General features: G+C 44.2%; 2 protein-coding genes across 6 annotated transcripts; one reads left to right on the top strand and one right to left on the bottom strand.

Moving 5' to 3' along the window:
- Positions 1–69754: 69754 nt before the first annotated feature.
- Positions 69755–101285, bottom strand: FASTKD2 (FASTK mitochondrial RNA regulator 2). 3 transcript variants are annotated; one of them, XM_087435706.1, is made up of 13 exons: positions 101070–101285; positions 100516–100626; positions 99579–100399; positions 95936–96039; positions 95119–95227; positions 94706–94829; positions 94302–94441; positions 92705–92877; positions 87833–87996; positions 86695–86907; positions 86202–86289; positions 84452–84566; positions 69755–70223 (listed from the first exon to the last, which is right to left on the bottom strand). In XM_087435706.1, exons 3-13 carry the CDS (start codon positions 100299–100301, stop codon positions 70152–70154), a joined length of 2025 nt encoding a protein of 674 aa, XP_087291832.1. In that variant the 5' UTR covers positions 100302–100399; positions 100516–100626; positions 101070–101285; the 3' UTR covers positions 69755–70151. The 3 variants fall into 3 exon arrangements, with proteins under 3 accessions (XP_087291832.1, XP_087291831.1, XP_087291829.1); XM_087435705.1 differs by lacking the exon at positions 69755–70223 and adding an exon at positions 83275–83472 and having other exon boundaries at positions 101035–101283; XM_087435703.1 differs by lacking the exon at positions 69755–70223 and adding an exon at positions 83275–83472 and having other exon boundaries at positions 101070–101283.
- Positions 100620–130720, top strand: MDH1B (malate dehydrogenase 1B). Of its 3 annotated transcripts, none has more exons than XM_014784627.2 (13): positions 100620–101442; positions 105572–105684; positions 109111–109245; positions 109443–109585; positions 111032–111528; positions 115361–115502; positions 117061–117224; positions 119288–119427; positions 119733–119784; positions 125392–125472; positions 128153–128221; positions 129157–129231; positions 130027–130720. In XM_014784627.2, exons 1-13 carry the CDS (start codon positions 101421–101423, stop codon positions 130053–130055), a joined length of 1662 nt encoding a protein of 553 aa, XP_014640113.2. In that variant the 5' UTR covers positions 100620–101420; the 3' UTR covers positions 130056–130720. The 3 variants fall into 3 exon arrangements, with proteins under 3 accessions (XP_014640113.2, XP_087291834.1, XP_087291833.1); XM_087435707.1 differs by lacking the exon at positions 100620–101442 and adding an exon at positions 101452–101578; XM_087435708.1 differs by lacking the exons at positions 125392–125472; positions 128153–128221.
- Positions 130721–144179: the final 13459 nt, after the last annotated feature.

Raw genomic sequence — 144179 nt, 5'->3', positions numbered from 1 at the left:
TCCACGTGCCCTGATACTGATGGAGTGAGAACTCAGTGGAGCCCTAACGCCAGCAGATCTGGTATAATACCACCTCTCTTTAAGACCAGAGATTTTAAGAAACGAAAAAGAACACACTTCTTTTATTTTTAACTGAAAGAAGAGGCCGTCCCAGAGCTAGACTGTGTGAATCCCAAAGCATTACAGCATGGTGATAAAGCTTTGTCCATTCCCACATGATTCTTTTCTCTGAGAGCACACAACTTATGCTAAGGGCGAGTGGGGTCAAGTGAACTTTCCTATCAGCCACCAAACCATTTAAAGAGCTATGACCCTCTTCCAATATTTAAGGCCGTTCATTGTGCTTCATGTGTTTTTCACTTATAGTGAGTTCCCTTGGCAGTCCCTGATCACCTTTTCTTTGATATGGCCTCAGTCAGAGCCCCTCCACTTATTGGACATGTTTGTGTATGAGCAAACCTCCAAAGTTAAGACCTTGGGTAGGGTTTAAGTATTTTCCCAGGAGGCTGCTTAACCTCTTTGTAAACTTGTAGAGGAAATAGTTAGTGGAGCGAGGATGACCACATTCACTGGCCAAAGTATCCAGGCCCCAGCTCTCTCTCAAATGATTTACCCTACTCGGGCCACAGTTTGAGCTAAAGGGAATCAAGGAGTTTCATTTAATGGTTCACTTTAGGTTTGAGAGAATTGAAGTTGAGAAACATAAAATGATTTGCCCAAGGTACAAGGTTAGCTAGTGAGATGTGAAAAGGCATTTAAACAAGCCAAATAAGACAGACAAAGGGAAAGTCAGTGGCTGGCAAAAGCTGATGAATGGAATGCTGGAAAAGAAAATAATAGGACCAGGGAAAAATGGCTTAATATAAAGAAATAAAGTAAGGAGAGTTAAAAGATTTTGTATGTACATATGTATGTATCTGTATCTATCTACCTACCTGTACTTGGGCTATGACGAAAGAGCTCTACTCTCTTCAAGAGCCACACCATGTCTCTTCATAATACCTCTCTTCTTCAGCTAGAAAATTGCACAATTGGCCTCTTGTGAAAAGTAAATAAAAAATGCTCAATGTATGTTGAGATAATATTAACGAAGAGTCCACTATATTTGGTAGAGCGTAACATGAAGCAAGAGAGACAGCTGACCTCCCGCATTAGGAATGCAACAGGGCATCATGGCAGCTCCTTCTCCATTAGGAATGAGAGGGGGCATCATGGCAGCTCCTTCTCCATTAGGAATGAGAGGAGCGTCATGGCAGCTCCTCCTCTGCATTAGGAATGAAAAAGGGCATCATGGCAGCTCCTCTACATTAGGAATGAGATGAGCATCGTGGCAGCTCTTCTTCCATTAGGAATGAGAAGGGGCATGATGGCAGTTCCTCTGCATTAGGAACAAGACGGGCAGCTTGGCGGCTCCTCCTATGTTAGGAATGAGGTGGGGTATCATAGTGGCTCCTCTGCTGCCTGTAGAAGTGCTCTCACCTCGGCAAATCATCCTGCCCCCTGTGTCTGTTCCCCATCTACAGAATGTGGCTAACTCCGTGAGAGCCCACCTCTCACAGAACTGCTGCTAGAATCACGTTGGGCATGAGATGGTTTTATCTCTTCAATTTCTTAGGATTGATGTGAGAATACCTAAGGAGAAAAATGAGTTGTGGAAATATAGATGACTATTTTTTGTGTGTGTGTGTGTGAGGAAGATCAGCCCTGAGCTAACACCCATGCCAATCCTCCTCTTTTTGTTGAGGAAGACTGGTCCTGAGCTAACAGCCGTGCCCATCTTCCTCCACTTTATGTGGGACGCCGCCACAGCATGGCCTGACGAGCGGTGCATCGGTGCATGTCCGGGATCCGAACCTGGGCCGCCAGCAGCACAGCGCACGTGCTTAACTGCTACGCCACAGGGCCAGCCCCTAGATGACTATTTTTTATATGTGTATTTAATTTTAATTATCAGAAATTAAAATTAAATAGAAAACCTGGTCTTATTGGAGTTTGAGATAGTAATTATCCCCCCTCTCTTCTTGAGCCCCAAACCAACTGTAGATATAGGGGTAAAAACATCTGATTAGTACTAATAAAACTATATTGGAGAACATAGCTTGGACTTGAGGCCTATATAGGCTTCCTAAGACTCCTTCCTCCCACCCTCACACATCCAAAGACCTCAGACCTGCAGATCACTCACCGCACTAGCTGTGTAGAGGACCCTGGCCTGCCTCATCCCCTTTGAACACAGAGGACCCTATTAACAGAGACAAAGGCAGTGAGGCCATGAGTGCAAGTGACTTTTCACACATTCACTCCACCCAACAGCAGATCACTGGATGCCCAACTCCCACCATCACACCAAACAGACAAATACCACTCCTCCTTTTGTGGGAAGGGGCTAGAAAAAGGAAAAAATGTTTTCCTCTTACTTCAGGCAGGCTGGAAATGTCTATTTTATTGGACAGGAAGAATAAGGGGCAAGGGAGAGATTGTTTCCTCCACAGCTCCCCACTCTCCAGGAAATTTCCCCTGTGACCCTGGCCACAAGAAGGACACGGTGCAGACATGCCATGAGCCACATCAGCTGTGCCATGGCCGCTGCTGGACAGGGCACCGAGCGCAGAGTGGAGTGGAGGCAATGGGGGTGGTGGTGGCGCCTGAGCCGTGGCTGACCCGGCCGAGGGAAGGTAGGGTGGGGAAATCAAGAGGAAAAACCCTGCTGACTAAATAGTAGATGTCTGGGGATTCTATTCTTTTCCTGTGTAGTTCACTGAAATTTGGGGTTGGAAATAAAGTCTTTTTTTCCCTCCTTTTTGATAGATAAGAGGGTGGATCTTCACAATATTGAGGAGGAAGCAGCTGCATATTTTGGCAACCAGTTAGAGGAAAAGAGTGACTATATGAAATATTACTGCAAGAATATAAGGGAGAAATGGAGTAGACAGCCAAGAAAAGAGTGAAGAGTGGAGAACAGTGAATTTAGGAGATCTCCACATGATGCGGTTTCCCAAAGATGGTGTAGAAAAAAACAACAGTCGGGGAGCAAGGAGAGAGGGATAGAAGGCTCGGAACAGTGAGCACCAAATTGAGGGAAACCTTTCCTGAGAGACACTTAAAAAGTAATCAGAGAAAAAGCTAAAGACCCAGAAAGGGCCATTTGCCTGGCGCTTGAAATGGAAAGAATCACAAGGAGATTCCCCCATACATCAGACCCTCAATGGACCGGGAATCTGCTCTGCTGAGAGCTCTGAACCCATTGCTTTGCGTGAGATCTGGGCTGGTCCAGATGACTCTGCCAAACTTCAACTTCCCACTTTAAACACAGAACAAATAATAATTTCAAGATGTGTGTAGCATTAGAGCTATTGGGTTGACTCATTGCAAAGAAGCCAGGTGGGTTTATACAATCAAGAGTTTTCTCCTGTGATTCTGAGAAGGGCTGGCTTAGCCGCTTCTGAACACGCCTTCTCCCCTTCAGAGCGTGCTCTGCTTCATCTTGCTGCTTACTACCGCAGAACACTGTGTCACCGCCTCACTGTTCTCCCTTATCTGGCGTATCTACCAGTAGATCCAACGTGGCTACACAGGATTAATTGTTCACATAAATTTAAAAGTTTCTTGACTTTAGATAACTCTCTAGGCTTAAGTCAACTACTTATCACACTTGGATAAAAGGTGTGCCATTCTTATGTAATCAAGTGGTATGTTTTGCTGAAAGCAATCCTAAAAACTGTCATTGGGATCTGAAATTAAAATCAAAACAACTCCAGCTGATCAAAGCAATGATCAATGAAGGATATTAATGCTGAACAATGGCCGAGTAGGGGTCATTCAATCAAACCTTCAGGATCTGAATTTTTGAATGGTACCATCTGAAATAGATCCCCCTCTGCTAGTCAGCCAGGTGGAGGGACGGAGAGGAGGGTGGTCAAAATATTCTGGACTGTCTCCTGGAAGCAATGGGAAGAAGCTAAAATTTAATGAGAGTCTTCCAAATGCTGTAAACTTTGCTAGCTGATTTTGTATACTTTATCAATTGTGCATTGGTATCACTACTTTCGTTTTAAAGGTGCATAAGCTTAAAATCAGAGACTTTGTGTCACTCATCTAAGTTCACACAACTGTTATGTGGCAAATCCAGAACCCATGCTCTAGGCTATTTAACTCCAAATTCACTTCCACTTTGTTTTTCAGAAGGAAGTTCTTAAGAGTTGTCCTGATGGATTTTTTTCCCCTCTTTGGGCCACAGCTCCCAGTCTTATCTCATTAGACCTCCAGAGAGAAGTCACCACCTGTTGAAAGAAGAGACTCCTCTGCGAGCCTGGAAGAACTCAGTTAAGTCCAATGGACGACATGTTGAAACCAAGGATGGAAAGGTTAAAAAATCTTCCCTGGGCTAAAAGAAGAGAGCAAAAACTTTGAGATAAGCTTTGCTAACAGCAGCTGTGCACATTCAGCATAACCAACTGTTGTTCAAAACTAAGCAGGTCTTTCTGTCCCTCCTTAGTATATGAGTGAGCTGTCTTTCCCAGGAAGTCAAGGTTCAGATGTTAAGATTCAGCCTCACAAGGCCAAATGCAGGCTGAAGATGAAAACTAACCAGAAAAGTCCAGAAGTCAAAGGAAAAGAAATTCAGATTTCAAGGCCAAATACAGGCTGGTGGGGAGGTGCCAACCAGCACCACCACATGCTCCCCCTCCCCTGCCTAAAACCCCAGCACATGCTCCCCCTCCCCTACCTAAAACCCCAGCACATGCTCCCCCTGCCCTACCTAAAACCCCAGATAAAAACTCCTACCTTTTTCCCTTCCAGGAGGTGGATCTGAGTTCTAACTCCCATCTCCTTGTCTGGCTGCCTTTCAATAATAAACTTCTTTCCTTGCCTCAAGCCTAGTGTTTCCAGTTTTTGACCCTCCTGTGTGGCGGGTAAATGAACCTGTGTTTGTATTTGGTAACAGTGTCTAAGACACTGTGAGAGTTGCTGGGGGTGGGGGGCAGAGAATTAGGGGCAGAAATACAACTGTGAGCATGACATGGCTCCAGCCCTTTGTAACAATTTTTCTTCCTGTGAAATCTTTTCTGTGCTTCCCTTCCTAGAAGTGACTTCTCCTACGTGAGATCCTCACTGCACAGGGACATCTTCTGCCACAGCGCCGGTAATGTTTCATTATACTTTGAACCTATTTAACAAAGAAGAACCCAGTAGTTGATCCTACTTAGAAGGCTGGAGGAGAGGAAAAATTTGCAAATGAAGTTAACACTTATTTTCTCCCTTGAGGGCAGGAAATGCGTCTGTACACAGCATGAAGCACAGGGTCTGGAGCATGGTGAGTGTCCAGAATGAATTACTAAATGAATGAATGAAGTTAATGAGGTAACCCAACCTAGTAGTGCAGAGAAACATATGAACAACTGAGTAAGAAGCAAGACGGGTTAAAGGAAGGGCCGACTCAACTGATAAGACTTTTCCAAATGGGGGTTTGCAGCTGAAAAAAAATGCTAAAACAAACCCAAAAAAGTTGAAACATCAGAGAGAAGAACCGTAAAACATGCAGCATAACATTATCTTTTACCTTTTCAGGTTGTCTTCTAAAAGCGTCCTGTAGATGCTGGAACTGATTCTGCCTGATGTTCCCCAGTCACGAGCTACAGGCACACGGCCTTGTTTCATCTTCATGACAACCCCGATGAACTGGGGACCAGGTTTCCGCACTATGCAGGTGAGATTTCCGGGAGCAGGTTAGTCATTTTCCCCCAAACCCCATGGTGACAGGAGCAGAGTGAAGATGTGACTCTTGGTTTGTCTGACTTCAGGGCCAGGACACTTATACACTCCCCTCTGCTCAGCAGCCTTAGGGTTACTTTGCAGGAAACAAAGGATGTCCAATACCACTCAAATTCTTCATTCCCAGAGAAAAAGGCCCCCATCTCATGGTGGTCCCCTGCTCTAAGCTGCCCCTATGGGGTGAAGCTGCAACTCTGACATGCAATTCCAGCCCAGCTCAGCCGCCCTCAGGAATGGCGATTGCCCAAGATGCAGCTGGGAAGAAAGACGGGGCTGAAACAGTCACGCTTTATTTTTTGGGGTCATGTTCCGTGTCAGAGAAACGTCTTACATTTTGCACCAGCAACGTAGCAGGCGACACTGAATCCCAGTAATCTCAGGAGGAAGTGTCCCCTCTCACAGCTGCACACACTTTACCCGAATGCAGGGGTGTCAATAACCAGAATAGCTAGTCAGACTCGGAGCCTCTGGGGAGGGAATTCATAAGCACTGTGCAAAGCGGTTTATAAATGTCATGTTATTATTTCTTAAAATGGGTTAGGCAGGAGTTTATCCACACTTTTTTATAGACCAAGATGATTTCACATCGTCGAGTCTTTCTCCTGCAGACTGGAATGGTTACAGGCTGTCGGAAAGGAGAGAATGAATGCAGAAGCGCTCGCGGCGTGTCGTGGCTGGAAGGGGCCTCCGAGTTCAGCTCGCTCAGCCATCCTCGTGCTGAGGCCAGGAGGGCCGGTGATGCCTCGGGACACAGCCTGGGTGCATCAATAGATGAGTTTGGCCTGAAACCCAGGTCTGCCCGCTCTCAGTCCAGGATGATTTTACGACACCCGGGGAAGCGATGTTAATCCAGGGAAGCCAGAGTCAGAGCGTCAGGGAATGACTCCGAATGCTGACACCACCTCAATATGCCATAGTATTTTAAAAGTAAATATAGTCTTTTACACGAACAACACAGACTGACTTTTTTAAAAAAATTAAAAGATATAGATGATAAAAAAAATAAATGGGTGGAAAAAAAATGAAACAATCACTTTACCACCCAGAGATAGTCACTGACTGAACCTCCGTGTCCACACCTCTGGATGTCTCTCTGCTTCCGTGTGCTCACAGATGGATTCTCTGACACATGGGGACCGCACCATAAACAGTGCTGGATAACCAGCCTAGCAGCATATTTCAAACATCTTTCCAAGCTGATGTGTCTTCACCAATGCAACTTTTTGTGGCTGACCAGCATCTACGGATCGGCTGCTCCATGATTTATTAAGCCAGTTCCCCAATGTGAGACTGACATTTTTTTCACTACCAGAAGAAACAGAAACCTGGTGTGAGAACTAAATGGGCTCAGCCTCTTCCAGTGGTGTTTCCTTGGAGCTGTGTCAGTGAGGACAAGTGACCACCCTCTGCAAGCCCATTCCTCCACCCGTCTCATGCCTCCAGCACGGCTTGTTTGGGGTCATGGGGCAGGAAGTGCTCAGCACATGTTGATTGCTTCAGTTATTTCTTTAGTTGTGTGTTATGTTATTAACAACTCTTCTGCAAAATCCTTTTTAACTAAATTTTTGTGCACACTCAATTATTTCCTGAGAATACATCTTAGAAATTGTATTACTAAATTGAAAACTATTTATGAGTTTTTCACATTTATTGCAAAGTTGCCCTCTTAAAAGACTGTGCCAACTTACTTTCCCATGAAAGAAACAAGAGGGCTCATTACCTCACACATTCTCCACAACTGGCACTATGATTCTTTTTTAATAATCTTTGCCAAATTGAGCAGTGATAAAGATATGCCATTATTGTTTAAATTTTATTTCTTTGTGTGTTGAGAAGTTAAGCAGTTTCCATCTACGTTTTAGCCATTACATCTCTTCTCCCCCTTCTCCTTCTTTTTGGACCTGTCTGGCACAGTTTGATCAGAAATTGGTCAAGTCCATTTAGCAGCTGCTTCAGCCCTTTGCATAAAAATTAAAAGTCGACTAGATTATATAAGCACCATGAGGACAGAGACCTGCACTGCCCTCCTCACTGTTCTCACTCTCCATAATGCCTGGTTGTGAAAAGTTCCCATAAACATTGATGGAATCACTGACTGGATGGATGGATGGATGGATGGATGGATGGATGGATGGATGGGTGGATGGATGATGGGTGGATGGATGGTGGGATGGTGGGTGGATGGATGGATGGATGGATGGTGGGTGGATGGATGGATGGATGATGGGTGGATGGATGGATGGATGGATGGATGATGGGTGGATGGATGGATGGATGGATGGTGGGTGGATGGATGGATGGATGATGGGTGGATGGATGGATGGTGGGTGGATGGATGGATGGATGGTGGGTGGATGGATGGAGGGATGGTGGGTGGATGGATGGATGGATGACAGGTGGACGGATAGAGGGAGGATGGGTGGATGGATGGAGGGATGGTGGGTGGATGGATGGATGGATGGTGGGTGAATGGATGGATGGATAACGGGTGGATGGATGGATGGTGGGTGGGTGGATGGATGGACGGTGGGTGGGTGGATGGATGGATGACAGGTGGATGGATGGATGGATGACAGGTGGATGGATGGATGGACGGTGGGTGGATGGATGGATGGTCTGTGGGTGGATGGATAGATGGATGGACGGTGGGCGGATGGATGGATGGACGATGGGTGGTTGGATGGATGGACGGTGGGTGGGTGGATGGATGGATGGTGTGTGGGTGCATGAATGGATGATGGGTGGATCGATGGATGGACGGTGGGGGGATCGATGGATGGATGGTGGGTGGATGGATGGATGGACGGTGGGTGGATGGATGGATGGACGGTGGGTGCACGGATGGATGGATGGTGCATGGGTGGATGGATAGATGGTGGGTGGATGGATGGATGGATGGTGGATGGATAGATGGTGGGTGGATGGATGGATGGATGGTGGGTGGATGGATGGATGGATGACCGGTGGATAATGGGTAGAGGACCATAGGGAAGGTTCCCTTGAGCAGCCTAACGCAACTGCCATAGCACAGGTTCCCGGGTTTGCCAAGTGTTCCCTTCAATCCATTTAAAGAATGATACCTGGAGGGGGTCCACAACTCTAGTGAAACTCTCCCTGTCACAAACTCCTCCCATCTGGAGGATTTTCTTGTTACAAGGCCATGCATATCACCAGGCATGCAGGCAGCTCAAATCCACTTTACCTGAGGAGGAGAGCCTGAGTAAGCAGTAAGTATTCATCAGATAGATGATACTACCTTTGGTTTTCATCAATGTCTGTACTGTGTACCTACCAAGTGAAGGAACGAGGCTGTGGGAGAAACAAATGCATGAGGAACATGGAGGAGGAACAGGATGGGGTGCCGCCTATCCTCAAGGATGGCAGTCCTTTCAGATGTCACAAGAGCAAGGCAGGTAAGAACTGTGGTCACGCAGCCACAGCGGAGGGTGAGGGGCCTGACCTTGATCGAAAGAGGACAGTTACTCCACGGCTCTAGCCAAGTGCTGCCATTCCAAGAACGCAGATTTAGAGGTGCCGACATCTGGAATGTGACGTGAAATCACCTGATTGAATGTTGATCTAGTTTTTCAAACATTATATAGGTCCAATAAAAGGTTAGACCTGGCCCATGTAGGTGGTTTGCAACCTCTGCCCAGGAAGCTGACAACTCACAGAAAATAAAGCAGCCGTGCTGCCAATGAGGGCGCAGGTGGTCAAGTGCAGGGCCTCCGGGGGGAGTCGGGCTTGCGGGGAGGCAGCTGCAGGCAGAGGTAAGGCAGGAACCTCATTCTGTAGGGTCATGTTCAGAAAGGCTGAAAGGACCATTGAATGGACATTGAATGAATCCCTCAATCTTTCAAAAGCTACAACCAACAAGGAATTGGTACGTAGGGCGTGGAGGCAGGGGAGCAGTGCTCATTAAGCCGATGGATATGTAATCCATTGTGAATGCAGGACCTGGCGGACGGAGTCAGTAAGACATTGGAGAGCTAGAGTGTGGGGAAGGTGGCAGGAGGGTGGGGAAGGTGGCAGGCCCAAGTCTCCATGGGACAGAGTCCTCACAGCCTCCACAGCCAGACAGATGCACCTCGTCTGTCCCCTGGAAGTGACCCAGGATACCACCAATATTGGCCCCACGAGCAGGCGAGCCGTGCCAGCCTCAACTAGCCTCACAAAACAGAAGACTTAAAAGCCTGACATTGCAGAGCTTCTACTGGCAGGCTCCCATTTTCAAGCTGCTGCCCATCTCTTTCTCTTTAAAGAGCAAACTCATGTACGATGTTCTATTTTTCCACTTGAAAATGCTCCAGCCGAACACTTGCATGGTTACCATGGCAACTATCAGGTAGCATCGGGCTTGTGCCTGAAGCTGAGACTGCCAGCAAGAAAGCCAATACAGTAGTATATTGTTTCTTCCTGGACTAATCTTTTAAACTGTAGCCTATAGTGTTCCCATAATGTATCTGATCAGAAGCTTGAGGGGTTTATTGAATTTAATGTGCCATGGCTCTCCTTTGACTGAGCAATCCATTCAGTAGTGGGCCTTTATTCTGAATTTTCTCCTTGGCAATGAAAAGTGCAGGGACTACTACGGTGCATGTTTTGTGATTTCTAAGATTCTAAGAAAGAAAATGGATTTGCACACACAAACAAACCCTGTCTTTTTAATCTCACACTGGTTGAAGAATTATTCATCTTATTTTGACTGGACCCAGGTGTGCTATTTGCCAAGCATCTGATTTCTAGGTACTGTCTATACTGCCAGGGGAGAGCTAATACGTTTCTGTGATTGGTGAGCCCCTTAAGGAAGCAAAAAGTAAAAGCCAGCTGGTTCAGCCCAACAGAGATTGTCAATTCCAGGTCCCCCAAGGAGCCCCCTCCACCTACTTCCCGATGGAGAGTCCATGCCTCCCAGCACCCCTGGGTGAGACAGAGGTAGGGTAAGCAGAGAACGGGGGGACATTTACTGCAGGGGGGCAATCCAGGGGGGCACTGTGAACGGGAGCATTCTTTTGGGTCAAGAAAGTGAGAGGCTCGGTTGTTTCAGAGAATTTCAGAGTAGAGTGGAGACAGGAACAGAACAGGAGATTTTAATAAGAGTTGTTGTGCACTTGTGCTTGGACCTTTAAGAGTTTGAGAGAAATGAGGGTAAACTTTGGAATCCCTCTGTGGGCTGTGCTTCTTTGAGTGTGAAACCACTCAGGACAGGAATGGACCGCATGGGTCGTGGCTTAGGACATAGTACAATTTTTTAATTGAAAATTTAACTTTTTCTAATAATTTAATTAGTAGTCATATCAACTACTGACTAATTATAAAATATTTAGTATTAGGCTCTCCATTCAATGGATGTTAGCTGGACACATCCTCTGTTTCAATTTTTTAAATTAGACCTTAGGCACACACACACTCACCGTTGGTTCGAGCATGAACCTCTTTGATAATTTACTTATCTACGCATTTATTTACTTGTTAATAACTTGTGAACACCTGTGAACCCATGATCCTGTATTCACAGTTCTAGATGTTGTGGGAGGTACAGAATGAAGGAAATGGGTCACTCCTTTCAAGAAGCCTCCAATTTGGTGTGATTGGCTGATAACAGCTCCCAAAGACAAGTCCAGATCCCACTCCTTGGAACCTGTGAATGTCACCATATTTAGAAAAAGGGTTTTGCGGAAGTGATTAAGGTAAGGATCTAGAGAGGAATAGATTATCCTGGATTCTCTGGGTGGACCCTAAATGCCATCACAGGTGTCCTTATGAGAGAGAGACAGAGATTTGACCCACCCTGACAGAAGAGACGCAATGTGAAGACGGGGGCAGAGACTCAAGTGATGCGGCCACAAGCCAGCGAACACTAAGAAACTCCGCAGACATCAAACGCTGGGAGAGGCAGGGGACAGATCCTCCCCTAGAGCCTCCAGAGGGCATGAGCCCTGCTGACCCCTTGACTTCAGGCTTCTCTCCAGAACTTGCAAGAGACTTTCTGTCGTTTCCCATCACCGAGGCTGTGATGATTGTGACGGCAGCCCCGGAATCTCCTCCATTTGGTACGATAGGGAGGCACGCGAATGAGCAGCTGCAATGGCAGCAACTATAGCAACTAGCGCTTCCCAAACACCTACTCAGTGCTGTGCATTTGACGGGCATTTCTCCTAATTCTCCAAACGATTCTCTCCTATTTACACAGGAGGTCATCGAGTGTCTTCGCGGTGGAAAACTGCCCACCACCCCCATACCTAGTGACATTCAAGGACTCAAATACTAAGTCCTGAAAATACGTCCTCTAACTCGTCCCTCATGGAATTAAAAACTACACACACCCGAACTCTAAAGCTCAGATCATCCGTGTGTGCTGAAGTTCAAACAGCTTCTCTCTAGATTTTCTAACAGAAGAATTCTGGATAATTGAATTGAAGCGTCACTTTTCTCTGTCCTCGGAGCCTCTCTGCTGCTGGCACTCAGAGTCACACTTCGTCTGCCCGATGAGGAAACTGCTGTGTCTGCCTGCCAGAAATCTGTAAAATGCCTACAGGAAACGTGGAGTAGACCTGTCTGCTGAAGCCGAGCTGTTTATGTTGGAGAGGCCTGGGAGAGGAACACAGAACTCTGGTCCCGGCCAGCTTGTAGAGAACAGGACAGTCCAATCGAAGGGCTCTGGGTTTGATCCTGGAATTGGAAGTTGGTAACTAAGAAAAGATCATCAGCCTAGTAGCAGGGGTCATTGGTGACCTTTGGACTCGCGGTTTTGGAGTGAGGGCAACGGCAGGTTGCAGGGACGTAGGGAAGACCTGGGCGGTGTAGAGATGGGAGAGACGGGATCAGCTCCTCACTGGAGGTGCTGGCAGAGGGAGAAGGAGACAGACAGCATGCTAGTGAGGCGGGCAGGCGGTGGGTGGGCGTCTGCAGGGCAAGTGAAGCTCTTCCCTCCGGAGATACCTGGTGGGTGTCTGCCCAGGGAGACTGGAAAGGAAGCCAAGGATTTCTCACAGCCCCAGGGTGAGAGCAGAGGCTCCTCCCAGATTCCACAGCAAATGGATTAGACTCAGAGCAGGCATTCTCAAAGAGTGTTCCAGGGAGGCACTGGAGTGGGTCGCTGTCCTTTGGAGAGTCTGAGGTCAAATTTCAGAGACACTAATGCTTTGACAGGGACTGTTCTTTAGTTTTTGCATGGGTCAATACCCACATTCAAAAAATATTTTACTAATATTTAAAGTTCCTGAGACTACAAATTATGTGTTTCCTTCTCACCCTGGCCCTAGTCCTGAGATGGCCAGCACAGAGGCCATGTTTAACAAACGTGAGCTGAAGGAATTGGTGTCTACTAGCATGACTCTGCCATAGGAGTTCTATGGCCTTGGACAAGTTGTCTGGTTGTGTTTCCTGATCTGTAAAGTAGCACCCAAGGCACGGGATCATTGTGAGCACTCACGGAGATAACCAGCATAAAGCATACAGCCTGCAGGGGACACGTGGTGCACAAGGCTGCCATCAAGTCCTTGAGAAGCCGGGTACTGAGTGGTCAGGCAGAACTGCGGGTCAGGCACACTTGACGTCCAGTGCAGTTCAGCCACTTACTGTCTGCATGGCCGTGGGCCATTTATGTAACCTCCCTAAAGCTGGTCTTTCGTTTATAAAATGTGGGTAATGATATTTACTTTACTCGGGATGGTGCGAGGACTGAGAGATACTATATGTAGAACTGATCTCTCTCTCCTTTTACATTAATATGCAAATTTTAAAACACTATTCCACTTTTAAATGGAAACAGAAAATTGAAATTTCCAATATAAACTGTTTGGATGTCTTCTCTTATTTTTAAAATTAACGTTGCTCTGATTTCTTCTCTACTTTCCCTAGTTTAAAAAATAGCTATGCACTGATAAATTTAATATCATCCCAACTCTAGATTAAAATGCATTTCCGACCTCTCTATTCTATATGGGGTAGAACTTTACAAATTTACATGCAGACACAATAACATAAAGCTCCATAATGTTCCTTATTCTAGCCTGTCTCTGGTTGGTTTCAATACTTCAAGGTATATAAAACTAAGAGGTTCACCCTTTCCACACCCCAGGTGATGTGAGATGAATGGGAAGGATCGCAAGTAAGATTTGAGAAGATTTTAGAATGTAGATTCTCACAGTTCACAAGCCTCTGAGTGTCAGTCCATGATATCACTGCTGGATGGTTGCTGAAGACGTGAACACAAAAATATAAGAATCAGATATGACACTAAAATCCCACGAGATTCTATTTAATTAAAAATGGGGCATGTGGAAACTTTTAAAACCTGAAATTAGTTTGAATATATTAGAAACTCTTCTCACACATAAGAATAACAGATAATGAACTTGACAGCAGACCGTGGAGATAGTTAAAGGAAGCATGTTGGTTCAGTGCTCTAAGGAATAAATTGGTAACAGCCACAGGCTCTAACTTCTACTCCATGCACATACAGAGGGCGTAGTGATCAAGTGTTTGTGAGACTTGGAGACAATTAAAACAAGGCTCCTGACATATATGGGCTCAAGATCCACTGAGGGAGACAGATATGTAAACACTCAATGTAAGTGCTGTAATAGAGAGATGGACACTGGGTTATGGGAGTACGCTGTTTATGGAGAATGAAGCTCTTAAGCTGGATTGACAGATTTAGCAAAACATTTCATTTGGAGCTCTTAATTCACTAGCTACAGATTGAGAAAGGCAGTCAACGGAGCTCAGTTTTTACCTAAATATTAAGCTTTAATTCTACATTCGTGCTTTTTAAGATATCCATCTCTTCTGCCTCTGATGGGAAATTGAGGTCTTGATGCTATAACGTATTGAAAACTAGATTTGAAAAATAAACCTATTGAAAAATAAAAAAACTCAGACAACCTATCGTTTATTTAATCTATACTGTACCAAAATATTAATTTGAGTGGTGAATTGTTGCTATGTTTGTTTCTCATTAACTTGGTTGGTAGGATACTAGTTATAAAATAAGTGAATTCAGAGACAGCAAAAGGATGCAAGAAAATAAATCTATCAAGAATTACAAGACTGATGTTACCAGAACAGAAGGAAGAGTCAGTTAAACGGAAATTTCAAAAATGTCAGTACCTTCATTTTTTTTTAATTCAAGGTTTGGCTGTATCTCGAAAGTCTTTGAACTGAGAAGCTCAGAAGCTGGTTCTAGTCCTGCCTCTGATTTTATCTTGGTCTAGACGAGTCATCACCCTTGGTGTCAGTTTCCTAAGCCTATAAAGTGAGAGGTTTGCATTAATCAGAACTCTTGGATGCAAGTAAAATAAATCCAGTTCAAACTGGCTTAATTTTAAAAAGAGGGAACTTTATTGATTTAGATAACTGAAAAGGGTATATCAACTTCAGGTACAGCTGGATCCAGGAGCTTTAAATTATGTCACCAGAACACTATCACTCTCCATCTATTAGTTCTGAATTTTATGGTGTTGGCTTCATCGTCAGGCATGTTCTCCCTCTGTCACGGCAAGATTGCTCCTCACATCTCCAGATTTGCTTCCTAAAAACTTCAAGCCCAGTGTAAAGAGTTTGTCCTTCTCTATAATTCCAAAAGAAGAAGAACTGAGTTTCACTGGAGTTGATTGACTTCACGTGCATCCCTAAAGCACTCACTGTGTGAATGGGGAATGTGGTGTTTCAGTTGGCCAGACCTGGGTAAAATGCCCTCCTCTGCAGCCAGAGGTGGAGTCAGTACAGACCCCAGGAGTGAGGAAAGATTGATTTCCAAAGGAAAGCCAAGAGTCAGCTACAGTGTAAAGGGGAAATGGATTTTGGAAGCCCGAAAACAACAGACATCTGCTGTAGGATGAAACACATTGCCTCTAAGGCCCCTTCCAACTCCCACGTGTCTAAAATCATCTCTAGAAGCCTTTCCTTTATTAGATAAAGAAACGGTTACCAAGAAAGGTCCAGCGATTTGCTTGAGTCTCACAGCTAGGTAATGACAGAAGCAGGACCCTAGTCTTGTAACTCACAATCCTGTGTTCCACATCTTCTCAAGGGTTCTCACTCCAGGGATCACAATGGACTCAACAGAAAATAGTTCACACCACGTGAACCCTGCCGCTTCAGGCCAGTAGCATAATGAAGATCATTTCCGGTGTTTCTTCTGAAGATGCCATTCAGAACCTCTGATGACTCATTGCAGGCGTAGCAGAAAGCCTCTGCATTGCCTAATTTGGCTGGTCGACCCTGTTTTGAACATGCTGCACATGGGCACCTGTTTCTAGACCAGCTGAAGATGCCTTGAGTTCTCATTTTTAATGTCGAAGGAGAACATGCCCGTGGTTACCATAGCAACTGTCTAAAGGTGACTCCTTCTGCGTGGAGATGAGGCTGCCAACAATCCTGCTTCTTCCTCTTGATCTAGACTCACCCTGCGGGTGGACCCAGGCACGCGTGATTGTCCTTTTTTAAGCTTTTCAGATGATAATGTACAGCCAGTGTTAGGAGACATGATATAGCCCCCTAAATCCTTATTGAGACAGGTTTGGCCGAGAGTTCAAACACTTCATTGAATCTCACACCTCCTTTCACTTCTGAGCTTCCCGTAGCACACACCTGGTGACTTAGTGAACATTGCATTTTTTTTTCCTCTTCTCAAAGGGAAGGATCTTGTCCACTCTGGCACGTTATGTGATTTCTGGCTTCCCAAGGTGCAAACTCATGAATATTCTTAATTAGAACTGTGGCCTCTCGATCTTTCTCAAATTGCGCTACATTGGAACTTAATTGCAGCAGGGGACTAGGAACATCTGGCAGGTTTAACAGCCATGATGTGTGGTTCTGAATTTACGGTAGGAATTACCCTCGGAGTGTGCGTCACTGCGATTGTTGATATGCACCGGAGATGTGGAGGAAGAAGGAAGCGAAGCAAATAATGACCTCCCGGATAAGCTTTCCGAAAGGCTCAGGTGATTAACTGGCTACAGGCAGTTTACTCCTCAATTGAAAACATAAGCAACAACATAAAACAGGCACCTGCTATCCCAAGTCATTTAGGGATGGTGAAAAGAAACATCTCCTTTTTTACATTAACAGGCTGTCCAGTGTTCGGCAGCTCTTTTCCAAATCATTTTATTTTCCTCCCTTCACTAGTGTGAAGCTTGAAACAAACTCCATTCAATTTCATATTATTGCCTTGATTTACGTCAAAACATTATACTGATCATCACCTAGGCAGAGACAGACATCTTCAAGGCGATTTGGCTTGATATTTAAAATGTGGTCTTTGCATAAGGTAGGAGAGAGGAGTCAAGATGGCGGCGTAGGCAGACTCGGAACTCACCTCCTCCCGTGGACACAGCCAATTTACAAGTACTCGTGGAAAAATTACCCCTGAGACAGAACTGAAAACTGGATGAGAGGAACTCCTGCAACAACGGACAATCCTAACTGAGGTGGAAGAGGCAGAGACTCCCTTCTGGAGAGGAAAAACGCCGCCTTCACAAGCCGCCAGCGTCACGGCCGCCGGGAGCAGCGCACAGGTACGCAGCCTCCCTGGAGGCGCGGGGCCCTGAGCCGGGGAGCGCCCCTGTTGTGGGCATTTTGTGGACGCAGCACAATCGAGATCAGCGGCATAATATCTGACTGTGCCTGCTACTAAAGCACTGGGGAGCACCCCCAGAAAACCCGGTTCACAAAGAAACTAAAACTGGCTCTTAAAGGGCCCGCACGCAAACTCACCCGTTTCAGGAAGCACCCTAAAATCACCAGAAAGAAAGGTGTACAGTGCTTTGGTGACAAGAGACTCACCTAATAGGCCCTGAGTGCATCTCGGTGAGGGGTGAGACCTCTCCAGGGACTGGGACATTGGAGGCGGCAATTGTTGTGGCCTGGTGTGGGCGTGCTGACACAGACACCATTGGAGTTCTCCCTGAGGCCTGCTAGCCCAGGGTCTGCCCCACCCGCTAGAGCACCGATTTAATCCAGCTCAGCCAGGGCAGGCAGCCCACCCTAGAGACTGGCCCCACCCAACAACAAGCCCTCAGGCAACTTGTGGGCCTGCATAGATTGGTGACTGGATTCTCTGCAGCCTGGCAACTGAGCCGACTTGAGCAGGGCAGGGTGTGCACAAGGAGCGGGTGGAGAGTGTGGGGTGGTGGCGGAGTGTGTGGGGCTCCCGCCATGGAGAGACTGGGTCTGCTTGGGGAGGTCGGGGCACTCACACGGGGCAGGACTGTGTTGACTGTGTGTGTGGACCTGTGGGCGGCAGGGCTTCTCAGCCGCAGAAGACTTGTACTTTTCAAAGACCCACATAGGAGGTTTGCTCCACCTTCCAAAACCTGAAACAATTGGGTGCTCTTGTGCCTGAGGCCAGCCCCACCCAGCTGCAATCCTCAGAGAGCTGACAAGAGACCTAATAGGCTAGAGGCTTACAGCAATTGTAAGGCCCTGAGCCTAACAACCTGCCACGGTGGGGGCCTACTCACTTAAAAGAAATACTGCAACACAAATGTGGTATTAGAACTTGCAGCCAACTGTGCTGGGGATCCCCACACCTGATAAAAAGACTGAAGGGCCCACAACAACTACAAGCAGCTGAGCATTACGACAGCTGGCCAGGACCATAACTCAGCCTCCCTGGGCGCCTACAGGGAGAGCAAACAGGCCACAACAGAAGGATACACGTAGCCCACATAGGGGTCACCCCTGGAACTTTGAGAACTGAGGGAAGCACACTGGAAGCCTCCTAAGCCATCAGTTATTTAAGTCACCTATCCAAGAGCAGGAGACGTAGCTGACCTACCTAATACATAGACACAAGCACAGGGAAAGAGGCAAAATGAAGAGGCAAAAGAATACATTACAAGTAAGGGAACAGGACAAAACCCCAGAAAAGGAACTAAGTGAAACAGAAATGAGCAACCTACCCGACAGAGAGTTCAAACTAAGAGTGTTAAGGATGCTCACTGATCTGGGGAGAAGAATAGATGAACTCAGTGAGAATATCAACAAAGAAATGGAAGATATAAAAAAGAACCAATCAGAAATGAAGAATACAATACTGGAAATGAAAAATTCATTAGAGGGACTCAAAAGCAGAGTAGAGGATACAGAAGAACGGATCTGTGAGCTGGACGAAAGACTAGAAGAAATTACCCGAGGTGAACAGGTAAAAGAGAAAAGAATTAGAAAGACTGAGGACAGTCTAAGGGACCTCTGGGACAACATCAAGCGCACTAACATCCGTGTTATAGGTGTCCCGGAAGGAGAAGAGCGAGACAAGGGGTCAGAGAATCTATTTCAAGAAATAATAGATGAAAACTTCCCTAACCTAAGGAAGGAAACAGACATCCAGGTACAGGAAGCACAGAGAGCCCCAAACAAGATAAACCCAAAGAGGCCCACACCAAGACACATCATAATCAAAATGTCCAGAATTAAAGATAAAGAGAGAATCCTAAAAGCCGCAAGAGAATGTCAAGTTACATACAAAGGAAACCCCATAAGGCTATCAGCTGACTTCTCTGCAGAAACCTTACAGGCTAGAAGAGAATGGCACGATATATTTAAAGTGCTAAAAGGAAAAAACTTACAGCCAAGAATACTCTACCCAGCAAGGTTATCATTCAAAATGGAAGGAGAGATCAAAATTCTCCCAGATAAGCAAAAATTAAAGGAGTTTGTCACCAAGAAACCAGTGCTACAAGAAATGTTAAAGGGACTGATTTAAGGGGAAAAGAAAAGACCACAAATAGGAAAAATTATCTATTTCCATGATTAGAATGTAATGGATACAAATGCACAACAAAGAGGTTAGATATGATATCAAAAACATGAGGGAGGAGGGGAGTTAAAGAGTACAGCTTTCAGACAGAGGTCAAACTAAAGTGACCATCAATTCTGTATAGAAGAAGAAAGGAACAGAGAAGGACTACTAAAACACTGAGAAAAAAAAAAAGTTAAAAAAAGGCAGTAAGTACATACTTATCAATAGCTACTTTAAACGTCAATGGACTAAATGCTCCAATTAAAAGGCATAGGGTGGCTGACTGGATTAAAAAACAAGACCCATATATATGCTGCATACAAGAGACACACTTCAGACCTAAAGACACTCACAGACTGAAAGTGAAGGGATGGAAAAAGATACTCCATGCAAATGGCAATGAAAAGAAAGCTGGGGTAGCAGTACTCATATCAGACAAAATAGACTTTAAAACAAAAACTGTAAAAAGAGACAAAGAAGGGCATTACATAATGATCAAGGGAACAATCCAACAAGAGGATATAACACTTGTAAATATCTACGCACCCAATGTAGGTGCACCTAAATATATAAAGCAATTATTAACAGACATAAAAACAGAAATAGACAGTAACACAATAATAGTAGGGGACTTTAACACTCCACTTACACCAACGGATAGATCATCCAAACAGAAGATCAATAAGGAAACATTGGCCTTAAACGACACACTACAACAGATGGACCTAGTAGATATATACAGAACATTCCATCCAAAAACCGAAGAATACACGTTCTTTTCAAATGCACATGGAACATTCTCCAGGATTGATCACATATTAGGCCACAAAACAAGTCTCCATAAATTTAAGAAGATTGAAATAATACCAAGCATCTTTTCTGACCACAATGGTATGAAACTAGAAATCAACTATAGGAAGAAAATCAGAAAAGCCACAAATACGTGGAGATTAAACAAAATGCTACTGAACAACAACTGGGTTAACGACGAAATCAAAGAAGAAATCAAAAAATACCTGGAGACAAATGAAAATGAAGATACGACATGCCAGAATTTATGGGATACAGCAAAAGCAGTTCTAAGAGGGAAGTTTATAGCGATACAGGCCTATCTCAACAAACAAGAAAAATCTCAAATAAACAATCTAACAATGCACCTGAAGGAACTGGAAAAAGAAGAACAAACAAAGCCCAAAATCAGTAGAAGAAGGGAAATAATAAAAATCAGAGCAGAAATAAATGAAATCGAGACCAAAAAACAATAGAAAAATTAATAAAACCAAGAGCTGGTTCTTTGAAAAGATCAACAAAATTGACAAACCTTTAGCTAGACTCACCAAGAAAAAAGAGAGAAGGCACAAATAAGTAAAATCAGAAATGAAAGAGGAGAGGTTACAACAGACACCTCAGAAATACAAAAGATTATAAGAGAATACTATGAAAAGCTATATGCCAACCAATTCGACAATCTGGAAGAAATGGATAAATTCTTAGAATCATACAACCTTCCAAAACTGGATCAAGAAGAAGTAGAGAATTTGAATAGACCAATCACCAGTAAGGAGATCAAAACAGTAATCACAAACCTCCCCAAAAATAAAAGTCCAGGACCAGACGGCTTCCCTGGTGAATTCTACCAAACATTCAAAGAAGACTTAATACCTATCCTTCTCAAACTCTTCCAAAATTGAGGAGGCGGGAAGCTCCTAACTCATTCTACGAAGCTGACATTACCCTGATACCAAAACCAGACAAGGACAACACAAAAAAAGAAAATTACAGGCCAATATCACTGATGAACATCGATGCAAAAATCCTCAATAAAATACTAGCAAATCGCATACAACAATACGTTAAAAAGATTATACACCATGATCAAGTGGGATTTATTCCAGGGATGCAGGGATGGTTTAACATTTGCAAATCAATCAACGTAATACACCACATTAATAAAATGAAGAATAAAAATCACAGGATCATCTCAATAGATGCAGAGAAAGCATTTGACAAGATCCAGCATCCATTTATGATAAAAACTCTGAATAAAATGGGTATAGAAGGAAAGTACCTCAACATAATAAAGACCATATATGAGAAACCCACAGCTAATATCATCCTCAATGGTGAAAAACTGAAAGCCATCCCTCTAAGAACAGGAACCAGACAAGGATGCCCACTGTCACCACTCCTATTTAACATAGTACTGGAAGTCCTAGCCAGGGCAATCAGGCAAGAGAAAGAAATAAAAGGGATCCAAATTGGAAAGGAAGAAGTGAAACTGTCACTATTTGCAGATGACATGATTTTATATATAGAAAACCCCAAAGAATCCACCAGAAAACTTTTAGAAGTAATAAACGAATATGGTAAAGTTGCAGGATACAAAATCAACATACAAAAATCAGTTGCATTTCTGTACACTAACAATGAAGTAGCAGAAAGAGAAATTAAGAATACCATCCCATTTACAATTGCAACAAAAAGAATAAAATACCTAGGAATAAACTTAACCAAAAAGGTGAAAGAGCTGTACACCAAAAACTATAAAACACTGCTGAAAGAAATTGAAGAAGACACAAAGAAATGGAAAGATATTCCGTGCTCTTGGATTGGAAGAATTAACATAGTTAAGATGTCCATACTTCCTAAAGCCATCTATAGATTCAATGCAATCCCTATCAAAGTTCCAACAACATTTTTCACAGAAATAGAACAAAGAATCCTAAAATTCATATGGAACAACAAAAGACCCCGAATAGCTAAAGGAATCCTAAGAAAAAAGAACAAAACTGGAGGTATCACACTCCCTGATTTCAAAATATACTACAAAGCTGTAGTAACCCAAACAGCATGGTACTGGCACAAAAACAGACACACAGATCAATGGAATAGAATTGAAAGCCCAGAAATAAACCCACACTTCTATGGACAGCTAATCTTTGACAAAGGAGCCAAGCACATACAATGGGGAAAAGAAAGTCTCTTCAACAAATGGTGTTGGGAAAACTGGATAGCCATATGCAAAAAAATGAAAGTAGACCCTTACCTTACACCATACACAAAAATTAACTCCAAATGGATTAAAGACTTGAATGTAAGACCTGAAACTGTGAAACTTCTAGAAGAAAACATAGGCAGTACGCTCTTCGACATCAGTCTTAGCAACATCTTCTCAAACACCACGTCTGACCGGGCAAGAGAAACAATAAAAAAAATAAACAAATGGGACTACATCAAACTAAAAAGCTTCTGCACAGCAAAAGAAACCATCAACAAAACGAAAAGACAACCTAACAATTGGGAGAAGATATTTGCAAACCATACTTCTGATAAGGGCTTAATCTCCAAAATATATAAAGAACTCATGCATCTTACCAACAAAAAAACTACCAACCCAATTAAAAAATGGGCAAAGGACCTGAACAGACATTTCTCCAAAGAAGATATACAGATGGCCAACAGACACATGAAAAGATGTTCAAAATCATTAACTATCAGGGAAATGCAAATCAAAACTACAATGAGATATCACCTCACGCCCGTCAGAATGGCTATAATTAACAAGACAGGAAACAACATGTGTTGGAGAGGATGTGGAGAGAAGGGAACTCTCATACACTGCTGGTGGGGGTGCAAACTGGTGCAGCCACTATGGAAAACAGTATGGAGATTCCTCAAAAAATCAAGGATAGAACTACCATATGATCCAGCCATCCCACTGCTGGGTATTTATCCAAAGAACTTGAAAACACCAATTTGTAAAGGTACATGCACCCATGTGTTCATTGCAACGTTATTCACAATAGCCAAGACTTGGAAGCAACCTAAGTGCCCATCAAGGGACGAATGGATAAAGAAGATGTGGTATATATACACAATGGAATACTACTCAGCCATAAGAAATGATGAAATCCAGCCATTTGTGACATCATGGATGGACATTGAGGGTATAATGCAAAGTGAAATAAGTCAGAGGGAGAAGGTCAAATACCGTATGATTTCCTTCATTAAGTAGTAGATAATAACAAAAATAAACAAACACATAGGGACAGAGGTTGGATTGGTGGTTACCAGAGGGGACGGGGGGAGGGAGGAGGGTGAAAGGGATAATTCGGTACATGTGTGTGGTGATGGGTTGTAATTAGTATTTTGGTGGTGAACGTGATGTAATCTATGCAGAAATAGAAGTACAATGATGTACACCTGAAATTTTTACAATGTTATACACCAATGTTACTGCAATAAACATAAATTTAAAAAAAAATAAAAAATAAAAAATAAATAAATAAAATTACAAAAAAAAAATGTGGTCTTTGAAAACTGAGTGAGAAATATTTAGTAGAGAAATTCTGCCTTATTTTTGAGAATTTAATGGAACAAAGTTAAATGTTTATGACTGAAAATCATGTGGAACATTTTGATAAACAATAATGGAGAATTTATTCAGTAAATATTTATGGAGCATATACTATTTGCAAACTCTTTAGACACCGTGAGGGGTATAAAGATGAATGTTCTTCGAAGTTTGCCACCTACGAGAGAGGAGAGAGCTGTCAACAACTAGAAGGCTAGGCTATATGTGATAGCGTATGATAGTATTTGGAAGTAGGTGGACTTTGAACTTGGCAGGGAGACCGAATCAGGCGAAATGACCAGAAGGAGCAAAAGTTCCTAAGAGAAAGAGGGGAAAGATGGTGGGAGCTGAGACTGAGTGTCTACAGTGTGAGAAGAAGGTAATGGGCTTTTTACACACATTCTCACATTTAGTTCTTGAAACAGCCCTATGAGATTACTCTCAATTTCCAGATGAATAGACTGCAATTCTGAAATGCTGAGTAATTTCCCCAAAATCACTCAGGCGTAACTGGTGGTCCTGGGATTTCATTCTCACGCTCATGGGGAAATGACCAGCACAGTTGGCTGAGTTGGAAGAAGATCTGGGAAAGGAGGCTGGAATGCAGTCAGTGGAGGCGAGCTCACACAGGGCGGAATGTGGGGCTGAGGAGTTCAAAGTCAACTCCACAGCTAACTCGAGTCACGGAGTCACCCGTCCAAGCTGAAACTCAGCCGGTACCATGCCCTGAGGGCTTTGACTGGAGCCCAGTGCCACAACCGTGATGGTGACAGGCCTCCCCACAGTTTCCAGGCTTTCTCGCGTTTATTCATTTCCTCTCATTTCCCACCACCTCCGCGCTCCAGTGCCGTGCACATCTGTGTAGATATCATGCACTTCTCCATCCTAGGTTTCCACAAAAAAACACTACCTTCAAATACTGTATGAGCTTGGTGACTTTCTAGGGACAAGTGGGGGTCAAGGAGAAAAGGTCACATCAAGGAGAGAGAGATCTCCTGCCTCACCTGCCCATTCCTTCTGGTTCCACCCCGTGCTTTTTGTCTTTCTATCCCTTTCCTTCTGACACAGGCAAAAAGCTGCTCTCATTGTCCCTCTCGGGGTGGTTCCCCCCATGCCCTTGGGTGCGTCCTTGGTGCCTCTTCTCCCCCAGCCCCTCGAGGTACTGCTTCTAAGCAAATGCAGGGCTCCTGCAGAAGGAGTTCTCGTAGGAGAGATGGATGGGGTCCAGGAGAGCCGGGACGCAGGGAGCTGTGTGCTGGAGGCCACGGCCTGAGCGCAGCGCGAGCTGATACTGCTTCACCTGGACACTGGCGGTAAGGACGAAGAGAAAGGGTAAATGGGAGACGCCAGGAAGGAGAAGCTGTTTTCATGTGACAGGAAGGAGAGCTTTTCTATTTTGCAGCTTTCTTTGCACCATGAGAACTACCTATGTTCCTCATGAGGTTTATGGTATTTTTTTTCCTTCCTTGTCAGAATGCTTTAGTTCTATCTCGGTTTTGGACAGAAGGCAGCATTCTCTCCAGTTATAAAATAGAATATCAGCAGGTGGTCTTGGAAAAGAATTTTCCTAACGTGCTGTACATTTTGTCAGGAAGATTTTTTCATGCCACTAGATTTTTTTTTAAATCATGATTTAGTTTCCAGATATTTAAACCTTTATTTCCATTTAGCTTGCTTTGAAAAGCAGCAGATTAGCTAGAGCACAAGATTGTCTATGATCAGCTGAGCAGCAGAGAACACCGACACAGCAGAGAGCAGGGAAGGCGAGTCATTCGTTTTCCAGCAGGCACTCAACTGATCCTTTCCTGCCATATGTTCCAGAGAATTCTATCATTTCCCTTCAGGTATTTGACCCCCTATTGAGTAAAGGCATTGGTCAAAATTGAACTTGTAGAGTGGCTGATAGAATAGCTTCAGTTTTCGGTAAATCAAATGTTAAAAAACAAAAGTAAAATTCTTGATGTTTAATTCCTATTCCTGAGTCTCTGGCTTATGTGAACATGAGGATGTTGCTTAACCATCTTGTTCTTCTGGTTTCTTTCTGTCTTTTTCTTTTTTTCAATATACACAGCCAAGAAATTCTACAACGAGGAAGAAATGTTTTTGACTTGGACTGACCTTACAGCTGGCACTCCTTAAGTAAAAGATGGTAATTCGAAAGAAAGCTCCTTGTGTCTATTTCCAAATAATTATGACTTGGAAGGTTCATGTGAGGTGAAGGAGAACAAGAAGAAGTAGACATCGAGTTGAGATGCTGTGCCAAACATCTGGGGAAGGGAATGGGAGCATCACGGGAAAACAGATGGAGGGAGCCGGGCCAGATAGAATTAAAGGCACCGCCACCCAGCGCTGAGTAGCTCAGAGAATTCTACTTAAAAGGGAAATATCTATAAAACCTGACCTTTAAATAGTCTCTTGACATGAAAACACTTTAAAAAATTAGAGTTCTTATCAGGACTTGAGGTTTACTTTGAAGGTTTTAATTTACTAATTACTGTGTGCCTTGTTTTGTTTTTTAATTAGAAACAAGATCCTAATTGATAATCAAAAGGCTTATAGATAAAGACCTACACTAAAAATTGTTTCTATGCTATTTTAATTAATCTACCGAAATTCCATTTGAAAAATCAGGGTCTAAATCAAGCCTTTGTGGATGTGGGTTAAATATCTGCGTTTGTCGAGGGAAGCTGATAGCGCCTCTCTGGAATTGGCTTTGCCTCTGCAAGAAAGAGCTTTTTTTCCCGTATGAACATTTTATCCGTTGGCTGCATCGAGCACAGGGCTGAAGGCACACAAGATTTGCAGAGGTCCATAAAAGTATATAAGATCTGATCTTAAAAAATTTACTGTGTCCAAAATAAAACACTGAACTCTAAAATAGAAATTAATAATTATATCAAGAATATATAATAATATCAGAAGCAATTAAGATGGTTTCATATTCTTACAACGAAACACTGTGTTATATTTAATGTGACAAATGTGACATGAGCTCTCTAAAATCGAGAAGCCCAGGTCTTACAGAGCTTCTAAAATAGCCCTGCTGGTGGGGAGAAGCATCCTTCTGAGGAAGCGCACACAGTCTTCTGTTACACATTCCTTTTGCAGCCCAAAAGAAGAGGATCACTCTTTCTTTTAATATCCCAATGAAATGGTTGAGTCCTGGTCCAGAAACTGGGGTACGGCACACCCCTCGAGATGCCATGGCATTCCCAGAAATCTATTCGTATCCTAGTTACCTCAGGCCCAGACTTCCTGCTTCTCCTGACTTCTTGATCCAGCTTATTTTCCCTTCTCCTGGGACTACTCTCCTCTTTCCGTGCTATGTGCAGCCACCTTTCTCCTCATGTCTTCTGAAATGTACTACCAACAAAAAGCCATTGTGCAAGACAGACTTTTCTGAATGTTTGGGAATAATGAAGAGGGATAGCACCCCATGGAATAATAAACAACTAAGCACTGAACACTGTACTTGTAGTTCCTCAGCCTGCCCCCCAGGGGAAATTTTTTACCAGCACTTTCGTGCCTTGGGCCCTGGCCTATCACCATCTACTGGGACACAGTGTCCCCAGCAAGATTCCCATTTCCAACTCTCCTTCTCTCCCAGCTCCTTGCACCCCCTTCCTACCAGAGAGAAAGTGAGCCTTCCTGTGACAGACCACCCAGCTCATCTTACCTGTTCTTTCTTTTGCATACCTCATGGTGCCCATTATTGGACTCTTCTAGCAAAGACATCTTTTGGCCTTAGTTAAATTCTGCCACATCCTTGAAATGTGTAAGCTGCTAAGTAATTTTCGTTTTTTTGGATAGGAATCTTTACCTTTCTATAAGACTTCTGAAGAAGACCCACGTGCTCAAAATAACAAATGGCATATGTTTCAGCAAGCCTTCTTTCCCTGAAAAAAATTTTTTGCTAGAGCTTTGAAAAAAGATCCTTGAAGACTCAAGTCCTTTGTTGCTGAACAGAGGAGACAGAGTACAAAGAGCCACGAGACCCAGCTTTTGCTTCCATGGATCAACATATTTCAACTCAAAATACTGATCGAGTCCAGGGTAGGGAATTCAGGAGTGGATTCTGCAGTAGAGACAATCACTGTAGAGGAGTTAAATCAGAAGAGACAAACACAGGCATGAGAAGGCCACCAAGGCCCAGGGAGAAGGTAACGAGTGAGTTGAGCCTGAGAGAGAAGGAGGATCATTTCCCAGGAAGGTCAGGAAACCATTTTCTTCAGCGTCATTTGACTCAGGACATTGTGGCTGAAAATGTGACCTAAAAAGTCCATTTTGTCTTGATGACGTAGTTTAAAGGACAAAATCATTGTTAGTTTACTCCACAAAAAATGAAGAAAACATTCACTTATTTTCACCTAATTTGCCAAGCTCTCAATGGATTCAAGACGCTCTCTGATTCTGACTTGGGCTCTGGGTACCATTTTTCCCCATTTAACCAATGGTGATCATTTGATCCTGCTCTGTGTGACAAGCACTGTGTTAGGAGGTAGAGACAGACATAAGGGGACAACACAATAAGACGTGGTCTCTCTGATGACTGAGTGAAGAAGGATACAGAGGCAGATAGAGAACTGCAGAACAACGCATAGAAAACGGCATAATAGAGACTGGCGGGGAGAGCCATGCACACAAAGGGTGACCAGGTCTCTCCAGGGATGTTATGAATGGTTCTCTGCAGGTGACATCTTAGCTCCTTCTCCAGGGGTGAGAGGAGATCCATGGGTAGCAAGGAGGAGGAGAACATTCCAGGGAGAGGAGGTAGACTGTGCAAAGCAGGAGACACAGGGCTGGCCTGGGCTGGGAGCTGCATAGGAAAGAGCTGCAGAGGGGGCTGGAGAAGCTGGGCCGTGTGCTGTAGAACCCCCTTGCTCAAAAGGGGTTCCAAAGGAGCCTGTGGGTGCCACTGAGAGGACAAGGACTGGTCAAGGTCAAGGGGCCATGAGACGTGGTGAGACGGGCCGAGTGAGCAGGGCCTCTGCCCGCACCCAGCCCCACTTCACGCAGCCCGGCTGCTCCACTGTTTCGTAGACTGGGATTCCACGTTACATTTCATTAGGGAAAAAAAGGGAAACCGAAGCATTAAGAAAAAGCAGTTGACAATGAAAAGCAGGAAAATGACAATTGTAGATTTGTGCTTTAGAAAGACAATTCCAGCATCAGCTACAAAGTAGACTGGAAGACACGGAGACCAACAGCTGCTTATGGCGAGAGAGGATGAAACCTTGAGCAAAGGCCCGATGTGGACTAGGAACAAAACGGCACCACTACAAGATTTTCAAATGTGCTTCAGGGTGTTTGGTGAGGTGGGAACATGGTCCAAGGATCTGAGCTGTGCTGGATGAAGAGGGAGAAGTGAATGGTACGTAAAACTACTTACTCATTCAGACCTGTGCCCCTTACCACAGCAGGAGGGGTTAAGCGGCCTTGCTGTCAGCTGGGGAAATGGGTCTGTTTGGGACCATCTTCATGTCCCCATCTTCCTTATTGGTGGAATCCAGCTTCAGCTGGTAATGGGGGTTGAGCAGCAAAAAGGTGTCGAATACAGACAGGGAATCCCAAAAAGATTTAGTCAGTCGTCTGCCTCAGATGTGCATAAGGTTCTCCATGCGGAACCAGAGGATCATGCGCTTTGGTGAGTGGCCTCCCCAGTCTACTTACGGTGTCCCTGAGTTCCCAGGAGTAGGGCCTTCCTCTTCCCTGCCTCCCTCACACCGCTGCCTGCCCACAGTGTCTCCCATACTCGTCCCTCTCCCTCAGGCCCCGGCCTTGCTGATGCCTACTTCCCTCCCCCTCCCCACGGTCTCTCCTCCTCCGGACATCACCAGTCACCCTCTCTCCTCACAGACCGTTAGAGACTCCAGAACCCAGGAAAGGAGGGGGAGACCTTCACTGCAGCTGAGCCTGAGGTTAGAAAGTAAAATATAATTAGACACTAAGTGAACTACAAAGATTAAATTCCTGCTAGGCAGTCTCCTGTAGTTCATGGTGCTGAGTGCTTCCAAACTTCTGTTGTATTTCAATACAGATATAGATATAGAAATGGATATGCATACACATATATGTAAATATATACATACACATATACATAAACATAAACATAAGCATATACATATACATACGCATACACATACACATACGCATACACATACACATACGCATACACATATACATACGCATACACTTATACATAAGCACACACTTATACATACGCATACACTTGCTCTACTTTCTTAACTTAGAGATGATCCTAGCTCTCCCAAGGAGAACAGAGGGGATATACCTTTCCTGCCATATTTATAAATATTGTTTCTAACTTAAATAAAATATTTATATAAGTAAGTGCTAAAATATTAGATTTTCTTTCTTAAAGTCACACGCACATTAGCAAGTAAAATCTAAAACAGAACAAAAGAAACCAAGACGCAGAGAACAGCTGCAGGAGACTCGTGGAGGGGCAGGGAGTGACTTCTGACCTTCAGGGCATCCTCACTGTTGGGTATTTCAGCTGCTGTGTCTTCTTCACTGGAGGGAGGGGGAGTCTGGCTGGCGGGAAAGAAAGTAACCCAGAGGTGGTAGTTGGTAAAGAGGGGCATTTTGTTAACTCAGGAGACCTTTCTCCATCAGAGCCTAGAGTCTCCATTTCTTTTTTCAGTAAATTCTACTCCATCCTTCAAATCCTGTCACATTCTCTGCAAATCTTCCCCCTTTTCAGACTAATCCATAACGATTTACTTCTCTCTCAACACCACTGTGGTGAAGTGGTTAAGATCCAAGGGGCTTGGGATCAGCCAGGTTTGAGCTGGAATTCTCGTTCTGATATAAATTTTTTGAGTGAATGCTGGTAAGTTATTTGACCTCTCTGAGCCTCAGTCAATGCCCGTAGACCATTGACTCCTGTCAGGCACTGTTTGAAACACTATACTTACATTATCTCATTTAATATCAACTCTATAAGGTAAGTTCCATGATTATTCTTATTTCATAGATGAGGAAATGGAAGCAAAGAGAGGGGCATCAATGCTCAAAGGGTCACACAGCCAGTAGCGGAGGCCGTATACACCAACTGAATATCTGGGAAGGGGTGTTCTCTCTCTGCAGAAGGAGAGGCCAGGCCACAGCTGGAGTCAGGATCCTGTGATCTGATTCCAGGGCCCGGCACTACCCACTGTACCCTACTGCCTCCCCACACCTTCTTCCCACACCTGTGAGCTGAGGCCGTGGGTTGTAGTGAGAATTCAAGAGAGAAGTACGTCAGCCCTTAGCATGGTGCCCGGCGCACAGCAAACACCTCACACGTGGAAACTATTACTATTACGACTGTCTGTTTAGGCTTTACTGTTACCCATTAACACTTAGACGTTCCCTTTTGTTATGAACTCTGTCCGTCCTATCTTCTCACCATCCTCTGGTGTCCCTGAGAGAAGGACCCAGGTCTCCTACTCATTCCCCATCGCGCAGTATGGGAACATATGTGCCAGCGTACATGGATGAGAGATCATTCTAGATGGAGGCGGTGCCTGCTGCTGTGAGTTTTTCCCAGTTTAACTCAAAGGAACTATGACAGACAGAGTGTGTGTTCATACACATTCTTGCCTGTGTCTTCATAATATGCACTGGCTTGAAAACACGTGTGAGTCACTGACCCTTCCATAAACCAGGGATCACAAGAAGGAGACAGAGAGAGATAGAGAACAGGAAAGGAGGCAGGAGTGGAGGGGAGGGAAGGAGGAGAGAGAGAGACAGAGAGAGAGAAATTCTGTCTCCTTCGTGAGCATCTTTAAGCATCCTTAAGACAAGCTGTGACACTCCTCTATTTGATGACATTCCTCTACTTGTCCCGAGCCCCACCTTCCAGGGGTGATTGCTGTCTGTATTAACCATCACGTAGGGAAAACTTTTATTGCTTTTAAACGTCAGGCAGAGTCAAGGATGTGGCAGTCGTGAAACTCCATTCTGCTCGAACAGAATCGGTATCGCCACCTCAGGAGCCAGGGACGTAAGTCCTCTGTGAAGTTGTCAAGGAGGTTCTATTTTTGGCGCTGTCTGTTTTGGCATTGATGAGAAAAAATAGGCCAGAAGAACACAAAAAATAGTTGAGGGCATCTGTAACATCCCTGAAAGGGACAAGGAAGGCACTTACATACGTCAGATGGAGGGGAAAATTTGAAACAAAAGGAAAATCTGAAGGCAGATGATTAACATGCATTTATGCATTCATTCAACAAATATTTGCTGAGTGCCTACTTGGTGTGAAGCCCCGCACAGGGTGAGCTTACGGAGGGTATCAATATTAAACAGGCAGAGCTCCTGCCCTTACCTTGCAGTCAAGCCAGGGAGGTAAGACATGCACATATTTATTATTTAGTGGTGGCGCGTGAATGTTTGAGGTGGGAATCTGTGGTCTAAAAGACTGTATTCATCATTCCACGGAGAGTGAAGACACAGATCAACCCGGCCCACAGCAGCATCCGTCAGCACAGGGCACGGCCTCTGGCCTTTCCGTAAACCAGCAGCACACAGGTCCTGTGCGTGGACCCCGACTCTCAGAAAGGGCAGTTACTCAAGGCCTCTCTCCTTCAGTGGCAGCAATGGACACGTGAAGGTCCTGTGTTCAGTGGCAGAGGATTTCAACACTCTCAAATGGGCAGGTGCAGAATTCCAGGGTGGCGCTGTCCCACGGTGGTTTAGCACAGAGGCTCAGAAGGCACTGTCGTGGGTTTGCTTCTCAACCCAGCCTGTTGGTTCCTTGACAGCGAACCTCTCTGAACCTCCATTTCTTCCTCTGTAAGATGTGAGTTCAGAAGATTCTCTGAAATAATGTGCTCTGAAGTAGGGGGCTCAGAAAACAGACGTTAAAGTCGTCGAGATTATTTTGTGTTCAAAGAGTTCTGTTCTAGCACACTTGTTTCTAGTGTTGCAGCCTATGCTTGAGTCTTCCTTTTGTCTGGTGTGATACCAGGTTAATCATTTCATTGTTCTCTTCCTTATTTTTTTTATTATTGTGGTAAAATACATATATCATAGAAGTTAACATTTTAAACATTTTTAAGTGTACAGTTCTGTGGCACTAAGTACATTCACATTGTTATACAACTGTCACCACCATCCATCTCCAGAACTTCTTCATCTTCCCAAACTGAAACTCCATACCCATTAAACAGTAACTCCCTATTCCCCCCGCCCCCAGCCCCTGGCAACCACCACCCTACTTTCTGTCTCCATGAATGTGACTACTCTAGGGACCTCACATAAGTGGAAGAACACAATATTAGTCCTTCTGTGTCTGGCTTATTTCATTTAACATAATGTCTTCAAGGTTCATCCAGGTTGTAGCATCCATCAGAATTTCATTCCTTTTTAAGGCTGAATAATATACCACTGCATGTATATATCACATTTGGTTTTCTATTCATCCACTGATGGACATTTGGGTTGTTTCCACCTTTTGCCTATTGTGAATAATGCTGCAATGGACATAGGTGTATAAATATCTGTTCAACCTTTCTTCATTTTTTAAAACAACGTCTTAAAAATATTAATGCCATATTTTAAAAATATTTTCTTATCCCTCTGGGTGACAATGCCTGGATTGATAAGGTAGATTGTCTTTAAACTATTCTGCGATCACAGTGGGAGTATCAGGAAAGCTATCTTATTTTGATCTTATAGAGTGTTCTTCAATACATCTCTGTAATCATAAAGCAACACCCTGATAACCAGCATAAGTTTTGCCAATACAGATTGGCTATATGTAAAAATGAATTACCAAATGTAAAAAAAAAAATTGGAAAATACACTATCATTGAACTTGAAAAAAGTATTACATTTTTCCTATAAGTAAGTAATGGATATAGAAATAGGGATTGGCTAACAATGGCCCATGGGCCAAAATCCAGCCCACTGCCTGGTTTTTTATAGCCTGAAAACTAAGAACATGTTTCATACACTTTTAAGGGTTGAAAAAATCATAAGAAGAATAATATTCCATGACATATGAAAATTATACAAAATTCAAATTTCATGTCCATAAATACAGTTTTATTGGCACACAGCCACACCCATCATTGGTACATTGTCCATGGCTGTTTTCAAGCTACAATGGCAGAGTTGAGTAGTTGTGACAGAGACAGTATAGCCCTCAAGTCCTAAATATTTATGGTCTAGCCCTTTATAGAAAAAAAAATGCCAACCACTGATATAAATCATTCATCTAATCTCACTTCCTCATTTATAGTTGAGGAAGCCAAGGCCCAAGTGAGTGTCACGTCAGACCAGAAATTACAAAGCTCAGAGTGGCTGAGGAACCCTGCAGTCCCAACCCCCCAGCCTGAGTTCCTAAACTGCCTCCCAATGTCTTCCTGGGTCACAGGATGGTGGCTTACCTAACAGCTGTAGATCATGAACTAAAACCATCATTGCTTCATGTTAATAGTGTAAGAAAATCTGTCTCTGTTCTTAATTTCCTCTGCCAAATGCTAGGAAAAAAGAGATGTATGCTTAGTTGTTAACTTCTTTGTGAGGATCGCATAGGTTCATATCTTTATATATGGAGCCAGTCATTAATTTCTTAAGCACTATCCCTTATGACGAAATGCTTCCCAGTTGCTTTCAGGATAAAGCCTAAATGGCCTGAATGTTTTATAAAGCTCTTATTGATCTGGCTTCAACTTACCTCCTCAGTCTTACTTCTCCATCCTTGCCTTCCTCCATTCTCTCTTTGTCCTCCATGCCCGTGGGAATTCTGCAAAGTCTCAGTACCCACTGCAGAGGTATCTCACCTCTAAGTCTTCATTCATGCTGTCCCTTCACCATGGAAGCATTACGCTTCTCATCCATCCAGCAAGTTCCTCTTCACCCTCCAAGATCCAGTCCAAATGCCCATCCCTTTGAGTGGCCTCCCCACTTCCTACCAGGGGCAGAAGTAATAACTCTTTCTTTCACTGTGGATTGTGGTCAAATTCATTTGCAGAATGCTATATTAAAACATTGAAATTTATTATGAGAATAGACAAGAAATTATTTCTATAGATTAGCAGACAATAGGACATCAAAGGGGAAAGTCCATAGAGATTTCCCAAGCCTTTAATTCACAGAGATGTGAAGCAGTGCCGTTCACTGTTTGTCATTCGCAGAAGCTGTTCTGCCTCCGTGTGTTCTCACACAGTGCTTGCCACAATGTGCAGACGTTGTAACTACAACTTCTGAGTCACAGTGCTTTACAGGAATACATAGAAAGCACTACGTTTTCAAAATGAAGTATTTTCTAGTGTTTATTCTGAAAGAGCATTCTAAAAACTAGACTAATGAACTCAGATCCTCATTTTGATTGGTTCCCACCCAATAACAAGATCTTGACGGAACTGAATTCTATGTTCGCGTTTTCTTCCCTCCTGTTGGACTGATAAGACCTCAGTGTCAACACATCCACTCAGCTCATTGAAAGCTTCCTGGAGATGCCACAGCTTGCACGTGAGACCACGGGGAGTTTGGTTTTGGGTGTGAATTACAGGTTTAGGTCTTGATGTTTTAAAATAAGTCAGGTTACCATAATAACCGAAGGAAAACATCGGAAGCGAGTCGGTAGGCCCTTTGGGTCATTCCTGCCGTCACTGCGCTGCCGCCCTGTGGATTCCTCACTCTTCCCCAGAGCTCGCTGGCCAGAGGGACAACACAATTTCCACCTGCAAGAGCCGTCCGTATTTCAGCACTCCTGACATTCTCTCTGAAGATAACTGTAGAGGTAAAAACTGGCTTCTTGTCAGAAAACCAGGGTCCAGGCCGTTGTTCCCGTCATTAACTGTCATCTCAATAAAGTCGCTCTCTTTGGGCTATTTCCTTACTAGTAACACAGTAATAGCCAGTCCTACCTCCCACTTTGTTTTTGAGAATTAAATTATGTAATTTCTTTCAAAACCGATCACACCAGTGAGGAGTAGGACACTTACTCAGAGGGTTATTCATCCCGAACCCTCCTGCCAGTGCCCCCGGACGCTGATGAGGCGCCCCTGGCTGTGTCTCGTGGAGAGAAGGGACTGTCTCTGTGCTGAGGAGCTCGTGCCCAGCTCTCAGAGAGTCGGGAAAGAAAGAAAGAAATGAGTCAAACTGTGCTGGGTGCTGCAAAGGAGGCGACAGGCCCAGTCCCCACAGGCTGAGGAGGCGGCAGCCTGGGAAGGAGGGGGCTCCAAGTCAGTGATTAAAAGCTAGCAAAGCCGACTCCAGGGAGACCAGAAGGACACTGCTCCCCGGGACAGGAGGGGTGTCCGGTCCCCTCCTCTGTGCCACAGACGAGGAAGGGCTTGCACAACACGCCTGCCCTTTCCAGGTGGGACCCAGGGGAGGTGACAGAAATCTTGCCACCCGCGCACAGCATGGCTTAGGAATCCCGTTGGAGCAGGGTCCTCTGCATTGTCTGTGGTATAAATACTGAGGGCACCGGATCCGGCTTCCTGAGGCGACCCCAAGCCACGCCTGTGTGAGACAGCAGCAGGAGACTTGGCAGATCCACTCATTCATTCAGTAAACATTTACTGGGGGCCTGGCCCTGTGCTAGGCACTGGGGAAAGACCAAGTCCCTGCCTTCTGGGAGCTCAGAGCCAAGCGCAGAATAGACTAGTGAACCAGAGTCCAGTGGACACATCACAGCAGGAAGGAGGGAATGAGCTACAGTGTGACAGGCAGAGGAGGAGACTCTCTCCGACTGGAGGGGCCGCGGCTGCAGGAGGCTTCCCGGGGCAGCCATGAGGAACAATAGCGCAGGCAGGAGGGAGCGCCCCTCTGGGACACTGTGGGTTCCACAAAGCTGGGGCAGATCCTTCACGTTTAAGCAGACAAAGGGGAAGAGAAACAGCTGATAGAGACGGGCCTCACATGCCCTTCGGAGGACTTGGGATTATGTCCTAAAGGTTATGGGTTGCTCATAAATGGTTCTAAACAGGGATGTGATATAGCTCTTTTGCATCCATGAGAAAATTTTATTATATTTTAGATTTAATTTTTAGAATTTCTATATACACAAAAATACATAAATCATAAGCGTGCAGCTCAATGAATTAGAAATTATATTTCGGGAGGGGATTTTGTTATTCTGTAGCAATTTACAGTCATTTTGGCTGCTATCTCACGTTTTGGTACTGAGGTGTTTAAAGTTTCAGCTTGAAATGAAGACATTATTTATGCTGGCCTAAATTATGATAGAGGAGCGCTAACCTACTCCAGGTTGTACATCTGAGGGATGTAGAGGAATTCAGTGAACAGGGCCCTCCTAAGTGCAGGGTGGTGTCAGGCTTTATTCCGGCAAAGGGCTCAGGCAACGAGGGTGGTAGGGAAGGTGTTATCCTGTGCGATAGGGGTGAGTCAGGAAGGTGGAGAAACGAGACCACCGAGGCAGAGACCCCAGGAGGAGTGGTGCAGCCAGGCCCTGCTCAGCTGCCTGCAGGGGATTACCCCTGAGGCCCCAGCGCCTCCAGAAACCGGTCCTTTCTGCTTCCGCTCCCTCCGCTTCCCAGCGGCAGGGCATCGACTCTCCCCCTGTTGGGGATCAGCATCTTTTTGCCCTGGCTTCTGCCTCTTCTCCTACGACCAAGCAACCCCCTCTGCTCTGGACGTTTTTCCTCTGCTTTTATGCTTACCGGTAAGTTCTGCTCCTTTATGACTCTGCCTCCTAACTCTGCTTCCGCAACACCTTCCTGTGTACAGCTCCTCGTCCTGCTGCTCCACACGACGGTGTCCGTTTGGAGTGGCCGGCTCCACCTCGGACCTTGCTGGGCAGAGCCCCGTGCGGGGCCGCCTCACAGACTGTGGGCCTGTGTCCTGGCTTCCCTGGCGTCTCTCCTGGTCCAACGGGGGCAGGGCCATAGGACGGGTGAGGCCGAATACGAAATTCCTCCACAGGAGGAATTACTCGAGCTGTCCCCCTAAGCAGGGCCTGTGAGCTTGAGATTTCCCTCCCAGTTTGGGCTCAAGGCAGACACTGCATGGATCTGTTTGCTACAATGACAACCACCACCTCACAGTAGCTCTGTACCAGCTTTCGAGTCCCAAACTGCAGCAGGAGGACCGCGTAGAGCCGATGACTGCTTCAGAGGAAGGGGTGGGACGAATCCCGTTGCTGCATTTGTGCCCCCTTACAAGGCTCTCCGAGTGTTGGTACACAATGGAATACTACTCAGCCATAAGAAACGATGAAATCCAGCCATTTGTGACAACATGGATGGACATTGAGGGCATGATGCAAAGTGAAATAAGTCAGAGGGAGAAGGTCAAATACCGTATGATTTCCTTCATTAAGTAGTAGATAATAACAACAATAAACAAACACATAGGGACAGAGATTGGATTGGTGGTTACCAGAGGGGAAGGGGGGAGGGAGGAGGGTGAAAGGGATAATTGGGTACATGTGTGTGGTGATGGGTTGTAATTAGTATTTTGGTGGTGAACATGATGTAATCTATGCAGAAATAGAAGTACAATGATGTACACCTGAAATTTTTACAATGTTATAAACCAATGTTACTGCAATAAACAAAAAATTTAAAAAAAAAAAAAATAATAAAATAAAATAAAAAAAAAAAAAAAAAAAAAAAAACAACGTGAACCGGACCAGGTTTCTCCCCAGCTTAAAGCCCCCCAGTGCTTTCTCACTGCACTCAGAATAAAACCCACCCTCCTCTCCACGTCACTCAGGCACTGCCTGACCCACCCGCCGCCTGCTCACTGTCAACATGGAATCATTCTCCACTCCCTCACCACCTTCAGCCGGACCAACCTCTCTTCTGTTCCTCAGACACCACAGCTCTTTCCTCAGCTCAGAGTATTTCACCTGCTGTTCCCTCTACCTGGAACTCCCTTCCTTCAGCCCCCAAAGATTGGACTCCTTCTCATTCTTTAGGTCCCAACTTGATGTCACCTCCCCACAGAGATCTTCCCTGACCTACTGAATCAGAAACTCTGTGGGTAAACACAGCACACCCTGAATTTTGAGAGCCACTGGCTAAGAGAGCAGACGGGAAGAGTTAGAGGAGAAGCCAGGGAGATTCTGAGTTCTAAAGGGCCTACGCACCACTGCAAATTCACTCAGAGAAATAAATATTCTGTATATACTTATGCATTGTCTATGTGATAAGTGCTACAAGGAAAGTAGGATAAAACAGGGACCAAGGATGGCAGTGTGCCACGAACTCCGAGGTTTACAAAAACCCATTCATTCATTCGTTCAACAGGCAGTGGCAGTGCAGATTGTAACCAGCAGGACGGTCAGAGAAGGCATCCTGTGTCTTGAGTTGAGATGTGAATCAGGAGGCATCTGAGGATCTGGGCAAAGGGCAGTCAGGCAAAGGCCTTGCAGCAGAAAAGAGCTTGGTGTGTTTGAGAAATGGGTCTCAGTGGGTCTAGAGCGCAGAGCCAGGGTGGGGAGAGAGAGATGCGTGCGCAGAATGAGGCATGAGCCAGGCTGTATGTGGCCACGGTGGCCACTGTGGGTTTCATTCCCGTGCAATGGGCAGTCCACAGAGTATTTCCAGCAGCCTGGTGACGTGAAGGGAATCTCAGTTTAAGATATGATCCCAGATGCCACGTGGAGAATGCACCATGAGGGCGGAGGTGTAACTGGTCATATTAACAACACACCGTGAGGCTGCAGTTACCCGGCACTGCCTTCAACACTCTACACGCATTTACTCACCAATCTTGTCATGCCCGCGAGGGCGACGCTGTCACTCGCCCCACTTTATACACAAGACTGAGGCACAGAGAGGTCAATAATTCCTCTGAGCTCGGACAACTGGTGAGGGGCAGAGCTGGGACTCAAGCCCGGGCCGCGTGAGTTCAGAGTCTGGGCTCATGACAGCTGTGCCACCACAGGCACACTCCCTCTGCTTCTCACCTGACAGAGGATGGCTCTGAGCTTAAAATAGCACACTCTAGGAAAGTGCTTTGAATATTAAGAAGGGCGCAATATGAATTTAACAATGCCATTATATTGTATAAATATAACTCATTAAAGTGTAATGAATTGGCTCCTAATCTTCTGTATATTGTGGTTAAAAGCAGCACTAATATTTGCAACAAGAGAAACAATTAGCACATTCATTAAGCAGAGTCCTGCTTACACCTCCCTCATTAACTTTAATCATCTATGAAATGCTTGAACTAAACTAACCTGTCAGCCCAGAGTCATTAGTGCCTGCCTGCAGAAGATGATGCTTTAATTTCTAAGGTATGTTAGAATTTTACAGAGTAACAAAGAACCCAGCTCAGCCACTATTTTCCCTTAATGCTACTTGTGATCAAGATATTGAATATTATTTAAGCTAAGAAATCATTATCCTTCTCAATAGCACCATAAACAGGATCCTAATTAAGAGTTGCATTTATTTCCCTTCACTTTGCCAAATATTATAACTCCTATTTGGCCTTTAATCAGCAATATACATTCTTAAATGGAACATATCAATATTTCTAAGGTGGTATAATTCTTATTATGGTGGTATAATTCACATATGGAGAACTCCATATGTGACCCTCTATAACCAGGAAAATTTAGAAAAGTAGTTCTTCATCTGTGGGGTATGACAGACACCTGTGAGAATCTGAGTATACCACAGACCTCCTCCCAAGAAAAATGTTAATATACACAATTTAAAGAAGTTCACGAAACTCCTTAAGTTTATCCTCAGGCCACTAGGAATTCCAGGGTAAGAATTTATGCTTTAACTTGACTGTTTAGAAGCAACTACAGTTCACCCCTCGTGGATGAAAAAAACCCCTCTTTAAAGAAGAATGCTGATAATAGGTATAGAAGGAAAAATGGAAATGGAAAACTCATCCTGGGAAAATTGGAATATGGAGTTGATATTAGGTGGTTTTAAGATATTATTGTTTCTTCTCTCAGGTGATATAATAGAATTTATTATGCAGCAGAATGCTCTTGTTTTTAGAAGATGTATGTTAAAGTATTTAAGGATAAATGATCATGATGACTGGAATTTACACTGAAAAGTTTCAACAAGATAGACATGATATAGATGATAGATAGATAGATAGATAGATAGATAGATAGATAGATAGATAGATAGATAGACAGACAGACAGATAGATGATAGAGATAGGTGGATGGATGGATGGATAGATGGATGGATGGATGGATGAATGGATGGATGGATGGATGGATGGATGGATGGATGGATAGGTTAGATAGATGATGGATAGATAGATAGATAGATAGATAGATAGATAGATAGATAGATAGACAGATAGATAGGTGATAGATTAAATATAGGGAAATATTAACATTTGTAGAAACTAGGTGGTGCGAATAAGGTTTCTATTACACTGTTCTTGCAAATTTTCTGACTGTTTGAAATTTTCATAATAAAAATTTGGAGGGGAAACATCTTTACTTTTGAGCATTTTGGAAATTGGATAAGAAAGCATTAACGTAATTTTAGAGTCTAGGGGAGAAAGTAGGGTTTACATGGATATTCTGAAATACAAGCTGATATTAGAAGATTCCAATGGAAAAGATGTTTCAGGGTTGTTCCAGAAATAATATTAGGGAAGAGGTTAATAAAAAAGCAACACCTCAGGTGAGGATCATAAACTGTCCCAACCCACCTTAATTTCAAATAAACTGTAACTTCTTTGCAGATTTGGTGTATTTAATCTTTTCTATGTATAGCTATAACTATCAACCTTCATCACTGGAGTATTAATTTCTTGAGGAATCTGTTTAAAATATCAATCTGATTTATGGTTTACCAGAGTTTGAGGAGTTTGCCAGCAAATATTGCAGGTGGAACTAATCTGGAACAAAGGTCCCTTACTGCAAACTTGGGATCATGGATAAAAGGAATTTTAATGCATTGCTAGGACATAGAAGAAAAACTTGATAAATGGAGAGATAAATTACATTCCTGGGTGGGAAAACTATTGTAAAGATATCAATTCTCTCCAAATCTATACATAGATTCAATGTAATTCCAATCAAAATCTCAACCAGATTTTTCCTGTATCTTGAAAAGCTGATTCTAAAATTTGTATTGAAGACCAGGGTTGCCAAGAATAGAGAAAAAAAAAAAAAACTTCTACATAAAAAGAAGAAGAAAAATGTTGGATGACTTGTCCTAACAGATACCAAGCTTTGCATATGAAAATAGCATGACAGCAGGTATTAGTGTGGGATAAATATATAAACCAAACAAAAACAACAAAAAAGCAAAATAGAGAGTCTGGAAACAGACCCACACATACACAGAAAATTGATAGGTTGTAGAAGGGACTTTGCATATTAGTGAGGAAAGGATCAATTTTTGAATAACTGGTGCTTGGACAATTGGCTAAGTATATCGAAAATATGGAACTAGATCCCTCATAATATAACAAAATCTATTTCATTCAGGCTAAAGTTTCAAATAAAAAATTTTTCTTTATAGACTTGTTACAAAAGAATTTACGTCAATATGACCAGAAAAAAAAAACATAAAGAAAAATATTGACATTTTTGACTACACCAAAGTTAAAAACTCTGAACATTGAAGGACATTATTTAACAGGTGAAAACAACCCACTAACTGGTAGAAGGTATTTACATGTCATAGAACAAACAGAGGATTAGTATGCAGGATATTTAGAAGCTCCTAAATATAGAAGAGATGAACAAGCTAATGGGCGAAAGGGATGAACGAGCATTTCACTGAAGGGGAAACACAAGGAGCCAATAACTATATGAAACGTTTTCCACTTATTAGAAATCGAGGAAATGCAGACTGAAACCACAAAAAGATGCCACTTACACTCACCAGATTAACAGAAATGGTAAAGTCATACAGTCCCACACGTTGCCAGGATGTGGTCATCAGCAACACTTACACACAGCTGATGGGAATGGACATCGGCTCATCCACGTTTTCCAATACAGTAAAAAACGCATAGACCCTGCAGTCCAGCGGTTTGATTTCAAGCATATTCCATAAGGAAGAGCTTTCCTGCGTGCACCAAAACACACCTGCAAGAACGTACATAGCAACATTGCTCATAATAGCAGAAAACTGGAAGAAACCTAAATGATGATCACGACACTGAATAAATATCTATATCTGGGTAAGTAGTTAGGTATATAGATAGATGGAGAGAGAGAGAGATGACAGATATACTATAGATAGATAGATAGATGATAGATGGATGGATAGATAAACAGATGCACAGATAAGTAGGCAGGCAGACAGAGAGATGGACAGATGATAGATAAACCCCTTAATATTTTAGTTTGTATTTCCTATGAAGGATATTCTGGAACATTCTGAGGTACAGGATAACTGCTGTATGGCACAGTTATCAACATCAGGAAATTTAACAAGGATACAATACTTTTATTTACACTTCAAGTCACACCACTTTTATCTAAACTTCTATACATAGTCAGCCTTACAATTGTTTCAATAATGTGTCTTCTCCTCTAGTACAGGATCCAATCCAGGATCACGTGTTACATTTAGTTATCATGTCTCCTTTAATCTGTAAAAATTTCTCAAATATTTCTTTCTTTGTCCTTCATGACATTAACATTTTTAAGAATATTGGCCAATTACTTTGCAGAATATTCTCAGGTTATCAGTTTTTTCTTTTCCTGTGTCTAATTTTGAGTCATAGTTAAGACTGTTTCTACATCTGGGTTATAGAGGAATTTGTCTATGTCTCCTAGTCATTTGTAGTTTTATTTTTTATATTTAGATCTTCAATCAATTTGGAGTTCATTCTTGAGTGCAGTGTGAGCAGTGCATCTAATTTTACCTTTTGCCAAGTGACTTTCCAGTTGTCTCAATATCATTTGGTAAAAAAGCAAATCTTTGCCACAATGACTTGAGATACCACTTTTTTCTTGTACTTGCTTTCTACACGGAGGTGGTTTGTTTATGAACCTTCTGTCTGTTGTCCTGTCTCTCCGTGTACCAGCACCGCACCGTCTTAATCATAGACACTTGCGAGTTTGCTTTGACATCTGGTGGAATTAGTCTTTTCTCACACCTCTTCCTTTTCAGTGTTTTTCTAACTATTCTTGTGTGTTTGTTTTCCCCTATTAAGTTTAGAATCAACTTGTCCAGCTGCAAAAAGTAGCTTGTTGGTATTGATGTTTTTATAGTAATTGCAGTAAATTTATAAATTAATTCAGGGAGAAGTAACATCTTGATTATGTTGAGATGTCCTAAGCAAAGCCAGAGATGTCTTTTCATTTGCTCAAATATACTTTTGTTTTTTGAACAATTTTGATATACAAAAAATGACATTTTAATATAGTTAAACCTAATAAATGGAGAAGATTTACCATGCCTTTGGAGAGGAGACTCAATATAACAAAGATGTCATTTCTTCCCAATATAAGCAAAAATTTAATAAAATTCTGATCGTAGTCTCAAGAGCAACTTCATTAACCTTAACAGTAATTCCAAAATTCATTTGGAAAAGTAAGTCAAAGAAGATAAGAAAGAGAAAGGGGATGGAGACCTGCCTATTAGAAACCATGGCCAAAATAATTACAAAAGCGTGCTATTGGTGTTTGGATAGACAATGGGCCAATGGGAGAAAATAGAGAGCCCAGGATCAGAACCACCGTGCGTTCGTCAGGACAAGCTGCAGTGACACGTTAGCCCTGAAATCACGGAGGTTTGCACTGACAGTCTGCTACTCGCTCATACTGAGCCCGCTGTTACCACAGATGACCATAGGTGGTTAACAATCCAGGCAGCTCTGACCTGTGGCTCTGCCATCTCAACGCACATCCTTCATGCCTTCCAATACAGGGGAAGAAGGAAGCTGAAAGACTGAGCGAGGCTTTTCCACAGTCTCATCCCAGAATTGACACGCATCACTTCTGCTCACAGGTCATTGTTAGTTTACATGGCCCTGCTGAACTGAAGAAGAGCCAGGAAGTAGAGTCTGTGGTGTACCCAGTAAGGGCAGGATAACCAGATATTGGTGAGTGCCAGCAATGTCCACCTTATACAGAGATATGCGCTTATACGAAAGCGGTGACACTACAGATCAGTAAGAAAAAATGGAATATGCAAAGACTGGTAATGGGTAAATTGGTTTTCATATAGAAAAAAATATTAAGTTAGATCTCTATCTCACACTCTGCCCAAACACTCCAAAAGGATTAAAGATTTAAGTGTGAAAAATAAAACTCTAGTATTTTTAGTAGACATTAGAAGTTGCTATCTTTACTAAATCTAATAAGAAAGGATTTCTTTAGCATGACAAAAACCACCAATCATAAAAGAAAGGATTAATAAATTTGGCTAGAAACAAAAAGGAGCACAATGTTTAAAAATAAACCATAGATTTGAAGAAGATATTTGCATTATACAACAACAACAGATTGTTATAATAAATTTAAATAACTCCCTCAAATGAATAAGAAAAATAAAATTAAAAAAATAGATTAATTATATGAATAGCAATTCTACTTCTAGGCACAAAAATGTTTATTGGAGTATTGTAAGTATTAGAGAAAAATTAGAAACAACTAAAATGTTCAAGGATAAAGAAATGGCTGAATAAGCTATAGGATAGCTCATATAATGGAATTCTAAACCAGAGTTAAAATGAAGACCTAGATTCACCTATGTCAATATGGATGGGAGTTGGAAAACATAATGCTGAATAAAAAAGCAACTTGTACAATATGTAGAGTAATGATGCCATTTGTTCCGTAGACTCTGAATAGATACATGTATCTGTTCTGAGTACTGTTTATGCATACACACGCTCCTAGTCGAATATAAAATCATGGACAGCAAGAACACACATCAGCTTCAAGACAAGGGGCTGCCCTTGAGGAGGGAGGGGAATGGGCCTGGAAAAGTCCTTCCTGACCTATGTAGAGAGTTTGTTCTTCCCACCACTTCCCCGTAAAAGATCTGAAGCAAACACGGCAAATATCAGCATCTGCTAAATCTTGGTAGTTGGTAACTGTATTGGTTACACTGCTATCTACACTTTTCTGTATGTTACATACAACTCTTAATAATAAAGGAAAATAAAAGACAGCAGAAGGCACTTAGAAGACCTGATTTGCTAAAATGTATTCTATTGGATCAAATCAGAGCTCCCTAATTAGGATGAATGCACAGACACCGTGTCCGCAGGTATTCGCAGACACTCTGTTCATCTATCAGAGACCAAACTAAACTGGGAGTTAGGAAGCCCGACGTCCCCCCTGTTAGACAGGTCTTAGTTTTCTCACTGGTTTCTCTTTAAGGTCACAGCAATCGCTGCAGTGTTTGTAAGAACAGATCCTGCCTGGACACTGGAAGCCTTCAGAGGTATGTTTATGTTTGCAGGTCACAGGGATACAATTCAGTCCACAGAAGCAATAATTTAAATAAAGGCACCCCAACGACCTATGCAGAGTAAGCAATCTGACAGATAGCCCTATTTTATGGTTACTAATATGCATATGTCATGTCACCACTGATAAGATGCTTTGAATTCCTGAGGAAAAAAATGATTATAAGATATTATTTAACATACTTTTTTTTTCTATTTTTGGACATCAGCGGCATTTTAATAGCTGCCATAATTTTGACTACACTGTAAAGTCACCCATATACCATTTATGAGGCTCCCCAGACATCTGTTTCTTGCATTAGGTAATTGGTTTAGACCCAGTTATGGTGAATGACATATGTCCAGTTGAACATCTGCCTCCATAACACGGCTCACTTTCAGGACATGGCTCTTGTTGCACGTCACGCCATCAAGATTCACTGCGTGGGTATATTGCCCAAAGCTCCACTTCTACTCTCTGATCGTTTGTGTCTTAACTCTTTCCAATAAGATTTACAGAGCAGACCCACAGCTAACACAAAAGAGATTTAGTTTTAGAGAGATTTAGTAGATGCAATCAGATCTCTTTAAAGATAGACTGGTCAAATGGTTACAAATGGATGTTTTTATATGTGATGTGGTTTCCCTAAATCAACAAATCTTATTACACATTATACATCACCATAACATGACAACTCGGAGCACTGCCTGAAGTGTCATGGCCAAGGTCTGGCATTTCTTCTGGGGAAGAACAATAGCTCTCAGGATAGTGCCATGTCACCAGCTTTGAAATCATCTTGAATTTCCTGTGTTCAAAACCGCCTCACATGTGCTCGTATAGCAGCCTTTCTGGCTCCTTGTTCTATTAGCCTTGTAAAAGTGGATTTTCACGTTATTCACAAGAGGTTAGTTTGCTGAAAAACACCAAAAAGGAAAGGGGGGAGGCGAAAGGGACAGGGGAGGGGAGTCATTATTTTTCCAGAAGATGTGAGCTGTAGACTGCAGCATGTGTGTGTATTAATCTGAGACTGTCTTCCATCATAACATTCAGAAATCACTTATTGATGGCATTATTCCTATTTTCAATTGCCATATTGCTGTTCCTACCTAACTAAGAATTATTGGTGAATAATTCATCCTAATTTTCATTCATCTGTGTTTTCTAAATTTTTTACAATGAGCATGTAATAATTCTATAAGCAGAAGAAAGAGGCACTTTAATTCAAAAATGTTTTAGGATTTGCCAAAATATTGTGATTTCATCATATAATTTTATTTCTTCTTTATCTGGTTCTACCACTCACAGACATAAAATGTGATAGTAACAGGATTGCTTTATATTCATTGCTTTGCTGCAAATTTGAGGTAACTATGTCATACTCACTACAAATTTATTATTTTGTCCCTCTTGTTACTAGATTGTAACACTCCACCAGCAAATGTTAACAAGTAGGAAAGCAAATGCAAACACCATTTGCTCTACTGACATTCTAATCGGCTTCCTTTGCGGTGAGGTCTCTTGACACCATAACATGATATATATGCAAATATCACTTAAATAGTTAAATAACAATACAATGTAAGTGGATCAATAATTAGATCCCCACAAATTTAATATACTATGAGACTCAGCTAAAATAAATAATGGAACAGCAGAACATGAGTTTATCTGCTAGATTAGACCGGGCTGAATAGATAAGTATCCATGTTTTAAAGGTCAGTAACCACAGAATCACAGGCATTCTTAAATGTGTCATTTTTCTAATTCAAGAATTTATTCAAATTTTACTTCTCCCACGAGGCTTTTCCTGTTATTTCTAGAATGTTCTCTTCTTCCCTGGCTTTTTCCAGAATTTGCGTCTTTTTATTACAGCACTCACTACTGCCTCACACCGCATGGTGAAAGCCAGCCACGCCCCAATTTGGGGTGACAGTGCAGAGCCACCCCAGCTGCAGAATACACCGTGGGATTGGCTGAGGGCTTGGTCATGAATGTGTCATGGCCCTATTTCTTTTTCTGCTCACTCCTGCTTCCTTCTCTTTCCCACGAGGGTTGGTCCAGAGACACTTCCTCCCAGGGAAGCTGATCTGAGACAGTTATTGTGTTAGGAGTGGTCGAAGAAATGATTCGAAAATAAGACTTGGGGCTGGATCATCCATAAGGCAATTAACAGTAATAACCTCTATCACAGATGATAAGTGGAGCATGGGTAGACCCTGGCACATGACAAAATTTTCACTGGCGAACTGGAATGGTATACTGGTGAGACGGAATATTTAGCAGGTCTAATGTATGAGGCATTTGAGAAATACGGAGGAAATGGTAATAACAAGGGTAAGTCATCACCAATTAAAGACTAAGTGTGGAAGCCAAAGCCTGCTTTGCAGCATATCAGGTGACTCTCCTCTCCTGCCACTGGAGGGCAGACAAAGTTGAGAATCAAGCCCAAGACTCATAAGAACAAGAGTAGCGTGACTCCCAACAATTCAACATCCCTGGCAGGTCTGATACGCCAAGGTCAAGGCCCCAATCAGGAAGGAATGGGACCTTGAGACACGAGATGGGGTATCTGAGTTGATGCACTCAACAATCTTGAGTCCCCGATTCTCCTGAACCCTCTGCGGAGATGACCCACTCCTCCGTGTTGAAGGCTAAGGCAGAAGGACTCTGCCCTTGCGAGACAACACAGACTCTACTCAAGATCTGCCCTGACCTCCCCTTCTGGCCACTCAAATCACTAGATTTAAGTCACAACAAAATTTGGCCTGGGAAGTGCTGGGCATGCTAAGGGAGGAAAGAGATCATAGGCCAAAAGAGCTGTAGGGCCTGACAGCATGTGCTGACAGGGGCCAGGAGAGTATGGGTGGGGCTGAATTCCAAGGATCAAGGGGGTGGATGGTACATAAAGGCAGATACGGGAGAATTTATAGGTATGAGAGTACAGTCATGCACCACATAACGATGTTTTGCTCAATGACAGACCACCACGGGACAGTGGTCCCGTAAGATTAGTATCATACAGCCTAGGTGTGTAGTAGGCTGTACCATCCAGGGTTGTGTAAGTGCACTCTATGATGTTTGCTCAATGACAACATTGCCTGATGATGCATTTCTCAGAACATATCCCCATCATTAAGCGACACAAGACCGTAATATAGAATTTAACACTGGGCAAGGACCCAGTTAGACAGTGATAAAATGTTACTAGGAGGGTTCTTAGGAGCTTCGAGAAAGCAATGGCTCACACTAAGTAATGTAGAAATACTGTGCCATGTGATTGAAGGAAGGATCAAAAGCATCAGAAAAGCAGACCATAATGAGTATACCAGGTAAAGTTGGAAAACCCACCAGATGACTGATCCACAAGAAGGCTCAGAAGGCACACTACTTAACAAAACAACAAGGAATGCACTGGTGCAAGGAGCAGCAGCGTTGTTGGGAAGCTCAACGGTGGCCAACATCTGTATAATATGCCTGACAGTAGGAGATGTCATTACAGAATTGAGCTCCCTGGTAGCAATGAGGATCATTGGATCCCAAAATAATAAAGCAGAGTGAGGGAGTGGCACTTAGTCCTCTGAAGCAAAGTGGGTACAATTATTTCAATGAGCAGCAAGGACAGAGCAGCAGCCAAGGGGAGCTGATCCTTAGAGAGCTACAGAGTTGCTCCCCTAGAGAAGACAGACAGAAGTAGGGGCTATAGTTTATTCCATTAAACTTCCACTTAGAAGTGCCTCCTGGGAAAAGAGGGCCACTGTAATCTCAAATGAGCTACTCCCGAGACATCCAAGAAGCAAGTAGATTGAAACGGCTGGAAAGGCGGACTGTAGTAGATGCTGTGCTGTGACACCCAGACCCTCCGTGTCAGTACTATCACTCATTCCCCCGGCCGCTAAGAGTGTTGACAACAGACAGCTCATAACTGAGGCCCTCCCTGGAGACTGTCTTTACTGAGAGAGCCACCTCACCAACACCACCCCCACTCCTGCTCAGAAGTAGCCACATTCAATGACTGGTCAAAGAGGAAATACCGAGGTCCACCTCCCTTACCCTAATTCAGACAAATATGTAGAGCTGTTCTCTGCATATCCAATGCTCTCCTTGGAATCGTCAAGGCCTTTTTTGTGACTCCTTCACAGCCCACTTCTCCCTCTGCTGTCCTTCCTCCTTCACTTACCAAGGGTGCTGATCCCAAGAGCGCTCCCCTATAAACTTTCTGCATGCAAATCTCTGCCCCAAACTCTGTTTCATGGGGAATCTGATATGCAAGATGCCCCCCTCACCACATCTGACATAGCAATTTCTAAATACATGTCTTTAGACTTGCTACAGCAGAAACACCCGGAGAAAACAATATATATATATTCCTCATTTTCCACCTCATATCCGTAAAACTACAATCTTCATGGATGGGCCCCAGGAAGGTGTATTTTTTTAAAGCTCTCTGGATGATTCAGGTGTGCAACTTAATTTAGGAATGCTGCTACATCGAGAACTCAGGCTCAAATCAGCCCGTGGTGTATATCTTGCTCTATCTGAGCATTCTAGCTTATCACAGAATGGAGAAATGAAAATGGTCTGAAGTTTGGTACCTGCTGAATAAAATGTGGAGAGTTAGTGTATGAAGCTCTCAGGAGCGACAGGCAGATTTTTGACTATTGGATGCCGTGACTATTGCAATACGTCCCATTTGCTTCTTTACTCAAGAAGCTCAGAGCAGGGTGTGTAGCCAACCTCTGGCTTTCAAGAGAACTTTATCATTGTGTTTCCAAATGTTAACCTCATCCCTGGCCGTCTCTCATCTTTGCAATCCAATTTCCTTTTCACCTCAATTTCCTCATCTATTTCTTGTTGTATTTTATATTTCACATACCACTGTAGGCAACCTCAAAGCCAGTTTTTGTCATTGTGGGAACAAGTGGAAACTTGATTACACGAAGAAGGAGAAAGAGGATGGAAAAGGAAAGGGAAAGAGAGGAAGGGTCATGTCAGCGCTAGAAGCAGAGGCAGCAGTGGACGTGCAGGAATTGAATTATTCAGAATGTGGGTTATCACGGAGCTGCTTTTATCAGACCATTATTTTAGAATGAGAACTTACCATTGAACATTTCTCTTAACATGGGACAGTTAGTTTGCAATATGTATACCAAGGTGACAGGACGAGAAGGGATGGAAGATGAACTTGGCCATGGTTGGTCTGGGCCCATTGCCCTCACTGAAGGTTCAAGCTTCAGTGTCCATCCTCAGGTATTACCAGGCCCCTGCCCGGCATCCACCCTGCAGACGCGGAGCACTCACAGCATCTGTACCCCAGGCGGCAGCAGGCGGAGAAGGCGAGGGTGCAGGGCTGAGGGATCTGTTTAGAGGTCTTCTTACCTTGCCCGTGGAGTGATATTTATTATCGTTGTGGATCCCTAAATTCCGTTCTGATTCTGTTCTTTCTCTACCCAGTAGCCTCTGTGTGTTTTATGTTAAGATTTCGTGTCATGGGAGGGAAAGTGAAAAGCTTTCTCTGGAACAAATCTGGAGTGGAAACCTAATAATGTTTTTTTTTCAGGCTGGATAAATGTCCTAAATGAAAGTGCCAAAAAGTCTGATGTCACGTCCCTGATTATAAGCTTTTCCTCTCCTTCTGTAGTTGGCAGGTACTTGGAGGAATAAAGGTATGGTTTCCAAATGTATCCAAATTTTAGAAATACAGCTTGGACACGTTGAACTTAATTTTTTCCTCTACAGAAGGTAAATGATCGTGATTAATAGCAATTCCACTTGTGAGACTCCTAGGCCACCTGGCCCCCTAAGGGAAATTGAGAAAATAAAATCAAGCAAACACGCATTTGCCTTCATTTCAAGAGAGTGTGTTATTCACCTCTGTTTGTTTAAATGTGTGTTCTATCAGTCGTTGACTGGGGCTGCCTAACATTCTTGTGCCTCCTAGATGACTCACAAGGGTCCTGCTACTTCAGATCTTGCCCTGGACTAAGCTTGTCATCAGCTGGCTTCCCACCCTCAGGCGCCCTCTGGTCCTTCAGAGACTTGTGCCTTACAGGGAGAACCAGGTACTGGCTCCTAGGTCCTCCCAAAGTGTGTGTGAGCCTCCTGCTGAAGCCACAAAGGCGCCTGACTTTCTGGAAGTGTCCCCTGGTCCGGGGTTGGGGTTCTATAAATGCTGATGGGAGCTGAGAAATCCGAACCCAGAGGAATGTTAGAGCGTGGAACGAACGGCTCCCTTAAGCACAGGTGACTTTTGAGAAAATTAGCCAATATTTACCTGGTTTATCTGGAAACAGAAATACAGCTTCACATTTGTATGTCACTTTCTTGTTTATCAGGAACTTTCACGGCATTATTCATGGGGTCTAAGGACAAAACCGTGGAGGAGGCAGAACCGGTATTAGCGTTTCTTCTACACACCACTTTCCTTGCCTCACCCCCAGACACCAATGCCTCCCGGTCTCTGATATTTATGGACTTATATTTAGGATATTCAAAAGCATTAGCTAGTTCCACTGGTCAGCCTAACAGAGTTGTGAAAATATCATCACAGCGTTTTGGACAGGATGACCACTTCTAGGCCTCAGCCTCCTCATCTTAAAAACAGGGGTTGGTATTGTGGGATTGCCTAGCATCCATCTACCCCAAGTACTCTATTGGCCTATAAAAAGTCTTCAGACCTGGAGCAGTCAACAGTGGGAAGCACACAACCACAGCAGGCATAAGATGTGGGGAATTGTCCCATAAACACAGAACAGCGGTATTAACTGGGCAGGTTATAGCTCGTAAAAGAAAGGAAGAAAATACGCACCATGGAGCAGAGAGACAGCCTGTGGTCTAAGCTGTTAGTGATGCCATACAGACCATCTGGTTTGGGTGATCTGTCCCTAAAATTTGTGATAGTGATGGATTAAATCAGGTATATTAGGGTACGTAGGGAAGGCATGAGTGAATCCAACCGGGGGGGTGACTAAAGCAGACTATGCTTTTCAAGATTGAACAGACATCCACACAGGAGAAGATCTGTTACTGATAGAAGGTCTGGCTTCTGTGACAGTGGTGAAAAATTCCATTTTTGCATGTACCTTGCTGGCCTCCCTTCTCAGCCTCCTTTGCTGGCTCTTCCTTCTCTATTACAATCTCTGAGTATAGTTGTGCCCCAGGGCTCAGTTCTAGGGCCTCTACTCATCTCTGCCTTCCATCTGTCCCTAAGTTATCTCATCCAGATTCGTGACTTTAAATAGCATCTACATGCTGAAGACTCCCATATTTCTATCTCCAGATCTGACTGCTCTACTAAGCTTCAGTTCCATGTCCAACAGCTGATTAAGCATCTCAAGCTCACCATGATGAAAATAGACTCATGATCTCCTCTCTGGTCCCAGATCTTACCAACCCAATCTCATCCTCCTTAGTCTTCTAATCTCAGAAAATAGCACCACCTTCCCTCAGTTGCCTAAACCCCAAATCTAGGCATCAGCCATGACGTTTTCCTCCACCTTGACAACCACTTCACTCTGTAAATCTTATCAATCTCTGCCCATCAACATATCCTGAATATATCCACTTTTCTCCATCTCTACTGCCATCATAATCCAAATTACCATCATCTGTCTGGAATACTGTAACTGTAGTTACAGTACCTCTGGTTGCCAGACCCAGTATCCCACCTTGTAGATGTAGACTCTTGCCGACAGTTAGGTCAGTCAGATTCCCCCTCCCAGGAATCTGAGTCTTAACTGGGAGGTCACATAGAAGTCATCCCTCATGATACTCCGATTTTAGGAAGCTAGTTGGAGATGAATCACAACCATGTTAGCATTATGGGGAGGTAATCCAAGGGTTCCTGACCCTGAGATTCTAGAGCTTTCTTGAGTATTGTTCCTCCATTTAGCTTTTCCTTTGATTTGGTGAGCCAGCCAGTGTCCTTCCTTAGGGAAGGGTGCAGTGACAAGTCTCCCATGGGGCCCCTGAAGAATCCACACACAAGCCCTAGTTGGATGCCTGTCGTGACAGATGACACAAAGACCTGAGCAGAGCAGCACCAGGCCTGACGCAGTGAACAGAGACTTCTCTATTCATTCTCTGTCATAACCTTAGTGCCTAGCACAGTGCCTTGCCAACACTACAATACAGTAACAAAGCATTTATTGAATGAATGTTATCAGGCACAGAGGAGAGAGGAAAGAGTTCCAAACAGAGAAGGTATCATGTTGAGATGAAAGAACATGGTATATTTAAAAAACAAAGAAAAGGTCAGTCTGGATGTGTCCTAGAGCGCCAGAGGGGGAATGGCTAAAAATGAAGCAGGAGAGATAACCAGTGGTCAACGAGGATTATAAGCCTGGTGAGGGTGTGAACTTCATGCAGAAGGGACAGGGATATCTTTTAGAAAATTTAAGCAGGGGAGAAAATGATAAAATTTGCATTCAGAAAGCATGATCCAGCTGCAATGTGGAGGTTTGGGTTGGAGAGGCGATGGACTGGAAATAAAGAGACCAGTCTGGAGTCTATTGAAGTAATCTAGGCGAGATCTTGGTGGCTAGCCTAGGGGAGCAGTCATGTGGAGCAGTATTCTGAGAGGTGAAACAACGGTGACAGAGAACTAGCAGGTGGGGACGATGCCCTGACTTCTGGCTTGTCTGCCAGATGGATGGAGATGCTATTGGCTAAACTGGGCAACATGGGAGAAGGAGCAGGTGTCAAGAGAATGGCAATGAGTTGTGGACATGATGATCTTACGTTTCTAGAGGACGTGCAGATGTAGAGGTCCAGGAAGCATCTGGATATAGAGGTCTGGAGCTAAGAAGAGAGATGTGAGCTGAAGATGTGGGTTAGGGAGTCATCAATGTAAAGATATAACTGAAGACGTGGAAAAGAGTAAGATTGTGCAGCAAGCTAACGTGGCGTGAGAAGAACAGAAGGCCCAGGACAAAGCCCTGGGACACAACACTCAAGGACAGGCAGAAGAAGAGGAACCTGCGGAAATACTGGAAAGGAGCAGTTACGGAAACAGGAGACATGGGAATGTTTTGGAAGCCTAGAAAAGGGAATATTTCAAGAAGGAAGGAGCAGTCAAAAGCTGCTGAAATCTAATGAGCTAAGGACCTCAAGTTTGCATTGCATTTAGTGAGAAGGACATCACTAGGACTCGCTGAGAACCATTTCAGTGAAAGAAATTCAGTGGAGGGGGATTCAGTGGAGGGGAAGTAAAGGGAGGGGGAAAGTAGAGAAGTGAGGGCAGTAGCTCTTAGGAGTCTGTCTTTGAAGGGGAGGAGGAAGAAGGCAATTACTAGAGAGGGATTTGGGGTTGAGGTAAGGTTTTGTATGTTTAAGATGCAAGCATGTGAGCATCTTTAAATAGTGAAGACAAGAGAGGAAAAGAGGGTATTAATAAACAGAAGATGGGATAGGAGGTGCGAGAGATCCTAAATGCTGCCAGACAACCCCCTATGTTTCTTCATCAATTGTCTCTTGTATTTTCCACAGTAACCATTTCAAAATTTCCTACTCTCCCTAAATTCACTATCGACTGAAGATAGCTCCTCACACCTTATAGAGAAAACAGAGCCATCAGACAGGAGCTCCCTGGGCTTTTTGCATCCATGCCCGTCTTTTCCTCCTTTCATCCTTTTCAGTCCTGCATAGGGCTGTTGCTCCACTTGCCTTCTCCCTCATCCACTCACTCTACATTTCAAACAGCCCCCACTTTGTGCCAGGTGTGCACGAGGTTCGGAGACATAAAATTGGAAAAGATAGAGTCCTTCCCCCAAGTAGTTCAGGGTCTAATGGAGGGAAAGAGAGGTTACCATACTATAAAATGGGTAATATTGTTAGTGTCATGGTAAACGCGTGAAGAGAGTCCTGAACGACCCCAGATGGTTCTTTTGGGCTCTCAGATGGGAAACCCTGGTGTCTCTTAAACTTCCAAAAACTAGGCGTCTCACGTCACCAGCCCTAACCCATCAAGGAACATCATGGTAGCCCTCCAGAAAAACATCATTTTAACATTGCAGAAGAAAACAAAACCCAAATTCTTTGAGGTACATTTGACCTAATAGAAACAAAATTTTCTTTTTGAAATAAATAAACAAAGTGTTAAATGTTAAATAAACAAAGCACCCCATTCATTTCAAGAGTTGTCCTTTACTTCTTGGTAGCAAATCTTAATTGCCCTGTTCCAGGGACAGGGTTGTGGGACAACACAGGAAAATCCTCAACATATATTCAGGCTTCCCTTGAATATAGTTTAAGGGAGCATGGTAAATATGATAGACAATGTAATTACCACCATGTTGAGTCTGCTACATTGAGATTGAAGTATATTCATGTATGAATAATGGAAATGTATGAAATCTTCAAATTGTATCAGTTTAAACATGACATTTGAAACATTTGGTTTCCAATGGCTTCTCTCTCAGCAATGAACAGTCACCATCTGGGCATATCAATAAGATACAGGGACCCTTCCCCAAACACCCCATAAAATGAAACTCATCTCAGAGAAAGAGAACAGTCACTAAAGCAGATCAAAAGGACTGTGTGACAGAGACTACTATACGCCCCCCAATATTATTATTTTCCCCATCTTCCTGTTAGTACTAGAAAACTCTGAGTTTTAATTGGACACTCAGCCATCCAACTAGAGACTTCATTTTTCAGGTGCCCCTCCAGGCAGGTGTGGTCACGTGATGGTATGCTGGCCAATGGAATGAGCAACTTCTGGGTTATATCTTTTAAAAGGAAGCTGGTTGCCCTCAATTTCCTCTCTCTCTCTTCCCTTGGGCTAGAAAGAGGATGTGATGCTTTGACCAAGCAGCTGAGGACAACAGTCTAAGGGAAACTTAGCAAAGCAGTAAGTTAGAAGAAATCTGAGACCCTAGATAGCTGGTAGAGCAGAACCTTCCACCTACCCCGGATTTCTCCTTATCCCTACCTCTGGACCCTTGTGAGAAAGAGAAGTAAACTCCCAGGTTATTTGAGCCATTGTATGTTTGGGTCTCCTTGTTATAGCAGCTTAGTCTGACCCTGACTAGTAAAGACTGCTTCTAGATGACTCTTCAAAAAGAGGAAGCCCTGCTGGTGTCTACTTACAGCCAGCTGAAGATAATCGCATATCCCATTGGAGCCCAGTGACCACTACGACCTCTGGAGGATCACCAACCCCCACCTGAGTCGAGAGAAAGCACCTGAGACCAGGGCGGCAACTGAGTGTGACACGCTCCTCCATAGCACACTGGTCCTGTGACTTTCTGTTACCTTCAGTGTCAGAGAAGCAGCTCATTATTTTTCGTCAAGGTGTTTAAGGGAGAAAAAGAATCAGGTAGTCAAGGTGAGAGCGTGCTTCCCCTCTTGCTGCCACAGCAGCAGCTCGCCAACACAGGCAGCAGTCTAGCAGGGAAGGATTTTATGAGCAAAAATTACACGGAGCAATAGAAAACACAGCCCTTTGTGTGCACCAAACGGTCAGCAACATGCTATTATCTGTCCTAAGAGCTGTCAGCGCAGCACTCCCTCACATGGTCACTGTTTGCTCTTTTTCCCAGTGGCATCCTCCACATTTTTTTCTATTATCCACAGAATGTTATACTAAATACATATTTAAATATATTTTTTTCTGAAACTGAAGCTCCTATTGCTTAACTGGTACACCCAAAACAGTTTCATTTTTCATAAGAGTTAGGGTTCGTTGTTGATTATAAACCCAATAAACATCCTTTCATCGCCTCATTGACAATTACACAACATCTCGACCCTCTTACCTACTGAGCTTTCTGGAAACTATTTCAGGAGAGTAGACATTTATCATTGCAGGAGAAACTCCCATTTAGACCTTAACTACCTTAGCTTTATTAGAAACTCATTTTCCACAGATGTCCAGACATGATTTGCTCCTTTTTATCAGGAAATAAATAATATCAGGTAATAGCTTCCTGTGGCAGAGGTTACATCTTCATTACACCCAGGGAAATAGATATCAACCAGCCAGAGGACAGCCAGATGGCTTACCCCTCTTATCAATAAAATTCAATTTTCACCAAGCCAGTCGCAACCAAGCTTATTTTTAAATAGGAAACAGACATTTAGGATTCTTATAAGCAGCAGCAAATATGCCATCCACAAGAGTTTCAATTTTGCACTAACACAGATCCCAAGCCAGAAGCCTGGACATTTTCCTTGGCACTAAGCCAAGCATTCATCAATCCTCTTGGCTAAAACCCGTATTATTTCCTGAATCTGCCTATTCTTCATATTTCTAATACCACACCCTTAGTGTAGTCCTATCATCTCGTAGCTTGTTTGCTGAAACAACCAGCTCACGCCCGCCCCATTCCTTCTCCTCCTCACCATCACGATGGTCTTGCAAAAATGAAAGTGCATTCCTTGTAGGATAGAGCAAAGTGTCTGCTTGATCTGCTCCCTTGCCTAGTTTCCTGCCTCATTTGCTACCTCCCTCCACCTCCCTTACCTCTGACCCTATGTTTCATTTACATGCTACGTACTTGCAGTTCCCTCAAGTAGCCCAAGTTCACTTCTACCTCTGTGTCTTCGCAAACACTGTTCCTTTTGCCCAGAATGCCTTTCCCTTGCCTCCCCACTCCCTTCTGCCTCCACCTTAGTAGCTAACAGCCACTTTCCTTTAGTTTTCAGTATACACATCATCTTCCTGATGGAGACTTCCCTGGTCCTTCAAGACTAGATTAGGCACCCTTCCTAGATGCTTCCCCAGCACCTAAGTGAATGTTTGATGAACTTCACCGACCAACAGCAGCATTGTCAATATTAACTGGTTGGTCTTGTAGGATCTTGCACAGATATTTAGCTTGGGGTTGGGGGTGGTTCTAGGCATGATTATTACTTTGATTTCTGATTCTGACATACACATCCCCAGCTCATGGACTTGACAAAGTCACCAGTATTGTTAGGTACCTCAGTTAAGAACTGCAATGAGCCGCTCATATTAGAGAACAGAAATCACAGAGGCCTCACCAAAAGAGAAGGTTATTGCTCTCTCACAGAAAGGAAAGTCTGAAGATGGACAGTCCAGGGCTGGCACCGCGGCTCCTTCTGTCGGGCTGCTCCACCACCTCTAGTGTAGGACTTCAATCTCAAAGCCACAGAATGTCTAGACATCCAACCTTCACTCCAAACGAGAAGAGGGTAAAAGTTAGTGGTCAAGGGCACCTCTTCCTGACACCTATTGCCTTCAGCATCTACCACACTGGCCACCCTGTACACAAGGAGCTCTGTGAGATGAAGTCTTTCGGCTGAGCACACGGGCGCCTCAATAACAGCCTATTTAGAAAGAAGGACAAAGTGAAGACTGGGTAGGCAACACGCAGTTTATTCCACATTCAGAGTAGTTTTTTGGTTATTTGTGTGTGTGAGGAAGATTAGCCCTGAGCTAACACCTGTTGCCAATCCTCCTCTTTTTGCTGAGGAAGATTGGCCCTGGGCTGACATCCGTGCCCATCTTTCTCTACTTTATATGGGACACCGCCACAGCATGGCTTGACAAATGGTGTGTCTGTCTGCACCCGGGATCCGAACCTGCGAACCCCGGGCGGCTGAAGCGGAGAACGCGTACTTAACTGCTACACCACCGGGCCGGCACCCAGAGTCGTTTTATAATCCATTCTTTAAGAAATAATTGCCCTGCTTTATGAATTCAAATTATATGGAATCTAAGAAACAATTGTTTAGAAAGGAGAGTCACAGCAGGGACTTTTAAACAGCACACTTCAAATATGAAGGGGGTATAAAAAAATTCAGATCACTTATAATCTTTCAGAAACACGTCTGCTGTGGATGGGGAGGGACACCTCCATGCAGAGATCTCACTTATTCACTCGTGTATGACCCACAATGCACTATTTGTGAGTAAAGTGAATGTATTACCTTATTTGCTCCTCACTTGATGAAGCTGGATTATTATTCCCACTTTGTAGATGAGAACAGTGAGGCATAGAGTAGTTAAGTGACTTGTGAAAACCACATTGCTGGTGACAGCACCAGCACCTGAACCCGCGTCTGTCTGATGTGTCTCCAGTCTGTGATATAGCTTCTCCACAGCCTCCGCCCTTCACTCGGATTGATGATTCTGTCCGAGAGGATAGAATTTCCACCACGTTGAGCTTGCTACGTTGAGATTGAAGTGTATTCATGTATGAATAACTGAAATGTATGAAATAGTCAAACTGTGTCAGTTTAAACATGATACCAGATAACTGAGCGCTTGCTGGCTTATCCTTAATGGAAAATATTAGGCACTTTATTGTGTTTAAGCATATAATGAGTTATTTAATTAGGTTACTCAAGGTCTTAAGGCTAGAAGGGTCTGTATAGATCATCTAGAATCACTTTACTCATTTTTGACTTGAGAAAACCAAACTGGCTAAGTGAATTGGCAAGAATCATACAGCCAGCAGGTTGCAGTGACAAGGAGAGAAATGGTCCTCTGGCCCCATTTCCAGGTTCTCTTCTTCTGCAGCATCGCTCAGCTTCCTCTTTCCCAAATCTGACAGCCAGTGGTCTAAGACCTCTGGCACAGCCTGATATCTTTTATTTTATAGAACTATTTTTATTGGGTAGATATAAACCAGAGGTTTTCAAAGTGCAGCTTAAATTCCATAGCATCCTTAAAGCCCTACAGGATTTTCCTAAGGAGGATTAATTGTTCCTTGCTCTCCACTTAAAATATACTTTGAGCCTCTGTTTAGCACTTAATTCCTTCTGGTTTATATTAATTCTGTATGCTGGTGTCCCATTCTAGATTATAAACCCTTTAAGGACTTTTTCTTATAGCTTCAAGCATTTAATTTACTGTTTTGTCTACACTAGGTTTTCAACTTGTATTTACTGAATGGATGAATAATTTAATAGTATTTTGGTATTTCTTTAATTTGAGTGTTTCTATTGAAAGACGTGTCTCTCTAGACTTGAAAATAAACAAAACTGTGCTCGTATTAGTACTTGCCACATTGTGCTGTTTGTTGTCTCTGTACCATTTGGAGCGTCCTCCAGTGGAACACAATGGCTGCACAAATAGGCTCATTTACATTTGCTCCCTTCCATTCCCCAATGCCCAGCACTGTGTCTGATACACAGCCAGCACCCAAGCACCCAGTAAATGGGAGATAAGTGAATGAATCTCCTCCTCCATTTCATAGACACTCATAATATATTTACAGTTTCAATCTAAGTCTTTCAGAAGCATGTACCCATGGAAGCAAGTACCTCAAAACAGCTATTTTGTTCTTCCAAAGAAATTATTGTAGAATGTGTGAGAACGTCCAGTAGGCAGATATGCAACATGTCTTAGGAAAAATGGAAGTGTGGTTGTCAAGGAGAAAAGATACAAGGACAAGAGTCTTTGAAGCCATATCATTAACTGTTCCCACAGTAAATGCTGACTACCAACCAGCCCCAACACTACAATGGCATACAACAGTAAGCAATTCTTGCTCACACCTCTGGGATGATTGATTTGCAGCTCTGCTGACCTTGGCTGGGCTTGGCTGGGTGATTCTTCTGGTCTCAGTTGGACAATCCCACAGGTATAGGGAGATTTATCAATGTATGGGGGTCAGTTGGCTTTCAGCTGATATAGAATGTGCTTGGCTGGAATGACTAGGCTAACTCATCTCTGTTCCAAGTGTCTCTAATCATCCGATAGGCTAGAACAGACAATCTTATGGTGAGGAAGAAGGTAAGAATGAGAACAAGCCTGATTGCACAAGTGCTTTCAAGCCTTTGCTGATGTCATGTTTGCCAACAACTCATTGGCCAAAGCAAGTTTCACAGCTGAGAGCAGAGTCAAAATAGAAGAGCACCATAGAGTTACGTGGCAAAGAGGGCGGGGTGGAGAACTGGAGCCATTTTTGCAAATCTATCACGGGGTAAAGACTGAATATTGCTTGCTTAAATCTTTTGCCCCTAGCTCATGATAGTAGGCTCAATAAATATTTGTTGAACAGATGCACAGATCAATGGATGGATAGATGAATGAATGAATTAATGAAGCCAGTTTATGGAGCTCTTAACAGAGACTAGTCATCAATAATTCAACTATTAAATCCATTATGCCGGCAAGAAAACATTGTCCACAGGTTTCCACAAGATCTAGTACAATATCTTCAAAAATAGAAAGAGGCACACACTTACTGGGTCCATCAGGCAGCTCTGGGGATGGGTTCTTCAGAATCCTTCTCTGACGAACATGAAGTGCTCTCCAAGGCCTCCACCCCCTTTACTTATCACGAGTCTTTCTGTGCAACTCAGCAGAGTTTTTACCACAATTGTAGTAAGGACATTCTAATGTCTCCAATTCTTGTTTTCTTGCTAAACAAAGTTAAGACATCAGAGAAGTCTCTTTGGTCTCCATGACAAGCTCTTTTATTGCAAGAGCAGCAACATTAAAAGCCTGCTGAGCCATAGCTAACCTCTGACACGGCCATGCAAAATGTTCTGGAGTTTTTAGGCAGATCTCTGCTCAGGAACCTTTAGTAGAGGAGAAAATTCTCCACTGGTGATTAGATTGCAAAAGAAAATTCTAAACTGAAACTGAGAACTGCTATAGCTTCCTCTATACCCCCTTTATCTAAAATCAAGAACAGTGAGTAGCATTCTAGTGAAACGGATTTAATAAAAAGTTAATTCACCCAGATCAAGGGGTTAGGATGATGAGACTTCTATATTGTACTTAAAGGAAACAGGAAGACAGCATACTTGTTCCGAGAAATAAACTCAAGACCTTTTGGTGAGTTCTGCATGATAAGCAAGTGATAAATATTAATTATTGATAGTTTAACGTTCTAGATTGCCCTGAGGAACATGAAAAGTTGGATATGTATAGTTAGTTTAGTAACAATGTTGACTGACTTTTGGTGTACGCCAGGCTCTGTGCTAACCATGCTCTATCCATTATCTCATTTAATCCTGACAACATCCTACAAGATGGATAATTGCAAATTTTTACATTTCTCCTACAGATTTTGCAGAGGAAAGAGGTTATACTGCTAACTGTTGAGTGACCAGGCATTGGTTTGGCCTGATTTACATCTGTTGTCCTGGCATAATTATTGATAACATTTCCTTTCACTCTTAAAAGTGCCCTGGTTTGGATGATTGCTGTGTCACCCTGGTTAAGAAACTTGCCAGTACACGGCAGAGCTGGGACTGGAGGGTGGGTTAGTCTGACACCTGAGGGAGCAATTTCACCACTAAAATCCTCGCTGATCTACTGTGACGACTGACACAGGTCCCTTCTTCTACTGTCTGCCAGCTGAAGCCCAGACACTGAGAGTGTGGAATAAGTGGAATAAGACCTGGAAATGGAACTGCAGTAAATTCTAGTCATATTTCAAAAACACTGGGAAAAACTGAATTGCCCCAGGAGCTGGAAAAGGAGGAGGGAATAGATGCTTTCCAAGCAAAGTCCCTGAAATTAATCCTTTGGATAGAAATTAAAACACTATTTTATATACTTAAATATCAACTAACTTATTGAACTGCTATTGTGTTTATCGATAATGCACATTGAAGAGACCAAGATTCTGTCCGTGTCTCGAGTAAAGGGAGGACAAGTTTACGGTTGGAATATCCTTCCTCTTTCTAATTTATCTTGCTGCCAGTAAAGAGCAACATTTGTCTCCTTTAATGCAATAGGAAAGATTGTTTGTATTTCCAAGGAAGGTTAATTTGGGTAAAACGTAAATCAACAAAATCATAAATTCCTTCTTTCAAAGTGCCCCCCCCCCCCGCGTCCCCGGTAGTGGGGATTACAGACATTAGCAGCACAGAAATGTAAAGGAACTAAGCAGGTAAATTGTAGGGGAAATGCAAGTAAGTACATTTCTTGTGTTTACTCAAGGGGCTGATTTCTTGAGAAAAGAGACAGTCACCCAGGTTCTTAGATCACATTGACCGCTCTTTGCTGATGCATAAGACTCGGAATTCACGCACATTCTCCTTATGCAAATCAAATTGAAAAGAAATTAACTTGGAGGAGTGTTTGTTTGCTCTTATAAAAGAATCACTATTAAATTATTTTGAGAAAATATATTGACTAAATCAAAGGAGGAAGAAATAACTAGTCCAGAAAAATGAGAATGGTAGAAGTCAAATTATAAAAACAGACCGAAAAAGAGTCAGGGAATAAAAAAAGCAATCAAAATAAACACATATAGATGTGGAAAGAAAGGAGCAGTAGAAATAAGGTCTTCTTATAGAATGATTAGAAAGAGTGGTGGTGACATTAAGAAATTGCTCCCTTAAACTACCGTATACAGAGGAAGCCAGAGCACCTCTAACTCAGCGGGACAAATCCACGGGAGACAGTGAAAACAGACGCTCTCAGATGCTTGATTGCTCTGGCGAGAACGCAAACCCCACCTAGAAGACAGCAAGAAAGAGTGAGGGAAGGGAAACGCACTGACTCGTGAGGGAGGAAGGCAATGGGCGGGTGCTCAGCCATCTGCCAGGGTCACCAGGGCCACACCCAAACCATCCCAGCTGACGAGCTCTCCAGAGATGCAGCTCCTGCGATCCCCCTCCTCATAGTGTTCCGTGGAACGTTGGCCAGAATGTTTTCCTTCTCACTGATCAACATCCCTGTGCTCAAGACGATTCTCTTTCCTCTGTTTGCAGCACAGAGAGAGCAGGCGACCCCTCGCCGCCTTGTTTTCCTGAAGGGCTGACGGCTGGTGTTACTTTACAGGGTGAAGAGACCATCTCCTGGAATACTACTACCAAGAACTCCCACTGTCCTCTCACACACATGCATCCCAATCCTTGAAGCCTCTCCTCCTGAGAGGCAATTCCTAGGCTTTAGCAATCAGTGCATTTTGAGAAGACAATTTTAAAAAATCAATGCTAATGAAATAAAGCTTCTCATAATTAAAAACATATAAAAGCAAGACACTTTGGAAATGAAACTCTGTCCCCGTGGTGGCTCTCCAGACAAGGGTTCCAACTGTAAGGACCCCCAAATGAATCAGAGGGTGAGTGTCAGAAAACAGAGAGGAATGAAGAGCACCAGGCAGGCCAGCACTTGTTTCTGGCAGCTCTCTCTGGTCTATCAACTCCTGTCTGGGCCTCTTTTAGGTGGGATAGGTACTTCCATTACCAACACTGCAAACAATAACAAGGACATAAAAGTACATAGCTACCATTTATTTGTGCTCACTATGTATGGTAAGTAGAATAGTGACCTCCACCCCCAAAGATGTCCTAATCCTCAGAAACCACGAATATGTTAGGTCACATGGCAAGGGAGAATTAAGGTTGCCAATCAACTGACCTTGAGATTGGAGATGATCCTGGATGATCTGGGCAGCACAATGTCATCACAAAACACCCGTAAAAGTGGAGGAAGAGGGAGGCAGGACAGTCAGAGTGATGGGATGCGAAAGACTCGACTGGCCGTTGCTGGCTTCAAATATGGAGGAAGAGGCCAAGAGCCAATGGATGCAGGCAGCCTCCAGAAGCTGGAAAAGGAAAAAACCCACAGTTCTTTTCTAGAGACTTCAGAAAGGAAGGCAGCCCTGGGACACCATCATTTTATCCTAGTAGGACCCATTTTGGACTCTGACCTCTGGACTGTAAGAAAATAAATGTGCACTGTTTTAAGCCACTAAATTTGTGGTAATTTGTTACAGCAGCAATAGGCAACTGATATCCTGTGCCAGACTTGGACCAAGTGTTTCCTGTCCAATTATCTCTAATTCTTACAAACACTGCAAGAAAGACCTGATCATCCCATTTGTACAAATAGAGAAACTGAGGTCCCAGATGTTGAGACTTGCCTAAGGCCTCAGCTGGCCAAACGCAGAGCTGGAATGCAATCAGGGTCTGTTGGACCCCAAAGGCCGTACCTCTTCTCCTTTCAAGACTAACCTACGTGAACTCAAACCCCAACCGACCTCAGCCCCTGTCAGACTAGCACTGTCCGCCCCAGCTGGTAGACGGGCTCCAGAAAGGCTGGACGAGCACACACAGTCAATTACCACTTAAAACTAGCTCCTATCCACATGGCCAAATGAATGTATTGTTTTGGTCTAATTGGTCCTCATTTATTCACTGTATAGGACTCTTGTGAGGAAAAGGATAGCAGGGCAAGGGGCGACTTGAGAGCATCGCCTAAAAGCTCACTTGAAAGCACTGTGAATCAATAAGCAAGCAATGCTTTGGTCTGGGAAATCTACTGCAGGCGGGTTTGAAACGCTTTTTGTTTTCACTTTTATAACTAATTACTGTGGATAATGCTTTTTGTTATTATTTTTATAATTAATTACCAAGCATTGCTAGTAGCCAGCAACTTTTCATACATTGCTGAAACATACAGAGATAAGAAATCAGAACCATAACGAGCATGCACATTCATGGATTACTAAAATACTTACATAAGAATTACACACTAATTCAACTACAATAAAAAAATTACACTTGAAGAGCTTATTATATACTATTTCTTCCCCTTCTGAGAAACATTTGAGCAGAAGCCTAGCATGGTTACCATGGCAACTATAATGCAAAATTGTCAGTAACTTTATGAATTGCAAATTCCTCTAAGAGTGTTGAGGATTTTTTTTTCTACTTCCATTTTTAACCAACTCATATGCATTATTCCAGCAATATGTTAAATGAGGATTTTGGGAACTCATGCATCATTTCCAAACGAGCTATGTTTTAAACCCTTAAATTTCATTATTCTAACAAGAGAAGGCTAAACAGGGAACACCCAACTTGCTGAATTTTAAATTGTCCACTGTTTGAACTGAGTTCTTAACATGTTTACCACCCTCACCTTTTCCGAAGAGGATCCACTTAGTCAAACAAAGGGAATCACTATACTCTTCAACGTTGTCTGAATCTCTCTGAGAATGGAGAAAGGAGAGAGTCCCAGCTTAAAAAACAAAACAAAACACAAACTCACAATCCCATAATCTTCTTTTCCCTCTAAGTAATTTCAGTTGCATTCTGAGTCAAGCCTGTAATTGAGCAAATGGTCCGTTTTCATCGTTTTCCTTTCTCAAGCCTGTCTTCTCTCACAGATGTTTCTCTCATGCTCTCATTAGACCACAAAAATGACCCAGAGAAGTTCGAGTGACCAGTTTCCCCACATGGCTTGTTTGCCTTGGGAGGTTAGAAACTTGCAAAGGTAGCCAAAAATATTGTGCTACAATGTGAGTGCCTTTTCATTTACAAATACTTGTAATGAGAGACGAGGATTACCCACATAATCTTAACTGGTTCAGCACTGCCATTTTCTGGCTATGTGAATTTGGTAAGTCACTTATGCTCCATGAGCTTCAGCTACCTTCTGCCCCACCATATCACAAGACTGTTGCAAGGGTCACATGAGATAATGTATTTGAAAGCTACCATGTCCTATTAAATATTACTATCAACTCTTCTGAATTTTTATTTCAGATAACTAATACTAAGAATCTCTAAAATAAGAATATTCTTCATTTTCAGAATCCAGTATCATAAAGATAGGAGCTGATTCCTGGTTTGAGTGTCTCGGAGTTTAGGAAATAAATTGAAATAAAGGTAAGAATAAAAAGATCAGAATGAAATCCTATTTCATAAAGAAAGACCTAAATTCTTGCCTCTATTCAGTGTCCAGTTTGGGAGACCTATTTGTTTGCGGGACTGACACAGACAACAACTGCATCCCCAGCTCATCTCTAAGACAGGTGTCCATCCACGTGCTTAAGGAGCTCAGGGGCAGCAGCGTTTTTGAAGAGAACAGAGTCTCCTGGTTTGTTCCTTTCTGTGCTGTTTCATAGCAAATTCCCGAGTCCAGAAGAACATTAGTTATTTTCCTATCCTTGAACAATAGTCTTCAACAAGAATGTAAGCATGACATGAACCCCGATAGACATAGATTATCTTATATAAGATAAGCAGAGATATATGGTGGAGAAGCTTCAGAAGACAGACGCTACTCGGGTTCTGAGGACTTTGTGTTCATCCCATTATTCCTTCCTCTGTTCACTCAACAAACATTTACTGCGAGCCAACTGTACTCTGCTCCAGAAAATAAAGGGAAGAATCAGACACATTTTCACTCATCAAGAGCTCTCTAATTTATTGGGGGGAGATTACACACCCCTCCTTTCTAGCCATGAGAACATAGAAAAGGCAGACTATCAACAAACGGGGCAGGAACTAGCGAGGAGAGACATCCCAGGGAATGTGTGGTGCGAAGTGCCCTGATGTAGGAGTTTCCAGGTGGAGAAGAGTTGACGGGGTTCTGTAGAACAGAAAGCAGGGGAAAAGGCTCAGAGAGATGGCACTGGAATGTTGGAGGCTTGCAAATGGCGAGAGCACAAGATGCCAAGGATGGAGAATAATGACCAAGAAGTCTCAAAAAGTGGGTTCAGGCCCAACTCAAGCATACAGTGTATGTACAAACAAGGGGGAGTCCTGAATTTTTTAAATAAGGGAGAGGAATGACCCTGTCAGGCCTGGGTTTAGGCAGGCCCCTTTAGGAGTAGCAGTCAACCAAAACAAGTACAAATGGTCAAAGTCACTGACACGTCCAACAAGAGAGCCTGCTTTCAACAGAGCAGACCCAAAACCCAACGGCCTCATGGGCAGGAGAAGCCTGGGGAGCTCAGGAAGGAAGTCAGGATGCGCTCAGCCCACAGCTTCCTGAAGAGTGAGGAAAAGGTTGGAGAACTGTCAGCATTATCTCGGAAGGTGAGCACACAGGTTCCACAGGATTTCTACCTTCCCAGGCTTGGCAATAATAAAAACTGTGATCGATTGCCTTCTCTCCGAGTAACTCACACGAGACACTGATGCCTTAGTCTCTCCCACAGCTACAGTTCCCAAAAATCACTTCTTTCCAGAGGTCAAGCATGTGGAGCTCATTAGATCCCATGCACCAATATTTTAACTGTGTAAAACTTTTATTTCAGTGCAATTTAATGTTGAATTTGATTTACGAAGCACTGCATATTCTTAGTCCCCGGATGAGAACCTGCGCTTCTATGAGCTTAAATCGTGGTCTGGGGTAGTGGGGAGGACCCTTGACCAAAAGCTGGAATTGGAAATCGAGGCTTATGCTAATCATTGGTAAAGAAGGGAGCACTTCATGTCTTAGAGAAGGTCTATCTGATCTCCTTGTTATACAGACAAGGAAACCAATATCCAGAGAAGGTAAATGACAAGGGCAGAGGCTGGAACCCAGGTCTCTTGGTCCTCAGACCAATGGCCTTTCTTCTGTCCCCTGCCTCCTAACAGTTCAAAATACAAAAAAAGAGAGAAAAGGGGGGGGGGGGTAGTCTTTTTTATCCATGATGAAATCCATTCAAAAATGAAATAAATTGTGTGGTCCATGACATCAAGTCAGCTCCAGCTCCTGGCGACCCTGTGAACGACTGATGTGCACAGTATCCTGTCCTCAGCAGCCCTCAGCTCCTGTAGACTCAGGCCTATGGCTTCCCCAAGGAGTCAATCCATCTCATATTTGGTCTTTCTCTTTTCCTGTTTCTACTTTTCCCAGCACTATTGTCTTTGCCAAAGAATCCTGCCTTCTCATGTTGTGCCCAAAGTAGGGCAGCCTGTTTTATCATTTTTGCCTCCAGCAATAGTTCAGGCTTAATTTCCTCTAGGACCCACTTGTTTGTCTTTCTGGCAGTCCAGGGCATCCGTAGAGCTCTCCTCCAACACCATATATCAAATGAGTCAGTTTTTTTTTCCTGTAGCCTTCTGCACTGTCCAGCTCTCACACCTGTACATAGTAGTTGGGAATAAGAGGATGTGGATAATCTTGGCCTTGGTCTCTAATGACACTTCCGTACACTTGATGATCTTTCCTAATTCTTTCATTGCTGACCGTCTAAGTATCAGTCGTCTCTTGATTTCCTGGCTGCAGTCTTCACTTAAACTGATGACTGAACCAGGGTAAACAAAATCTTTTAACAATTTCAGTGTCTTCATTGTGTACATTCAAGTTGTGCAGTTCTTCTGTAGTCAATCCATGTGTAATATATTGGCAGCTTCAAATCCTAGTATAAAAGTGAGAGAAAATTGATGACATTTGTTTGAAAATGACTTGCCTTCTATTTTATGGGTGTAAAGTTACGTACTATGCAATATATGGCTCTGGAATAAAATCTGAAAGATTAAATAACTTGCTCAAAGTCATGAGGCTGGTAAGTCTAAGTCTGGGTTTCTTCAAAATTGGGCATAGTAACAAACGTCAAAGTTGGATTGTTTTATTTAATTAACCTTTGAGAAAAATGCTTAAAAGACAGTGGCCACTATTATATTTTATATATGTGAGTTTGGGCTTAGAACAGTTTTCCTGGGAGACTCACCATATACTCATTCAAAATTTTTGATGCATTTTTCTTTTGGAAGTGCCTTCAGAGCTAGTTTTTACATCTTAGGAGAAAATTATCCCTTTATGGCTATATTTTGACCAAAAAGAGTTTAACTCAGTTTTTCCACCTCGTTCACCAATGTTAGCTGTGAGCCACTTTTAACCATTTGTGAAAACCACAGCTGAACACAAAAGATGAAGATTTGCCAAGACTGAGGATACTCAAAAGAATTCTCTTCCCCAAGTGGAGGAGATACGTTTTCTGCTTGCTGGACCAGCCCAGAAGCCTTGGGAAAGTCATAAGCCATGGACCCAAACCCTGTTCCAGAGCTGAGAAGGTGGGAAATGGGGGTGTTAATTACTGGAGGTCAGCCCTTGGGAATCTAGAATTTTCTGGAACTTTTGAGAGAGAAATACTGCCTCTCAGAAACAGTTACATGTGCATTTTCACAAGCAGGAAACATCATTGTAGCTCTGGTAATGACTAATTCTCCCTCTGTGTGAAGGACAGAAGGAAGGAGAAGGCTTGTGAGAGCCCAAGGCTCTCCTGACCTTGAAGCAAAGCAGCCTGTGGACGACATAGAGGTACCGCTCCTACCCTATCCTCGTTCAGGGTGAACGCATCGCCCCCCTCCCCTTCCCCAAGACATACGCATGCATACACACACACACACACACACACACATGCATGCACACACGCACAATCCCAGGATAGACTCCTGGTCTCGGAAACTTTCAGGTTCCAGAGTTAGCATCTTGGCTGCAATTTGCGCCTCAAACATTTTCATTCTTCATGTTGTTATCATTATGACTCTATCATTACACTGCTGGCTAGTCATGAGTAAAACAATAAACAAAGAAAGAAACCCTTTCCCTGGTGAGCGTAAAGCACTGTAGATGAATACGTCTCATTTGGGCCCCACACCACGTAACGTTATGCGCTATTGTAAGCAGTATTAGAAGACATTTTATTGCAAGAGATCATTTTTTCTCATTGTAATGCTGGCTCCCCTCAGAGTCCAGCCTCATCCCGAGGCTCACACAGTCCCCCAGAGGGAGTCTGCAGCTCTTGTCTGCGGTTTAGGGAAGAAGCGTCCTTTCTCTTTGGTAATAACCCTCAAGTGAAGATGTGAAACCAAGCAGAAGAGGGCGAGGAGGGATGATTCTTTAACCAGAAGCTAAAAAACACCAACATAGGATGTGGATCTAGAGTGAGCCTCGCTGCTGGGGTGAAGGAACAAGGACAGGAAACCCAGGGGTCCTCTGAAAACTTCTGGTGCGCTTGGAGGGCTTCAAGGAGGCGAAACCAGCCTGTTGTAGGGCCGGTCGGTGGTTAGGCTGGAGACAGCCCGATTCTCTCCCAGCCCTGCCCTCCAGGCCGGCTCTGCAGCTCTCCTCCCTCACCCAGCACATACCAGCACATTTTTGGCCAAGGTTGGATATTAGAATAGCCTCATTTTCAGGAATTAAGAAGTCCATTTACCGATCTATTCTCGAAACATTAGTGTCTCGCCCAACTCAAGGTTCCCTTCCCCGGGCTCAGTGCTGAACAGCAGTCTCTTCTTTTGCTGTTTGTCCACATTGTTCTTTCTTTCGCTCCTCTGCCCCCCTGCTGTGCCACCTCCGGCTCCTGCAGGGTCAGGATGGAGAGGAGGGAGGAGGGACAGGGGTAGGGGGCTGTCTATTAACCAGTGACTTTGCATTCCTCGAAGATGCCTTTTATGTGTTAGATGCCCAAATGCTGGCTCATCTTCACAGGGGGAACTTTTGGGGGTTCTTAAGAGACACCTGACCACCACCAACCCCCTTTCCCCTGGCTCTGGCCCTCTTTCTGCTGGGTTTGCTGCACCCCGGCAGGAAGTCCTCCAGGGCTGCGCCTTTCAGGATGAGTCCAGCCTGCCACTTTACTCTGCTCCAGGCAGCCTCCTGCCTTTGGGCTTTTCCAGACAAGAGTTAGGATCCTATCTCCAGGGCCCCAAAGTTCAAAGGACTCAGGTCAAGCTCTCAAAAGAAATCTGAGTGGAGGTTTCTGAGTGTCACTCCACGAGTCGTGGCTCCATCTCACGGAGTGAACAATGAGTCCAAGCCCCTAGACATGCCCTCCAGGACGGGGCCACCCCCGCTTCCTCTTCACACACCGGACTCCCTGCACGGCCGGCGGCTCCACCAGGGTTACACATTCTGTTTCTCTGGAGACTACATCATCCTTTGACTGAACTAAAAATTTTAAGCATAACATCATTCTCTGTCATCTTTTTAGGCAATTTATAGAGATAAATTTATGATTTCATATCTTTAGCACATGAAGTATGGATTTTTAGATTAATTAGAATATATAATTCTCACATATAAAAGTTTATATTATTAAACAGTATTTCCACAATACCCAAATCAGAGATAGTCCCATTATATATAAAGTTCATCTCTGATGACTTAAAGTTAATCCTGAAAACCTTGTCAACCACACATAATATATGGTACTTAATACATTCATAAATTGATGTGAAATGGATGAATAGGTGGACAGATGGATGGGTAGATGGATGAAATATTTTTAAAAGACCAAATCTAAGAAGGCAGCATGGAATTAGAGATGGAGTTGGTTTCTTGTTCTTCAATATAATAGTTGCGACCTTGAGAAATGTCCTTTAACGTCTTAGTGTCTCAATTTCCTCATGTGTAAATAGATATCGTAATCCCAGAGACCTGCTGCGAGCAGAGATGAGACGACCTTGGCAGCTCCAAAGCTGCATGTGACAGAAAGGTGTTACTGGGATGAGGCAGAGTTTCTGCAGCTCTGCTGTTGCCTTGAACAATTTCCATGTTTCTGTGACTTACTTTGACTACCTGTGAAATGGACGTTGAAAGACTTCCGTCCGGCTTTCTGTAGAAGACAGTGCACGTGGGCATATAGGAGCCCTTTGACCTCAGGGCCCAGCAGCTGTAAGCAGCAGTACAACCCTGGACCAGTCATCAGAATCGCTGCTACGTTCTCTCACATGGTTCAGAGAATAGTGATGACTACCTTGTGAGAATCAGATGTCTGAAAGTGGCACAGTGCCTAGCATCTAGACAACAGTACTAGGCCTATACAATTACTAGAATCAACAGTGTCCTGTGAGTTTCCAGTGAAAAATACCGTGGGGTTACCTCGCCCTTTATTGCCTAGATTCAGTCATTTCTGAATAAGCTTAGTTGCTATGGTTACCTCCCAAAGTCACACATTTGAAAATGTGTTAGGAGATGGGGATTGATGGCAGAAGGCTTTAGTGAGGACACAAAGCAACTTCAGCAACTGAGACATTTTAATACATGTGAACTCCTTCCCTTGGAAACCAAAGGCACATGTTGCCAAAATGGAAATGAACTCAGGAAGTGGAGTTTCAGAAGTTCCGCACTTGGCCGGCCTCCCCCGGCACTGGGACGTCAAGGACAGGCACCTCTGGCCCTGAACCAGCTCCTGAGCATCTCAGTTTCCTCCCCCAGCATCTGGCAGTCTGAAGGATGTTGGTTGCCAGACAGAATTCATCAGATTCACTTCCCAGATGCTATCGCTTCTGATGCCGAAAGAAAAATAGGTTGCCCAGAAATGGAGGTTGGAAAGGATGAGTGTAGCTGAGAAATGCACAGTGATACACACAAAACAATAACGGGCTATTCTTGTTAGAATGCATTAGCATATATTTGAATATTCCAGGGGTCCTCATATCCCTCAGATCCCAAGCTTGGTCCCTGGAGGGGCTAGCACTAACATCCCAGGCTAAACTATCCCCCACAGCAGCGTTATAAACGGTTTTCGATCTGTCAAAATCAGTCACGGCTCCAACAGCAAATGAATAGAAGTTGGCCTGACACGGCTTCCTGTTTCCAACTGCAGCGAGCCCTCACGGGCAGTCCTCCTAAAAGGAGTCTTTCTTCCCGGTCGTTTTTTCCCAGACATCCCAGGGAGCTGTCCTGCTCTTATTTGAAATTCAAACCAGAGGGAAGTCACCTCTAAAAATACCGAGCGTCCCACTTGCATTTTCACGATGAGGCAGCACCACCTACGGGACATTTCATCCGTTTCTTGCTATTTCCACTATAAAATTGCTTTACAGTACTGCAGCGCCCCCCTGCCCCGTATCTACAGGAGAAGGCAGAGAAGCTTCTCGGCACACATTGTTCCAGATCCAGCTCCAGACTTACGTCTGCTGGAAACCCTGGTCCACTAGCTTTGGTTACACAGTGATCACGGCAAGGGGCGTGGTTCCCACGTGCAATCACCATGGAGAATTCGCTTTATTATTAAAAGAACTACCAATTGTTAAGCATCTACTACATGACAAGGCAAGTAAATTATTTCCATTATATACAACAGTCCTTCAAATTGGCTATTAGCATCCCCATTTTACAGATGAGAAGTTAAGAGACTTGCCCAGGATCCCAGACCAGGGCTGTCTTACTCTTTTCACTATAAAATGCTGCCTCTCTTTATCCTACCGTGCGTTGTGCCTGCACAGCAGTGAGGTTGCTCATTTTAATGACTATAAAGCAGAACATTCAAATTAGTATTGTCTTTCAGAAGTCACTTCAAAGTCTGTACTGTCATTCCAATGCTCCTAACATTTCTGAGTGTCTGTTGTGGGATTTGCCTGCAGGGACGTGAGCCATACAGCACCATCTCTTCACCCTAGATGCATGTTACCTGTTGAACGGAAACATGGTGGAGATACCATGAGGTCACGCAGTGTAATTTTTAAGACCCCTCCTCTGTAGATTTTCATTCAGTATATCTGGGATAGGGCGCAGGAATCTGTATTTTCATCAAGTGTGCAGGTAATTGTAATCATCAGGAAAGCTTTAGAAATACCGGTGTAATGATGCAGGAATGAGCTTTGGGGTCAGAAGGACTTGGGTTGCAGACCTAGCCGTCTGTTTTCTAATTGTACACCCCCACGAAAGTCATTTAAAGCCCCTGAGTATTAGTTTCCTCATCTATAAAATGAATATTAATATTTATTAATAGCCACCAACCAGGATTGGGGTAGGACTGAATGAGATTATGGGTGTGGAATGCTAGCACAGTGCCTGGCATGCAGTAGGCACTTAATAAATGGCCATTACTGTTGTTACTTGATCACCCACTCAGTTCACCAAATTTGCCGTATGTGACCTTTCGCTATTTCCAAAAATTAAACCCATGTGAAAGGATGTGAGGACATATAAAATATACTATAGTAACATGTACTTAGTTAAAAAATAAACTAAAGATTCTTAGCAGAAGAGATGACAGACAATAGATAGGGACAGAGATATATAGTCTTTAGGATTAGAAAATGCTCTAGAAACGAGAAACCAACATTTAAAACAGTTTGACACTCAAGAAACTAAGTTTCTGGGGAAAAAATCAAAGACAACACATTGATACAAAAGGTGGAAGCAACTCAAGTGTCAGGGATGGATGGATAAATAAAACGTGGTCCATACTCACAATGGGACACACGTTCAAGGAAGTTCATGAGTACTTTTACATCCACATTCTCAAAACTGTGACCAGCACGGCCTTGGTTGTCTCTGTTTTTCTTTAAAGCTGCATGTTTACTCAAGATCACCCAAGAAATATTATTGGGTAAGAGAGGAGGCTGAGACTGGAGAACCTGTTCTGATTTAACTGCCCTGGCCTGGGGGAGCTTTGAAAAAAGCGGCCGTGGAACACAGAGCACCCTTGGGAGAGCACTGGGGGAGTGGTGCCGTGCAGAGTGCTGCTGGCGCAGCGGGGCAGCGGGGCAGCGAGCCGGCGCACGGGAGGCCTGGCCGGTGGCTGGACGTGTGGGACCCTACTTCAAGCACAGCCTGCAGCAGCTGCAGGAGCAACTTGATTGCAACAGCAGTGGATGCAACTTGATTGGAACCTCAAGCTGGTAAGAAGGGCACCGTCCCTCATTTCAGTGATCTTTAATTGCTTTTCTTGGAGACTGGCATTTAATAAGACAGATGGACTATTTTCTGATGAGTGTAAGTGACATTGAAGCACTTCAAAGGTTCCAAAATATGAAATCATTGGCTTTTTGTCTAATGTAACTTAAAAGTTATGAGAAGATGAAAGTCTCTATATATTCAATAAATTCCATTTTTCTCCATTCACTGCATTTTTTAGCAAAAATAGGAATGGGTTTCCTGAGAAAATTGGGCAAAAGTTGGATGTTATTCTCCTTCCCTCTTCAAGACGATGGGGTCCTGGCGTAGAGACTGCCTGGGATGGAACAGTCAGCGTCACAGGGGTGAAGATGGGGAAGCACGGCAAAGAGTGGGTGCAGGAACAAGCAGACAATGAAGGCAGGGGGCTGGCTTCGCCCTTCACCCACCAGGGGAGCTTCATTGCTGCCTCTGAGGGTGAGGAACAGTAAACCAGCTGGCGGTGTACACGGATATGCCTCGTGGGTCTTAGTAACACGATGTATGTCTCTAACCTTGAGTGAAATTCTTTAGAGCAAAATTCGGAAAGTTTTAAACGAAGGTCTCCTATTTTTGGCTCTACAACATATATACGTACATGCACACACACATACATTATGGTATCCTTATCACTCAGTATTCAGTCGCTGATAACGGAAATCACTCTATCTGGTTTAAACCCGATGTGCTTGGAGGTTAACTTCCGGCCATTCACAGAAGTGTCCTTCTGCTTACAGGACGACGGGACAGGCCGAAGCAGCAGCCTTCGGTTCCTCCAGGAACGACTCTAAGACCACCACCACAGAACTGGGGGTCCAGAATTGCCGCTCTCTTTGCCAGCAGCCCAGAAGCCGGGAAATCATGAAGATGCCACTACTGCTAGCCCCAGAGCCACGCTCCCTTCGCCACAATCCCCACCAGCAAAACGAGGATCCGCGTCCTGCGGCAAGCCTGGGACCTCCCCTATTGCCATCCCAGAAGAGTCAAATGCGCCGTGATTGTCGCAGAAGCAGCAGAAACACGGTCCCCGTCTCATCTGCCTTCTTAATCTCGAGCAGGCACACCTGCCCGGAGGAACCTAGGTCACATCTGGAAGGCAGGCTGTAAGGGGGTTTGGGAAATGTGGACTTCAGTTTTCTGAGTCCACCAGTGAGCCACAGCACACCCATACACCACAGATGGGTTACAAGTGTGTCAGAGGCACGTGCCTGCTCAGCCTCTGGGTAGCCACAAAGGGCTGGGCAGCCAAAGCCCTCTTGGTCAGTAACCTCCTCACCAGCACCCCCTAGAGGGTAGCCAAACAGAGCGGGGTCTGAGGGCTCACCCCTCAGCTGCTGTGGAGAAAGGAGAGGGAGGCATCGGGCCTCCCCGCTCTGCTGTGGTGTGTGGTGTGAAGCCAGGACCGTGTCCAGTCGCCTGCACAGCTGCTTAAGAGGCCTGCAGAGTGCGCCACTGGCCGCCACGGCCAAGGGACACCAGCTGCTGGACAATTCCACGGTAGGTGCAACCGGCTGGGTCTGGGGAAGGCCAGTTCCTCACAAGCAGAGCTCCAGGTAGATGCCCCAAATCCGCCCTACGTTTCCGTACGTCTATGTGTCAGCACTAGCTGCAGAGTGAGTGCTTTAACACACACACTCTAAATCAGAACTTCATCACTGGTGGGCAATACCCGACGTGAAAAAATCCTACTGCATTTGAGATCCATTTGTACTATCACAAAATAATGCAACATCACATTTGTCAATGACAGAACAGGAGCTGTGAGCCTCTAAATATAATTTGCAATTTTTGAATGGTTTTCAAAATAGTTTAAAATTGCTTCATCAGTTACTTATGTAAACAGTTTCTTGTCAATGGTGACTACCAAGAAATTGAAGAACTTGTCATTAAAATATCTTTTGTGTGTGTGTGTGTGCTGAGGAAGATTCACCCTGAGCTACCATCTGTTGTCAATATTCCTTTTTATTTGCTGAGGAAGATTCGCCCTGAGCTAACATCTGTTGCCAGCCTTCCTGTTTTGTATGTGGGTCACCGCCACAGCATGGCTGATGACTGTAGGTCCGTGCCTGGGAATCAATCCTGGGCTGCTGAAGCAGAGCATGCCAAACTAAACCACAAGGCCACTGGGGCTGGCCCCTAAAATATCTTGATCAAGAATTGCAGATAGCCATTTCAAGCATACAACTTCATATTAATAGTTATGTCTAGAAATCAAGATCAAGCTTCTCATTAATAAATTTGAAAAAAATGTATTTAGGAATCTTACACAAAATCAATATTTAAAATCTTCCCTAATACTTTGGGTTTTACTGATTTTAGTTTTTATATCACAGAAAGAAAATATTTTTTTCTACTAAGTTCCAAATAAACACTCAAAATACTCTCCATTTTCTATGTGCACCATGACATAAAAAAGCTGGGGCCTGGAATGGTGTAGAATGAGCCAGTCTGCAACACACACCACACTATCACATACACAAGGTTTCACAGTAAACCTAAGACAATTATTTACGTGCTGCATTAACATTCTAAGCAGAGGATAATGCTCTTGGCTCCTTTCCCTTTTAAAATTTAGTCATCAGAATTTATCACATGCACCACCACCACTACTGTTCCATCTCATAAAAAACCTGGAAGAAATGATTTGCAGGTCACATATGGTCTCCCTTTGCATGTTGGCAAGTCTTGTTCACCCCCTCCGTACCGCTGGCTCTGCAAACCCAAGCCTGTGACCGCTCCCCTCCGACAACCTCTCATCTTTCCACTTTGGGCCTGTCATACATCACGCTATCTTTCAACATACAGCGATGGCGCCTCATCTTGTAAGCAACGGAGAGGATCTCCGTCTTAACTTCTTCACATCCCATAGTTCTGGGTATACATTAAGCTCTTAGTGGTTATCACTAATTGCTAACACGCTGTTTGGGGAATCAAACATTAGAAAGGGATTGGGATCAACTAATTATTTGCTTTCTGACTTTAAGTGTAATACATATTCATTCTTGGAAATGTGAAAAATGAAGTATAAAGAACATCAAAATCACTCACAATTCTACTATTCATAAATACCACTTTCTATGTTTTTATCCCTTTCCTTCCTTTTTATGCACCTCTATGCATTATTTAAACTGCACTTTTTAAACACAAAATTTGAATCCTAGTAGAGTTGGTGTGTGCTTTTCCATTTAATATAACTGTAAAGTTCTCCCCATGTCATTAAGTAAATTATGGCACATCCAGATAATATTTTACAAAGGCTAAAATAATGTCTTAGAACAGTGTTTCTCAAATTTTAATGAGCATAAAATCACCTGGGATATCGTTCTGGTTATATAGGTTCTGGTTCAGTAGATCTGAGGTGGGTCCCAAGATTCTGTACTTCTAACCTCCCAGATGATGCCAATGCTGCTGGTGTTTGGACCACACTCTGAGCAGCAAGGGCTCAGGAGGTATGTGCACGCCATTAGTGATGAACACTGAAATCGTTTCCAACCTTTGGCTCGTGTGTGGTAAAACAACACATCAGTGGAGCAATAAGAATCCTTCCACACGACGTAGAATAATGCAAATATTTCTCGTGTATACTATGTAAGCATACAGGCACCAAGATTATTACAAATCAAATCACTTCATGAACGTCAATAGGTACCAGTATTTCCAGACTCTGGATGCACACAGCCAAAGGGCATTCAGTGTGACAGCAAGCAAATGGGTGGTCTCCAGGGAGCAGAGGGAGAGGCCGAGAGGGAGGGTGGCCGTGTTCATACCTTGATGATGGTGGCATTTTCAAGGATATTTTATACATATACATATATATACACGATCTATTAAAACTTATCAAAGTGTACACTTTAAATACATGCAGTTTATTGTCAATTCTACTTCAATAAAGCTATCTTTAAAAATATGGGGAGAAAGGCCACAAAGTGCCTTCCAGAAAGTTTCTATTCCCCAGCAGCTTACACAGATGCCTGCCTCGTTACACCTTTGCCAGCACCGTGATTCTTAAAGAAAAAAACACTGCTAATTTGAAAGGCAAAAATACCTCATCTGTGTCAATGTGCGTGCATTTGATACTAGCAGACTGAAATGTTTTCATGTTGATCAGCTCTTTGCTTATCTTTCTTTTCTAATGTTAGTGTTTCTTATCAATTTATATTGATAAGCTTTTTATTTAGATATTTGTCATTTCCCTCAGCTTGATGTTTACCTTTGTGTACACTTGATGTAATTATAATGTAAACATTAAATTCAAGAATCCAAAGAAAGCTCTTTAATCTTAACACTGCTCCAAACAAGCACAAACAAAAGTCAAGTCAGAATGCAGAATTAGACATAAAAACACCCCAGTCCTTTATAATCACCTACTCTCTTTCCCAGGTGGCCGACCTCTCAGCGTGGGACGTCAGAGGCAGGCCGCACAAGCCATCACATCAGCTTATTCCTTTCACAGTCCCCCTTTCAGCTGGCTAATATGGTAAAGTAGGTTCGGTTCATCCTATTTAAGATGGAGATAGTGAGACTAAAATATAAAATACTTTGTGACTTATCAAGGTCAGAATTTGCACATATAAACTCCCCCTTTTTATCTATTGACTTCCCTCATTGTGTGAGAAACGGGTCCATGAAATCAAACTGGGGTTGTGTGGTTTTGCTTGCGATTCAACTGAATAAAAACCAGAAAGGGAAAATATTTACATATTCTCCTGGAGTGGGGAGTAAATCTTTATATTAATAATCCTGAGAAGACATATTTATTACTTAAACCGTTTTCCTTCACTCTGTATCTTGAGTCTCACAGACCTTTTTAGACCACAGAGAAATGAAGAACACTAACACTAGGAACACTAGTAAAAGAGGAACGCCTTTCTATCTGCTCTATCAAACCAAGACGACTTCCCCAGAGGGCAGTCACAGGTATTCATCAATTTGTCCAACCCTTTGAATATGAGTGATAAGTAGCCACTAAAAGAAACAGATACATACTTAACATGTAAAGAATGAATCTTAGTTTCTTTAATAACAGAATATTTTCAATTCTTGCTCCGAAGCTTGTAAGGGTTAAATCACTTGGCCAAGTACACAAAACCAGATGAGCTCGTCTGGAACCAGAATCCTGGTTTCCTGAGACACCCAGAGTAGAGGATGAAATCACGTGGAAATCAGTGATGTGGCTGAGACGCCAGAAAATCTCATTCTTTGAGCCTTAACTTCCTCATCCACAAATGAAGGAGGGGAATGAAGTGACTGCTCAGTCTCCTTTCAGCTCTAACCTCCTCTAGACGCAGGCGGGGGCAGCTGATGAAACTCCGACGTGGTAGTCATACTGCCGGAGTGCTTTACTGCCACCCTGGGGCTCCTCACCTGCTCTTCTCAGAAGCCCACGTCAGCTCAGGTTCAGACTCGAGCCCTGCCCTACTCTCTGTGCAGCCCTGGCACATAGTTTATCCTCACATTAGAGACAAGGAATTGAGAATCACAGCAGCAGCTACAGCTCAGTGAAGACGAGGAAAGGAGAACGTGTGAATTCTCAGCAGCACCTGGCATGGAGTAAGATGTCCAGTAATTGCATGTCTGTATATTCGGTGTCTTAGTCCATCCGGGCTGGCATCAGCCAATACCATAGACGGGGTGAAGTGTAAACAAAGGAAATTGATTTCTCACAGTCCTGGAGACTGGAAGTCCAAGATCAAGGCTCTGGCAGACTTGGTGTCTGGTGAGGGCCCACTTCCTAGTTCATAGATGGTCATCTTCTCAGCATGTCCACACATGGCAGAGGTGACGAGGGAGCTCTCTGGGGTCCCTTTATTAAGAGCATTAATACCATTCATGAGGGCTCCACCCTCAGGACCTAATCATCTCCCAAAGCTCTGCCTCCAAATCCTATCACACTGGGGGTTAGGTTTCAAGTATGAATTCTGGGGGAACATGAACGTTCAGCCTCCTGCATGAGGGTAAACAACACCAACTGACATGGATGGCACTCAGGTTTCACAACTGAAACTCGTTGTATCCCCAGCGGGTCAAATACTAGGTAGGTGGGTGCACAGCAAACTTGAACAAAGGTTTCAACAAAAGAACAAACATAACTGAAAACCAGCCCTCAGGTCTGACTCACAGCACAGGTCAGCTATGTATTTAATTTAAAAGACTTCATGAAATGGTGAGAGGAGAAAAGGGAAGAAAGACAGAGAAAGGAATGTGCCTCAACAAGGCACAAGTTATGGTGTTAGCAGCCCCCAGCCTACCAGTTTCAATAAATCTGGACTCCTGGCCCTCTCCGTATCATCTCATCCATGTTCCTCCTAGTATGCCCATGAACCACCTCCACACAGAACGCCTGTTACAAACGCAGATGCCCGATCCTCGCCCATTTTTAACATGCTACCTCATTAATTCTTCCTCAGTCTAGAGTTCGAGAACCTGGTCCAACTGCTATGCGGCCAATGCTGGAAACCATGGTCAGTGCCAGCGTCCTCGAACAGCTCATAGCAAGGGTAGAAATGCGCAGATTCCAGACACAATGACTGCCCACACCACCTACTGCAGCCCACCACAACCAAGACACCAATGTTCAATGCATCAAAGCTGAAGAGAAAAAGTAAAACCCACAGCTCAAGAGTCTGTCAAATACCTGGGCACTAGAGGGAACAGGTATGGTTGGAAAAATGACCCTTCTGGAATTTTCTACGCATATTCTAAAATATGCCAGTAACAACATTTCTTCCATTCTTAAAATTATTTTTAATAGTGAACTAAGTAACACATTTTGTTATGGTGAGCAGTCAGGTGAATTTCACTGACAACTGAACTGCAGTCTTTATTAAAGTTATTTTTACAAATTTATGTCTCCTGATACGAAAAGGCTGCATTTTACTTTAACGTGTGCTTTGCAAATTTACATCAGCAGAGGGAAGGGGTTCAGCTGAATAGATTTCAGTCTTCAAAAATGTGACCGCATCCTTCATCTCCAGTTTTTCCATCTCCCAATTATTGACCTTACCAAAGAAAGAGGAAAATAATCAGTTTGCAAGAAGGTAATGACACATAAAAACTAGTTTCAAGTTCCCGCACATTAAAGCAGTATCAAGCCAACTGCTTTTTAAAAGCAAATGTTATCTTATAATTACTCATATTTTAAAGGCTTAGTAAGACTATGTGCTAGGGCTGAAGAAAGCTCTAACAGTGAAAATTATAAAAACTTTAAAGGTCCCCTAAAGGGTGCAAAAATCCCTTTCTTGGGATAATCTTCCTTAGAATATCTATAATAGCCAATAGGAAAAAAAGTCTTAAATAGTAGCCCATCAAGAGAAACGGGCCATCTTAACCTCAGTAACTGTGTGTAATCCATTTTTGGATACTGAAGTACAGAACGAAGGTCCGAATGTTTACACTTCACATTACGTGCAGGACTAAATGAGTGGCATTTAGATAGATCCCGACATTAACATAAATATAAATTTATTCACAAGGTTCTTGCTCCACAGAGAGACATCTGGGGAGGCTGTTCAGGAAAAGCTGTGGTGCTTGGAATCTAAATGAAGCATAAGCTAAGAGGGGAGAGGAACACCATCCAGCTTTTTCTGGGGACAAACATCCTCTAACAGCCTCACACTGGCCCATGAAAACGAAGCTTTAATTAACACCTTTTCTTCCCTTCTTCAAGACAACCTGGAAATTGAATATGGTTTCATGTGTCTTAAACTAAGTTAGAAAATATATTATTTACATTTTTCCTCTTAACAAAAAGGATTAAGTTGGCCAAATGCAGCACTCTAGTAAACCACAATAACCGGCTGAGGAGAAGTCAAATCACGTCCTGGAAATGTTCTGTTTCAAAGAAAACGATAACTAAAACACTTATTCCAACACGGTTGACAATTCCTCCACAGCCCTAGTGACCAAGCTCAGGCACCACATTCCTGGCGGAATGGACCTCGGTAACGGAAGAATATCTCATTTGCATTTTTTCCTTACCAAGATCACGTGAAAACCCATTCCTTTCAAATGCCGCATCTTCATAGCCAGGAATCCCTTGGGGTGAGTTGAATCCAAACAGTAAGCAGATCTAGGAACACACAGCACAGCTACTCTGGAAACAGAAACATACCCGTGAGACTAGTCGCTAACGCCATCACCATTCCCAAGCTCGCTGCACCCCCGTTCCTTGGAGACTGCCACTTAGAGCTTGCCACTGACCGCAGTCCTCATCACTCCCTATCACCTTAGTCCTTCACTTCCTTGCTACGTGGCCTCTGCAGACATGCAAGTATAAGAAGCTCCTAACGATGCTTTACAGTTATCCCTCACCCATCTTTAAGGATGGCTACATTCTTGATGAGGAAAATTTTCAGATATGAAAGTACCCATTTTAAGGCTTTCCTGTGTAGTGCTAATCTCTGATCTAAATATACTTATTTACACTTCTAGCAGAAGTAATGACGTAGAAATACCAAATGGTAAATGCTCTTCTTTTACATACTGTCTCCCAGAGAGAGAAGCATTTAAAAACCAGAATGGGGAGACCACATACAAAGAAGAAAACACTAAGAGAAAGGCAAGACTGTTAAAAAGATAAAATCTGTATGTGTAACAAAAATGTGGAAGGCATAATTTGCTTTTTCATTCTTCTTGGCATTTTGGAAAGATTAAGTTCATTGGGGAAAAAAAGACATTTGTATCTCTACTGTCTTCCTTTATACCCTGGCTGTTATCTGAGATAACATAAGAGAAATTTAATGTTTTTAAAGGAATGCTCAGATTCCTCACTTCTCAGTACTCTGCCTGAGCACTACTATGTTATATTATTATGCCTGAAAAAGAAAAATGATCTTTCAACAAGGTGCGAGAGAAGGTCGTTTTTTGAGGGGAGATGGGTCATGTATAGGGTAGACAGCAGTTGAAAAAGACGGCCAAGGCACAGATAGATGGGTTCAGAAAGGGGTAAAGTTATGGAGTTGTATGTGAAAGGAGAGGGATGGGCAGACAGGAGTCTGAGTCGCTAAAGATTTTGTCTGTATCTCTGTCTCCCGTATGTATGTGCATGTCCTATAAAGCAACAGGGGACATAAGTTCCTGGGGGTCTGACTCATCTGTGTGCCCCACAGGGCCTTAGCAGAGCCTTTCCACAAAGGCTGACTGGACACGGGGTGTGTGCAGCACAATCTGCCGCGTCTGCTTCAAAAGCAAGACTTCCCCTCAGGGGGCGGAATCACGTTCCTCCCAGAGACTCCATCTGCCGTGTGCGCGTCAAGGAAACAACTCACGACTAACTCCAATACACTTTGAGCCATATCCAACACAGCATCATTAAAAAGCTCAAGTTTCCCTACCTTTAGAAAGGTCTTGGTGTAGAGCAAAACATTTACTGGGTATTTGATTTTTGTAGAAGCCTTAATTCTTTATGGTCACTATGTCATTATCTTGTCCAAAGTTCACACTGCACGGATAGCTTAATGACGTGAACACTGTTTCACTGAACTGTTTAAGTTTAAAACCTAATTTTTAAAAATTGCCTATTTCATTAAATGGCCTAACTCCAGTGCACTGTCTTCCAGCACAGCGCACACGTCCACACCTACGGAGCAGACTGACGGGCGAGCAGTCTAATGGGGCACTGCAGGCACCACACAGATATAAGGGGTCAGTGTTGTGACAGCTGCTCAATGAGTCTCTGAGAATTAAGATTTGAGTTCAGAAGGCTCAGCAATGCATATAGGAAAGCAACCTTTGAACATCTGCAGCAGAAGTTACCACATCCACGCCAGAAAATGGAAGCACCTGCGTCCTGTTAGAATCCATTCTGATTTCAAAATCTGAAAAAAACGAATTGATATTAATTTTTCAAACTTTGCTCAAAGTGATTTTCTGCTTCAAAATATATCACATTATTACCAATAACGATAACGGCAGCAGCTAAGATACACTCAGCTCACCACGTACCAGACACTAGTCTGGACTCTACAGGTACAATCTCATTTCTGTGCCATGGAGCCCCATGAGGTGGGTGCTACCACAGGTGCCATTTGTCAGACACGGAAAGGGAGGTGGTCAGGCCTGGCCACAGCACCAGGAAGGGGAGAGCGAGCCTCCAAACCCGGCCGTCAGCTCCAGGCCCAACGCTGCACCACACTGAACTGCCGAGGCAGATGCTAATCCTTTGTCAGAAAAAAAGAAAATAAATAAAATAAGACAGAAGAAAATCATATGGAGTCCCATACCAATATGATAATTATGTGGCAACTGCACATTTTTTGAGAAGCATTCATCTCCCACAAGGCTACTCAGCACCTCTGCGACCTTGGCATCTGGACACAACAGTGCAGGCGGCAGCGGTGGCAACACCACATCCACAGCCTTGTGGTAAGGCGCATCATCGAGTTTCAGGCAAGCAGCCAAAATATGAAGCTTGTGAACATTCCTCTCCATGTCACCTAAAAAACAGGGAGAGCAAGAAATATACAGTTAAGAAAACATTACTGCCACATGTCAGACACTGTATTAATGAGCCTGTATTTCTGATCATCTGCTTCTGATCAGGAGGAATCTCTGTGTCTACAGCGACACCCAGCACTTGAGAATGTCTGAGGGGGTAAAAATCTCCCTCAAGGTGACTCAGCCTAAACTCTTCACTGAACAGATGAGGAACGCCCAGGAATGTTAAAACGCCTCATGATGAACTAATGGCAAAGCTGGGCCTGGAACCCAGGGCTCCCACAGCAGATGCTTGAAAAATCAGCACGTGGTGTTCCTTCTCCACAACTCAGAATTTCATAACTCTGTTTTTAAAAGAATTTAAACTACTCTATTCTCAGACACATCATCAAATTTTGTACATCTCGCCTGATACTGCTTTTCCTTGTTTAATATTAAAGACCAAAAGTCAACAATTAATTTGGCTCCAAGAGTAAATAAACTCACTCCTTTGGTAACTACTTGGTTTCCTGATCTCACAGGCTGGGCCCTCATCACAGGCCATAAGTGACAAAGTGTTTATAGCTGCAAAAGTTGACTGAACTTGGCTTCGAATGTGACTTGCAAGGATTAGGAAGTACAAACACCTCTGATCGAGGCATAAAGAACAGCTTGAACATTTAGTCCCTGCACAGGTGCACAAAGTACATAAAAGGAGTAGCTTCTTATTTCTTGTGTTCGACATGTAGCCTCTGTCATTACAGGGGGCTCCACAGGGTCGCTGGTCTGAAGCACTGACCTGACTTCACCACTGCCAGTCCTTTCCTCAGCAGCACCCGCTCTACACGCTTTAACTCACACTGCTCCAGCTAAGACCCCACTCGGAATACACGGCAGCCAGCGGTGCTGCCTTATCTCGGTCACCACTGGGCACTGACAACCTACCTGATGCCAGCAGCTCGCCGATGACGTCCTTTTGGAGAAGCTGATTAACAGGGGCCAGGGGAAAATGGTTCATCATGCAAAACGAACACACGGCATTCAACAGGTTTTCAGAAGAGAGGTGGTGAAGACAAGCAGTCAGAGCACTAGCCATAACTTCTAGGAACCTTCAGGGGAACAAGGAGGAGTCAGCTTTCAAATATAAACAGAAGACAACGTCATGGCAGGGCTAGGGAGGTAGCACAGAACCAAGGCTTTAAGGAGCACAAAGAAAAGAAATAAGAAAATCAGTCATGCAATAAGCATTCACACATCTTTCGGGTTAGGTGGCTATTGTGTAATAATATACTCACTCAATAAATGTTAGCTACTGCTTTATGTCTTGCATAGGGCAAATGTTTTACAGGCTTTAACTCGTTTAATTCTTGTTAAAACTCTACGGGGTAGAAATTATTATCCTCATACTAAAGATGAGTAAACAGGCTCAGAGAGCTCATTAACTTGTCCAAGAACACTCAGCCAGGAAGCACAGAGTGGAACCCAAGTTGTCAAGCTCCAGAGCCTTTTACCCATTACGCTCGATTTTATCATGGGTACATCCACAAGGCCTGGAACACCGCTGCAGTTTATAACCAATGAAAACTCTCTAGCTATCAGTACTCTGAGTTAAGAGAATGGCGAGCCACTCCTCCTCCCAGAGCTGATGTGATGTGGTGCCATACAGCAGTCGGCACAGACGGGAGAGAGGAAAGGGCAAAGCTAGGGGAGCTCACTTGCCCAGGGTGACTCTGCTAATAAATGGCCCATACGCCCTCTGACCCCAGGTCAGTCTGACTCTTAGGCGTAAGCTACACATCATTATGTAAGAAAGAAAGGAACTACATGTGAAGTACTGTGTGAGCGCACAGGAAAGAAGGCAGACAGCAGCTGTGGGACTAGGAGAATCTCAGTAAGTGGAAAAGACGAGAAAAGGCATTTGAATTGAGCCAAGAAAGGAGCCCACAGAGTGCAAGCTCTTTGTAGCTAGTGAGACTGAGGCACCGACCCCTGCTTCCTACAGCAGGGCAAGCGTGCCAAGTCACAGAGAGGCTGTAGGGAAAACGTCTGAGACGCACTTCGAGGTCCTGCGGGTAGGAGCAGCCGGGCGCGGCAGGGAGTGAGGGCGGCCGTGGAGGCTAAGCAGGGCTGCAGGAGCTACAACAGGACGGGAACAACATTAAGGCCCTAGAGACCACAGTGAGGCAGTACTTACTAAACTGAGGCAGTACTCACTAAACTGAGGCAGTACTCACTAAACTGAGAACCGACTGAATGTGGAGGACGCAGCAAGGAAGGGCAGGGCCACAGAGGACTAAGTTTGGGGCCTGGGGGGTCTTCACCTCTCCCATCTTCTCATCCCACTCCTTAAGCCCAACCTTATGCTTCAGCAACTCCAAACTACCAGTCATTCCCTGCACAGGCTCGGCTGTTTCTTCCCTCCCTAACCTGAATACGGAGTCCCTCCCACTCAGAATGTTCTTTCCTGCTTACCTTCCCGTGGTTAACTCTCCATCTATCCATCTCTTAAGATCTGCTCAGGGACCACCTCCTCCAGGCAGCAGTGCTTGCATCCATCGGGAGGCTCCACTTCTCCAGGCTAGCGTCCTGGCACGTCCCTCCTCTATTCCACACAGCCTATTTACATCTCTATCACGCCAATTTTTGTGCTATATTTAATTGCCAATTTATGTGTCTACCTCACCCATTACACAGAATCCTCTGGCAAAAACGACTGTGTCTTATTTATCTTTGTGCTAAGTACTCGAGTGCTTGGTACACATTTTCTGTACAAATCAACTTAAGTGAGGAGAAATGAGAAGAATGTTAGTGGAAAAGGATGAGTCAAGGATAAAGAGCCAGGGGCCGGCCCGGTGGCGCAAGTGGGTAAGTGCGCCTGCTCCACTGCGGCGGCCCAGGGGTTCGCCGGTTCAGATCCCGGGCGCACACTGACGCACCACTTGGTAAGCCATGCTGTGGCAGGCGTCCCATATAAAGTGGAGGAAGATGGGCATGGATGTTAGCTCAGGGCCAGTCTCCCTCAGCAAAAAAAGAGGAGGATTGGCAGATGTTAGCTCAGGGCTGATCTTCCTCACACACACACACACACAAAAAAAAGAATAAAGAGCCAAAAACTAACCAATTTGTATACATTAAACATGTACAGCTTTTTACATGTTAATCATACCTCAGTAAAGTGATTAAAAAAATAATTCACTTTGAATGGTGTTTGGTAAATACTAAATAACTGACAAGAGAACAAGAAGAAGAAGAATGAGCTGACTTTCAGAACTGCTGAACTTGAGATACTTGCGAGGTCTACAGTGACCACAGGCAACCCACAGGAGTTCTGGAGCTCAGGAGCACACTCGTGACCAGAGGTGCAAATCTGGGGTTACCTAGAGGGCGAAGTACAGATCAAGGAGAAGAAACCAAAGGACTGAAATAAAGTCTAAATGTCAAATGTTTTCTTCCTTGGGTTTCAAGCCCAGGAAGATACTCTGGATTTCACACGCCCTCTCTCCCAGAGGCCATCACATAAATAAAATGACCACCGTACAGCATATGGACATAAAATGTGCTAAGCCAAATTTTCTCCCACTCTCCTACCTAATCCATCTCTTCTAGTCAACTCACCTCCCAAATGCTTTCAGTTATCCTACCTCCAAAACCTTTGCCATTCCAGTCGAAGACGCCATCTTCCTCTCTCCTCCTCCCTAGAGCACTCACTGGTACCTACCATTTACTGCCTTCCTCTGGATGTGCAAGACTCGCCTCCTTAACTGGACTAGCAAGGAGAGGGAACACAAACTTCTTTTCGATAGTCCTCAGAATACCAAATTCAGGCAACTGCACACTCATGGGCATCCAGGAAATTCTGACTGACTGATCTTGATCTAACCACACTCTCACTGCCCCCTTTTCTCCAAAGGAGAAATGTTGAGGTGGGCAGGTAAGGGGTAGGCCAGGTTTCTCAATCTCAGCACTACTGACATTTTGGGCTGGACAATTCTTTGTGGCGGGGCTGTCCTGTGCACAGCAGGACGTTACCAGCATCCCTCACCGCGACCCACTAGTCCTCTTCACCCCACTCTCCCCGGCATGAAAACTGACGTTTCCAGATAGTGCCACACGTCCCCTGGGAGGCAAAATCGCCCCCAGCTGAGAACCAGTGGGTTGGCTGAAAGCAGAGAAGACAGACACAAGCAAATGTTCATAATCCCCCCATACAATTCTGCTCCTCGTGTGTTTTATTGAATTCCCAACCTTTATGGGACTAGTTAGGGTTACTTTTGTTATCCCCCTCTACTTCCAGTATAACAATCTTACTGGACCAAGTTATCTCTTGGGAGGCCTACAGTCAGCTGAAAAACTCCCTAACCACAAAGGTTTGTTCTCCTAATCCCATGGAATGCACGGGGCTGTTTCTGAAGTTTTCATTACCACTCAGCTTGACAATATTTGTCAAGAAAGTGTAGGAGGTTATGGGGCCCAATCTCATAAGAAAACCAAGCCAGGAGAGCAGAGAAAGGTGGAATCTGGGGGATGCTCTGCAACCTTTATTAAGTGCCTATTCTGTGCCAGGCCCCATGCTAAGTGCAGAATAATAGGAACCTGGGTCTGACTTTGGAGAGCTTTCCAAGTGAGGAGCAGACAGGCTCACTGACAAATAATCACAACCGTGTGTTGAGGCCCCACCAGAGATCTGTACTGGACACGACAAACACAGGGGCTCTGACGGAGACAGCTGGGGAGGGCACAGGAGCTGCAGAAGAGCGGGGTCTCTCAGGGCGATGGAGAGGACAGTGGGCAGTTGCCTTGTGGTTGGCTCAGCACCACTACCTGCCCAAAGGGATGGGCATGTGACCCAAACTTGGTCAATCAGATTTTCTCTTTTGGAAATCTGAACCTTGAGGATAAACCACAGGGACAAAAAGCAGCTGGAGTCAAGTCACTTGATGGCAAAGGGACGGCCAGTGAATCTTGCCACTGAGACCCTCAGAACTGCCCCAGTTTGTTCCTCCAAGGCCTCTGTGGAGGAGGCCTAATGAGAAATTTTTTTTTCAATCTAACAATTTTTTTTAACCTAACAATTACTGTGTGCCAGGCACTGTTTTAAGAACCTGACCTAGGTCAACTCATTTAATCCTCGTAACAACCCAATGTTATTAGAAATGACTCATTTCTTATCCCCACTTTAATAGAGGAAGAAAGTAAGGCACAGATAAGTAACTTAAAAAAGTTAAGTAGCTAATGAATGACACAGCTGGGATCCAAACCTAAGCAAGACATCTCCAGAGCCCAGGCTTCTCATCACTCTCTAACCAAGGACATCAGATGTGCATTTGTGGTCTTTACTGAACACTGACTGACCTAGAGAGGAAGAAAAGATGTTCCGAGTGGGAAGCAGAGGTACGAAAGAGCCTAGCACATGTGAGGAATTGCTGCATTTAATAGCAGAAATGCACAGTGGTGGTTAAAAATGAAAAGAATAGCAAGCAGTAGTTTGGGACCAAATGCATAGTTGGGGTGAAAACTGAACTATGAACTCAGGACCTGAGGGAACAAGCTGGGAGAGTCTGAAATGAAGACTCCTACACTGAATTAACAAATATATCATAAGAACAAAGAAACAAACAAGACAAAGAATAGCAAAAATAAAACACAATGAAATTCTGTTTAGCTTCATAAATAAGGAATACTATGTTTTCGGTCTTGACATGGAGATGGCCATGGATGTGTTCACCTGTAGTAATCCACTGAGCTTATGATGACTTGTAATCTTTTCTATAAGTATGCTATGTGGCAATAAAAAAGGAAAAAAGAACAAGTACATACTCTTGGTTCTGACGTTTGCAGAAGTGGTTGAGAGAAGAATACACATGCAGAATGGAGACAACGTTTTTCACGTTCAGGAAGCCAGGCTCATCTACTACGTTTTTCATGAACAAGTCCATCAGGCCAGGATGTCGGAAGCCAAGGTTTTCAAATAAAATGAGGAGGAGGAGAACCTTAAAAAAAAAGTGAATTGAGGGAAAACTTTTTAATAATTACAGAATGATAGAAGTAATTCTTTAGATCTCAAAAAATTTAAACAGCAATAGAATTGTCCTGATTGAGAGAATATTCCATAAAAAGGAACAATTATCTTGTCCTCACAAAATCTGTTCCAGTAATTCTTGAATCAGGTATTAAGTTAATACGTGACTTTTCATAAGCTGAGAACCAGGGCATACAATGGTTTCCATATTTCCATTTCATTTAAAAATAAATCCTTTCCAGGGCCAGCCTGATGGCATAGCGGTTAAGTTCGTGCACTCCACTTCAGCGGTCCAGGGTTCGCAGGTACGAATCCCAGGCTCGGACCTACGCACTGCTTATCAAGCCATGCTGTGGCAGCGTCCCACATAAAGTAGAGGAAGATGGGTACGGATGTTAGCCCAGGGCTAATCTTCCTCAGCAAAAAGAGGAGGATTGGCAACAGATGTTAGCTCAGGGCTAATCTTCCTCAAAAAAATAAATAAAACAAAAAAAATAAAAATAAATAAATCCTTTCCTACATGCTTTTCAGACAACGGATCTGAAAACTACTTTAAATATACCTTCTCTGAGCTTTTCCAAAACGACCGACTCAATTTTAAACTGCTCCCCTTTCCAAACCCAGACACGTCATAGATTCTAATATATCAGAGAGAACTCAAAAATTTCTATATTCCATAGAAATTTCTATATATGAGAAGAAAGATGAAATACTATGACTAAATTAAAATTCCTGGCTCTCCTCTCATTTCCTTTTTGGTCCTTCTCATAATTAGTACTTCCCTTTCCAAAATCAACCTCCATGGCAAACTCAATATTTACCTTACCCTTCAAAGTAAACCGAACCTAGTGATCTAACACAGTTACCACTACTTCACTGCAACAAGAAGTTTTTACCAGCTGCTTTTAGATGTTTACATACTAACACAGCCCCTGAATTTAAAGGCTCTTACTCTGGAGGAAACAAGCAAACTTTCCATAAATAGAAAATAGACACGATCACTAAGTAACGACATTTAATTCTTCAAAAAGCATAACCTTGTCACATCACCCACCCATCTTTAGTATTCTAAATCTAACAAAGAAAAAGGAGAAAGAAACAATCCTAATTATTCAGAGTACCATACAACCTTTTGAAAAAACAAACAGAAGAGCAAACTTTGGACACTATAATTTTTATTTCACATAGAAAGATGGTCAAAAGGTTGAAAAGTATAGTACAGGTAACTCCCCGACAGAAATGATAAGGAGCTAATGTCTCAAAAGTCAATTTAGTACCTGAATATTTTGGTATCTTAACTGCTATAAAGCTATAGAGAAATACTTCGAATGCTAAATGAATTAATATGCTTCTGAAAAGTTTCTGAGGCTTATTCTAAACTGCTAACGCACTTACTTGTTTCAACTTCCAGATGTCAAATGTTGTAGCCACATAATCTGCTATTCCCTTGAAAAGATCTAAATTACGGTACCGGAGGTCTCTGCAAGACTGCAATATGTTGATCAATACTTTAAGAGGACACCCATGGATATTACCTTTAAGAATGAGTTAGACAAACAAAAATTACCAGGTGGTTTTGAATTAAGATCCAAGATACTCTATACTCAATACTATTGTTTCTTTAGGAAAAAACAGCAATGTATTTTGTTAAAAAACTAAAGGCAAAAATAAAATCTAAGATCTAACCATATCATCAGATATTTTTCATATAACAGCAAAGTTTTTAAAACAAGCAAAACAAACATAGTCCAGAACAGTAGGTCAGACGCTAAAAATCATGTAAGAAAAGTTCCCCTTACCTAAGACCATCCTGCTGCATTCATTCAGAAGTACCACGGAACGGTGATTCATGGCGGCCAGCACCTCAAACATGCGCTGGCTATTTAAAAAAGAAAATCTGTCTAATTCCCTCAAGGCTTTCATCTAAAGAAAACAAATTTAATTTATCATTTGTGGAAAAATAAATGAAACTTTTATTTTTAAATAAAAAGGATAAAGTTCAAGCAAAATAACTCAAACAGATATACAGATGAAATATATATATATTTATATAGACAGATAAATATTCATCTACTGCTATTATCTCACTTCAGCAAAGTTAAACCCAAAAGCACAACAATGCCCTCCTAAAAAACTGACTTCAGGAAGTGACAGCAGGTCACAAGGAGCATTTTTTTCAAATCTCACCACTAGAGAAAATTCAGGTCTTTACCTCCAGCTTCCTTTTAAGAGTAACTGGTGCATCTTTTCCAACACATTTCATCACAGCTTGTAATGTAAAGACACGTTCTATTTTCCAAACTTGCTGATCAACTAGTATCCTGTAATCAAACACAATAAATACCACAATCCTAGAATCTTAACCAGAAGAGAAATCTTAAAAGTCATTTGGCCCAGCTTCTACTTCTACACAAAGAATAGGAAGCCCATAGAAATGATCTACCTGCCCAACTGAGGAAGTAGTCAGTGAAAGATCCGGGACCCGTCTACCACTATTTCCTCTGACACTATTCTGCCATCTTTATGAATGAACAAATTGTATCAGGAGATTACAGTAAGACATCTCAAAGCATAGTCAATGAAAAAGGGAATTAAATATTATTCTCACTTACCTAAGACATTACAACAGTTGCATCAATTTCATAAATTATAAAACTCAATTATAAACTATATAAATTACAAAACTTTTCAAGCCAGGCCAGTGTCATGTAAGCTCCACACGGTGCACAAATAACCATTATGAACTGAATACACGTCACTTCTCCCCCAGCCCACATCAGAACGACATTTTAAGGTCAATTTAGATTTCAAAGTCACCCACAGCTTTTATGGCGGACCCTAAAAGAAGCATTATTTCCAGATTTACCTAATCCAGAGTCGGGATTCTAAGTTTAATAAGGTATTAAAGATTATAACTTCCAACAAAGTCTCCCTCCACCCAAAACAAGCAGCTCAGCTTGCATTTTGGGTTTTGAGATGAGATATGAGGAACAGAGCATGCCACATGAAGAAAGCACACAAGCTCTCACCGCAATCCTGCATGAAGAGCGTCCACATTCTTGCATGGCTCCATGGTTTGTAGAACAGTTGACAAAACTGAAAGACATTTCTCATCACACTCATTGATACGCTCCTATTGAAACATAATTACAGAAACACTACAGGTGATGAGCCATAGTTGACTGGTTCACCCAAGCAAAACCACTGAACCAAGGCTTTCAGTTAAAGGATTAAGTATGGAACCAATAACTCATACAGAGTCAGTCCACAATAAACAGCATCTTTGGGAAATAAAATGTCATATGTAGTGAATTTTCCAAATAACCAATACACACTTCTACGCATCAATACTTTTTACATTTACCATTATCACTGAAAATCCATTTGACATTGATTATATTCCTCTGCTTCTGAAATAACTTTGTGTGTGTGTGTGTGTGTGTGTGTGTGTGTGTGAGGAAAATCAGCCCTGAGCTACCATCCGTTGCCAATCCTCTTTTTTTGCTGAGGAAGATTGGCCCTGGGCTAACATCTGTGCCCATCTTCCTCTACTTTATACGGGATGCCACCACAGCATGGCTTGACAAGCGGTGCGTTGGTGCGCACCCGGGATCCGAACCTGCGAACCCTGGGCCCCCAAAGTGGAGCACACACTTAACCGCTTGTGCCACTGGGCTGCCCCCCTGAAATCTTTTATCAAACATAATTTCTACCTCTTCTTAGGATTCAAGGTCATCATGAAGACAACAAGTGCAGCAATATAAAAGGCACTCAGGCACACAGGGCAGCTTGCCCTGAAGACCCTCAGACAGCTGCACCCTCATAATTTCTCTGCATCCCTTCCTGGGTGTCAAACTCTAACATCAGCTGTGAACCTTCTGATCCACATCTGCTGTCACATGTTACCACCACTATCTGGGTCTCAAGGGGAGCCCCAGGTCCCAGATCCTTCTTCCAGGTCCCTTGGTTTAGGGTACTAATTCAGATGCCAGAAATGGCAGTGGGCATAATTTGGAAAGTGAACAGCAACAACGCAGCTTACCGAGAGCTCTACAATTGAATCACAACTAGTCCATACACCTCACAAGAGTAGCTGTGATTGCATCTGAGGAAACAGGCCGAAGAGGAAGGCGCTTTTGCTACAATTACATGACTAACAAGGCACAGAGTTTCAAGTCAGAACCAGATAATGATGAGAAATGGATAAGGCTGGAAGAAGAAAAAGTCTCATTCCCATGGGAGGGTTTCCGTAATAATTTACAAGATTCCATCCATATCTGCTGTGAAAGGAAAGACCATGTGGCCCTGTGTTTGAATGGCAAACTCACTGATGACATCCTGACCTTTCACCTCTAGCTAGAGCCTTTACAACATTCCAACAGCTCAGGGGGACAATCAAACACACAGATATCGGGACTCCAAATATCCACTGCTCAGGCCTCACCGATGCAGGAGCTATGCTGATGTGAGTACCGGTCCAAAATCTAGTCAGAGCACCCCTGACCAAGTAAAGTGACTTACTGTTCTCACTTTTTAATAACTATATAGGGAACACAGTCTACCAAATAAACATGGATATTGTGTGGTTTAAACACACACACACACACACACAAAATAAAAATCAGTTCTTGGTTGAGGACTTATGGAAATCACAGTCATGTAAAAAGTTAATGTTAAAACTTCTCTTATACCTATGAACCCAATTCTTGAATTCTATAGTAGGACAGGATACATATCAGATCATCCTCAGGAAATTCCTGTCTTTTTAAAAATTATTTAATTATGATATCATTGAGTTTAGAAGTCTGAGGTGTCCACTCTTAAAAGGCAAATAATTACTTTAATGAGCTATCTTTTCCTCATCATATCTGGTGTCATTTCAGTGACATCAAACAGGACACTGACTCCCTTGTTCGAAACTAAAAGTGGCTCCTTCACCCAACGTTATCCTTCTTCCAATGCATTTTCCACTCATACAGTGATCTAAAAACACAAACTCTGAGCATGTTGACCCTTTGCTTAAAATACTTTAGTGGATCCCCACTGCCTATAGAATAAATCCAAACTCCTTAGCCAGGCAGAAAAGGCTTTGATTTGGCCCCTTTTTTTTTCCAGCCTCATGTCTTGCCACTACACCCTAAACCCCTCCTCCTTGAACACCACAAACACAACTTCCTCCCCACTCCCTCACACACAACCCCAACATTCTGTACTTCAGCCACACAGAACTACTTTCAGCTCCCCAAACTTGCCAACTTTCACTCTGGGATGTACATGCAACCTTCTCTGCTTGAAACACCATCCCCTTGGCTATCGATTCTCTCACAAACTGCTGGTCATTCCTTGGATTCAGCTTAGACATCATCTCCCACTGGGCTTGACCCCTAGTTCTGCCATGGACTAGGTGCTGTTCCTTCACTCAGCAAGTATTTATCAAGAACCTACAAACGGTGACATTAACAGTTATGTGACCTTGGGCAAGTTACTTAACCTAAGCCTAAACTTCCTAATCATTACTAAGATGAGAGTAACAACACCTATTTTAAAAGGCTAAACTGAGGATTACAGGATTCAAACTCTGCATATATCTCTGCGTCAAACACTAACCCTGTATCCTCCTCCCTGTCTCCTCTTCCCATCATGAAGGTCTTCTCCTGACTAGGTGGGAAGCCCATTACACACTCTCATAACACTCTATACTTTCAGGGGCCGCCCAGTGGCCTAGTGGTTAAGTTCACGTGCTCTACTTCGGAGGTCCGAGGTGCACGGTTTGGATTCCTGGGATGGACCTATACACGGCTCATCAAGCCATGCTGTGGCGGCGCCCCACATACAAAATGGAGGAAGACTGGCACAGATGTTAGCTCAGTGACAATTTTCCTCAAGTAAAAAGAGAAGGATTGGCAACAGATATTAACTCAGGGCCAATATTTTTCTTTCATTGCCCTGAAAGCTCTATGTGGCCATTATTTTGTTCACAATTGTATTCCCTTATGCTCAGCAGTGCCTATAATATAGAAAATGCATAACTCATTAAAGGAATGTTGCTTATTTTTGCAATTGCATACAAAATATCTACCTTCCCCTCTAGACTATAAGGGCAGTAATCATGTCTTCTATATCTTTATATCCCCAATGACAAGTGCAGTAACTGATACACAGTTGACACCCAGTAACTGTTTACTACACAAATAAACGAATCCACTGGCTGTGTGACTTTAGCCAAGTTACTTAAAGTCACTAAGTCTGTTTCCTCATCTGCAAAACTGAGGTAACATCAACCTCACAGGGCTGTTGAGAGGATTAAACAAGATTATGAAAGTCAAAGGTGGAGGTAGTCAACAAACGTTCGTTCCCTTCCCTTCTCTCCTTCCTTCACCTACCCAATCTTTCCTTGTATATTTTGTCTCTCTCATTTTAGCTTATTACTTACTATTTTCAACTCTGGAGAAGAAAAATGGGGCAAGCTTTCATAAATTTCCATTGTAAAAGGAAGGAACGACCTAGCTCACTTAAGGTCTTCAAACCATATATATGCAAAAACAAATACACAGGACACTATCACTCCACTGACAGTCTCTTCCAAGGAGGCTACATCTCTTTGCCCTCACTCTTTCAAGATACCCTACACCAAACCAAGTAAAAGGCTGTTAAGTCTCCCTTTGTTTTTACCTGGACCACTCTCAGCAAAGTCTGTACCAGCAGAGTGTTCTGAGGAATTCCAAGCTTCACCACAGCATGAAGACTGAACAGCAGGTGGTCACAGTGCATGATCTTGGCTTCTCTCATCACTTGTTCACACAGCTGTTCAAACGCTGGGTGGTTAAACATCAGTTGTTTTTCAAAGTACCTCTGGTCATTGGACATCCTTTTGGCAATTGTCCACATTGCTGAGAAATAGTTACTACTAGGAAATGTAGGTGCTTTGGAAAATGTATCCAACACATCACTCAGAGAATTACACTCCTGAGACAGTTTTCTAGAGTTGACAGGGGTTGGTTTTGTTTCCTTGGTGAGAACATCTTCACTGGAGGCCTCATGATGAAAGTCTGTCTTCTTCAACTCATTATCAGAGTCAAGGGAGTGTTTAGAGTCAAAAGACAGTCTTCTAGGACAAAGCACTCTGTCAAGGGTAAGCACTGTCACAGTCCTTACGCCCTTTGTTTGAAAGTCATCTCCTGATTTAAAAATTAAGGCATTCTGAAAGAGACATCTAACAGACGCTTGCAGTCTATTATCAAAGTTATTTAAGAGAAGGTTTCTTGGGTTCCAGTTTGAATAAGCAATTTTTGGTCTGCAAAATCCCAAAGGACACAGCCTCACAGTTCTGCTGGTTGGAACTAAAGTACTGAATTGCCAGAGGTTCCACAAAAATGAACCTGTTCTGTTACTCATTTTGCTATCCACTGAAACACCGCCAAACGGCTTTCAAGTTGTCAATATGACACAAACGTGGCTTCTACGAGTGAAAGAGAACACATGCCGTCGTCTTCCTGTGGGGGAAGCGGTTAGGAAAGGAATAAAAATCAAAGCAAAACTTTTACTTAAAGAAAGGAAATGCGTTTAACAGAGACTAAACTGGGAACCCACGGAGACATTCAAGATTTACCTGAAAACGGTAAAACTACTGCACCAGTGAGGGCGTCCTCCACTTCTGCCACAACGTGCACACGGCCTCAAAGGAGCAGGTTACGCCGCAAGTTGCCGTTGTATAAAGGAGCTTAAAAAGGAAAAAAAAAGAAGGGGATTTTTGGTTGAAAAGTGTTCCCACAGAGCTCCTCCGCAGAAACGGATTCTAGCATCGCCTTGGAGACGTGTTCAAGGAAAATTAAGGGTTTAACGTCGATGGAGACTTTCTAACACGAGGATTTCGCACCGGCTGAACCCGGACGATGAAGAACAGGGACTTGGACAAGGAGACCGGCTCAGGAGAGGCGGCAGCAAACTAAGGCGACGCCGGCCTGTGCCCGCGCCGGGAGGGAGACAACCGCCAGCGTCCCTGGGTCTCCACAGCGCCAGGAGCCCGTCCTTCCGGAGCGGGGCCCCCGGTACCACGCCACCTCCCTAAACCAACGCCAGCAACTCCCGGGACCGGACCCCGGAAAGCAAGGAGTCTAAGAGGCAGTACCGCCAAGGCTCCGCCTGTGCCCGTCCTCCACTCACTCTAGGCCGGGACCCCGTGGTTACCAGCAGGCGCCGCCATGACAGCGTCCCCGCAGCTGCGCGTATCGCGAGATCGTACGGATCCTTCATAGGTCAAAAAGCCTACGTTCGCCGCGGGTGGAGAAGGGCTGTTTCAGAGAGGAGAGAGCCCACCTAAGAGGGTGACTCGTTTTCGTAGCTGCAGGGATAGGAACGGGGCAGACCGCAGAGGTTTTAAATGCAACGTATGATCATGTATCCCCACACTGGGCGCCGCTGGGCTCAGCCTCAGTGCGCCTGCGCCAGCCCTCCGCGGCGGGGTTGCTAGGAAACCGCGGTCCCGGCGGCGGCGGCGGCGGCGGCGGCGTCCCCATGGCCAAGTTCGTGCTCGCGGGTGAGTGGCCGCGCCCGCTCGCCGCCCGCGCACTGCCCCTGGTCCCGTGCTGGCGACTCGGGCCCCTGTGTGGGCCACCGCAGGCTTGCCGAAGCGTTCACTGCGCAGTGACCGTCTGCCAGGCTGCGGACAGGGGGTACGGTGGGGGAGAGACGTCCCTGCCCTCCAGGAGCTTCCAGTCTCGGGGGTACAGGAGCATGTGAACAAGCAGTTTTGCTCCGGTGTGATTAATGCAATGAAGGAAACGTGCACAGGGATCCGGGAGGTGTTACAGGGCTGCTCTGTGAAGGTTTGGGAGAGGGAGGCCATTCTAGATAAAGGCGCAGAGCCTAGAAGTCTCACGGCCTAACGGAGGAGCTGGAGACGGAGGAACGGGCTGGAACGGGAGCCTGAGCCAGATCCTTGCGCCTCAAGTGCACTGAGTAAAGGTGTTGAACTGTGTCTTGAAAGCAATGAGGAGTCACTGACAAATTTTAAGCCGGAGAGTATCCTTATTGGGCTTGCGTTTTAGGAAGCCCACCTTGTCAGCAATGGAGGGGAAGGATTGGAAATGCGACTGGCATCCAGAACGCCACTGAAGAGGCTTTTACTGCAACGGGCTATTTATTGCACTTGCCTCCTTCCCTTCTCAGCAAGTTTCTTAAAAGAGTAGACTGCTCTTCTGTCTGCAGGTCCTCTTTCCACTCTGTCTGGCTTCTACTTCTGCCTTCTTACAGAAACGGCCCTCACCGGAGTCACCAAGGACTCACAGAAGCTGTCCAGTCCTGTCTTATTTGACCTCTTTGATGCATTAACACAATTAACATCTCCCATCTGCCTGAAGATCCATTTCCTTTGCTTCTTTATTCATTCAGAAGAATATTTTTGAGCACTGACTGTGCTAGGAAGACAGACAAAGAATGTTGCGTTTGTGGCAGGGGCCGGGCAGGGTTCTATAGGAGCAGTGGCCGTGGCGGGGGACCTTATTTAGTCAGGCAAGGCTTCCCAGAGCGAGTGATGTTTAAGCAGAGACCTGACAAGTGAGAAAGAGTTGGCTAGTGAAAAGGAGGTAGGAAGGAGGAGAGTGATTGGGCAGGGGGGCTGTGGCTGCAGTGAGGAGAGCTGGTTTGGTGATGGTTGAGAGTCTACAATAAGCAGGAAGTGGAAAGGTTTAGTAGGATTGGAGCAAAGAGTACAAGGAAGAGCATTTCGTAGGCTGAGGCCAGAGTCAAATGATGGAGATTCTCGTGAGCCATGTTCAGTCCTTTAAACTTTGGTATCCAAAGTACATGGAAGGTTTTTGGAAGGAGAGAACATAATTGAATTCGCATTTTATCTGAGCGTTATCTCTGCAGTGTGGGAAGAGGAAGAGTGGATGCCAAGAGCCCTGTTAGGTGCATAGTCCGGGAAGGAGATAATGGAGGCCTGGCCTAGGATCGCAGGCAATGGAAATGGAAAGAAGTGAGTGGGCTGGAGAGACATTAGTAAGGCAGAATCTATAGAACTAGATGTCTGGTTGGGTGGAGGAATGCAATTAAGGGAGAAGAAAGAGTTAAAATTATTCCCGAACAATGGTGTGGATAACTGGATAGATGAAGAGTCATTGGAAAAAAAGCAGAAGAGTAGGCTAATTCTCTGGATGCTGTTACTACTCTTAGATAACGGGATAGATGGACATAAAGAACATAAAAGAAGGAGCAGATTTAGTGAGGGAGTGATGGCGAAATCTGCCACAGACGTGCTGAGTGCCTATGAGACATGCAGAAGGAAATGAAAAACTGCAGGAGGGTGTAGACATCTAGATAAGGAGGCAGGTCTGAACTGCAGAAAGAGATTGCTGCTGGAAACCAAGGGAGTGAAGGAGATTGGCCAGGAAGAATGTGTAGGGTATAAAGATAAGATGCCTTGCAGAATGCTGACCTCTTAGGGGATTGATAAAGGAAAGGAAAGAATACTGGAAGAGTGCTGAAGATACTCTCACCACAGCGGGCGTTTCCAGACGGAGAAGGGGACAAGTGCTGCCAAGGGGCAACAAGAAGAGGATCAAAACGTATCCATTGGATTTAGTGACGTTGAGGTCCTTGGTGACCTTCTAGAGAGTTGTGGGAAAAACCAGATTGCAAGGGATGAGAGATTATGGAAGTGAAGAACTGGGGAGGCAAATGTAAAGAATGCTTTCAAATTTTAATAGAAAGGGCAGGTGGAAGGCAATAGCTAGAGGGGGACATCAGCTTTTTGTTGTTCAGAACAGGAAAAACTTAATTTTAACTTAAGTGTATTTCAACATGATGGAAAAGGGCCATTAGAAACAGAGAGGAGGCGCTGGAAAGAGAGGATAAGCAATTGAGCAGAATTGATGGCAGTTCTGAAGGCAGCAGAGGGTGGTATTCAGAGCATAAGTGGTGAGCTTAGACCTGGACAGGAGGTGGGGTCCCTCTTCCACTGAATAGGAGAAAGAAGGAAAGATGAGCCCAAATGCACACAGGCTTGTAGGTGTGATGGCCTAGATCACACCTGGGGCTGGGGATTTCCTGACTGATGCCTTTTTGAATGATTTGCTTTCGTTTTTGTAAAGTAGAAAGCAAGGTTATCTCTTATCTTCTGATAGTGGGGAAAAATATTGGAGAAAAGGAAGAGTTTTGAAGGAAGTAGACGAAGTTTGAGAGAGTAATTGTGGAGAACAGAGGAGAGTGCTGCTCTGGGAGGCAGGTGTCTCCAGACAGAGTTGAGGGCCATTGCGGTTGGTGACCTTGAGTTTGTGATGGCACCTCCCTGCTTGGCTCTGCCACGTTTCTCCAGGGGTGCCTCGCAGAGGAGACCAGGCACAGAAAAGGCAGGTGATTGGGTTCATCCAGGGTGAGAGGCTTTTACCAGGCTGATTTGCCAGAAGCACAGTGGGACGAGATAATTTAAGAAGTGAGTCAGAGAGTGTTCTGAATTGGTGAACCATGGATTTGCACTAGATGGGGTGCTGATAGACAGGGGGATAAGAGGGTTGACGAATCAGAAGTCGCTGTGAGGTGGAGAACTGGTGGTTGGGAGTAACTGGGCAGGACTGCTGCAGAGAGGCCGCCGCACTGGGCCCTGCCCCTCCTGCTGTCAAGACACCCAGGCCCGCCCACTGCAGTGGCTTTAACCGCCTGTGTGGAGGTGGCTGCAAAATCTGCATCTTAAGGCCTTACGTGGGGCCTGCACTTCAGACTTACAGGTGCAGCCACCTGCTGGTCATATCCATGTAGATATGACCACTTGTCATACCTAGTCCAATCGCACTTGTCTGTAATTAAACTTCTCACCCATGGTTTCTAGTAAGTTCAGGATCACCTACCCAAGCCAGGAAAGAGAAGTTATCCCAGACTCCTCTCTCCCTCTGTTTCCCCTTCCCCCATACTCCCTGCACACGTGTCAGGTCCACACATGTCAGATCCACACGTGTCAAATCCACATGATTTACCACGTTCCCGTTCCCCCATACTCCCTGCACATGTGTCAGATCCACACGTGTCAGATCTGCATGATTTGCCACCTGTCCTCCCATGCTCCTTGCACATGTGTCAGGTCCACCTGTGTCAGATCTACGTGATTTACCGCCTCTCCTTCTCCCATACTCTCTGCACATATGTCAGGTCCAGAAGTGATTTTACCCCCTTCCCCATACTCCCTGTACACATGTCAGGTCCACACGTGTCAGATACACATGATTTACCACCTCTCCTTCCCCCATACTCCCTGCACACGTGTGGAGTCCACACGTCAGATCCACACATGATTTTACCACTGCTCCTCACTTCACACTTGCCCTTTAGTGGCTACTGATAAGTAGTCCAGTATTAGTAGTTCAGGCTCCCTCAGGAGCGTGGCAGCCCCCCAGAGGAAGTGAGGGCTAGCATAGCTCTGGAGGTGAGCAAATATTCAGTAGGCTTTTTCCTTTCCACATTTTATCAAGATTCTGACCTCCTATGAAATTTGTTTTATTTTTACCAATATAATGAAAATCAAAAGTTATGTGGTGGCAGTTTATACTATAACTGTATGTTATAAAATATAACAAAACTGTATGATTAGTTTTGTAATTATATGGCATATACTTATAACTACATGATAATTTCTGTGTGATGAAAGAAAACGTTGCTAATTTGAACTCTTTTAGGTAGAGCAGATTGCCAATATTATGCTAAAGCAGAACTTCTGGCAGACTATTTACAAAAGAACCTTCCTGATTTTCGGATGCATAAAATTACGCAGCATCCTCATGTTTGGGAGGTAAGAAGCCTTTACAGTTGTTAAACTCAACACACGCATAAAAATTTTTTCTAATTTGATTAAATATTACCTCGTGTATCAGAAGACTTCCAGTAATGAATGTTCACGTACTCCTGACATTTTAACACTAGTAAAATAAATCCTTTACTTATCAGTCTAAAACATTTGCATATTTTTTCCTGATACCTAGTAGAACAAATGAGCCCCTAACGATAAGTAGAATAATTTGGCTGTGTTTTCCCCAAGATCCAGGTAGCTTAGATTGCACTTTCTAACTTCATTCTCCTCCATATTGGTTTCTAGTGACATGAGGGACCTATTTATTTGAAATACCCTCCTATGGGTCTGTGTTTCCCCAGAACCAGACTGAGCTGGAGATTTGGGTGAAGGAGTTTCCTTTACTGGGGAGTGCTCTTGCAAGCAGCATCCTGAGAAGGATGAGGGCAACAGGATTGGGCAGCGGGAGAAGAACTGCCATACAGCTGCAGCGAGGGCCCAGCTGGCCCTACAGGGAACTCTGAAGCCAGGATGGCCCTTCAGAGATACCCCAAATACAGGCAAGGGGGCTGGGCTTTTGTACTCCCACAGCTAACAGTCACTGGGTGCAGGCTGCCCCCGGGGAAGGGACTTAACCTTGGGAAAGGGAGCTTTCTTGCGCTGAGGTCAGTTCTGGAGGGAGACGCAATGCTGACCCCTCAGCAGCCAGTACCCCTGGTGGCAGAGGACACAAGTGCCTTGGTCATGCAGGGGGTGTGGACCACACATGACAGGACCTGCTACATCTGTGCCTTTCGGATCCACACGCTCCTGTCGTTAGTTCGCACCACCTGGGGACAGCTCTCCCAGGATTCTGAATGGCATCTCCCCCTGGGGAAACCTTCCAGAAGGAGGTTGGTCCGTAACCGATCACCTCCACTGCGTGTCGTTTCAGGGCCATCAGTGACACTCATCACCTCTCTACTGTCCGTCACAGAGTCCCTCACCCCTGCTGCTCAGGTGACTTAGTAGCTGTGGTGACCTACACTTGTATCCTTGGGGGTCGGATCCCCAGTCACCACTCCCTTTTCAGGATGTGACTGCTGCACTTGTCCACATACTGTCAAACTTGGGCGAGGTATTACGGCAGATGCCCCAGTGGATCGCCTAGACTCCAGGCTTCCTTCCTGCCTCATTGGGTGGTAGCTATCCTGCGTGCTGCTCATGGGGCCAATTACCCTCCAGGGTGGTGACTCCCGTCCTGCCTGCTGGTCTCCTGGCACAGGAGCTCAGAGTGACCGAGTGGCAGCCATAGCTTAAAGTTGAATGGGACTCTTCCTGATAGAAGCGCCCCCCACCCCTGGGGTTTAGAAACTCCAGACCCACAGAGTCTAGGGTAAAGGGGATTTGGAAGTACAAATTCCCCACATACTCACTGGGAGTAATGGTAAGCAGGGTCACTCTTAATTCCACCCTTGGTTCCTGGATTCGCATATCCTACCTATAGAGGGCAAAACACTATATTGATTTATGGTGTAAATTGCATCCTGAAGGGCGTCCCCTGCTTTCAAGGTATCAGTCTTCCAGCTGGTGCCTGCACCTTCAGTGGGGATTTCCATCCCTCTATCAGGCTGCTAGGTGGTGCCATGTATGGTAGGGCCAGTGGACCCCTAGTTACATGCCCAACACTGCGCAGCCTTTACGGTGGGTCTCTTGGTTCAAAATGATGTTCCGCAGGATCCCCTGTTGGTAAGTTAAACTTTTTGTAAGCTCTTGGACAGGCTGCTGGCCTGCCCTAGAGGCAGGAGGGGCAGTTCTTCGCCCAGAATACATGTTGACTCAAATCAAGATGAGTCGCTGCCCTGTCCGAAGAGGAGGGGTCCAGTGTCATCAACTTGCCACCAAGAGGGATAGTGCCGTTATCAGGGGGTCAGCGTTGGTCTCTGTTGCCAGCACATGGTCCATTTAGTGGCTGCAATGACCAGATCAGCTTTGGTGAGTGTAGTTCCTGCTCTAGGGCCACTGCATAACCTCTCTTTGGTGACCCCATGGTGCCTCCAGCTGTTTAAGTGATCTTGCTGCTGAATTGTTGAGCTCTTCTTTCACAGTAGATATTCTCTGGTGGGCACTGCCCCCAGCCTCTTTTATTTCAAGATTCTATCACCCCTGTTGCCAGGGAGTTCAGCTCTGGAACAACCCTGCCCCGGAATGAACAGCCACACTGGGCTTCTCCCCAGTGAGTTCCTGATCACCTGAGTGACTGTGGTGTCCTTCAGGCCCTTCTGGAGATCAGAGTTGACTAGCAGGTCTCCAGCCCTCCACAGTAGCGTATCCGCTGAAGCATGCCCATTTCTCTAAGCTTTTTGATCCCTTCCTCCGCTGTCTTCTATGGCAGTTCTGGCATTTCTATTTTGTTTCCTGTGAGCCATCACTTTCTCCAAGCTCCGGAGAGCTATCCTTGCACGTGTCATCACTCTCTTCTGAGGTCCTTGCAGGGTGATCGCTCTTGAACTGCAGAAGAGTGATTCCTATTGATAAGTTCTACCTCGTCCAACTTTATGTTCCGCTCTGGATTCAGCACCCTCAGGTCCAGTCCTCCACATATTTCCCCAGCCCCTGCCAGGACAGCAGCATGCCCTGCTTGGGGCTGCAGGTCCTTTGGGGTGGAGTCCCTTCCTCCATAGGCCCAGCACTTCACTGGTCAGGCTGTGTTGTGACCGGAGGGACGATGGTGGAATCCTCACAGCAGCACTGTTTACTTTCAGGCAGGGTAAAGGCAGAGAGTCTTCAACATCAGCAAGGGAAGTTTGTGTCTAAGAGTTTATTTGTAAGATAGCCCCATTACACACACCTCCAAAGACGAGAGGGCTGTCACGGACTTTACCGCTGAGGATGTTGCTCTGTCTCTGCTCAGCTCTTGTCATGGGGAGGCTGGTCTACACAAACCAGATAATGATGATTTAAACTGTTTCTAATAAATATTATCAGAAATCCCCAGATAACTTTTAGCTTATTAATTCAGTCTGAATGGTATAAATTATACCCACATATTTGGAAAGCAGTATCAAATTTGTATAGCCCTAAGACTGGAAACATTTCACATCAAAGAACAAGGGGAAACTCAGTTGAATTTTTTTGAAATCGGTTGAGTTGGAAGACTTGGCTTCTCTTTAAGCTGACCCCTTGCACTCCAGGTCTCCTCAGCAACGAGGGCAACTTTCAATACCTGTATTTGGTCAGTGCATTTGGAGAATATTCTTTCTTATTTGATTAATTTGTTACCTAACTCATTACTCTTTTCTATATTTATGATTTATACTTCAAGCTATCTAAATTTTATTATATATACTCAGTGGTAGGAAAAAACAAGCTGTGTTTGAATTCTAAAGTATTGAATTGAATTTCGAGGCAAATTCAATGTGTGGCTTCTCTTGGAATATCATTCAATAGGAGTGGCTGAAACATTTGTGTGAAAAGAATAAGTGGAGTCACAAAACCTCCCCCATCATCTGGAGAGAGCTGCTGGATCGTGGAGGAAAGGGCTTGCTTTTGGGGGGCTACAATGAGTTCCTGGAGCATGCCCAGGTATGTAAACTAAGTGGATTTATCTCTTCAAAACATCATTCTGTCACATTATTTTCTCTTTTCAAATGTCTTGCTTTCTAAAGTATTCTCAGCTCTCTTTTTCTTCTATTCTGGCTTTAAACAAGAACTTTCCATTGTAGCCGTTGTCAGCTAACTATCTGTTCTCTCATGTCGACTTTTTCTTTCCCAATATTTAGCTTTACTACGGTGTCACCTCCAGCATGACGACTGAGCTGATGAAGACAATTGCCCAAGAGAACCTGGAGACACACATGGAAAAGGAGCTGGAGGGAGAAGCCCTGAAAGGTCTCCTCAGCCCCCTGCAGGTCTGGATCACCAGGTGCGACAGTCAACCCGGGACTGTGAGATTGGCTTCTTCTATTGAGAAAGGACAATGATGTGAGATTAATTCCATGATGGGAGAATATCTGAATGTCAGTGTTGAGAGGTGTATGTATCTATATGTATGTGTATAGATACATGGACATATGCGGCTATAGACATATGCATCCCCCAATACAGCCCGTGTATGAGTTCTAGCTCATATATAGATTTAATATGTATGTGTGTATATGAGCGACTTGACAGCGAAGATATTTGCTTAGGGAACTCCGTCTCCAGCTCTAGGCCCCTCATCTGCGTCTCTCTTGCTGTCTGCTGCTCTCGTTCTTGCTCTGTACCCTGCTGTCCTCCCTCCCCGCCCCCATCTCACTGACTGTTGTCCTCTCCCTCTCCCCACCTGCCAGAGCTGGCCTCCTCCGCTCTTCCTACCTCACTCATTCTCTGTGATCCTGCCCCTCACTCCCCCTCCTCCTTACTCTTCCTCCTCCTCATGTTTGTCCCTCGTTGCTCTCGGTCTTGGGCACACACGGTGTTTGTGGTCGCTGTGTCTCTCTGTCTCTGCACTCTCTCCCTCTCCTTGTCTCTCTCTGCCTCCCCTTCCCACTCCCCACGCCTCCGTCTGTCTCTCACCTGCCCTTCTCACTACAGTGCATGGATCCTAGTAGAGATACTCATTGGAAAAGTTATTTGTTATTATGACATATTTCAAACACAGACAAGAGTTGAGAATGGTGTAATAAACATACAGGAACCTAACACCTAGATTTATTAAATATTACATCTGCTTTCAATATTTTTTAAAGGATTAAAAAGGTGCAGATAATGTTGAAACCCCCATTGTACCCCTCCCCAGACCCCCTGTGAAAACCAAAAACTCCCAGATGCATTTCCAACCCCCTCGGGGGTCACTACAGCTCTTGCTGATGGCCCAGCTAGAGCGTACCCAGCCACTTGCTGCGCTGTGGGCACAGACACCTGATCCCTGATACCTGCCTGTGTTGATCCTAGCTTGCTTGTGAGGAAACTGGTCCTTTCCAAAAACTGTCATGACTTCACAGATCAGGGTATAAAATAGAAAAGAGCTATGGTTAAATTAAATTTGTTATTTCTTTATCTTTTGAAGAGAAAATGTAAACATGTAATTAGAGTAATATGACACAGTTCTTTTAAATTTTGCTTTCTGCATGTTCTATTTTATTTGAAAAGCCTTATAAACAGGTACATTTCTTATTTGGGGGTTGATTTCAGATGGCCAGAGCAAAGGGTTAGTAGTGAGAATTTTTTTGTTCTGTTTTTGATTTCTAGCCTGTCTAGGCAGACGTGTATGCCTATTTAAGAGGTTAATCACCCTATTAATGCACATGCAGAAGTATCTATTAGGAATAAAGGCTTAAAAGGGGCAAAAGATTTAACCATTCGTAATCCGGCGTTGCATTTTTATTAGTGCGTCTGCGCCTGCCTGCTACAACCTCATTCCCATCTTGACCAGCGGGGAAGTGTTTGGAACACATACGGAAATTAGCATAACTCTATTTGACCAAAAGGAGGCAGAAGAAAATCTCAACATGCTCATGTCAGAGATTCGGGACCTGGTGTCTCCCTTCCTCCGGAGCGTCTCCGTCTGCACCAGGGTGGAGGAGGCCTTCCTCCAGGCGCATGTGGTCATCGTCCTGGACGACAGCACCGACAAGGAGGTGCACAGCCTGGAAGACTGCATCCGCAGCAGGGTCCCTCTGTGCCGGCTCTACGGATACCTGATGGAGAAGAACGCCCACGAGTCTGTCCGAGTCATCGTGGGAGGAAAGACCTTTGTCAATCTTAAAACGGTTCTGCTCACGAGATATGCCCCCCACATCGCACACAACGTTGTCGCTGTGGCGCTGGGGGTGGAGGGCCAGGCCAAAGCCGCGCTGGCCAGGAAACTGGGCACCACGCCTTCATGTGAGTGAGCTCCGTTTCTGTCTCTGCTCCTGTTTTTACAGTGTGATTTCAGGGCAGCCAGGAGAACACTGTCCCTCTAGGATTGTTCTGGGCATCTGGGATAGAAAGAAGGAAGCAGGTACAAGGAACCTCTTATTATGTGGTTTGACTGCTGTGCAAACATTTTTCTTTTGTTTTTTACTACTGGCTTTCAGGACTATCTGACTTTGTCCATCATTATAAAGGTTAATAAACAAATATTTAATAGAATAAGATTTACATTTTTCAAGTAATAAGTTGAAGCCTAATATTCCACTTTTTTCATGATACTAGTCAACTAAGGTAATAGTGTTTTCAAAAAAATGCTCAGGGCTGTGTTAAAGTGGCCCCACCCCACGTCCCAGCTGTGTGACCTCAGGCAGTCACTTACCCCTGCTGTGCCTTAGTTTCCTCATCTGTAAGATGAGGATGTTAATAGCACCTGCCTCCTGGAATTGATGTGAGGGTTCACTGAAATAATCTTTCTAAAGGGCTTGGAAGAGCACCTGGCACATGGTGAACGTTTGCAAGGATGTTAAACTTGTCAATGGGATTCTGATAGCAGAGCGATCTCTGCTCCTGTTGGTCTTTGAACTGGTAGACGTCGGAATCACACGAGGATGAGACTGGATCAGAGAGTGGACTGTTGTATTTAAAAAGGGAGTGTTGGGGCTGGCCCGGTGGCGTAGCAGTTAAGTGCACACACTCCTCTTCGACGGCCCAAGGTTCACAGGTTCTGACCTCGGGCGTGGACCGACACACAGCTTGTCAAGCCATGCTGTGGCGGCGTCCCATATAAAGTAGAGGAAGATGGGCACAGATGTTAGCCCAGGGCCGGTCTTCCTCAGCAAAAAAGAGGAGGATTGGCAATGGATGCTAGCTCAGGGCTAATCTTCCTCACCAAAAAAAAAGGGAGTGTTGTATTTAAAAATATTTCTCATATTCGACCAATTTTAGCTGTTGTGCCCTTGGAGGGAGCAGGCGCAGCGGCACCCATTGAGAACGCCGGGAGGCACAGCTACTCGCTCACGCCAAGTTGAAGACAGTGAGATGTGAGCCTAGAGTGCTCTCCCTCGGGCTGTAAAGGACTTCGGTGAGCCCCTGACACCTTATAGCAAGAGCTGCATTATCCATTTCTTTACAGTGAAGCCCTGGAAGCAACCCCTGGTGGTCTTGCCTATAGATCTTTGGCGTCTGACCCCCAGGGTCAGTGCATTCCTCACCCGAATTGATACCAAAATTAGTCAATAGGAAAGGAAAACATTTTCTAACCATTTTCTCCCTGTTGTCAGCCTTGTGTGTATATGTGTAGACACTGATTTATCACAGAAGATCTATGATATGCTGATGGAAGTGTCAGGAAGAGGCAGTGTTAGAAAATTTAAAACAAGGTGGGGGGCGGGGGCTTCCAACCAGAGAGCTGCTCTCTTGTGGATCTGGTGGTGCCATAAATTCTACACCCTGCTGGACTCAAAGCCAATAAGCATGAGAGGCAGAAAAGAGAAAAATGGAGAAAGTTGGGAAAAGGAAAGAGAGACATTAGGGGGACAATAGTCAAAGTAGAATTGTCGGTGGGGCAACAAGGAGAAACTCAGGAACCGCAAAGACAGAGCTGAGCAAAATGATGTGAAATAGAAAAACCATCAGGGAGAGTCACTCGGGGAAGATTCCAGGTGTCAAGAGGGTAGCAAACCTTTTCAGGATACCCCTGCGTTCAGTGCCCACATAACCCTGTTTCTCAGCCCACGTGTATTGGCTTAGCTGGGAGAAAGTCCACTCAAAGTGACTAAAGTCAGACAGAGCTTTTTGTCACGTAAGTGGACAGAGCAGGAGACAGTCAGTTCCTGTCGCAGGCCTAGCTGGACGCTGGGCCCACGTGACGTCAGGATGGGCTGTGCTCTCTCGGTCAGTCTCTCAGCTGGGCTGTCCTCAATATTGGTTGGATTATCAAGGAGGCAAGATGGCCACCAGCAGCCCCAGACTCATACATTCATGGCTCAGCTACCCCAGTAGAAAGAGGGCTTTCTCTCTGAATTCTTTGTACAAAAGTAGCAGGATAGTGTCGTTGGCTGGACGTGAACCCGTGATCTCCAAGTCAGTCATCGTGGCTGGGAATCTGGAGTCTGGGTCTCCTGCCTGTTGACAGACCTGAGGGGTGAAGACAGCCCCGCCCAAACCATAGGGACTGAAACTGGGGAGCGGTAGTTAGTTAAAGAGAAACCAGAATGCTGTTGAAGAAAAATGTAGGGAGAGATGCTGGGAGGAAAAGACTGCTGACGTCCACTGTAATTTCTCTAGCATAATTCAGGGCATTTGAAGCTATAAAGGGCCTTAAAGCTGAAAAGAAAAATGAGAACCAGTGAGAGTAAAAGCCTTCTTTAGACTTTGGGAAGAAAGCCTACCATATCCTTCCTTCGGGGTGGAGGACTTTTTTCCCCATATGGAATCCCATGAGCTCCAAACGGGACCACCCCCTTCCCTTCCCTCCTATAACATGCAGCTAACAGACGGCCCACGTGCACATCATGGCTATCAGGGGGTTGGGTGATGGAGGGAGCATCAGCTGTTCCTACTTCATGAGTCATTTTGATGAGAGAGAATCTCAGGAGGGTGGTATACACTGATAGTTGACCACCTAAGAACCATTTCCCACTGTCTTCTCCCCCTAGCCTGTCTCTCACTATAGAATTCAAAAAGACACTCATGTTCTCAGCTTCTCTTGCAGCTGAGAGTGGCCGATTTCACTCCCTGAAAAGAGAAAAGGCAAAAGAGGAAGCTTTGTCCCATTCTTTTCCCTACTGCCTGCCTTTTAACATAACTGTGTGAGAGTGTGATACTTGGAGCTGCTGCAGCTGTTTTAGGACCATGAGGGGAAGGCAAAGAAACTACTGCCTTTGAGCTGCTGGCAAGCACCAGTGTCACTGCCTGCCTTGACTTGCTGTTACCTGAGAAAAGTAAATTCCTTCTACTTAAGCCGAGTCAGTAGGATATTCTGTTACTTGAAGCCAACAGCCATCTCACCTCATAAAGGACAACAGGAAAGATTTTAATCTTCACAATAGGAAGTAGTGTGGCCTTATAAGGGAGTTAAGTTTTTAAGCAAATAAGTTAATAAATGAATCAATAAAATTACTTATTTTCACAATATTGCTAGAAAATCCACAAGGATAAAATCATATTAAATACCAGTCCCTGTTTCTCTCGAAGCCCACCCTATGTTTTCTTTGAGATAGGTGTCACTTTGCACAGTGGCTGTTTCCCCCCAACCCCCTCTGCCCCAGAGTGTTTCGAGGACCAGGCTGGTCTGTTTCCTCCTAAGCCTGTAAGTGCCCCACGTACCCAAGCTGGTTCAGTAACTGTTTGTGAAGACGTTCCTCAGGGTCCTCTTGTTACAACACCCTCATTCTGCAGGAAACGAAACCCACCCGGGAACTATGTGATTTGCCCGGATTTCTATTCCAGTCTAGAGTCAAGGCTCCTTGTCAGAATCAAAGCAAATCAAACCCATCTTCATGGCAGGCAGAGCGATGGCCGTAGGGCCAGCACGGTGGTGTCATTGTCGCCGCAGTTTCAGGAGCGTTCAGTGTTCCTCGCTTCCCTCACGTGCCCACACCACTCGTGGAGCATTATTGGGGACCAGCCCTGACAAGTAAGGAGACGGTCCGCATCGTGGGCACGTTTTTACGGCATAAACTTAGACCTGGTTTATAGCAACAGGACTGACCCTAAATCAAACACTCACAGGAAGCAGGCTGCAGCGATCTTTTATATTAACCTTCCTTATTATGCTAATTCTTATTTCTTTTCTTCACAGCCATCAAAGACGTGATCATTTGGGGGAATATTAGTGGAAATAACTACGTTGATCTGAGAAAAGCCAAGGTTTACAGACATGAGAGTGCCATTTGGGGCCCTCCGCACTATTCACGCCCTGTCTTAAGCTTGATTTTTGATAGGTACAGTACATTTTTAGGTGAAGTATACTAACAATGTTGAATAGATGTCTAATTGTTGTTATAATCTTTTAAATGATCTTAGAAATCTTTGTACAAAAATAACTTGTTGTTCATACTCATCTTTGTTTATGTCTCTATTGAAGAAACAGAAAATTCCATAGAATTTTGGCTATACAGTCCCCGCCCCAGTTGATTTGGTTTTGAAATTATGAATCTTTATGTTCAGATTATCCTTAAAGTGGCTCACCTGTTCCATTAAAGTTATCCCTAATGCAAGCATACATAGGGCAAATCTTATGTAATGTGGAGACAGAGATAAGTGGCCAAGTTGAAATTAGTTGAAACGTTTTTGAGAATAAGGAGTTACGATGGTGAGCAGCCCAGGCTGTGCTGGGTGTTCTGTCCCAGGAGGGGCAGAATCGGAGTGGAGAGGAGCACAGTCTTCAGAACCAAGCCACCTGGGTTGGAATTCTCACGGAGCCACTTACCGGCTGTGTGACTTTAGAGAAGTTACTTGACCTCTCTGTGTCGCAGCTTTTTCATCTGCAGAGTGGAAATGGTAGCAGTATAGGCCTTATTGGGTGGTTGGGAAGATTAAATGGATTATACAGCAAAGGGCTCAGAACTGTGCCAGCCATCCACACCACCGATCTGCGGGGGCAGAGGAGGAGGGGAGGAGCGCCTTTGAGGCTTGTTTCTAAACTTGGCAGCACTTCCCCGGTTTTAGCGTTTCTTCCCGTTGCCCCTTCCCTTTCTGCCCTTGCTCAGACCTCAGGAACTTCATCCGTGCCTGGAGATTGTGTGTCCCTGGTTCCCCCTTGTGGAGTGTGGCCCCTCTGTGTCCACCGCCTGGTGGGGCCGGGCTGTCCTGGAGCCATGGTGCTGGCTCAGAGGGCAGCCAGTTAGCGCTGTGTCCAGGGGGACTGTCCCAAGTCTAAACTTCTGATGATAAAAACTTGATCATTTCCCAAGTTCTCAATGTGACTCGTTCAACGTTTTATGATATTATTTTCTTAAATGAAGGACACCACTGGTTCCGAGATGACGTCAACATAGATTCTTTGTGATGAAGGTCCCCGTCCTCGCAGCCTGTGACCGCTGCTCCGTGTTCCACGTGTACATCATCATGTTTGTTTTGTTTTGTTTTGTTTTGCTGAGGAAGACTGGCCCTGGGCTAACATCTGTGCCCGTCTTCCTCTACTTTATATGGGACACCGCCACAGCATGGCTTAACAAGCGGTGCGTCGGTGTGTGCCCGGGATCCGGGCCTGCGAACCCCGGGCTGCCATAGCGGAGCACGCGCACTTACCCACTGCGCCACCGGGCGGCCCCAACATCATCCTGTTTTTAGTTTGGAACTTTGGGACTCCTGTCTGCTGTTTCGTTACTTTTCAGTTGGCTCTTTGTGGGACTGAGGAAGCTGGAAGATGGGGCTCAGGGAGTCCCCTTCTGCTTTGTGGAGGGGATTTCTGGTGCTTGGATCCACCGACCCAGGGACCACTCTTTTTCCTTTCCATTCCTTCCTCCCTTGTAAAACTGTGTCTTCCTGTCCTTGTAGTGAGTGGGTAAACGGAGAATTTGTGGCGACTCTGAAAAAGCTGACGGCCACAGGAGAGCAATTTGGAGCCATCTTAGCTGCACATAGCATAGCCACGATGCTAAAATACTGGTACCACGGCTCTCCGCCCGGGGAGATCGTGTCTCTAGGAGTATTGAGTGAAGGTAAATCTGGGTGTTCCTCTCGTAATATTTAAAAACCTCCATGTGTGTATGCCATGTGCTCGTGCTTCTGTGTCCCCACCTGCTACCTCTCAACATGGTCTGTAGGCTGTTTGGATTTTCACAGTTCCGTAATCATTCATTCACTCATGCATTCATTCAGTTATCCATTCAGAAGTTCAACAATATTTTGAGTGAACGCATGGGATCACACATGGGGATTAGACCTGGCCTTTGCCTTCGGCAGAGTAAAGGAGAACCAGATACATAAACAAAATAGTTCCGGTAACTTTTTCTCACTGTATCCCAGCTGAGGAAGGGAAAGCAAGGTCAATTTTAGGTGGGCAGCCGGAAGAATCAGGGCAGGCTTCATAGAGGAGGTGACACTCCGGGAAGCCTTCAAATCTGAGTAGCGTTTACCTGGCAGACAGGTGTGGGAGGAACATCTGGGCACAGGAGCCACGGGGCAGAGACACGGGGGCACATCAGGACCCAGATAATAGGGCTCCAGGCAGCAGCAGGAATGTGGCGGCTGGCTTTCCGTTCACACATACTGTGTATGCGTTTTTACAGCCTGACTGTTTTAATCTGCTAAAAACCATTCAGAGGACTTGTGCCATTTTTGAAACACAGGAAAGAAAGAATAGCTGCTGGTCTGTGTTCCATAGGTTGTGTCTGAAGCTTCTCTTCCCTCATGCTTTACCTTCTCCCTGTGCAAGCCTCGCTCCCAACCTTCGCTCCCAACCCTTTGGCCTGGGCCTCTCTGCCAGATCTGGCCTGCGAAACATTGGCACACGGATGTCCTGCTGTCACTTCAAACCAGTGTACACAAGCTGGGCTCACTGTCTCCCTGCCCCAGTCTGACCCACCTCCTGTATTCCTTGTGTTATTAGTTCCAGTGACCATGGGGCAGCTCCAGGAAATCTCCCAGACCCCGAGGTCGGCAGTGACCTGTCTCTCCTCGTACTCACACAGCTCCTATTCCTCCATCAGGGAGCAGGGCACTGGCTGCCTGTGCAGGGGTGCAGTTAGCTGCATGTCCCCTCCATTAGCTTGTGGACCCTGAGGGCAGGGCGGGGCTGGGTCTTCCTGCTGCTCCTTCATGGCCAGACACTCAGTGAATCTTGTTCGGTTGAAGATAAGGTGCGTGAACATCCCCATAATGTGAATTCAAATCAGTATGTTACCTTTTCAGTGAAATAGGCATTTTAAACCTTATCTTTATTTGTAGAAAGTTTAATTAATCTCTATAGGAATTCATCAATAAGTGGCACAGTCTTGGGAGTGACCGATGCGACCTGAAGCCGTACCACGTAGTAAACCCTCACGTGTTGTCTGCCTACCCGCATGACTGGCTCTTCTCAGAGAAAACAGAGAGCTGATAGGGGCCCGTGCGCCCTCTGAGGAAGAGTCTGTTAGATCCTGGCTGCTTGACTCTCCTCTGTTTTGGCCCTGGGGACAACATTTGTGATGACAGGAATGGCAAGAATCATTTTCTTATTTGATTGAGGCACCCAGTGGGGGCCCTTGTATCTAGATGTCGCTCGGCTGGTAAGAAGCCTTGTCCATCTTCTTGTCTGGAGCACCTCCAAACCCCGGACTGGGAACTGAAATCCCCAGCCCTCCTGCCCCCTCCTGTCCCTGCCAGTCCGTCCTCGTCCCTCAGCTCCGTGAGGGCCGCAGTGTAGGCTAAAGAGCAAAGGCCAGGCCGGACAGATGCCTTGGGCTTGTGGGTTCCCTCGGGAAGGGACCAGGAGAAGCCTGGAATGCAGACAGAAGGGATCAGACAAGGTGGAGGAGAAGGGAGGCGGAGGCAGGGGTCTGACCCTGGTGGGATCAGAGGGGTGAAGAGGGAACGTGGTTCTTCCTTCTGAGAGAAACACAGAAGGTGAGTCAGAACTCGGAGAGGTGCCCGAGCAATACCCTGGAGGACGTGTTCAGTCCTCCCTGGGAGGACCCCCCAGAAATGCAGTCCGCCTATCACTGAGTCACGCACCACACCTGTCCTTCCTACAGCGCTTCATAGGAGGGTTTGCTGTTCTGATGCTTCTGCTCGCTCCCTGCAGGCCAGTTTGGTGTTCCCGAAGGGATCGTCTTCTCTATGCCTGTGAAGTTCGAGAATGGAACTTGGGAGGTTCTTACAGATCTCAAAGATATTGAAATAAATGAGCGAATAATGACCAGAATGACAAGTGATCTGATCCAGGTAACGTCAGAACAGACACAAGGGAACTGACTTTGATAATGACCTTGAACTGATTCCCCTGGGCCAAGGCATGCACTGGTTTTCTGTGGGTTCGGTTTGTATCTTAGTCCTAAAAATGATAAGGAGACGATAAAAGTTTGAAGAAATCAGCAGAAGAACACTACTCCTTTGGTTATATAGTTTCTAGTATGTTAAAAATATTTGTTAGTTGCTTAAAAATCAAGAATCAAAATGCATTTCTATTAAAAATGATTAAGTTAGTAATGGTGGTCATTTAATTCTCTGATTATAACATTTTTCAACAGGAGAAACTTGTTGCGCTTGGAGATTTGATAAATTTTCAGCCGTATCAATCAGGTAATCTTTTAGATGTGATTTTGCGGGGGGGCAGCTATTAAAAGAGTATTAACATATTTGTTAAAACTGAATCACTATTTAATATAAATAACTATAATCCATATTTTATTACTTTTAAACTAAATTATTAACAAAATAAACTGCTAAGTTCAATGTGTCCTTTGGAATAAAACATCTCGTAAGAACACCAAAGAAATCACATCTTGAAAACACCATGACCGTATACGTTTTGTGTATATCATATGTATTAGTTTCCTAGGCTGCCGTAACAAATTACCACAAACTGGATGGCTTGAAGCAGCAGAAACTTATTCTCTCCTGGTCCTGGAGACTGGAAGACCTAAGTCCAGGTGTCGGCAGGGCGTGCTCCCTCTGAACACTCAGGGACGAATCCTTTCTTGCCTCTTCCAGCTTCTAGCACCAGAGCTTGTCGTTCTTGGCTGGTAGCTACATCACCCCAGTCTCTGCCTGTCTTCCCTCTGTGTGTGTCTATGTTTCCAAATCTCTCTCCTTATGAAGGCACCACTCATTGCATTTAGGGTCCCCCCAATCCAGTATGACCCCATCTTAACTTGATTATATCTGCCAGGGGATTAGGACTTCAACATATCTTTTTGGGAACACAATTCAACCCACAACACTACATTTACTGTTAGATAAGTTTATTTTTTTTTCAATTATTTTATCGAGGTCATAATGGTTTATAACTTTGTGTAATGTTAGGTGTACATTATTATTTATCAGTTTCTGTATAGACTGCATTGTGCTCACCACCAATAGTCTAATTTTTATCCGTCACCGTACATATGTGCCCCTTTACCCCTTTTGCCCATCCCTCAACCCCCTTCCCCTCTGGTAACCACTAATCTGTTCCCTTTATCCATGTGTTTGTTTATCTTCAACATATGAATGAAATCATACGGTGTTTGTCTTTCTCTGTCTGGCTTATTTCGCTTAACATAATACCCTCAAGCTCCGTCCATGTTGTTGCAAATGGGACGATTTTGTCTTTTTTAATGGTTGAATGGTATTCCATTGTATATATATACCACATCTTCCTTATCCATTCATCAGTCAAGGGACATTTGGGTTGCTTCCACTTCTTGGCTATTGTGAATAATGCTGCAATTAACATAGGGGTGCATAAATCCCTTTGAATAGTGGATTTCAAGCTCTTTGGATAAATACCCAGTAGTGGGATGGTTGGATCATATGGTATTTTTATTTTTAATTTTTTGAGAAATCTCTACACTGTTTGCCGTAGTGGCTGCACCAGATTGCATTCCCACCAGCACGTATGAGGGTTCTCTTTTCTCCACATCATCTCCAACATTTGTTATTTTTTGTCTTATTTACTGTTAGATAACTTGAAAAATAATAATAAATTTCAATAAGCTTATTTTTCTCATTGACATTTTCTCTAATCATAAACTCACAAGAAGTGCTATCAACTTTCTTGCTTCCTTTTGTCTTAAAGAAAATCTCATCTTACGTCTGGAAATAGAAACATGGAAATAAATAAATTCATTTATGTAAAGAGCTTTAATCAAGTGCCTTTCGAGAGCCCAACAGTCCCTCCTCCCACTAAGTTCAAGGAGCACTAACTGTAAGCCAGTGCTTGGGGCTAGAAATATAGGGTGAACAAGATAGACCCGTCCCTGCCCCTTTGGAACCTAACGGTCTATCGGGGGTCATAAATTACACAAATGACTGCATTTGTGGTGAGTCTTAGGGTGAGAGAACAGGGTGCTGTGCCGTGGGAGCTCATGCCCAAAGATGTAAGGAAGGAACCTGAGGCAGGAAAACGTATATCACCTTGTTTGAAAACCTGCCAAAAAGCTTGTGTGGCCAAAGCCTAAAGAGAGGAAGCTGGGCGGCCCCTGAGGAGCAGATGTAAGAGCTTCCAAAGGCTTCCTTCCAGATCGACAGGCACCTGTTCACAAGTCCCTATCCAGGGACAGCAAAGCAGGTCTGTGATTAGTCTGGAAAGCAGATTGGAACAAGGCTGGACTGTTTGTGAAAGACTGATGTTAGGAGGGCAGCGCAGTGACCCAAAGAGGAGATGATCACAGCTGAGGCAGAGGCAGTAGAGCTGTGAGACATTTAGGGGTGGATTATCAAGACTTGATGGCAGATTGGCTCTGAGGAGTCCCAGAGGACTCAGCCTTCTTCTGGTTGAGCAACAGGGTGGGTTTACTGATAGGGGAAAAATGGTAAAAGAACATTATTTGAGAAAGAGATAGAGTGTGTGGGTGGGTGTGGGGGGGTGTGTGTGTGTGTGTGTGTGCATGCGCTGGGTGGAAGAGAGAGGAAGGGCATGATGCCAGAGTAGAGGAAAGATGAGTTAGGTTCCTATATTTGATTCTGAAATATCTATGGGATATCCACAGTGGAAATAACAGATAGAGAACTGCATGCTCTCTGGAGCTTGGAAAGATCTAGACTGCAGTCATCAAATTGGGAGTTGTTGCCTCATAATAGACATGAACCATGAGCATGATGGAGGTTATCTAGAGAGAGTGAGAGGAGAGGGCCTGGAGGAACTCGGCCTTTGATGGTTAAGGAGAACAGGAGCAGCTGACAGATGGTGGGAGAAAGGGGCGTCAGAGAGCCAGGACAAGCCCCCCAACATCGGATGTCATGGAAGACCTAAAGGCAGAGAGTGTTTCAGAAACGAGGGCTGGTCTACACTGTCAGATGCTGCTGGGGGATCAAATAAAATGAGGCCTGAAAAGTATCCAAAGGATGTATGACCTGGAGGTCATTCCTGACTTTGATGAGGGTGATTTCGTGGAACCAGGAGGGCAGGAATGAGACCAGGGAGGGGAAGACCCTTGCCTCGGGCACCACGGTCTTGCTATAGAGCTGGTGTGCTCAGTGCCGTGGGCCAGCGGAATGTGCTGGGTGCTGTGGGGCAATGGGAAGGGCCCCCATCAGGATTGTGACGTGATGGAAGGGCTTTCTGGAGGAGATGACATCTAAACCGATTCATGAGAGGAAAGAAGGCTAAGATGGAGATAAATGGGAGGGTTGTTCCATTCAGAGGGAGCAACAGACACAAAGGCAAAGAAGCAAGAAGAACTTTCTGAGAACTGCCAGTTCATTTTATCTGGAAAGTAAAGTTTGAGGTGAGAAAGGTCAAAGGGCAAAGTTTACTTACCTTGTTAAAACCAGTGGAGGGTTTTAGGCAGGGGAGGGACAGGAGGAGATTCTAATGTTAGAATGCTCACTCTGTTGGTGATGGGAGGGATGAATTGCAGGGAGAGACCAGACGCAGTAAGACCAGTTCTCTTGCAGGTAGAGAAGTGATGAGGGTCTTGCCTTAACCAAGAAGTGGCCATGAGGGTGCAGAGAAGGTGCTATATGTGAAAGACATAAAATTGACAGAGCTCAACCAATCTGCGATAGAGGATAAGAGAGCTCAAGGGGGTCAAGAATGCCCCAATGTTTAGGCATCTGGACATCTGGTGGTGTCAGTCCCTAAGACAGAACTTCCCAAACACTGGGCCACAAATGGGTTGGGTGTGGAGCTATTGATCTCCTTGGCCCCAGGGACTGAGTCTGGGGCAGCTGGAGTCCTCAGGCTGGTTGCCTCTATTGTCCTTGTGATTTGCTGTGTGTGCTAAGTCATGAAAATGGGAAGCTGTGGTTAAGGTAAAGAATATAGGAGAAGGAGCAGATTTTCAAGATGCATCTAAGGGAAAATATCTGGTGGGTGATGGACACATATCTCTGGAGGCCAGGAGAGAGAGCTGGGCTGGAGAGGAAGATACAGAGTCATCAGCAACAGGTAGTTATTAGAAGAGGCTGATAACCATGGTGACCCTAAGGGAAGGACCTTAGTGGCTGGAGAATGAAGACTTCTTCACTGCATAGTCTCTCGTGCCTTTTGATTTTGTTCCATGTGCGTGTTTCACACATCCAAAAATATAAATAGGTGGACAGACAGATATCTGGATGGATGGATGTTAACATTTAACTACCGCTGGAGAGGGAGAGGGTGAAGATGGAGGGGAGTGAGTAGAAAGATCCTCAAGACAGCAGCAGAAAACAAGGCTCAGAGCACAGGATCAGCCTCAGACAGGAAGCGTCTCTGCTGCTGAGCCCAGAGGAGGGAAGAGGGGACGGGTGCAGACCCAGGGAGGTGTGCAGGATGGGTCAGAACAAAGCAGGCAGCAAAACTAGGTCCCACGGGTCAAAACTCGGGGAAAGGTGGGGTCACAGGAAAGAAGTGGAGGCTTGACATGACTGTTGAGAAGAGGAAAGAAGGACAACGGGAAAAGCACAGAATCTTTTTCAGAGCTGAGGGCTCGGTGGAAGTTAGAGACCGTGAATCTATGTGACTTCGGTGTGCGGTCATGTGATTCCCTGCACCTGTGCTCCGTGCCTGGGCGCGGGAGTGGATACCTGGATGCATGATTTGTAGGAAGCCCTGAAATACTGCAGTGTCCCGCCACCTCTGCAACTAGAATAAAAAAATAACGCTACACTGTATCCCAACAAAGTTCTGAGTATCTCCATGATGCCTTTATTTGGCCCATCAAATTATTTCCCAAAAGTTTTAATTTTTCTCAGTTTTTGTGTCCTTGTTTTACTGGGGCCTTAAATGGATGCTACGGTGATTTAGTCATTGGCATTGAATATGGGGGTGGAAAATGAGTACAGTTTTGTTATTTCACCTAGTATTTGGGAAGGAAGGAGGTGACGCAAAGAAGTTGAGGATAATTGCAAGAAAGCCGATGAAGTGATGGACTACAGGGGTCTAGATTGGATAAAAAAGGAAAGTAATAAATAGAAATAAAACAAAATCTCCAGGCCGGGGTGAAATTGAAAATATTTAGCAACCAGTATGGTACAGCTTCCACCAGTTGAAACAGCTGCTGCCTCTCAGAATGGATGAACTGGTAAAAAGAACCTGGTGGGGAACAGAGGACTGCCCCTGGTCCAGACCAGAGAGCGTGTCGTGAGGTCAAAGTGCCAGCAGTGGGAGGAGGGGCAGAGAGACCGAGAGAAAGGAGGCTGTGGGCAGAGGGTGGGCTTGGGGAATTCAGCCCCAGTTCTGGCTGGTGGTCAGGTCACCAGGAGTTGGGCCAAACAGAAGAAGCGCAGAGGCAGCCGGAGACAGAGGGTGTGGGCTCAGGAGTCCGGTGAGCGCTTGGTTTTAACTCGAACTCTTTTTTATTTATTCAGAATTTAGAGGCCCTCTGTGTGGTTCCGGCATTTGGCAGACTGGAGCTGCCAATTCCTCTCCTGATAATGGGCTGTGAAGCAATCATTCTAAATTTGACTCCACTGACTGGTAGCTAGTCCTAAATTTCCCATAACACTTGCGTTATAGAGGGTTTTGTGAAAGAAAATGACCTGATTTTATGCTGTGTTTGTAGTAACTAAGGTCAAGGCACGATATGTTTGATTGACCTTGACCCTGTCACCATTGGACCTTGCCCAGAACACTGGTCCAGAGATTCCAAGACCAGAGCACTGAAAATAATCAGAACTTTGCCGAGTTTGGAGATATCTGCTTATTAACATATCGCTGAGATGATTCATGCATGAGGCTTGTCTAATCTTTTCAGTTAATTTAATACTTCATTTCCTGACTTTTAGAAGCTGACTTAGCCTTAAAAGATGTACCCACCGCTGTACCCACCACAGATGACAACCAGGAAGGTCAAAGAGAGTCAGGTGGTAGGTATATCAGTTGAAAAACAATGCCCTTTTTATCCAAGGCTCAACACTAAATTTCAAAGAAAGGAATTTGATCCCCTGTTGGCAAAAAATGGGAGTCAAGTCTTTCATCACCCTCATCCTAGACTCAAAAATAAGATTATATTTAAAAATCTACTGAAATCTTTGAAGGAAATTACCAGATGTTCATTGAGCACCTTCTGAGTGCTGGTCACTGTGAGAGATACTGGGCCATGCACACATCTGGGTAGGGGCTGCGAGGACATGGAAGGTACATGCCAAGACACGCAATGAACTCAAAAACCCCACGAAACAGGGCGAGACGGGAAAGAAGGCATATGATAACTCACAAGGAAAGGAAAGATCCTTGTAAGGGATGAAGGAGAAAATTTAACACAATCTTGAAATCTAGTTGGGACTGAAGATGGCAGAAGATAACCAAATGGGCACTTATTCATTCAGAAACTCTGCCAGTTCAGTCACACAAGAGGAAAAGGGTCTTAAGATCTGCTGTACAATGATGTGCATATGGTTGACAATACAGTGCTGTACACTTAAACATTTGTTAAGAAGGTAGAGTTCATGCTGTATGTTTTTACCACAATAAAAACAAAAACTGTGCTAGGTGCTGGGGACACAGACAAATGAAGCGTTGTTCTTGCCCTCAAAGTGCTCACCATCCAGCGTGGGAGATATCAAAGCAAGTGGAAACTACACTACTGACAGAGAGAGTCAGGGCTTGATGGGGCCACATAGCCGTCTCCTGGCTGGACTGGGAGTCTTTCAGGAAGACTTCCAGGAAGAGATAAATGGGAGCTGAGTCTAGAAAGATGAGAAGGAATTACTTATACAATTTAGTGAAAAGGAGGTGTGCACCTGGAGGGGTGGGCAGAAAAGAGATTGTGACGAGTACCCCACCAGAGGGAAAAGCGTGGGCAGAGGAGGCATTTCAAGTGTGAAGGCACGACCAGACATTTGAACTTGAGGCAGCATGGTGAAGGGGTGACCAGACGTGTGAACCTGAGGCAGCGGGGTGAAGGGATGGCCGGACGTGTGAACCTGAGGCAGCACAGTGAAGGTGTGACCAGACGTGTGAACCTGAGACAGCATGGTGAAGGGTTGACCAGACGTGTGAACCTGAGGCAGCATGGTGAAGGGGTGGCCAGACATGTGAACCTGAGGCAGCATGGTGAAGGGGTGGCCAGACGTGTGAACCTGAGGCCGCATGGTGAACGGGTGGCCAGATGTGTGAGCCTAAGGCAGCACGGTGAAGGGGTGGCCAGACATGTGAACCTGAGACAGCATGGTGAAGGGGTGACCAGACGTGTGAGCCTAAGGCAGCATGGTGAACGGGTGACCAGACGTGTGAACCTGAGGCAGCACAGTGAAGGTGTGACCAGACGTGTGAACCTGAGACAGCATGGTGAAGGGTTGACCAGACGTGTGAACCTGAGGCAGCATGGTGAAGGGGTGGCCAGACATGTGAACCTGAGGCAGCATGGTGAAGGGGTGGCCAGACGTGTGAACCTGAGGCCGCATGGTGAACGGGTGGCCAGACGTGTGAACCTGAGGCCGCACGGTGCAGGCGTGACCAGACGTGTGAACCTGAGGCAGCGCGGTGAAGGGGTGGCCAGACGTGTGAACCTGAGGCAGTTTAAAGTGTATTCAGAAGCCAGTAAGTTGAGCAGCTGTGCTAGAGCAGAGAATCCAAAGGGATGAGTGACACTGGCGAGGTAGGGAGTGGCCAGCTGTTGTTGGGCTGAATGGCTGGTTGAGAGCTCAGCAATACCGCTGGTAGGTGGCGGGACAAGCATGAACTGGATGGGGTCAATCGTTGGCCCTCTAGAGGATGATCAAGCAGCCCAGCTCACGGTCCAGAGGAGCATGGTGAACTCAGCCCCACCAGAATACAGATCTTAAGAGGCCCGGCAGACAGACAGCACCTCTGGGTGTCTGAGTGCAGCACTGTTATTCCAGTTGGCCCAACTGGTGTCAGGCAACACTCAAGGAAAGGACTGGGGACCCTGAGGCCCTTGGGAAAGAGCTGAGAGAAGACTAAGATCTGTCCTGAAGAGTGACTGGCAGCTTTCCAGGATGGAGGAAGAGAAGCCAAACTGTATTCCCGAATCTTTGCATAGGAACGATTTAAGTTGTTAATTGAAATTTTAGGTTCTTAGACCCTCTGCTAAGTCATCATCTTATGCAGCCTAAAGAACTTTAGTGATGATAAAGTGGAGAAAATGGGGCTGATTTCAGGTTGTTTGGGGGCTATTTGTTGAATGAGCATTAGAATCAAATACAGTGTATTACAGTGCTTTCCATATTTTGGGTTAGATAGGTTGTAAATAAATTTAGTGGGTCGTGAAATCAATTTAATAACTAGCATTTTTCCTTGAACTAGAATAAAATTGATAATAAAAGGGTAAAGAGACAGGAGTTTTTTCCCCAATGAACTAGAATAGAGAAGAAAGAAAAAGATAAGTAGAAAAGACAAGAAAGGGTAAGTGTTGTTTCTTGTCTCTGTTTCATGCCCTACACACGGTGCACACGCTGGACTAACATAAAATGCATTTTCACTGTGGGTCGTGGCCAACGGAGTTTGAAAACCATGACTTAGAACATCTCACAGGTTGTTAGTTGTATTCTAAACCCAACATGTTTTATTTAATTCTGGTTTCAGAACGTAAAGATAGCATGTATTCTGATCTAATCCAAGATGAAGAAAAAGATCTAGTTATGTCAGATGATGGTAAGTCAGGCGGGTTAGAAACGGTCTCTTTCGTGCTGAAAGTTGTGGCTCCCGTTGTCCAGTCTTAAAGAAGGATGCCGTCCGTGTCAGAACATAGTCCAGCAACCGAAGGAATTTTGAAATAACTCTGTTTCTTTTCTTATACTTCGTAAACACCTTGAAGGAGGGATTAAAAAAAAGTCAACAAAGGTTATTTTTTAGATACTGAAACTACTTCCATGTCATGATACTCTTCCCTCAAACCCTCCCCAAACACCCTAACCTCAGCTCTGCCTCAGGTCTAGCCTCTGTGTTGTCCCCTCCTTCTCACCTTTCCCTTTCTTCTCAGTTCTTCATTGCAAAGCCCCAAATAGCTGACACGCAAATCAGGTTCCTCCTCAGAAGGTGAGTGAGAGGGCCAAGTCAGAATTCTCTTGAACAGGGAAAATCTGGGGGTTTTCTCTCTCTCTCTATATATATATATATACACACACACACATACTATCATACTTGTAAATATTTGTGTAGAGGCTTATATATTTTCTCAATCTGCCTATACAAATCATATATCCAAAAAATAATAATCGTCTAGTCTGTTTCCATTTTTACCGCTTCTTTTCCTGAAGCTCTCCGTGTGGGAGGGAGCTGGCAAGCACAGAGAAGAGGCCCAGTGATTTTTATTGTGGGGACCAAGCCTTCATGGGGAGGTTGGTAGCAAGATGCTTCGCTGAGCTGTTGGGCTGGACATCTGCTTGCTCATATTGCCCATGGGGCCATGGACAAGCCACTGTCATGAGTTGAGACTCCATAAAAAAGTGATGTATCATCTTACAGCTCCTAAAAGAGTGAGGCATTCAGAAAAACTTGGAGTGGAAGGAACAAGAGAGGAGAATGAGAATAACTGCAAACACCAATGTGCTTTAAATACTAAAAACTCTGTTCTTTTCATTCTTTAGTTACTGCAGTAGATTCTGGAGATCTGATTCCTCAAACCGTCTCTGAAAAGCCACACAGTCAAGAACCTGCAGATGGTGGGTGGTAGACAAAATGTTAACTAGTCTTTTCTTACTCTGTAGATAGAACTGCGCAGAAGAGGGGCAAGTGTCCCTGTGATGCAGTTCCTTTCAAACCCTCTCTCCCTCCTCCCACACCCCCATGCCTTCTCCCCAGAACCTAGCTTCCTGCTTTTCTAACAAGGCCTATGACAGTGACAACCGGATCTTCCCTAAGAATGAGTGAGTAAGGAAATGGACACAGATGTATCCCGGAGTCCAGATTTTCAAAGTATATAACTGAGTTGTCACAATATTTTATGAAAACAAGGCTGATGTAGATTTCTCTGTGGTTGGCCAATCAGGGTATTCACCCACACGTTTATTTAAATGTCTAATAAAAGGAACAAATCCATTGCACCTTCCATTCTGAAAGTGCACAGCATGAAAGTGGACATCTTGGGAGTGGGGTAACCATGGGGAATTAGCATCTGTGCATGGAGTAGAAGCAGGACGAGGAGGAAATGGGGCTGACGATATAGCTGCTGACAGAATTCAGAATGAGAAGCAAAGGAGCCGAGAGAGACTGCACACAGACCAGACTAAGGCAAGAAGGAAGCCCGCGTGTGGTTTTGTTCTGTGAAAATGTCTCCTGACAGCCTGTGGTTGACTTCCCTCAGAGAGTCCCTCTCCCCTGCACCCCCACTACTGAATCAGTGAATACAGGAACCCAGTAAACGGAGGAAGAGGGGGGCAGAAGAAAAACTAATAAAAACTTAAGTTACTAGTGTATTTTTGAAATAGTTACATCTTTTCATTTTCTTCCTTTTACAGAGTCTGAAGGCAAAACTGTGGAACAGTAACAGATCAAATTAGACCAACTATGAAATTATTTGGTAGTGTAGTAAATATAGAAAGACCCATGAGTGCCTGTACTTAGGGAAGAATAATTTGAAAGATTTACTTCAGTCTTAGATCGTATTATGCTAGCCAATTAAATAACAGTGACAGCACACAAAAAAGTCAGCTTTTAATCGTTTGTTACCTGGATCGACTGATATGTTTACCTATGACTGCATTTTCTCATAAATTGTTCGGGGTCAATTGCTATTTTTCCAACTACGTTAAAATGGAGTTGTCAGTCATTGCATCCTTGCTCATACATCCTCCTGAGAGAGCCTCTTCCTCCCACAGCCTGTACCTGAGGCATGGGCCCAGGTGGCCGTGTTTGCTCAGATGGCCTGACCACCTTGGCTGCCACTGATTGGGCCAGAGTAGACACACCTCACTCAAGGAGAACCAATCAGAGTTTCTCCTGCTCTTCCAAGCCATTTGAACTGAGAAAATGGATGAGTAAGTTGGCGTCCAAGTGGTGGTGAAGGCGGTGAGCTAGAGAGGGCACAGAGGTCTGCCTGTGAGGTCTTCAGCGCTGGGCAGGCTCACCAACCCCACGAGATCTAGCTGTGCCTGTTTTTCCTTGGATTTGCTTGGTATAACTATGTGTACAATAAATCACACTTTTACTTTAGCTTAGACTGAATAGGTTTCTATTTCTTGACACCAGATGTGGCCTGAATAGACTGAATTATGAGAGAAAAGCATAATATTTTTACCATATAATTGGATGGTTTAAGTAAAAATTACAGTCTTTTATTAAATCAGCAGTAGTCAAACCAATATGCTCATATATTTTCAAGCTAATAGGACCTTCTACAAATGCCAGTTAGGAACTTCTGAAAGCCCGAGAGTCATGTTAAAAAACTGCTCTTTGTGCTTTCTGTGTAGTTTTATTTTTATTTTTTATTTTTTCTGTAGTTTTCGATAGCTCTTAAGGTACAAATTACTTTCTGAAAATCCAGGGAAATTTCAGATGCTTATGCATTGCTTCTGCAGCATCATAATTCGAAACCATGACTGACTTACGCTTGTTTCCAAAGTCAGCACCTGATTTGATGTTATCGTGAAGAAAACCTAATGTCTGTCTGTGTTCAGGACTTGGGGTGAGGTTTGGGGCCCTAAGCCTACCGTTCCCCTGCCTCTCCTTGTGGGGTCCTCAACCAGAGGAGTGACACAAAGAACAGTCACTGATGGGACATCGCCTGGTGCTCCCCACAGAGCTGGGCATGTGGCGGCTGCCCTCAGCGTGCAGGGCTTCTTCATGGTAAGACTGAGCTAGGATGGAAAATGTGCCTCAGACCAGGAAGCCCAAGCAGAGCTTCCTGTTCCATTCCCCTTGAATGAGGCATGCCGATCTCTTGTCAGCAGGAGCCAGGTAGAAAAGCTGGCACAGAGAATACCACCATGAACATATACCACCTTCCAGGGCCGTGGATATTCTTCCTTAGCGATATTCTTCCCAGTTGTGTCAAGCCTGACTCATCAGATACTCAGCCGCTTCGCTAATAGGTGGGCATCTAGGAAGGGGCTAGAGAGAGATGTGGGCAGTTTCTGCTCTTTAGGGACACTGTGGGGAACATCCAGCCCCACTGTCCAGCGTGAATATGAACCATCCCAGGTTTGTACCACCGTAGGATGACTAGGACTCTAGGATAGACCCCCACAGGAGAACAGAACACACTGATTCTAATCATGACACCCACTACTACACATTTGTCACAAATTAATAAGGATATGAAATTATACCAGGAGGAAGGTATGAGTGTTCGCTATTTATTTAAAAATAATGATGGTGCCATTTCAAAAATGTCTCTCAGAGAGGTTTTTTGTTCTTTTTGTTTTTTTGAGTGGATGCACTGCCTCTCACAGTAACATAATTCAAAATGTACACGTTAATTGACCAACTTGGGAAATCTCAGGCTAGTCTTCCCATTAGAAGTAACCTTAATGTGAGGTTATTAAAAATACTTTCTCTGTGTTATTAAGGCTGTCATGGTAAAGGCATGGGGGAGGAATATTCAGTAGAAGATGTAATATATTACTCAGAGAACGGCATTCTGTGAAGAGTGATTACTTTCTTGGTCACTGAAATGTAGGTTGAGTGTACACATCCTGTGACCGGAGCAGGCACTACTAGACTAGGACTCCCTAGAGCCCTGTCCCCAGTCGCTTGACCAGCAGAACTCTGATTTGTCGAGATGGGCAACGGGCCAACCCTAGGGCATGAGCCTTGATAGATTTAATCTAGTCCTCTGTGCCACTGATTGGTTTAGGGGCAGACGTGTGACCGAGTTTTGAACAATGATACATAAGGTGAAGTCTTCTGAAGGTGAGCAGGGGAGGGAGAGAGAGAAGAATGAATGAATGGTATGCAAGGAGAAAGCACGGAGGCTTCCACCTACTTCCTTTCTACTTAAAATGCTGTTCTACCAGGATGTATGGAATGCTTGCAGCTTGGGCTGCCATTTTGTGGCCCTGAGGAGAGACATCACCAGCAGGGTGCCACCAGGAGGGTGGCAGTATGGAAAGATAGAGAAAGCCAGGCACCAGGGCCTGAGGCCTCGAGGAAGCCAAAGAGCCTCTGAACCATCCTGGACCAACTTCAGAATTTCTGTCAAATAATAATAAATAATGTTATGGTTTAAGCCCTTGTTAATTGTGGTTTCTGTTGGTTATAGCCCATGAATATATACTTATATATATGACTATTTATACTTACAGCCAACAGCTATATAACTTGACAGAGAAATACCTTTCAATTTTTTATTGTTATATGTTTTATAGGAATGAATAAGATATATATTTAGATAATTTATACAATTGACTTCTTCCATTCAGCCAGGCTCAAAACCTGTATTGACTCCTGTATTTTTAATATTCTCCCCAATTCTAGTTAGTAAATGCCATCAGCCTAGTTCAGTCCTAGGCCAGTGGTTTTCAACATTAGTATGAATCAGAATCATCTGTTAAAACAGATTGCTGGCCCCATCTCCAGAGTTTCTGATTCGGTAGGTCTTAGGTGAAGCCTGAGAATTTGTATACTTAACAAGTTCTCAGGTGACGCTGATGCTGCTGATCTGAGGACCATACTTTGACACCTACTGCCCTAGCCTATGGGCAGTCACCTCCTAAGGTAGCCACTTCCCCAATTCCCTTTGCCCACACCTATCCCCCAGATACTTCAGTCTGAATTTCACGTTCTGACCACAGGATTCCTCTCCATACTTACCAGAAAATTGTTTTAGGACTTTTTGTTTTTTTTCTCTCTTTTTTTGGTGAGGAAGATTAGCCCTGAGCTGACATCTGTTGCCAATCCTCCTCTTTTTGCTGAGGAAGATTAGCCCTAAGCTAACATCTGTTGCCAATCCTCCTCTTTTTGATGAGGAAGATTGGCCCTGAGCTAACATCCGTGCCCATCTTCCTCTACGTTATATGTGGGACACCTGCCACGGCATGGCTTGATAAGTGGTTCATAGGTCCACGCCTGGGATCCAAACCTGCGAACCCTGGGCCACCGAAGCAGAGCGCACGAACTTAGCCATTACGCCACGGGGCTGGCCCTGTTTTAGGACTTCTTAGTGCCATCCAAACTGGTCCACCCCAGTCCCATGAGCATTGGGTTGGCTGCCTCCCCACCTTTGCACATACCATTTGCCCTGCCTAAAGTGTCCTCTAACCTTATCTCATTGAATCTTCTTTGGGTCTGGCACAGTGCAGTGGCATTCCCTCCGTTGGCCAAATTATTCTTTCTTTCTTTTGATTTCAGAGAGATGAACGTTATGGGACTCCAGCAGACAGAAGTAGCTTAAAGAGTGTTTTTCCTCATCTATCCCCGACCCCAGGTGCACGTGGGAGATAATGTCATCTATATAATTTATTTGCTCCTTTGCAGGCCTTAATGTGAACATCTTTAACTCTGAAATGGCCCTGGCCCGGGGCTGAATGCTTTCTCATTCTGCAGAGGATGCAGAAAGGTTACCCAGCTTACAGCTAAGGCACTGGAAGCAAACCTGGTGACCCCCCCAAGAGAGAGCTGCTGCTCTGCCTCATGTTAATTTCTTCTGGGCAGAAATTATGACCCACAGAGGTTTCTAATCGCAGCTTTCTCACTTCATTAGTTCAGAGAAGCATGATTTCTATACACAGGGGCCGTAAGCAGGGGTTCTGCAGAGGACACACAGTCTCCTCCCCTCTGGTAGGTACGCTTCCCTCTCTGGGAAGGCAGCCACAAACCTGAGTGGGTCTTGCTCAAGAACAACTGCAACAGGCACGCTCAAGTAATGCCATCAAGTCAAGTTTACATCCACAGCCCCAAAAGTTACCTCGGTGTTTGAAAAATCCCATGACGAGCTCTCAGCCCACATTGACTTGACCTATCAGCAGTGTTTGACATGGTTGATCATTTCCTTCTCTCTGGTACTCTTTCTTCACTTGTCTTCCAGGGCGTGACTCTCTTGTGGTCTTTCTACTTCATCCCCATGAATGGCCCCACTTTTTCTCAGTATCCTTTGCTGGTTCCTCCTCTTGTCTCCTCATTATGTTGCACCTGTCCTTGGTTGTCTTCTCTATCTACATTCATCTATTAATGATCCCATCCAGTCCCATGGCTTCACACACCATCTATATGTAGGTAACTCTGAAATTTTTATCTCCAGGCAGTCATCTCTTCCAAACTTCACACTCCTCTCTCCTACTTGAGATTTCCAGTTAAATGGCTAATAGGCAAATAAGTTAACAAATCCCAAATTTGTCTCTTAATTCCAACATCTCCCACCCCAAACCTGCTCCTCCCACAGAATCTCAATAAAGGGGAATTGCATTCTTCCATTTGCTCAAACCAAAACCCTTGGAGTCACCCTTGACTTCTCTTTCTCTAACATTCTACACCCCATCTCTTAGGAAGTCCTGTTGGCTCTACCTTCAAAATATTATTCTGGATTTTCCAGAAGCCATTTGCCACCATTATCACCACTTTGGTCCAAGCCACTACCATCTGTCTTGTGGGTTATTGCAGAGCCTCCTAGCTGGGCTCCCTTCTTCTGTCCATGACCTGCTACAGATTGTTCTCAGGATAGTAGCCAAAGTGTTGCTTTCGTCTAGTGTGAATCAGATTGTACCTCATCTATGTTCAAAAGCCTGTAGGGGCTCTCAGTTTACCTGAAAGTAAATGCCAAAGTCCTTACAGTGGCCCGAGAGGCCCTGTGTCATCTGTTCCCTCCCCCACCTTTGCACCCCACTGATCTCCTCTCCTACACTCTCCCCATGCTCGTCCCACTCTGCTCTGGCCACACTGGCCTCCTGGCTGTATCTTACGTCTGCCAGGCACACTCCCACCTCCGAGTCTCTACCTGGAACACTCTTTCTCTAAATGGTACTTAGCCAACATCTTCACCTTCTGTAAGTCTTTGCTCAAATTTCACTTTCTTTCTTTTTTTTTTTTTTTTTTTTTGGTGAGGAAGATTTGCCGTGATCTAACAGCTGCTGCCAATCTCCCTCTTTTTTTGCTTGAGGAAGATTAGCCCTGAGCTAACATCTATGCCGATCTTCCTCTATTTTGTATGAGTCACCACATCAGCATGGCTGAGGAGTGGTGTAGGTCCATGCCCAGCATCTGAACCTGCAACCCCAGGCCGCCAAAGCAGAGTACGCTAAACTTAACCACTATGCCACAGGGCCAGCCCAAATTTCACTTTCTTTCTTTTTATTTATTTATTTATTTATTTATTTATTTATTTATTTATTTTTCCCCCCCAAAGCCCCAGTAGACAGTTGCACGTCACAGTTGCACATCCCTCTAGCTGCTGTACGTGGAACGCGGCCTTAGCATGGCCGGAGAAGCGGTACGTGGGTGCGCGCCTGGGATCCAAACCTGGGCCGCCAGCAGCGGAGTGCGTGCACCTAACCGCTAAGCCACGGGGCCGGCCCCAAATGTCACTTTCTTAATGAAGCCTACACATACCATGCCATTGAAGGGGAGCAAAATATACCACCTCAAAATATGCTTTTTTGGCATATTGATTATTTTGAGCTGGCTATTTTTAAGAAACAGCAGACAAGTGAAGCTCTGAAAACTGAGTAGAAGTTACCCTTTTGTAAGAGATATTTATATTTACAGGGGAAATCTCTATGTGTAAGGGTGTCCCCCTCTCTGTACCAGGAAGAGAAGGATAACTCTAAATCTCTAGAAACTCTTATCAATGGAGAAGGCATGGACTCAGACCTGCAGAACAGCCTTACCCTTGTTTACTGTGCTTTCCCTGGTCACCTCCCATCACTGGCCTTCCCCTCACCGCCAACATCCTTGGTCTTTAGCTGGAGATGTTATTCATGGTGGTGGCTTAGGCCATTTCAGGGAGTTACTCAGTTTTCCTGGGTCTCTCGCATGTATACAGGAGGTAAACATGTTATTAAACTTGTTTGCTTTTCTCCTATTACTCTGTCTTTTCCTACAGGGGGTCTCAACCAAGAGCCTTAGAAGGGTGGTGGGAAAATTATTTTTCCTCCCCTACACTATTTAATACTGCAATCTGCCCTTCTTAGCAGTCTCAAACCTCCTTATCTTGCTCTACTTTTTGTTTTATTCCACAGCACTTACAATAATCTAACATTACTATTGTTTGTTCATATAATATATTTATTATATTGCTTGTCTCCCACACTAAAATGGCTGGGATCTCCATCTGCTCTCTGATGTTTTCAAAGCATCTAGAACAATGCCTGACACACAGTTGTGATCAATACATGTTTTTGATCCCTCTCTTCTAATTCTGACAATACTCGTTACTATTTTTTGAAGTATAAAAGAAGAGGAAAACCAACAAGTCTCCAAGAAAGTGAGAATGTTGTCTCCTAGGGTGATATCACCTTGACAGAACCCACCACCAAGGCCAGCTCTTCGTCTCTGCAGGATTAGAAGTGCAGTTTGCAGGCACCAGTAATGACCATCACGCAACCAAGACAACACGACTAATGATAGAACAAGAATTCCAATTTAGAAATGTTAAATTTAAAACAGAACTACCGAGGATACCAGGTGTCTGCAGTCCTAACTGTGCATTCACCTGTGCGAGCTACGTGGAGACACAGGTCATAATCAGAAGTCTTGGAGTCCTAGCAAGGAGAAGTATTTAGATGATTAGGGAATCCTGTAGCCTCAGACTCGAATTCTAATTGACTTTAATCTCCACAGTAAAGCCATATACAACATAGACTGGTTGAGCTCAGGACAGGGCACTCTCTGCCTGCACAATGCTAAGCAGTCTCTCAGATTCATTTATTCAACACATTTCTCGAGTGCTTATGATGGGTCAAGCAGTGTGGGAAGCAAGCCCTGCAGATACAGGATGTAATTCTGCTCCCAATCCCAATGTGTGGGGGGTTTTCCCCCACTTAGCAATTCTCCAACACTAGCTGACTGTGCTACAATTCAACTCAATTCCGACACTATCTACCTAGAAATAGAGTCAGAACCCACAGGTTAAGGATTCATTCCTACAAGGCTGCCTTCCACTTCAGACACCAATCAAAAGTCCAGTTGTCACCTGTTCTTCTGACTGGCCGACTATAGATCAGAGGTTCCCTCAACCCACACCTTGGGTTCAATTAATTTGCTAGAGTGGTGCTCAGAACTCAGTTAAACATTTTACTTACTAGATTACCAGTTTATTATAAAAGGATATAACTGAGGAGCCAGATGGGAAAGATGCATAGGGCAAGGAATGGGGAAAGGGCACAGAGCTTCACATCTCCAAACCCCACCCTTTTGGGCTTCTATGGGAGCTGCATTGCATATGAATGACCAATTAAATCATTGACCATTGGTGATTGATTCAACATCCAGCCCCTCACCCCTCCCTGGAGGTCGGAGGTGAGGGGACAGGACTGACATTTCTAGCTCTCTAATCACATGGTTGGTTCCCCTGGCAACCAACTCCTATCATTCAGTGCTTCCAAAAGTCACCTCATTAACATAACAAGAGACACTTTATCTCTCTCATTACTCAGGAAATTGCAAGGGTTTTGGGAGCTCTGTGCCAGAAAGGGGACAAAAATCAAATATGTACTTATTATAAATCACAAGATGGCACAGGGATAGCAAGATGAAAGAGCTGAGGGGAGCAGAACATCCACCCCAGAACGTGCCACTTGGGCACGTGGATTATTTAGAGGTGAAGACAATCGGGGTCCGGCAGACTCAGGAAGAGCTGTTTACCTCCTCCCTAACTGCCTAAAAGAATTTAGATAGGGGACTTGAACCAGGAGGAGAGCTATTACCAGAGATAACTTTCTGTATCAGAAAGACTCATCTGCATGGCAGGGCCAACATCTGTTTACCAAACATCTGCTCTTCTCATCTTCCTGTGAATTGTCTTCCTCCCCTTTGAAGCCCCAGACCCCTTCTCCTTAGTTCAGGACGGCACCTAAGCCTCAACTGCCTGACTGCCAAAGAGTTTCATATTTTTATGGGGTTCCCGTAAGTATGAAATTTGTTTTTCTCCTGTTAATCTGTCTTACATCAATTTAATTATTATACCAGCCAAAGAACCTAGAAGGGAAGAAGGGAAAAGTTTTCCAACCCTGCAGAGCTCTTCTTCCTGCCTTTGAGGAGTTTGCTTTCTAGGAGAGAAGACAGATAATAAACAAGTAAACATATAAAGAGCCCAGATGACCACAGGTTGTGCTAATAGTGATGAATAAAATGGAGGGATGTGTTGAACCTACTTCAGAGAGAGTGGTCATGGAAGACTTGGCGAAGCCTAAAGGAGGAGTTTGCATCCTTTGATCAATATCTCTGCTTTCCTTCCACCCCCAGCCTCTGGTAACCCCCGTTCTACTCTCTGTTACTATGAAGTCAACTTTTTTTCTTCTTCTCTTTTTTTAATTCCACATCTAAGTGAGATGATGTGATATTTGTCTTGCTGTGTCTGGCTTATTCTGTCACCAACTAACTAACTGCCTCAAGTAACGCAAAGAGATTTCAAAAGCACTTAACTATTTCTCAAAGTTATGTTAAGAGATGCAATCACCAACTGCCCTGAATTGGTCCAGACCCCACCACAAGAGCGACACCTGCGCAGATGGGACGAGATTTGTCCAAATCTTACTTTTGCTTCATTTTAATGCTAAGATCTCCACCCCAGGAGGAGCTTAGGCCTTATTACCATAACGTGCGACGTACGCGAGAGCACGTTTTCAAAGTGCACCTGTGCAGGTGAATACCCACCTCTACATGTGATGACGAAACTTCCCTTTTGAATATTCATTCCCCATCTGAAATAAAAGGCAACTGTTTTCCCTTGCTCGGGGAGCCATGGCTTTGGAAGTGATTGCCCATGGTCTCCTTTATTTGCTGCCAATAAATTTTACTTTGTGCGACAACTACTTCTGGTAAAAGCTTTGATTTCAACTCACCAAGAAGCGAACCCACTTTGGCTCAGTAACAATTTCACTTCGCATAATATCCTGCAGGTTAATCCATGTTGTAGCATATGACAGGATTTCCTTCTTTTTCAAGGCTGAATGATATTCCATTGTATGTATTGTCGGGGGAAGAGGGAGAATCCCCCTCTGCCCTTTTCCTTAAGGTTCTTATGGCTGGCCAAATAATTAACAAGACAGGTTAACAGGAGAAAATAATACCAAGTTTAATAACATGTATACATGGGAGAAAGCAGGGACACTGCGTTTTTCAACACAATAGCAGAAATTCTCGTCTTAAATACCATGTTCAGCCAATGACAAAGGAGGATGTTGGGGGTGGGGGGAGTCAGTTACAAGAGATTACCACTAAAGCACAGTAAACAAGAGTAAGGTTATTATGCAGATTTAAGGCCTCACCTTCCACATTGGTAAGCCTCTAGAAATGAGGCCATCCCTCCTCTTCCCAAAACAGAGAGGGAGATACCTTTACAAATGGAGATTTCCCTTATAAATGTAAATGATTGTCTGGCAACTCCTCGCAGGGCCATCCAGAGAATGTGGCCAGAGAGACAGAACTTCCGATAAGATGGGCTTGTTGGTGCCTTTCCTATTGTAACACTTATCCTACATTATCTTTACAGCCATCATGATAGAAGATCTGTTCCAGGAAGGAGCCACCATGTCAAATTCTTTAGACAGTTAGTGGGGGAGGTCAAATGTCCCTCAGAGAAAACAATCAAAGTAAAGAGATAGATTTCAGGGTGACCAAATCTTGATCTCCCACAGCATATACCACATTTTCTTCACCCGTCCATCCATTGACAAACACTTAGATTGTTGCCATATCTTGGCTACTGTGAATAATGCTGCAATGAACATAGGATTGCATATATCTCTGAGAGATACTGATTTTATTTTCTTTGGATATATATCAGAAGTGGGATTCCTGGATCATATGGTAGTTGTAGTTCTAATTTTTGGAGGAATCTCCATATTGTTTTCCATAGTGGCAGTACACATTTACATTCCCACCAACAGTGCACAAAGGTTCCCTTTTCTCTATTTTTTCTTGAGTCAATTTTTGTAACTTAATTTTTGCCTGAAATTGTTTATCAGGTATGTAAACGTCTGTATGAAATTATCCTGTGATATATATAAGAGACTGCCTACACATTTTAGAGTGTGACATGTTAAGGCTCTTCCTTCTCTGTTGGGAGTTAAGAGTCTTCACATGTACGTGTACATAGCTATCGGATAGAGAGTGAACAGGACACCGGCTGCCTCAAGAAACAGTGCCCATGCACAAGAAGGAGCGGTCACCCAGTTCCCGGGTGGTGTGGAGCCTGTTCATCCAAACCAGGGCAAGTTGCAATTGTGTAGGAAGATTGAACCCTCTTCATATCTGCTTCCTCAAGGTGGAGCTGCTCTGTTCCAGAAGGTAAAGGCAGTGTCCATTACGAATTATGATTTATGGAAACTACTGCCACACTAGCAAAAAAAAGCCCTCTTCTCAGTTATCAAAGATGTTGTAAAATTGCAATAACTGGTTTTGATTTATAACCCAAAACATTCTATGAAAAAAAGAAAAGAAAAGAGAGTACTAATGTAACCACTTAACTGAGCTTAACCAGGAGATGCGACAGTAACTAAAAACTTCCAGTTAACAGAAGTAAGTGAAACCAGAACAGTCCTGGGGACTTTTATCTCAGCCGTCCAAAACCAGCTGGGCTCAGAGCCCAGGACTATCCACGGCCCATTTGCTTAAACTACTTTCCACCATACCCTGGTCCATCCTTATGTACTTGAACATTTGTCTATTTAATTATGTCATTTTGACTGGAACTTCAGACAAATTCTTTTTTCTTTTTTTTTTTTTTTTTTTTGGTACCAAGATTCTTGATCCACATGATTAATCAACACCAGAGATCTGCTGAAATCTCAACGGGGCAGCATTCGGGAGAACATTCCAGCCTCTGCCTATTGCCAACCTCAGATACTACAATACATCCTGATGCCGATCCAAGCAATATCAAACTTCTAAATACGATGTCAACTTTGAGTCTACAGCACTCAGACAGATACAGATTTCACGTGAGACAGACTTGCTCTCTTCCCACAGTTTTATCTGTTCCTGGAAAATCATCATCATTTCCTGGAGAAAGGCGAGTGACCGTTGTTTCCCCTCCACTTGATCACATTCTGGCCCTATTGCTCTTCAATTTCCATTATTTTAAATGTCCCAAGTTTTTGTTTTTAAGAAACCAGTAGTGTGATACTAATACTTTTCAAAAAGAAAGTTATCCTTGGATATCACACTTTTCAAAGCTGGTCTTTATTATAGGACATTCTGGAATGGATTAGTGACCACTTATCACAGTAACTGTTTTTTTTCTTTAATTTTTTGTTTATTGCAGTAACATTAGTTTATAACATTGAATAAATTTCAGGTGTACATCATTTTACTTCTATGTCTGCATAGATTACATCACGTTCACTACCCAAATACTAACTACAACCCATCACCACACACTTGTGCCGAATTATCCCTTTTGCCCTCCTCCCTCCCCCCTTCCCCTCTGGTAACCACCAATCCAATCTCTGTCTCTATGTGTTTGTTTGTTGTTGTTATTATCTACTACTTAATGAAGAAAATCATAGGGTATTTGACCTTCTGCCTCTGACTTATTTCACTTTGCATGATACCCTCAGTGTCCATCCATGTTGTCAAAAATGGCTGGATTTCATCATTTCTTATGGCTGAGTAGTATTCCATCGTGTATATATACCACATCTTCTTTATCCATTCGTCCCTTGATGGGCACTTAGTTTGCTTCCAAGTCTTGGCTATTGTGAATAACGCTGCAATGAACACAGGGGTGCATGTATCTTTAGGCATTGGTGTTTTCAGGTTCTTTGGATAAATATCCAGCAGTGGAATAGCTGGATCATATGGTAGTTCTATCCTTAATTTTTTGAGGAATCTCCATACTGTTTTCCATAGTGGCTGCACCAGTTTGCACTCCCACCAGCAGTGTGTGAGAGTTCCCTTCTCTCCACATCCTCTCCAACACATGTTATTCCCTGTCTTGCTAATTATAGCCATTCTGATGGGCGTGAGGTGATATTTTCAAGCACCATGTCTGACCGGGCAAGAGAAACAATAGAAAAAATAAACAAATGGGACTACATCAAACTAAAAAGCTTCTGTACAGCAAAGGAAACCACCAACAAAACAAAAAGACAACGTAACAATTGGGAGAAGATATTTGCAAACCATACATCGGATAAGGGGTTAATCTCCAAAATATATAAAGAACTCATCCATCTCAACAACAAAAAAACTAACAACCCAATTAAAAAACGGGCAAAAGACCTGAACAGACATTTCTCCAAAGAAGATATACAGATGGCCAACAGACACATGAAAAGATGTTCAAAATCATTAACTATCAGGGAAATGCAAATCACAGTAACTGTTTTAAGAGCATCAGTTGGGACCATGGACTCCCAGACATGCTGGCTCTCCAAGTGCTGCTCACGGAGTAATATGCCTGTGCTTTGGGTTCTGACCCATTCAAAGGACGCTTGAAAATCGGCTCCCTACCTCCTCAGCAGCCTGAAGACACCAGTGTAAAGTTCTAATACATTTGACATTGTTTTTTTATAAAACCCTGTTAGGATTACAACAGGTTTACTTTTAATTCAAATGTTTTAAAAAATACATTTTCAGGTCACACTTAAAACTCAAGGGGAAATGGGCGTTCATAATAAGTTATTATTATCCTTTTGAAGACTTGAGTTATATTTGGTGTCTTTTAAAAGTGTGTAGCCATAGCTCTGTATTTGTAAAAAAATTAATCAAAGGAATTAGATTCCATTCCTAGGTCACTCTTATCCGGGATGGTTAGTAAGGTGGTGGTTTCCTGGGATGTGGATCCCTGATTACTGTTTGCTAATCTCTATAGTAACCCTTGCTCTCCACAGCATCCAAATGTTTTACTTGCCTCTCCTACACACGAAATTAATACGGAAATAGCCCTTTGAAACAGAGATGTAAGAGTGGCCTTAAATTATTCAACGTCTATTACTAATGAATGCACTTCTGTGAGCCTTAAAAACCGGGCCATCTCCACGTCACTGTTTTGCCTGCAGTTGCTGGGCAGTCAGAACAAGACGTCACCTCTCCACAGGAATCCACATCTGAAAATCTGTTATTACGCTCTTTTCCCCCTTCCAAAACTGCTGAGTAACTTATATAGGATATTTGGCTAAAATGCTTCTTCAAGGAAACTAAGAAAGGCAAGACCTGCGTAGAGGCAGAAAGAGTGTATCTCCAGCTGTACTGTTGATGGGAGGGGGCTGGGCCCCTCTGCACCTGCGTGGAGACTTCAGGAAGAGCTCAGGGGGCATTCCCACACCAAGAGGAGTTCTAACCTCATTTCCCTTACTACAACTTTTCAAAACAAACCTTACTTGAATGTATTTGGAGCCTTCCTAGTTTTGGCATGTCTGGGATTATCACTATCGCTACCATATATATATATTTTTGTGTGTGTGAGGAAGATCAATCCTGAGCTAACATCCATGCTAATCCTCCTCCTTTTGCTGAGGAAGACGGGCTCTGAGCTAACATCTATTGCCAATCCTCCTCCTTTTTTCCCCAAAGCCCC

The sequence above is a fragment of the Ceratotherium simum genome, chromosome 9, assembly GCF_057802395.1.
Source record: "Ceratotherium simum simum isolate JZ-2026a chromosome 9, ASM5780239v1, whole genome shotgun sequence".
Taxonomy (NCBI): domain Eukaryota; kingdom Metazoa; phylum Chordata; class Mammalia; order Perissodactyla; family Rhinocerotidae; genus Ceratotherium; species Ceratotherium simum.
Note: the sequence above shows the minus strand (reverse complement) of the source record. Positions and strands in the feature narration are given on the sequence as shown.

Bases quoted from the DNA above. Each gene is read 5' to 3' on its own strand.
- MDH1B (XM_014784627.2), top strand. From the start codon at position 101,421: ATGGCCAAGTTCGTGCTCGCGG. The intron at 119,785-125,391 runs GTAATCTTTTAG...CCTGACTTTTAG, and splicing joins TTTTCAGCCGTATCAATCAG to AAGCTGACTTAGCCTTAAAA. The intron at 125,473-128,152 runs GTAGGTATATCA...TTCTGGTTTCAG, and splicing joins AGGTCAAAGAGAGTCAGGTG to AACGTAAAGATAGCATGTAT.
- FASTKD2 (XM_087435705.1), bottom strand. From the start codon at position 100,301: ATGAGTAACAGAACAGGTTCATTTTTGTGGAACCTCTGGCAATTCAGT. The intron at 95,228-95,935 runs GTGAGAGCTTGT...GTTTGATTACAG, and splicing joins GCTCTTCATGCAGGATTGCG to GATACTAGTTGATCAGCAAG. The intron at 94,442-94,705 runs GTAAGGGGAACT...TCATTCTTAAAG, and splicing joins ATGCAGCAGGATGGTCTTAG to GTAATATCCATGGGTGTCCT.